Here is a 123,877-nt window from a genome sequence, read left to right on the forward strand (position 1 = left end):
TCCTCAGGTTCTCGTCCTATAGGAGCTCAGGGGTCAAATGATTGATTCTGCTAAGTACTGGAGTGCAGGGGCCCTCTTGGAATAATTTTATTTCTCATGACTTTCCTCTTTCCCTCTTCGCTCCTCTTCCACTCCCTCTCCTGGGGCGCTTCATTCCCTTTGTTCCTCCATCTGCCTCTTCTCATAACTCTTTTGTTCCCAAGACATTGGTTTGGATTTCTTTTCAAAGAAGAAGGGACATTCTACAGACAGCCAGGGGTGGGGTGACCTGCCAGGTAGAAATGTCAAGTGTGGGGAACAGACATCTATCCAAACAGAAATTGGAGACCACGCAGCTCAGCTGGGCTGGAGTGGTGAATGGCCCAGGACAGGCCCCCTCATGCAGTGTGGGGACAGGGACTGCAGTGGGGGTGTGACCTACTGGTCTCTGGCTCTTCAGTAGCATTTTCCAAAGTAACCTTGTTGACAGATGATTCCTGCGACACCCCCCACCCCATGCTTTTTACCAAGCTGTGCTGTGTTTTCACCTGTAGGCACAGTAGTATCTCACCAGGGTGGCTTCCAGGGATCCTAATGTGACCCTCACTGGTCTCTTCCCTCACAGACACCTAGCCTGCCAGTCATCACCTTTTCCCCTGGTGCCCTGGTTGTTCCTGTCCTTTGCAAGAATAGAGATGACAAACAGGTAGGTGTGAAGTGGGTCCCCTTCAATAGTGTGACTGCCTCTGTAGGTTTAGGAAAAGAGGAAACTATAGAAGAGGAAGGGTGGATAAGAAAGGGGTCATTATGGTTAGGAAAGGGACAGAGTACTGTGTCTGTTATCATCCATGGTGTCAGCTTGCCACATAAAAACCTAGTGACCTTGCCAGACCGCAGCGTGTATACGCATTCATTTTTTCTCTATTCTGTCATGCTCTGATGCCCACCTGGGATCCCTGAGCAGGAGAGGGGGCCTTTGGAGGCCTTGGACCTTGGACTCTGGAAGGATGTCCACCACGCCTGTCTCTAGTGTCATTGTCATCAGTGGATGCCAATGTCATCAATCAATATTAGCCAGCATCAACTTTCACTCTTTGGAGCACATGCGTCTTACTAGACATTCCGAATACTTGCCACTTCTCGTTTATCAGGTGTGATTATCATGTGTTATCAATACAATAGATCAATGTGATGTTGTGCATAGTGTCCAGATAGCCTCGATCCCTTAGGTCTACAATGGGGCAAGACTATGAATGTATATTGTTTTTGGTCCCATATCCATGCAAACGTTTCCTGATTCATCTTCCTGATAATTTTGAAGCATACAATTTGGGAGAGATGTAAAAGCCAAGGTCAAGAAAAGTTCCAGATGCTAAGCTCTGTTGTCTTCTCCCAGTGTAGCGAGGATGCCACCCTTTCCTGGCACGTTTATGTGTTCACCACCCAGGACCTCACCCTATTCCCCGTGTCCAGAGTTTTTACTGGGCTTACGTCATGTAGACATGATTTTTTTTTATTTTTATTTTCAACCGTGTGATGGAGCCCAGTCTGCAGCTTCCCCTGCCCTCTGTGGAGACCAGGCTGACCCCAAGCCCCAACCTTCCTGTCACTTGATTAGTCTTTCTGGTGATCCAACCCCTTCTGGATCTTGTTAGCATACACTCAGGTGTAATCTAAGAGGTTCACACGTAACAAAGACACTGCTATAATGAGAAAATGCCAAGAGTTTTAGAATTTACTTCCCAGGAGCCAGGGAGAAAGACCAGACAAATCATCGTACAAAATCCAAGTCTGCACTTTCGAAATTCATTTGGCATTCACTTATTTTAAGCTTCCAAGGGCTATCTCAATGTATCTACTCCTTGGGGCCATTGCCAAGGGGTTAAATCCTGCGTGATAGGAGTTTGTCCATTATGGTTCCTCTTCCTTAGGATCGTCAGAGTCCTGGCTCCCAGGAATACTCTCCTGATCCTTCTTCAGCACATTGGTGTGATTCTGTAATTCCTTTGCAGTATAGTCCCACCCTCCTTTTATTTTTATAGATTTTTTTTGAGAGAGAGAGAGAGGGAGAGAGAGAGAGAGAGAGAGAGAGAGAGAGAGAGAGAGAGAGAGAGAAACATCCATGTGAGAGTTAAACCATGCCCCCTAGCAGGGATCGAACCTGCAACCAGGGCAAGTGCCATGACTGGGAATAGAACCAGTAACCTTCCTGTGCATGGGAAGATGCCCAACAAATTGAGCCACACCCACCAGTCAGGGCCCCTCCCCTCCCTTTAGCCAAGGAAACAATTCCTTCTTCTGCTGAGATATGGCCCTCATTGTGGGTATGGTGACCAGAAGGGCTGGTGGGTACAATTTGTGATGGGTCCAGCATTGTCTTGTAAGGCAAGTTTGTCTGGCTTCATTGGAGGCATTGGCATAGTATTTCAAAAAGCAGGGTGTGCTAGTTTTCTATAGTTGCTGTAACAAATAGCCACAAACTTAATGGTTAAAATAATGCAAATTTATTAGCTTTCAGTTTTGGAGGCCAGACGTCAGAAATGAGTTATAATAAAGGTGCTGGAAGGGTTGATTTTTTTTGAGGCCCTAAGGGCAAATTCTTCTGCATTCATTGGCTCATGGCCCCTTCTTCCATGTTCAAAACACAAAAACCAACCCCTGCCTCACCACATCCCCTTCTCTGACACTGCCCCTCCTGCCTCCCTCTGGTAAGGTCCCTTGTAATATATTGGGCCCACCAGGGTAGTCCAGAATTATCTTCACATCTCAAGATCCTTAATTTAATCACACTTCCTATAGGGGAAAGCCCTAAAAGTCTAAATTTAGGATGGATTCCGAAGAACTGACATGGAGACTTATTCAAATTCATAAGAGCTTTAATAGGAGAAACTTACATACGTGGGCAAAACAGCTGCTTCCAGTGGTGATGGGCCAGGAAAAATCTGCACCCCTCCAGGCCAGGGTCCCTTTTTACAGGAGGCTGATAGTAAAACCAGATGGTGGGTAGTCACACAGACCACCAGAAAGAACAATGCATTCCTAAGTTAACAGATAACATCAGGCAGCTACACTCTATACATTCATTCACCTCCTTCCTGGGGCCATGCTGTTGGTCTTGGGCATCATCCCAGTTTTCTGGGGAGTCAGCCGAGTGTGAGGATACAGAAAATTAAGCAATCACATAGAGTTCAACATTTCCTAGATGCCTTTGCTGCTGGAGCCATATTGCATCTTTAAAATGAGTTCCCCTTACACTCCACCCCACTTGTAACATGGGCCCTTCCATTCTACAAGACAATCTTCCGTAAATTCCCTTGGACCCTTAATACCAAGCATGTCAAACTCAAAGGCTAACATGGGCCAAATAAACAAGGTTTAAGTTTATGTGGGCCCCCCAAAAACAAAAGCTTCAATTTTCATAGAAACATAGGTGTATTTCGATAGAATACAAAGGGCTGAAATAAATGAGTAACTGTTAACATAAAATAATAGAACATTTTAATAAAAGTTAATATATATTTTCAGACATTAACTTACCAGACACTGAACAACTGCACAAATTAATAAGTGTAATGCAAATAAACACATTTTTCTTCTTCCCCGAAAGCAAAATATTTCCTGTTGCGCACACCAAACAAGTCAGTCCAAGGCTAATGACGTGGCAATTGGCTGCTAAAATATTCGCTGCTAGTATTAGTGGAGAGAAATGGTGCGCCTGTATGTAAGACGTAAGGGAAATGAATCCAACACGATTATAGTAAACAGTCATTAGCGAACATTGTAGTTCGTTATTAATAATTACATATAACAGGATATTGTAAAAATTAAGTGACAAAATTTTTATTAAAATGTTTCTTATATACCATTATATTGGGTGGGCCACAAAAATATTTGTTGTGGGCCACGAGTTTGACATGCTTGCTTTATACCATAATGAATTGGAGTCTGATAGGACAGCAACGTTATATTCCACAGAGGCCTGGCATAATCAACACAGAGATAACAGCAATTCCCATTAGAATCCCAGTAGTAATTTCACCCACAAATACATGTTAAATATCTACAACTATAGTCCACATATCTAAATCCAAGAGTCACCACTTGTAAACAATGTTCAGCGAATGACTTGCTCAGGATCGCACTGCATCGCACATAGTAACTGGTTCTGTTGCCGAGTGGTGTGACTTTCTGCAGCGGTGTTAACAGCTGCCAGCTGATGCTCCGACGTGTGCTAAGCCACGCTCCAGCCGTGCGCATTTGTTTACTCTCGGTGACTGGTGAATGTATGCATTTACTAGGCCTATTCCGTATACGTTTAAAATTACAGTAATACATATAGAAACTTTTCCGTGAAACAACTTTTCATGCATACTTAACTTTAATTACACAAACATGTCTAAATGAGTAAAAACGGGTAAATTAACTAATTTGTCAATTGTTTAACATACACATTCGGAAAACCTACTTTATTATATAACAAACTTTTGGCTTTAACAGACACCCCTTGCCTGAATTAGTCCATTATATCGAGCTTTTACTATAATCCAAATCATCGCAAAGGGCGTGACCTTAGTCAGTGTTTTGTGTGATGTGTTCTGCACCACCCGCCGACGAGGGGTATTGGAAGCAACCAAGTTGTTATCGTCAAATTAATATTTTGTCAACCCACATGGGCTCCAATGAGCCCAAACCATCTGGGGGGAACTTGCCATACCCAAGGTACCCGTAGGTGACTGTTCCCTGGCCCTAGGTCGTGTGCAGCTGTCAGTAAGATGGCATTAGGTGGCCTCAGTAGCAGAGTCCCTTCAGCAGTCGAGCTCTCCCGCTGCATGCCCAACGCTGTCAGCGGTCTGCTGCTTGAGAGATGATGTGCACTAGGACCTGCTTGTCTGGCGTAGCTGTTGAGCCCATCAGAGCTTCTTGCAACCGATGTGTCCACCCCTTTGAAGAGTGGGTTTCTCTTCACAGATCCTGTTCCAACAGTTCGTTCATCTTCTTCATCAATCCAGCAGCTTTAGGGTTGTAGGGCAGATGGAAGTGCCACATTATAATGTTCTCATTGGCCCATTCTGCACCTGGTGACCCATGAAGTGAGTCTCCTGGTCACTGTTGATATCTGTGGGTTGTCTGTATGTAACACACAGTTGCTGAAGTCTCTGTGTGGTCCTTCTCGGTTGCTTTCTTACTAGGATATGCTTGCAACAGCAGCATCACGCATGCCAATGCACAGCTGCAGTTTTGATACCGTGGCAAGGATCTGATGTAGTCGACCTGCCACCTCATGGCTGGCGTTCCTGCCCTTGCTATCTGTCCAAGATGCCACGGCAGCTGTCTCTTGCATTCAAGAGAACAAAGAGTACACTCCTGGAAAGCCTCCTTAAGATGGGCATGGGTGAGGTTCATGCCCATTTGTTTGGCATTTTCCCAAAGCGTATGTACCCACTGTGTCCAGTCTTTCTATGTAGCCAGCAGGGTCACTGTTTGAGGGGCACTGCTTACCTCTGTGTGTTGGACCTGGGCCAGCTGATCTGCCTTCTGATTCCCCAGAAGGGACGTACGTTGTGGGCCGGTGCATGGTACACTGTGACCTCAAGCTTCTTGTCCTTCCCAGACCTCGTCCCACCTTTTAGCTCCCCATAGTGGGAGGAGCTGGACTTCCCGGTTGTCTTTTTCTGTTGTCCTAGCCACAAAGTGAGGCCTAGCGATAGGACTTGGTTCACGCATCAGTATGATCCAAGCTGCTCACAACTCAGCCCATTGACTGCTGACTTCCTCCATCCAGCCATATAGCGTGTGTACGTGGCTGTGTGGCCAATGTAGTCCCGCGGGGCGGCTTGTCCTTAGCATATCCATCGGTGTACTAGGTCTAGTACCTAGACAGGCACAGGGATTGGTGCCTGACCTTCTGTAATAAGTGATTCTTATGGTGGGTGTGTCCACAAATCCATGGCAGTGCCTGCAGGCATTTCGCTAATATCCGTGACTGGGCATAGGATGGCATGCTGCTTGGCACTATGTGGACTAGTTGATGGAGCACATTGTTGATGCAGTAGGCATACCATTGTGCAGTGTAGTGCACTGAGCCGCCCCCAATGGGGTTTGGCAAATTCCTTATCCATCCAGCGGTGGGTAATTATGTCTTTGATGTCCCTGGCAGGGCTTTCATGATGCTCTCCACATGCCGTATACTAAGGTACGCTGCAGCAGTTGCTTCTCCATAGGACTATACTTTGTTCAGCTCCCTTCCATAAATGGGACCAGAAACCTAGGGGTACCTTCCACCCATCCTGCTTTTGCCATAAGCCCCGACCAAAGCCCTCGGGATAGACCAAAACATCTAATTCATAAAGGTTGGCTGCATCCACTACCCCTAATTCTTGAATTAGTTTTACTGCCACCTTTGCACTGGTAAAGGCATTAACACCCTCTGGTCTCCAATCCCAAATGGCTCCTTTCTTTACTAATCCAAACAAGTGACATAACAGTTGAGCTATATGGGGAGTGAAAGATTTCCAATATCCAAGCAAGCCCAATAACCTTTGCAGTTGTTCAACTGATTCTGACATAGGATACTTTTGAATCTTATCCAGCACAGAAGCTGGAATGACTTTTGTCTTACCGGACCAGACAACTCCCAAGAACCGTACACCTTGTTGCGTTTTATGACCCGTCCCCTTCCTCCTAGGTGCTCCAGCAGCCTCTCCAACACCTTATCTAAAATAGCAAGGTCATTACCAGTTAGCATAATGCTATCAATATAATGATGCAATGCTACCCCCTCCCCACCTTTCCATATCGATAATATTTTGCTACTAAACCATAACAGATTGTAGGGCTATGCAGATAGCCTTGTGCAACAACCGAAGCATCCAGTGTTCTTCATTCCAGTGGAGGCGAATCGATCCTGACTTTGAGGGTCTATAAGATACTAAAGAAGGCATCAGCAAGATCAAGTACAAACGAATACGTTCCAGAGACCCACTGACTTTTCAGAAACCCAACAGTTTTTTCTTTTGTGGATTGAAGCTCCTATGGGTCTGCATATAGTAATAATCAATGAAAATCAGCTGCTGCAATTGCACCAGTAAAATGATATAGTTTAAAATAATAACTTCAATGAAAAATCACCCTCTTGGTGCCTAAAGTAAAAATAACACCGCGCTTGATATTTTGGAATTACAGCAGCGTATTGTGTAATTATCCCAGGCAAACTGAAAAATCTAATTCCTTAGATACCTGGCAACAATTTAAAGAAAGAATTTGCTCCTTTTGCCTTTTAGCATAACCACTATTACCTGTCTCATTCTTGCTCTTATTTCTTTAATTTCAGTCTGCAGATGCGGAATAAAAATCTTAAAAGAATTGAAACTCTGCAAGCGACATGTCAACCTCTATTAATAATTTAAAGACAGGGGAAATGTTGGAAACCAAGATCAACAGTAATTGATATACATGTGAGGAGAATGGCAGAAGGCTAGCCGGTACTCCTTTTGATATTCACAGGGTGAACATTTACATTTTATTACTTGCTGCTGACTCAATGGCCTAAAGCAAACTCCCCCAAAACCTGACAATCTTACTGTTTACTAAACATTGCCATTGATACGTCTGTTTGCATTTCTAAAGGCAATTGTGTATTCTAGTAAATAAAAGCAGCTGGGAGTGGAGACTCAGAGAGAACTTGACTGCTCTGGTTGAGTTTTCCTCTGGTTTCCCCCAGTATCAAAATTAATATTTCGCCTTGTGTGTCATTTGTGCGTCAGCTCTTCCTCCAAGCCTTTGAACCCCGAAAGCCACGCTGGCCGTGGACTTTCACACGAACCTTCTTTCCACAGCCAGACATTGTGCCTGTCCATACAGTAATCAGTATCCTCTAGCCCAGTGGTCGGCAAACTGATTAGTCAACACAGCCAGATATCAACAGTACAACGACTGAAATTTCTTTTGAGAGCCAAATTTTTAAAACTTAAACTCTATGGGTAGGTACATTGTTATTAACTTAATTAGGTACTCCTAAGCTGGCCTTTGCTAAAAACGTCCTCAATCTGATTGAGGTATGTTCGCTGAGGTCAACCCCTTCCAACTCTCCCATCCACACTCGTCTTGTATACTTGTTTCGTCTATCTCCTTTCGTTCATCCTCTCTATATGTCCAAACGATCTCACCATACCTTTCTCAATCCTCGACACTACATCTTCTTTCACTCCACAATGTTTCCTAAAATTAACTTAATAAACTTTACTTAAAGTTTTAAGTCTTAGTTAAACTATAGGTACGCTGAATAAAACTTCATATCATACTCAATAACGATATTACTTATTGATAAAATTAAATTCCTTACAATTTACCTTACAATATCCATAAAATTAAATCATGACAATGACTGAAAAACACTAATGTGAACAATGGCCTTGCATCTCCTTGGAAAGTTTGGGTAAGTCCGGTTTGTATATTGTTGTTTTTAATTTTAGGCACGATTCCAGGTTCTCATCAATAAGACGACTTCTCAATTTACTCTTGATAAGGTTCATGCTTGAAAATGATTGTTTGCATAAATATGTAGACCTGAATAAGGAAAGAACAGCAAACGCTAGTTTTTTCAGTTGATTATATGAGTCAGGAATACTATTCCAGATGTTAAAAATCAACATATCTTCCTTCTCTAGGTCTTTCAAAGCAGACCACTTGTGCTGTGAACTAAGTTCACATTTGTGTTTCTCCAAAATTTCTATATCAGCACGAAGACGTTCAAATTTCGAGCTCCACAGTTTTTTGTTTTTTAAATCCAGCAATTGCGTTTCAAAGTTGCCAATGTCAATATTAAAGGGAGAAAAATTTAATTCTGTTACAGTAGCATTGAGAGGTTTTTTTTTTAACAAAGGCTAACGTTGCTTTGCTGTTTCTGAATTCCTGTTGAGAAAAACTTCTCTCATATTTAAAAGTGTTGTTTTGAAATAGCAAATGTCAATATCAGAATTATTTTCTTGGCAATGTTTCAACAGGCTTGGAAAGTGAATCAAAGTTTCTTTTTCAAAATCTTGAGCAAAAAGAGATAATTTGTTTTCGAATGAAACAGCTTCTAACATCGAAAAAACTGTGTTTCCTTTCCCCTGTAGTTTACGATTAAGCTGATTTAGATGAGACGTAATGTCTACCATGAAATAAAATTTTTGAATCCACTGATGGTTTGTTAGTTCTGGATAGTGAACACCTTTCTCAAAGAGAAATGTTTTAATTTCTGTTAATAAGGAAGCGAAACATTTCAAAACGTTTCCTCTTGATAACCAAGGTACCTTGTTATGCAGCAGAAGATCTGCGTACTCACTCTCCATTTCAACTAAAAATTCTTTAAATTGGCGATGATTAAGAGCTTTAGCTACAATGGAGTTGATAATCTTAATCACCAATTCCATAACTTTGCAAATTTCTTCTGGAAATGTCTGTGCACAAAGCACTTCTTTATGAATGATGGAATGGTAAGTAAGTATCTCGTGATTAATTTTTTCTTTCAAAATAGCAACAAACCCGTTTCTTACGCTGGTCATACTTTTCGACCCGTCTGTTGAAATTGAGACAATTTTATCGAGTGGAATATGATGTTTTTCAATGCACTCAATTACAGCATTTGCTATATCCTCTCCACGTGTTTGACCTTTGAGTGGCAATAATCCTAAAAGTTCTTCTTTAGGAACTGTAGATGAAATAAATCATACAAAAAGTGAAACTTGCACTGTATGATTTATGTCACAAGACTCGTCAACTGCTATTGATAAAGCTGAAACCAATTTAAGATCTTCAACTTGCTGGTTGGTTATATTCGAAGACATTTTGACTGTTCTATCTTTCACAGTTTTAGCAGACACTGGTAACTCTTTAATTTTTTTTAGAATATCTGCTTTGTTCTTAAAATCCCAAAATAGCTCTTCAGATGCATTTATAACACAACTTTTTATGTATTCGCCGTCTGTATATGGTTTTCCTCTCTTAGCAATCTTTAGACTAACCTCAAAACTTGCAATATTAACATTGTTGGAAGATTGCATCCAGTAATTAAATACAGAACTTGGAGACACAGCTGATTCTCACAGCCAATTGGCCTTGAGGCCAATCCCTCCCAGTGTTATTTACAACAATCAAGGCTTAACTACAACAAGACTGTGCACAAAGACCCCAAGGTGGAGCACCAAGAGTGTCCTCCTCCGGAAATTGGAGAGGCTGAACCACTGGGCCCCAGAGGACACTTAGCACAGAAAACCACTTTATCAATACAAGGAAGCATAAAAAATGTGGAGACAAAGAAACAGGACACAAATGACAGAAATGGAGGAAAGCAAACAACTGGATATAGAGTTCAAAACCACACTTTTAAGGTTTTTCAAGAATTTTCTAGAAACCACCGATAAGTGTAGTGAGATCCTCAAGAAATCTAGTGAGACCCTCGATGTTGTGATAAAGGACCAACTAGAAATTAAGCATACACTGACTGAAATAAAGAATATTATACAGACTCCCAATAGCAGACCAGAGGATCGCAAGAATCAAGTCAAAGATTTGAAATACAAAGAAGCAAAAAACACCCAACCGGAAAAGCAAAATGAAAAAAGAATCCAAAAATACGAAGATAGTGTAAGGAGCCTCTGGGACAGCTTCAAGCGTATCAACACCCGAATTATAGGGGTGCCAGAAGAAGAGAGAGAGCAAGATATTGAAAACCTATTTGAAGAAATAATGACAGGAAACTTCCCCTACCTGGTGAAAGAAATAGACTTACAAGTCCAAGAAGCACAGAGAACCCCAAACAAAAGGAATCCAAAGAGGACCACACCAAGACACATCATAATTAAAATGCCAAGAGCAAAAGACAAAGAGAGTATCCTAAAAGCAGCAAGAGAAAGAAAGTCAGTTACCTACAAGGGAGTACCCATACGACTGTCAGCTGATTTCTCAACAGAAACTTTGCAGGCCAGAAGGGAGTGGCAAGAAATATTCAAAGTGATGAATGCCAAGAACCTACAACCAAGATTACTTTATCCAGCAAAGCTATCATTCAGAATTGAAGGTCAGATAAAGAGCTTCACAGATAAGAAAAAGCTAAAGGAGTTCATCATCACCAAACTAGTATTATATGAAATGCTGAAAGGTATCCTTTAAGAAGAGGAAGAAGAAGAAAAAGGTAAAGATACAAATTATGAACAATAAATACACATCTATCAACAAGTGAATCTAAAAATCAAGTGAATAAATAATCTGATGAACAGAATGAACTGGTGATTATAATAGAATCAGGGGCATAGAAAGGGAATGGACTGACTATTCTTGGGGTGGAAAGCGGTGTGGGGGATGCGGGAAGAGACTGGACAAAAATCATGCACCTATGAATGAGGATAGTTGGTGGGGAATGAGGGCAGAGGGTGGGGTGGGAACTGGGTGGAGGGGAGTTATGGGGGGGGGGTAAAAAGAGGAACAAATGTAATAATCTGAACAACAAAGATGTAATTAAAAAAAATAAATACAGAACTTGGTTTTTCTTGACTCTTCTGAAGTTCCTCAACTGCTTTCTTCCTTGCATCACCAAAAGGATATATAGTACTAAATGACACGTGTTTAGTTGTAAAGTGTCTCTCCAAATTTGATTTCTAGTTATGCGCCAATTTTTCCTGACAAATAAACAGGTAGGGAGACCATTTAAGTTTTGAATAAATGCGAAAGTCTCGGTCCATTCAACTTTAAATTCACGGTTTTCATCTTCCATTTTTCTTTGCTTCTTCTTTGTAGCCATGTCAAACAGGGCACCTAAAAAAGTTTCATTTTATAATAATAAAGCCACCAACACAAAATAATTACAATTCTTAAATTGATGACAAAAATACCTGTAGGATTTGCGGCTGGTTGGAAAAATACAGGTAACTTTATGCTTCGAGTAGGTACTTTTGTCACCTGGGGGCGATTTGCACACACGACTAGCACTTAACCACTGCACAATGAGACTGCTGACTGACTGGCTCACTCAACTCATGCATGAATCGCAAGCACCTCCCCCGCGCTGCGTATCCATGGCCGCCTGCGCCTTGTCACCCCTCGCCCGACTGACCAACACCCCCCACTTCTTCTAACGCCACTTCTGCAAAATAGACTCGCCCAGGCCGAAAACCGACTTCCCCCGCAGGGGCCACGAAGTTTCAATCGCACTGTATGTGCGTGTCCGCATATGGTACTTTGTGGAAGAGCCACACTCAAGGGGCCAAAGAGCCAAATGTGGCTCGAGAGCCTCGGTGTGCTGACCACTGTCCCAGAGGAAGAATGGGAGACAGGATTCAGGAGGTTAATGGAGGGGGTGCTGGAAGCAATCAAGGCAGCACAGGGCAAGGCAGCACATAGCAAGGGTCAGGTATGACTTGGGACGGAACCTACTGCAGCCTGACCATGGGGTTCTGGAGCACACACTGCAACCCAGAGTCATCCCACTTTGTGCCACTCCAGAGCCATGTGCCAGGCAGTCCGTGGCTGCTGGCTGCTCTCAGGAGTGGGTGTGGGGCAACCACCTGGGGAAAAGACACTGGCTCAGCTGAGGGAAATCTATGCTGCAGAAGTATCTGTGGGGATGAATGAGCAGCTTGGCGTATAGGAGCTGCACAGGGAACCAAAAGCATTCACTATATTGTGTAAGTACTTTAAAGACAACTATCAGGTACTTTGGGGCATGAGGGGGGCGGGGAAATCAGCTACTTTGGAAATCAGAAGTGGCAGTGAGTGGTGATAAGGAAGGATAGGGTTCTGGGCAGAGGCAAGATGGGAGGTTGTGAGGGCACCAACGCATGATCAGGTTTAAAGGGAGTTAGTAAGAAAAAGGAATAACAGTGAGAAAAGAGAGAGAGAAAAGAGAGAAAAACATTGATGTGAGAGAGACACATCGACTGTTTGCCTCCCACACACATCAAAGCCCAGAGGGAAGTGTCTTTGATGGAATGTATCAAGAGCTTAGGGGGAGAGCCCTCTGGGCTGTGTGTGTGTATGTGATTGTGTGTGTGATTATGTTGGTGGCGAAATGGCACCAAGTTTTAGATCAGTGGAGTCAGACCAAACCTTGGTACTTGAGTTCTGGCTAAGAAAGAATTCAGAGCCAAGACTCAAACTATAAGAGAACGTTTATTTAGAGAAAGTCACAGGTAGAAGTGATCCTGATCTGTAGAAGAAATGGGCTCAGAAAACAGGTTACAGAGGCAAAGAAGGGCCCATGGGTGGAACTTAGGAGAAAGAGATGCAAGGGAAAAATGTGCCTGGGGGAGCGGGGGAGGAAGAAAGGCTTGGGCATGCTCCCCATACAGAGAGCTGTGTTAGGTCCTCCCTTCTCAGGGTGTTTAAGGGAGGAGATTATAGGGGAGATCCCATGGGCAGATCTCAATAGAAAATTCATTAGCTTTTCAGGTGTGCCCTTTCATGACCGAGGTCTCTACTGATTGGTCAGTGCCAGGGTCAATAGTGAATGCACTGATCCTAATGCCTGCCATGGTATTGCTTGCCTGGTTTTGCTGCTTTTCTGGGCCTAGAGCTGAAACACAACTGAGGCCTAGATATATTTCATGTAAATCAGAACCTCATTGTCCTGGGGGCTTATTGCTTAAGGGCTCTTCTCCGGCTCCTTGTTTGTTCCCTCTCTAGAGGGTCTACAGCATGACCAGCAATATGCTAGGGGAGGAAAGGTTACCCTGGGGGCAAGATCCTTATTTTCCCAGTTTTTCTTGTTGCCAGGCACCCAGGGATTTCCTCCCAGGTGACCTTCCATACCTGACCTATTGTCCTTGCTCTGCTCATGTCTAAGTGCCTACCACAATTATATGTATGTATGTGTAATTGTGAGTGTCTATATGTCTGTGTATATGTGTGTCTGTGTACACATGTGTATGTATGTGATTATTTACATGTATGTGTAACTGTGTTTGTGCCTGAATATGTCTGTATATGTCAAATTACACGAAGGGACACAGGCATAAATTTCAGGGGCACAGGCCCCGGCAGGTTGAGGCGTAAGGCTCATTGGACAGGCTGACAGGGGACAAGGGGACAGGGAATAAAGTGAAGAGGGAGAGTCAATTGCAGCTGGGGCTAGAAATCCAGAGTGAGCAGGAATGGGGAAATGACATCAGGACTCTGTGGAGAGGGAAGTTCTGAACTGAGGGTGTTGGTCAATTCAAAGCAGGAAGGGAGTTGTGCGGAAACAAGGGTATTGTGCAGAAGTGCGTTGCTGACTGTTGGTGGAAAGTGTAGCCAATAAGGTTGGGGTGAGCACAAGGAAAGTCCCACACAGTTTCCAGAGCCAGAGAAGGGTTTCCATGTCCAGCTGCCACAAGACTGAGAGGCGCGCAGTTGATCTCAAAGCCAGGTACAGGTTGGGCAGTTGTGGCATCTCCGGTGTGTATAGGAAAGCGAATGTGAACCTCCAAGCTTCAAGATGTCCTTAAGCCCCGCTTTCAAGTTAGCAAGATGCCAAGATCTGTAAGTGAAACTAACTGAGGCCCGTATGGAGGCTGAAAAGGAGCCTGGAAGAGGTAAGGGGGCAGGGTGAGGGATGGAGGGTGGGAAGACCTTGGAGTGTTCTGAAGGCAGAAGAATGTAGAAAACATTCAGAAGGAGGAGTGTGGTGGAGGGGGATAGAGGACCAGGGAGACCTGGAGTGTGGGGAGCCCAGAAAAATCTAGCAAATGGAGAGGTGGAAAGGGGGTGGTGTGGAGGTCCAAGATGGGCAGAGCCTAGAGGAATATAAAAAAGAGGGGGAGAGGACAAGAAGAAAGGAGGGAAGAGGAAGAAGAAAGGGCCACTACTATGGAGAAGGGTGGTAATCTCGAGCTGAGGAATTATCTTACCGGGGTTGGACTACTTGTCCACACTTTTATTGCTTAATACAAACAGAGGCCTCAACCATATCCCATGCTGTTTAAACTGTAGGACTAACAGGCTCCTTTAGATGGCATAGGGGCTTGTTCAAGTTCACACCCTTCCCCAACCAAGGTCAGTCTTTAAACGTCTGAGGGATCCTGTGCAGCATGGAGCTTCACCTCCCCTCTGTCTCTACCATAATTTGTCCCCCCCACACCCTCCCTTTTTTGGTTAATTCTCACCTGAGGATATTTCTTCCATTACTTTTTCTGAGACAATGGAAAGGAATGAGGGAGGGAGATAGATATATAGAGAGAAACATTGATGTGAGAGAGACACATTGACTGTCTCCCTCACACCTAACCAGGGGCGGGAGTAAACCCTTGACTGGGAATCAAACCCACGACCCTTCGGTGCAGAGGCTGTAACCACTGAGCAAGGCCAGCAAGGCCTTGAAAACCCCCTGCCCCAAAGGCCGCTCGCTGGGGCTGATTCACTGCGTTGATTTCCTTTGGCTGCCATTTTGTTGAATCTTCCCCTCAAATCCGGAAATGCTCTCGATCAGCCCCTGTGATCTGTACTAACAGCGCCCTCTGCTGTTCTTCATGCGCCCTCTGCTGTTCTTCATGCGCCCTCTGCTGTTCTTCATGCTAAGGCAAGAGGTTTTCAATCTCCTCAGGATTCCACTCTAGAATTTCAGCTCTAAAACCTCCCCATCCCCTAAACCAGTGGTTCTCAACCTGCCTAATGCCGCGACCCTTTAATATAGTTCCTCATGTTGTAGTGACCCTCAACCATATAATTATTTTCGTTGCTACTTCATAACTGTAATTTTGCTACTGTGAACAATATGTAATTATATATGTGTTTTCTGATGGTCTTAGGCGATCCCTGTGAAAGGGTCATTTGACCCCCAAAGGGGTCGCGACCCACAGGTTGAGAACCGCTGCCCTAAACCCCCCTGCCCCATGGAGATGTCCTCCGGGCTCCTCATAGTTTCCCTCTAAATGGGGACCCTTCCCCAGCTCAGAGCCCAGGCCAGAGACTCACCTCAAAATTAGAAGGAAGTCACCACAGAACCAGCCCGGAGACCACATTCTTGTTGGGCAGTCCTTTATCCTCTCAGCCTTAAGGTGGGGTTAATATGAAGATGAAAACATAGTCCAGAATGAAAATTTTACGTCAGTTGTTTTTGTAACTGCAGTTGAGGAATTGGTCCAGGCAGCCAAGACAGGAATCTGTTTGTCTTTCTAAGATGATTAGTGTAATGTATGGGAATTATATTTAGTAATGAAGCAGCAGTCTCTTCTGTTAATGCCCCACAAAAGCTCATAAAAAATGCCAGCTTAACTTTTAAGAATTCACAAGGATTGTGTAGACACAAGCAGGATTCATAAACAGAAATTAAGGCACAATTACTTTTTCTAGTTGGCGAAGTATTATCTTCTAAAGAAATATGATGTTTTCTAGAAATTTCACGATCTACAGGTTAAATGCAGCTGAAATTATCTTGCCAAGCACAAATCTCAGAATACTCTCAATTACACCTGGTGCCCATGGGTCTAAGATGTTCACGGCTCGCTCAGTTCCTCTTGATATTAATTCAGCTCTTACCAGAGTCCATATGTGCCTAGAGAGAGCAGCAGAAGTAGTAGTAGCCACAGCTTCTTCTATGAGCCTGGCGAGAGTAGTAGCCACAGTTTCCTCTACGCGCCTAAGGAGAGTAGTAGCCATAGTTCCCGCTATGCGCCTTAGGAGGGCAATAGCCACAAATTCCAGTAGATAGTCCATGGCCTTGTCCTTGCGGATTCAATGCCAAATACGGTTGCACTGACTTTTATATTCCTATTGCTCCTCCCGCCTTACGGAGCCTTGGCCAATGAGAACCCCTTGTGATCCACAGTTCCGTGAAGAAGGTACTAGGTCATTTCCGTCAAGTGGGTCCGGGCGCCATAATGGCTAACATCGCAAGTGCCGGAGGGAGTGAGAGGCACTGCGAACCTCCAATGCAAACAATGCCGGGAGAGCATATAGCAGTTCAACTACAGGACCAGCATTGCTTATACAGGAAGATTGACCATTTGGAAGTTGTTTTAATGGTGGGTTAAATAAGGGCCCCCAAAGTGCCATCCTTCGTCCGCACAAGCGGAAGCCTGCTGAAGTTGCAGAGGCAGGGAAGGGCAGCACTGAAGCAGCGCTAACCGCCAGCACTGTTGTAATTCCATGTACACTTTCACTTCACTTTGAGGAACAGGATCGCACAGCCTGACAGCCTGTTTATTGTAACGATCCCTTAAAAAGCCATCGGCCATCACTCTCCGGTGCAGTAAGGATCCTGGCTGCTGTCAGCTGCCCCATGGCCTCACTGCAGGCTCACTCCCCATGTTCACCTGGGTTCCCACCTCTGGGCTGATATTTGTGTTCTCAAGTATGTGCTTTCTTAGTTTATTCACAAATTCAATGTGCCTATCTGAAACAGAGAGCAAAAGCAGGACTCAGAAGATGAGGAATAGCTTCTACCATATGGGCTGTCTTGCTTTTTGCTCATGATAGCTAGTGAACATTGGGTTGAATATCCTAGAGGATCTGCCCCAGAGATAGGTAGTTGAAACCTGAGATGGGCAGCAGGTAAAAGCATGAAGGGATGAGCTTCTATGCTGAACTGTAAAGCCTGGGAGAGGTGTGGGATGTTGGATAGATTTGGGATTAAGTAGATCAACTGGTGCCATGGAAGAGGGCTTTGGGGAGAGGGGCTTAAGGATGAAGATGAGGACCCTGAGTGAGGGGTGGACCTATCATTTGAGGGGGTAGCAACTGAAATTGCTTTTTAAAAATTTTATTTCAAGAAAAACGATTTTTATGAAAAATATATTTTTACTAGAGGCCCGGTGCACAAAAATTTGTGCACTCGGGGGGGAAGAGGGGGTCCCTCAGCCTGGCCTGTGCCCTCTCGTAGTCTGGGACCCCTCAGGAGATAACGCCCTGCTGGCTTAGGCCTGCTCCTGGGTGGCAGAGAGCAGGCCCAATCCCTAGGTGCAGCCCCTGGTCAGGCTCAGAGCAGGGCCGATTGGGGAGTTGGGGCGCCGTCCCCTGTCATGCACAGAGCAGGGTGGATTGGGAGGTTGCGATGCCACCCTCAGTCACACTCAGGGTAGGGCCGATTGGGGGGTTGGGGCACTGCTCCCTGTCACACTCAAGGCAGGGTCCATGGGGAGTTTGCGGCGCCACCCCATGTCACGCACTGAGCAAGGCCCATCGGGGGGGGGGGGTGGGGTGGGGCTCCTTACCCTGTCATGCACAGAGCAGGGCCCATCAGGGGGTTGGGGAGCTCCCACCTGTCACAGAGTAGGGCCGATAGGGGAGTTGGGGCACCGCCCCCTGTCACACACAGAGCAGGGCTGATCAGGGGGTTGGGGCGCTGCCACTGTCACACTCAGGGCAGGGCCAATGGGGAGGTTATGGCTCTACCCTGTCACACACAGAGCAGGGCCGATCAGGGGGTTGGGGCGCCGCACCCTGCCACACACAGAGCCGCAGGGCGATCAGGGGGTTGGGGAGCTCCCCCGTTTCAGGCACAGAGCAGGGCTGATCAGGAGGTTGGGGCACCTTCCCCTGTCACAAACAGAGCAGGGCAGATTGGGAGGTTGTGGCCCCGCCCCCTGTCATACACAGAGCAGCAGGGAGATCAGGGGGTTTGGACGCTACACCCTGTCATGCTGATCCCGGTGCTGGGAGGCATATTACCCTTTTACTATATAGGATAGAGGCCTGGTGCACACATCGGGGCCGGCTGGTTTGCCCTGAAGGGTGTCCTGGATCAGGGTGGGGGTCCCCACTGGGGTGCCTCGCCAGCCTGGATGAGGGGATGATGGCTGTGTGCAGCTGGTCACACACCCTTCAGGGTGGGGGTCCCCACTGGGGTGCCTGGCCAGCCTGGGTGAGGGGATGATGGCTGTTTGCAGCTGGTCACACATCCTTCAGTGTGGGGGTCCCCACTGGGGTTCCTGGCCAGTCTGGGTGAGGGGCTGAGGGCGGTTTTCAGGCTGGCGGGTGACTGAAGCTCCCAACTGCTCCTTTTTTTTCTTTTTCTTTTTTTATTCTGGGCCAGCTTAAGCTCTGAGGCTCCAGCTCTGAGGCTTCCGCTGCTGAAAGCAGATATCTGGTTTGTTTCGGTTCTATAATCGAAACAATGTGTAACTCCAGCTCTGAGATCCTGGCTCGCTTAAAGCAGGTTTCTGGGGTTTTGTTTAGCTTCTATATTTGTTACAATGTTTCTTCAACTGCAGGCTCAGAGGCCAGCAAGGCAGGCGGGGAACGCTGGAGTCCTCCGTCACTGAAGCAAGCAAGCCTCATGTTAGTTTCAAGCTGCCTGGCTGCCAGCCGCCATATTGGCGGGCAGTTAATTTGCATATCTCACTGATTAGCCAATGGGAAGGGTAGCGGTCGTATGCTAATAACCATGTTCCTCTTTTATTAGATAGGATGTTTCTTAAACTGCAGGCTCAGAGGCCGGCAAGGCAGGCGGGGAACGTTGGAGTCCTCCGTCACTGAAGCAAGCAAGCCTCATGTAAGTTTCAAGCTGCCTGGCTGCCAGCCGCCATCTTGGCTGGCATTTAATTTGCATATCTCACTGATTAGGCAATGGGAAGGGTAGCGGTCGTATGCTAATTACCATGTTTCTCTTTTATTAGATAGGATTGATTTCAGAGAGGAAGGAAGAGGGATAGAGAGATAGAAACCTCAATGATGAGAATCATTGATTGGCTGCGTCCTGCACATCTCCTATTGAGGGGTATCAAGCCCATAATCCAGGCATGTGCCCTTGGCCAGAATCGAACCTGGGACCCTTTAGTCCGCAGGCCGACAATCTATCCACTGAGCCAAACCTGCTAGGGCAAGAAAAAGGATTTTAAGCATTCACCTGTTCTCTCTCGTAGCAGCCACAGGGGCCCAAGCACGGGCCTGGGTATGGCATGCATTGCCGGCCAGAGCACTGCTGGGAACAGACTAAGCTAGCCAGAAAGGGACAGAGCCTGAGCTGGACTAAGTTTTGGCATGGAATGAACCGAACTACACCCCGCCAGTGCCAGGCCAACAGCACAACATTTCTGGACCCCGGCCCTTCTTCTGGGCTTGGTGACGACAAGGCTGGACTTCTTGCATAACAGGACAGAGTCGGAGAACCTGGCAGTGGATGAGTCACAGTCTCTGGGCACCTGGCAACAGTCCTTTGTGCTTGCTTCCGCTTCAATAAATCTTACCACTACCCCTCATCCTCCCTTGCTTTTATATTGACTGTGTGGAAGAGTCCTATTTCCACTGGCAGCATAAAGAACAGTTGGAAAATCAGAACTAGCGTTTGAATCCAGAGTTGATCCCAATGTTTTGATTCTTAGTACAAAGGGAAGAATTAACTCGGCAACAATTCTGAAGTTCTTTTCCAGGTTGACTTGGATAACAGTGATACTTGCTATTAATTAAAATGTAGAATAAATGCATAAATGAAGGATTAAAGCAGGTAAAAAGGGAAATAGGTAGGAAAATATGAAAAATCAGAAAAGCTAAGCTGAAGAAGACCAAGTTAAAGACTAACCCACTACAAGCTGGGAGAGAAGGAAGTAAGACTAGAAAGTGAGGATGATCAGAGAGGGAGGAAGGGAAGAAAAGGTAGAGAGGAGCAAAATAGTAAAAGCAAGAGAGAAAGCAGTTGGTCAGCAAACATCCACAACACATTTATGTAGTTAATTTATTATAAAAAAGATCTCAAAAATAACTTTAATAAGAGTGTCTACCCCACATAGAGAATAACTACAGCACTGGATTGAGCAAGACTAAATCAAGGATATTTGGCTACACCAGTCCTGGAGAAATAGCATCCATTTCAGATTCTGGCAAGATAATAACTTACTAGTAGAAGTAGGAAGGTTCAGAAATAATGCCTTACAATAGCCCCCCGCCAGGCACTCCCCTCCTATAGTAAACATACCAAGGCCAATGGGGGTTTTCCCTAAAATAGCACAAATGTTATTTTATTATGATTCTATTACTTTCTAGCTATATAGTTATAATGATACTATATAGTGTATCACTATATGATTACAAAGCCAACAATGAAGTCCAATATTCTATTAGTAGAAAAAGAAAATAAAAGGATTTTAAGTATCATAATGTTACATGCAATAAATATTAATACTTCAAGAAAAATAGTGTTAAATATAATAATATTACATGCAATAAAAATTAATATTTCAAGAAAAAAATATTTTTTGAAAAATATATTTTTATTGATTTCAGAGAGGAAGGGAGAGAGAGAGAGAGACAGAAACATCAGTGATGAGAGAAAATCACCACACGCCCCCCACCAGGGATCGAGCCTGCAACCTGGGCATGTGCCCTTGACCAGAATTAAACCCGGGACCTTTCAGTCCACAGGCTGATGCTCTATCCACTGAGCAAAACTGGCTAGGGCAAGAAAAAAAGATTTTAAATATAGTAATATTGCCAAAACTGTACTAACATAGTATAATATCACAAAATTTGTAGGATATATTAAAAATCTTCAAATAATAAGATTACCACTATTATATCCTAATTTTTTTTTCCTCTGGGTCTATTCTGGGTCATCAGTTTATGTTGTTCATTATATTCCACAAATGAGTGAGGTCATGTGATATTTATCTTTCTCTGACATGCTTATTTCATTTAGTATAATACTCTCCAAGCCTCATCCAATGCTGTTGCAAATGTTAAGAGGTCTTTTTTCTTTTTTTTCTTTTCTTTTTTTTTTTTTTTTTACAGCAGTGTAGTATTCCATTGTGTAGATGTACCAGTTTTCTAATTCACTCATCTGCTGATGGGCACTTAGGCTGTTTCCAAATCTTAGCTATTGTAAATTATGCTGATATGACCATAGGGGTGCATATATCCTTTCTGATTGGTGTTTCTGATTTCTTGGGATATATTCCTAGAAGTGGGATTACTAGGTCAAATGGGAGCTCCATCTTTAACTTTTTGAGGGAACTCCATACTGTCTGCCACAGTGGCTGCACCAGTCTGCATTCCCACCAGCAGTGCAAGAGGATTCCTTTTTCTCCGCATCATCGCCAGCACTTGTCGTTTGTTGATTTGTTGATGATAGCCATTCTGACAGGTGTGAGATGGTACCTCATTGTTGTTTTGATTTGCATCTCTCTGATGATTAGTGACTTTGAGCATGCTTTTATATGTTTCTTGGCCATCTGTATGTCCTCTTTTGAGAAGTGTCTATTTAGGTCCTTTGCCCATTTTTTGATTGGATCATGTATCTTCCTTTTGTTAAGTTGTATGAGTTCCCTGTAAACTTTGGAGATTAAACTCTTATTGGAGATAGCATTGGCAAATATGTTCTCCCATGCAGTGGGCTTTCTTGTTGTTTTGTTGATGGTTTTTTTTGCTGTGCCGAAGCCTTTTATTTTGATGTAGTCCCATTTGTTTATTTTCTCCTTAGTTTCCATTGCCCTAGGAGCTGTATCAGTAAAGATATTGCTATGACATAGGTCTGATATTTTGCTGCCTATGAATTCTTTAAGATTTTATGGTTTCCCGTCTTATGTTTAATTCCTTTATCCATTTTGAGTTTATTTTTGTGTATGGTGGTCTAGTTTCATTTTTTTTGTATGTATCTGTCCAATTTTCCCAACTCCATTTATTGAAGAGACTATCTTGGCTCCATTGTATGTTCTTTCCTCCTTTGTCAAATATTAATTGAACAAAATGGCTTGGGTCAACTTCTGGGTTCTCTGTTCTGTTCCATTGGTCTATATGTCTGTTCTTGTGCCAGTACCCGGCAGTTTTGGGAACAGTGGCTTTGTAATACAGCTTGATGTCTGGTAGTGTGATCTCTCCAATATTGTTCTTCTTTCTCAGGATCGCTGCAGCTATTTGGGGTCTTTTTTTAATTTCATATGAATTTTTGGAAAATTTGTTTTAGGTCTGTGAAATATTCCGTTGGTATCTTAATGGGGATTGCATTGAATCTATAAACTGCTTTGGGTAGAATGGACATTTTAATGATGTTGATTCTACCAATCCATGAACATGGAATATTCTTCCATTTGTTTATGTTTTCCTCTATCTCTTTTTTCAGCGTTCTGTAATTTTCTGAGTACAGGTCCTTTACCTCCTTGGTTAAATTTATTCCTAGGCACCTTAATTTTTTCTTGCAATGGTAAATGGGATTGTTTTTTTTTGTTTCTCTTTCTGTGAGTTCATTATTAGTGTATAAAAAAGCCATAGAGCCCTAGCTAGTTTGGCTCACTGGATAGAGCGTCGACTTGGGGACTAAAGGGTCCCAGGTTCGATTCTGGTCAAGGGCATGTACCTTGGTTGCAGGCACATCCCCAGTGGGGAGTGTGAAGGAGGCAGCTGATCGATGCTTCTCTATCATCATTGTTTCTAACTCTCTATCCCTCTCCCTTCCTCTCTTTTTTAAAAAAAAAAAATCAATAAAATATATTTTTAAAAAGCCATAGATTTCTGTGTGTTAATTTTTTATCCAGCTACATTGCTGAGTTCATTTATTAAGTCTAGCAGTAATTTGATGGGTTCTTTGGGGTTTTCTATGTACTATATCATATCATCTGTGAATAATGACAATTTTACGTCTTCTTTTCCTTCCAGCTTATTGGCATATAGTTGTTCATAGTATTTTCTTTTTTAAAAAATATATATTTTATTGATTTTTTACAGAGAGGAAGGGAGAGGGATAGAGAGTTAGAACTGGTCAGGGCAGTATTTTCTTACAATCCTTTGTATTTCTGTGGTGTTGGTGGTTACTCTCCATTTTTGTTTCTGATTTTATTTATTTGGGTCCTCTCACTTTGTTTCTTGATGAGTTTGGCTAACGGCTTATCAATTTTGTTTATCCTTTCAAAGAACCAGCTCTTGGTTTCGTTGATTTTTTGTATTATTATTATTTTTTTAATTGTTTTATTGCTTAAAGTATTACAAAGAGTATTACATATATCTCCTTTTTTTCCCGCCCTTAACAATCCCCCGACCTCCCCTACCCCCCAGTGTCTTATGTCCATTGGTTATGCTTATATGCATGCATACAAGTCCTTCGGTTGGTCTCTTACCCCCCGCCCCTCAACCCTCCCGGCTTTCCGGCTGTAGTTTGACAGTCTGTTCAAGGCAGCTCTGCCTCTGTATCTATTTTTGATCATAAGTTTATAATGGTCTTTATTATCCATGAGTGAGTGAGATCATGTGGTGTTTTTCCTTCATTGACTGGCTTATTTCACTTAGCATAATGCTCTCCAGTTCCATCCATGACGTTGCAAATGGTAAGAGTTCCTTCTTTTTTACAGCAGCATAGTATTCCATCATGTAGATGTACCACAGTTTTCTAATCCATTCATCTACTGATGGGCATTTAGGCTGTTTCCAGATCTTAGCTATGGTGAATTGTGCTGCTATGAACATATGGGTGCATATATCCTTTCTGACTTCTTGGGATATATTCCTAGAAGTGAGATCACAGGGTCAAATGGGAGTTCCATTTTTAGTTTCTTGAGGAAACTCCATACTGTCTTCCATAGTGGCTGCACTATTCGTAGTCTGGATTCCCACCAGCAGTGTTCGAGTGTTCCCTTTTCTCTGCATCCTCTCCAGCACTTGTCGTTTGTTGATTTGTTGATGATAGCCAGTCTGACAGGTGTCAGATGGTACCTCATTGTTGTTTTGATTTGCATCTCTCAGATGATTAGTGACTTTGAGCAAGTTTTCATATGTCTCTTGGCTTTCTGAATGTCCTCTTTTGAAAGGTGTCTATTTAGGTCTTTGCCCATTTTCTTATTGGATTGTTTATCTTCCTTTTGTTAAGTTGTATGAGTTCCCTATAAATTTTGGCAAATATGTTTCCCCACGCAGTGGGCTTCCTTGTTGTTTTGTTGATGGTTTCTTTCTTTCTTTCTTTTTTTTTTTTTTAACAAAAACATATACTTTTTATTGTTTCTTTGAACAGCAATCTACCCTTCTGTGGCTTGGAAGTAGCAGTTCCATCTAGAAATAAAAAGATCCTAGATTCTTGAATTTCAGTACAAATGGTCCAAGAACATTGAACAAAAAAGTGATTTCTGACAATGCTACAAAACCTCCACAAACTTTTCTAGGGTGTCTACAGTGGTGTCACCGACCAGGGACAGCTCACTGGGCAATGCACTCCTGTGGGGGTATCCAGCTGTGGTAGCATTGCATGTTTGGGGTTCCCCAAGTGTCCCCGATGTATGGAGCTGGCCATGGTGACAGGGAGTCCTGGGTGGGGAGAACCAGTCTGCGGGGAGAGGTGGTGTGGTGAAGGCTGGGGCATATCCGTGGTGATGGGCTGGAACGTGGAGGCTGGGATTGGGGTCTGGAGACTGGACAGGGGCCAGAGATCTCACCTGGCAACTGAGGGATGTGGCCATCTGCTGGCCAGGGAAGAGAGGCCTGTGGCTCTCTGAGAGCATGTGCTGCTGGGGCTCATGGGGTTTGTTAGGTCCGTGCTGACAGCAGACAGGTCAAAAGATGTTGTGAGAATTGTGAAATTTTATTTTTTTAATTTTAAAAATACAGTGGGGCCTTGACTTACCAGTGTCCTGACTAACAAGTTTTTCAAGATAGGAGCCGTCTCTCGGCCGATTTTTTGCTTTGAGTTGTGAGCTAAAATTTGGGTTACGAGCCAGCTTCAGACACCCCACCGCTAGTTGGCGCAGCGAACGTCACAGTGAACGCCACAACATCAGCCCAGCATCACATGTCTCACTCGTTCACTTTAAGATTTGACATACGAGTATTCTGTGTTACGAGCTCCGTCACGGAACGAATTAAACTCGTGAGTCAAGGCCCCACTGTATATCTTATTGATTTTTTTTACAGAGAGAAAGGGAGAGGGATAGAGTTAGAAACATCAATGAGAGAGAAACGTTATCAGCTGCCTCCTGCACCTCCTAGTGGAGATGTGCCTGCGACTAAGGTATATGCTGCTGACCAGAATTGAACCTGGGACCCTTCAGTGTGCAGGCTGACACTCTATCCACTGAGCCAAGCCGGTTAGGGCTAGAAATTGTCTTATTAATACACACCAGCTTATCCATTTCAGCAAACAAGAGTAGGGAGGGCGGGATATTTATGTCTCTGTGTGGGCCGGATGGAGGTGCAGGCGGTTGCAGGAAGCTGGGTCTAGAGCTGCTTTTCTCAGCTGCTTAGTTGTCTCTCCTGTGACACCTGAGAGGAGAATAACAGGAAAACAGCAGAGAGGACAGGAGCCTCCAGGGGGGACCATAGAAAGTACTGAGCGCAGGGGAGAAACTGAGGGCACGGGAAAGGTACAGAATATGCCCAACTGTTAGGCTTTCACAGGGTTTGGCTGGCCTGGGACCAATCGGCTGCTGGATCTGCGGCTGCTGCTGCATGGCTGCGGGTGGCATCAGCGTCCCCGAGGCTGCTGGAACTGGGCGTGTCCTGCCAGACCTGCAGCCATGCCAGCGCTGCCTTCCTGCTGCTGCTGCTGCTCCCCCGGCATCTCTCTGTGCTGTGGTTCATTCTCGCCACGCTGGGGTTGCGCTCCGGGTACATGATGTTCAAGGCCTGGCCCTGGGGGTTCAGGCCTCCCACTGTTGCTGCTACGGAGGGACAGCAAGTCGTGGCCCGCTGGCTTGCATGGCATTCAGGTTCTGCAGGCTGGGCTGCAGCTGAAGGTTAGTGGGCTTCCCCGTGGACACTGGTGGGGCGAAGTTCTGGCCGAGCTGAAGAAGCCGGCTAGTGACATGCTTACAGGCCAGGGCTGGGACTGAGTCGGAGGCTGTGGTGTCTGGGGTGTGTTGGGCTGCTGTGGGGGTGTCCAGGGTGGTGCTCAAGGAGGGGATGGCAGACTGCTGATGCACATGACGAGTGTTCATGGTGGCATCCGCTGGCACGTGAGCTACCCTTGCAGCAGGCGGTTCCCAGTCCGCTGCTCGCGGAGCCGGAGCCGCTGCTCGCGGATCTTCTGTTTGATGTTGAGGCACAAGGGAACGGGGCATGGGTTTTCTTGGCATTCTTTGGCATGGTAGCAGCAAAGGGCGATTAGCTGCTTGCACACTGGGCAGCCTCCAATGGCCTTGCGCTGGCAGCGCGTGGTGTGCAGCACAACACGATTCAGCTTCTGACAGTCGTTCCGAGAGCAGTTGGCGTCGCCGCACTGGCGGCCGTGCCTCAGGGACTGGATGCTGCGCAGGATGCTCAGGCGCCGAGCCTCCCGGATGCTCCTGAACCGCCGTTCCCCCTGGTTGCCGCCCTCATCGCCCTCCTCTGCCTCTTCATCCCGGCCCAGCCCCACCTTCACCATCTCGTGGGTGTGGCCCTTGGTGTTGAAGCAGTTGATGCAAAGGTCGTAGTCCTCGCACCCGGGGCAGTGCCAGCCTGTCTCCACCCGCTGCTTGCACTCAGTGCAGGTGAGGACACAGCGGTCCTGGCCCTGGCTGTGCATCGGCAACAGCATCGCTGGGGAACCTCTGTCAGCCTGGTGCAGTTCCTCTTTCGCTCCTTCAGCGACCTGTTGATGGTTTCTTATGCTGTGCAGAAGCTTTTTATTTTGATTTGGTCCCATTTGTTTACTTTCTCTTTAGTTTCCAATGCCCTAGGATCTGTATCGGTGAAGAAATTGCTTCAGCATATGTCTGAGATTTTATTGCCTTTGGATTCTTCTAGTATTTTTATGGTTTCCCGTCATACATTTAAGTCCTTTATCCATTTTGAGTTTGTTTTTGTGTATGGTGTAAGTTGGTGGTCTAGTTTCATTTTCTTGCATGTATCTTTCCAATTTTCCTAACAACATTTATTGAAGAGACTATCTTGACTCCATTGTATGTTCTTGCCTCCTTTGTCAAATATTAATTGAGTGTATTGGTTGGGGCCGATTTCTGGGCTCTCTATTCTATTCCATTGATCTATATGTCTGTTCTTGTGCCAGTACCAGGCAGTTTTGAGAACAGTGGCTTTGTAATACAGCTTGATATCTGGTATTGAAATCCCACCTACTTTGTTCTTTCTCAGGATCGCTGCAGCTATTCGGGGTCTTTTTTTTTTTATTCCGGATGAATTTTTGGAGGGTTCGTCCTAGGCCTGTGAAATATGCCATTGGGATTTTAATGGGAAGTGCATTGAATTTATAGATTGCTTTGGGTAGTATGGACATTTTAATGATGTTGATTCTACCAATCCAAGAACATGGTATGTTCTTCCACCTGTTTATGTCTTCCTTTATCTCTTTTTTCAACATCCTGTAGTTTTCTGAGTAGAGGTCTTTTACTTCCTTAGTTAAGTTTTAGTCTCTCTTTCTGTAAGTTCACTATTGGTGTATAGAAATGCCATAGATTTCTTGGCTGACCATCTATTTTGAATGATATCCTTGCTGGATATAGTAATCTTGGTCTCAGATCCTTGCTTTCCACTACCTTGAGTAATTTATGCCATTTCCTTCTGGCCTGTAGAGTTTGTGGTGAGAAATCAGGTGTCAGTATTTATGGGAACTCCTTTGTAGGTAAAAGTTTTCTTTTTTCTTGTTGCTTTTAAGATTCTCTCTTTGTCTTTAATTTTTGGCTTTTTAATTATGATGTGTGTGGGCTTGGGTCTGTTTGGGTTCTTCTTGTTTGAGGTTCTCTGTGCCTCCTGAACTTGTGTGACTTTTTCCTTTACCAGGTTAGGGAAGTTTTTTGCCACTGTTTCTTCAAACACCTTCTCTATGCCTTTCTTCCTTTATGCCTCTTCTGGTACAAGTGCTATTCTAATATTGTTATGTTTCATGCTGTCCCACTGCTCCCTTAAGCTGTCCTCCTGTTTTTTAATTGTTTTTTTTTTCTTTTTGGTTTTCTGATCGATATTTTCTACTCTGTCTTCTAATTCACTGATTTGATCCTATCCTCAGCTTCCCCTAATCTGCTGTGTATTCCTTCCAATGTGTTCTTTATTTGTGTTATGTTATTCTTTACCTCATGCTTATTTTTTCATAGTTACTATGTCTTTTTTCATGCTGTTGAGCATCTTTTCCATCATTAGTCTGAACTCTGTTTCAGATAAGTTTTTTAAAATCTCTGCTTCATTTATCTCTTCTTCTGGAGAATGTTCTAGTTCTTTCATTTAGGGGTTGTTTCTTTGTCATTCTGGCTTTCTGCTTGGGTTTGTGACTATGTATTACACCTCCACACCTCTCAATCTCTAGTGCAGGACAGCATTATAAGCTATTTCTGACTAATTAGATCAGGCAGAGACTCAAAGCCTCCAGAGACAGCTTCTGTCTACAGACTGATAGAATTTTGACTTAATTGCCCCCCGGGCAATCATCCTCAGGTGTGGTGATGGTTTTTTTTTCAACAAGGTGGGGCAGTTTCTACTGCATGGAGGCTAATTGTTATTTTTAATCTCTTAAGTGGCCTCAGGGAAAGGTGTTTTCCAATAGTGTGTCAACTGTCTTCCCCCCAGGCAAGGTAGATGTCTATGTGGAAAGATGTCCTCTGCTGTGTAAGGGAATGACTCAGCCCTGGAAACTTGGAGTGTTTGCCTTCTGAGTTCTATCCCTCGAGTCCCCATTCCTGGCTTCTGCCCTCACAGCTCCAGTCCACTTCACCCTCCCTCTGCCAGAGCACAAGGTGGGTGGCTCCACATGGAATTTTGTGAGTCGGCCCTTTAAGAGGGTGCCTGAATTTTCAGCTGTTACTCTCTGGCAGATAATGCCCCACTGCTTTTCACAGCCAGATGTTATGTGGGTACCCTCCTCAATTTTGGTGCTCTCTGCTGGGGGGGGCAAGCTTGGGATTAGAACCCAGAGTTCTCAGTGGCAATCTCCCACAGCTGAGATACCTCTCTAGGATTCAAGTGCTGTCTGTGGGTGTCCAGCCAGCCCTTTTGCACCTCCGCCCCTCATGCCAGTCTCTATGCGGTCTCCACTTTTGGTCCTCAGGTGTCAGGGTTCTCTCCTGCAAGTTTTGTTGAGTATTCAGGAAGTTTTTCTGTATTTTAGTTGTAATACCAGTTTGTTTCTGGGAGCATATCCTGTGTTGCATCCACTTACTCTGCCACCAATTTTAATCTCTCATAATTGCTTCGATGAAGTCCAGAGTACTATTCTTCCAGACTGAGATGGGTTTAGGGTTGCAATATAGAGAATGAAGGAAAGGATAAGGACTTGAAAAGTCACATCAGTGCCCTGGCATTAGGGACAAGAGGGAGCTCCTAATGTACAGGACAACAGGGGGCATGGGAAAGAAGCCAAGTGGGAGAGGGAGATGAGTATCTAGTGGGGTATCTATGATGCTGGAACGCAATGAGGGATTGGAGGAATGAGGATACCATGAACACAGAAGACTTGAGCTGAGGGTGTTTGGTGACTTGAATCAGGAAGGGAGTTTGAGTGGGAGGTAGTCAGACTAGAAAGAGATTAGGAGAGCAGTCTGGGGGAAGGTGGTGAATGGAGAGCAAGGAACAAATATACAGCAAGCAGAGTGAGTGCCAAAGTTTTACAGTGTCTACCTGTGACCAGGTTGATGTGTGCAGCTTGCTTTAAAGTGTGGTCTGGAGTTAGAAATTTCAGCATCTCTTTGGGTGCTCTGTAGGAAAGCAAAATGTTGCCCTCTTTTCAAAGTCCTTCTTTATTCAAGTGAGCTGAGGATTTGTATGTGAGTGAATAAAGCTGAATAGCAATTTGGACAGGTGGGGGAATTGTAGATATGCCAAGATTGAAGTAAAGAATCATTTGGAGTATGGGCCTCCTTTTCCTTCTTTGTTGACTCATCAGAGTGAACAAAGACGTGTGTCAGGTCACAGTGCTGGTGTCAGGTCACAGTGCTGGTGTCAGGTCACAGTGCTGGAGTAGTAGGGTTCAACTGCCTAGGATACCTGTCCTTGTCTAATACAAGTTGTAACACTTCTACTTGTTATGGATGCTGTTCTCCCCACCTGACCTTACTAGTATATTGGTGGATGTGATAGGACATGATGAGGAGTTCTGGATACCTGGACATGTTACATTCAGATACTTCATGTCTTCTGAAACCTACAGGTAGGTCAGGAATGTTGTTCTATTACTGTAGAAAACATGGCCTTGCTCCAAACCCTAGGAGTCTGCATGTAATTTTCTTATGTCCCACCAGAGGCTTCAAAAATCATTTTTCATCCTTCTAACATGGATTAGATGGAGGTACAAGTACAGTATCTTAACCTTTAGTCCAGAAAGTACGTCCAGCACGGCCCAGACTATTAGAGCCATATAAGCCTCATAGATATAGCAGATCCCTGAATGTACACAAATGTGGATGTCCCTATGTTACTGGTGAGATCACAAGACCTTGATTCTTGTTTTCTTGAAGGAAAGATTTCAATCAGTAGACATAATGTAGCAAAGCAGGCAAGATTTTATTGGCCACAGCAAAAACACACTTAGGACAGTGAAACAAGGAAGGACAAAGAAGAAGCAATAGGAGAGTCTAGGCTGGGCTGCTTTAGCTCACTGGAAAGTCAGAGAAAAGAGGGCCTTTGAGACATGTTCAGGGGTTTAGCATGGGAGGAGCTGCTGCTGCCCATTGCTCCTTCCCCTGGGTTGCAAGTCTCCTGGTGTCCCTTGGAGTTTAGAAGATACATGCATGTGGGGGTAGGAGAGGGGAAAGGCATGCATGGGCATGCTCCCTTGTGGGAGAGCACACCCTGGGTCCTTTCTGTTGAGGGTACTTATCTTTCTCTTGTGGGTGAAAATCCTAGGGGAGATCTCAGGCAAGAGTCTCAATAGAATATTTATCAGCTTTCTAGGTCTGCTCATTCAGGATTATGGTCTCCACTGATTGGTTGGAGACAGGGCAGGGGGTCAATGAAGCTGGTCCTGGGGCAGCCATGGTGTCACTTGTCTGATTTTGCTGCTTTTCTGGTTTGTGGAGCTAAAATACAACTTAAAGGCCAGGAGGTCTAAATTGCAGGACTAGCAATGGAAAGGTCAAGGATCCAAACTGCATGACCAGTGATATGCTAAGGGAGGAGAGGTTACCTTGAGTTGAGGTTCTTGTTTTCCCCCTTGCTAGGTACCTGGGGCTTTCTGCCCTGATGAGATTTTGTATTTGGCCTATCATCCTTGCTGTACTCATGTCTGTCTCAGAGGTTCTCAACCTGTGGGTCGCGAACAATGAAAATCCATCCTGCATATCAGATATTTACATTACTATTCATAACAGTAGCAAAATTACAGTTATGAAGTAAAATAATAATTTTAATAATAAAATAATAATTTTAATAATAAAAGCAACGAAAATAATTTTATGGTTCGTGGTCACCACAACATGAGGAACTGTACTAAAGGGTTGCAGTATTAGGAAGGTTGAGAACCACTGACTGCCTATTATACCTACAGCTCATGCAGCTCTCACACTTTGCTTAAATTGCTGATCACTAGAGCTGTTTGTGAGAGTGGCATCATTCTTTTATTAAAAAGAAACCTTTATTATTTTGAGTATTACAGATGTCCCCTATTTTTCCCCCCACTGACCCACTCCACCTGATTCCTGCCCCACCCGAGGCCTTCACCACCCTATTGTCTATGTCCATAGGTAATACATATCTATATATCTATAGATCTATAGATCTATATCTATATCTATACCTATACCTATACCTATACCTATATATCTCAAGAGGTAATATGCAAATTAAGCCGGGACACCATAATGGGTCATGACCATGAAATCCTGAGCCGAGTTGGAGACAGAGACAGGGGGGCCAGCTGGAGCCACCAGGGCTGATACTCAGGCCCTGAGAGGAAATGGCAGGCCTGCGAACAGCCTCCCTGGCCAATCACAGGCCCTGAGAGGAAAGGGAGGGCCTGCCCACAGCATGCCTGGCCAATCACAGGCCCTGAGAGCAAAGGGCGGGCCTGCCCACAGCCAGCCTGGCCGATTGCAGGCCCGGAGAGGAAAGGGCGGGCCTGCTTGCAGGCTCCCTGGCTGATTGCAGGCCCTGAGAGGAAAGGGCGGGCCTGCCCACAGCCTGCCTGGCCAATCACAGACCCTGATAGGAAAGGGCGGGCCTGCCCACAGCCTGCCTGGCCAGATTTCAGGCCCTGAGAGGAAAGGGTGGGCCTGCCCAAAGCCTCCCTGGCCGATTGCAGGTCCAGAGAGGAAAGGGCGGGCCTGCTTGCAGGCTCCCTGGCTGATTGCAGGCCCTGAGATGAAAGGATGGGCTTGCCTGTAGCCTCCCTGGCCAACCCCAGACCCTGAGAGGAGAGGGCGGGCCTGCCCACAGCCTGCCTGGCCGATTGCAGGCCCTGAGAAGAAAGGGCGGGCCTGCCTGCAGGCTTTCTGGCTGATTGCAGGCCCTGAGAGGAAAGGGCGGGCCTGCCCACAGCCTGCCTGGCCAGATTGCAGGCCCTGAGAAGAAAGGGCGGGCCTGCCTGCAGCCTCCCTGGCCAATCCACAGGCCCTGAGAGGAAAGGGCGGGCCTGCCCACAGCCTCCCTGGCCGATTGCAGGCCCTGAGAAGAAAGGGCGGGCCTGCCTGCAGGCTCCCTGGCTGATTGCAGGCACTGAGAGGAAAGGGCGGGCTTGCCTGCAGCCTCCCTGGCCAATCCACAGGCCCTGAGAGGAAAGGGCGGGCCTGCCCACAGCCTGCCTGGCCAGATTGCAGGCCTTGAGAGGAAAGGGCGGGCCTGCCCACAGCCTCTCTGGCCAATCACAGACCCTGAGAGAAAGGGCGGGCCTGCCAGCAGCCTCCCTGGCCGATTGCAGGCCCTGAGTAGAAAGGGTGGGCCTGCCTGCAGGCTGCTGTCTGATTGCAGGCCCTGAGGGCCTGAGAGGAAAGGATGGGCCTGCCCACAGTCTGCCTGGCCAGATTACAGGATTTGAGAGGAAAGGTCAGGCCTGCCCACAGCCTCTCTGGCCAATCACAGGCCCTGAGAGGAAAGGGCGGGCCTGCCTGCAGGCTTTCGGCCGATTGCAGGCCCTGAGAGGAAAGGCGGGCTTGCCTGCAGCCTCCCTGGCCAATCACAGGCCCTGAGAGGAAAGGGTGGGCCTGCCCGAAGCCTCCCTGGCCAATCACAGGCCCTGAGAGTAAAGGGCGGGCCTGCCCACAGCCTCCCTGGCCAATCATAGGCCCTGAGTAAAACATTGACAGCAAGTCCTTTCATTATAATTTGGGCATCAGAGGCCCACAGAATGATCATTTCCTTTTCTATGAAACATATAACTCTGTTACACTATTTACAATTAAGTAAGTTCCATATATTTTGACATTTTACAACCCTGGAAAGTTACATATAATGATCAGCGAAGTGAGAAGATGAAAAGAATTTATAGGCTTTTAAAGATGTAACTAATTTCTGTCTAGAAGACAAACCAATTCAAAAAGTGATGGTTTTATTGTTCTATAGGACATTAGCCAGATTGTATCTCATTTAACAGTTTTACTTCAGCTTTCATCTTTGGCAATCTCCTTTGAATAGCCTTATCATCCTGCCAGTCCCTTCACTGAGTTAAACAGAACTTTTGCATCTGCTATTATGTATTTGAATAAGAATTATGTATTTCACACATGCAAAATTTTGTTTTGACACAATAAAACAAAAGATCATTTGATTCTTCCCTGGAACACAGAAAAGCACAAACTTGAATCATTGGTGTGGCTTTGGCTAATTTTCCAAATATTGTTAATAAAATTCATGTAGGGATCTTCACAGAACCAAGAATTCTCTCTCTCTCTCTTTTTTTTTTTTAAAATATATTTTATTGATTTTTTTACAGAGAGGAAGGGAGAGAGATAGAGAGCCAGAACATCGATGAGAGAGAAACATCGATCAGCCGCCTCCCGCACATCTCCCACTGGGGATGTGCCCGCAACCCAGGTACATGCCCCTGACCGGAATTGAACCTGGGACCCTTCAGTCCGCAGGCCGACGCTCTATCCACTGAGCCAAACCGGTTTCGGCAAGAATTCTCTCTTTCATGCAGGGGTCCAGCCCCAGCAGTCCAGGGGTTCCCAAAAGTGTGGACTGAGTCGGCGAAGACTATCCACCCTCTTCCTACGGTGGAGTCCTATCCTTCTCGAGAGCAGGGCTTACCTAGGGGAATGGGGGGCTTACCAAGGGGAATCCTGTTCAGCCTGTTCAGGCGCTATATGCCGGGGTCCAGCCCCGGTGGTCCAGGGGTTCCCAAAGGTGTGGACGGAGTCGGAGAAGAATGATTTACACGGAGACTGCATTGGTCTCCGTGGATCTTCCCTGTGCCTGGCTGAGGCCACAGAGAAAGATACAGAGGCAAACTGAGCCTTTATTTTACAGTCAGAGGTAAACAAGGTAGTGGTTACCATAATTACACTGTTCTTGTGAGTTTCACTTGTTTTTGTTCTTGTTCTTGCTGCACTTCCCTCAGTCCATAGCTTCCCAGATAAGATCTAGGGAGCATTATAAGGTCAAGCCTAATTATGCTAAGAGGACTGTGCCCTGTAAGCTGGGACTTGTTTGTGACTTTGACAACAGGTGAGTCCGAGGCTTAACCCTATAGCTGTTCCCCACATATTCAGTATTTCCAAGGAGGAGACCTGTTATTCTGTGTTTTGTTTTGTATTGTTTTTTAATACTCACCAGAGAATATTTTTAAACTGCTTTTAAGAGAAAGTGGACCGGAGGGAGAGGGCGAGGAAGAGGGAAAAGGAGAAGGAAAGGGAGAAGGAGAGAGAGAGGGCCCGCTTGGGGCCGAGAGCAGGCCCTCACCAGCAGTTGTGAGCTGCAGAGGAAACACCTTTTTTGACCACTCATTGGCTAAGCTCCCCGTACGCTACTCGCAGTGTTCTTGGTAACTTGCCTAATAAGAATCCAAGAAGGTGATGTAGGGCTTTTCCACCTCATTCCTGGAGGAAAAAATGAAGGTCCGCTGCTGGAGGGGCTAAGAAAGGTCATATCCTGCCCTAGCCAGTTTGGCTCAGTGGATAGAGCTTCAGCCTGCCGACCGCAGGGTTCAGGTTTGATTCTGATCAAGGGCATGTACCTAGGTTGCAGGCTCCTCCATGGCCGGGGCCCAGGTCAGGGCTCATGCAGGAGGCAACTAATCGCATTGTCCCTCTCACATTGATGTTTCTCTCTGTCTTTCCCTCTCTCTTCCACACTCTCTAAAAATCAATGGGAAAATATCCTCAGGTGAGGATAAAAAGAAAGAAAGAAAGAAATGTCATATCCTATGAAAGAGACATCTTGAAAATGTCTAAAGAAAGTTGTCATTTTTTCGTAGTGAAAGGGCTGGAGTCCATGTTGATGAAAACACCTTGGCAGCTGCGGTGGCTGGCAGTGGCAGCAACAGCGGGGTGATGGGGGCGGCGCCTTCCCCTGACAGCCAGGTTGCCTCCTGCAGCGGGAGGCCTACTGATGGCTTAGGCCCACGGGGAGTGGGCTTAAGCTGTCAGTAGGACATCCCCTGAGGGCTCCCGGACTGTGAGAGAGGGCAGAGTGGGCTGAGGGACACCCCCCTCCCAGCCAGAGCATGGATTTTGTGCACTGGGCCTCTAGTCTGTATATATAAAAGGTTAATATGCTAAGTGTCCCTCCCTCTGTTCGACCAGTTGCACTGACCACTAGGGGGAAGCCACTCAATGCAGGAGCTGCCGAGCTGCAGTGACTTGGCAGCAGTGGTTCTCAGGTGATGCACCCTGAAACCAGAGAGGATGGGGTGGAGTCTAAGGGAATCACCAGGATGGAGCAAACAGTGTGGGCCGTGCTGATGGAAATTCAGATTTGGTTGCCAGTCAGCTCTGCAATGGGGGCGGTCCCAGCACAGCAACAATGACCCTTGTCTAGGAGAAAGCTGTCCCCAAATTCCTGTCCCCATGTCAGTCAATCCAGTTCCTTTCCATTTACCCCTGGGTCCCCCAAAGCCACTGACTGGTGCTGGAGATCAGAGGAAGTGGGACTGTGTAAGTTCATGTGCCAGCCCTTAAGAGGAACTGCCTGAGTATTCAGCCACAATCCCGGCTGGTTTTTATAGCCTGGAGTTACAGGGACTTCTCTTCCCAGATTTTTAAAAAAATATATTTTATTGATTTTTTACAGAGAGGAAGGGAGAAGGATAGAGATTTAGAAACATTGATCAGCTGCCTCCTGCATACCCGCTACTGAGGATGTGCCCGCAACCAAAGTACTTGCCCTTGACTGGAATCGAACCTGGGACCTTTGAGTCCACAGGCTGATGCTCTATCCACTGAGCCAAACCATTTAGGGCTCTTCCCAGCTTTTGAACCCTGGAATGGGGGGCTGATGTGGAGCTGGGACCCCTCACTTCTCATGGGAGACCTCTGCAACCAAGATATCCCTCCTGATAGAAAAAAATGCCACGTGTGGGTGTCAGACCAGCCCATTCCGTGCCTCTACCCCTCTTACCCATCTCAATGTGCTTTCTTTACTTCTCTAGTTGTAGGACTTCCATTAGCCAGCTTTCAGGCAGTTCTGAATGATGGTTATTTTATATTTTAGTTGTAATTTTGATGTCGTGTGGGAGGTGGCGAGTCCCAGTGTTTACCTATTCTGCCATCTTGGTTCTCCTCAGTGTCATCATTCTTATCAGTAGATGTGATTGCATCCACTGTTGTCATTGATCATCAAGAAAATCACTGGTTATGTGTCTCACTAAGGCATTCAGAATACTTGCCATTCCTTGTTCAGATAGTCTGCTTATCATATTGTCATCAATGCAATGGACCAGCTATTTTCAACCAGTGTGGCATAATAATTTTAGAAAGTTCAATACCTGACTATTTAGTCATAGCCACTGACCTCTTTTCCCTTCGATTATCAAATTAAAAAATGCAACAGCCAACACAACAATAGCCATCTGCTGTGAATGAATAAAAATTATACCTATTTTTTGTCAAGTCAGCAACAAATATATTTTTTTGTAGTGTCACATATTTTTAGTAATTAGTTTATGTGTGCATTGAGATGAAAAAGGTTGAAAATTACTGTAATGGACCTATGTAATGTCCTGAAAGTTGTCAAGAATCCTGTGGACTACACAGGGAGAGAGTGAGAGACCATGAACATATACTGTTGTTGGTGCCATGTAAGCACACACTATTGCTGAACCACTTCCTGATGAGTTTAGGAAAGGCTATGTTTTCAGATCAATAGCTACATAGCTACATAGCACATATGTGAGGGTATGTGATTAGCTGCTCTAGTTATCATACAACATCCTATATAATAAAGAGCTAATATGCTAATTAGACCAGAAGGTGGAATGACCTTCTGGAATGACTAGTGGGTAGGTGGGGGTAGGGCTAGTGAGCCTGTGCCGCCACGCCAGCCATGGTGGTCCCAGCACCCCCCTCTTCCACAGAGGTGGCGGGAGAGGCGGTGGCATGGGCCCAGTCCTGGTCCTGGCACCAGGCCTTCTGCAGAGGCAGCCACAGGGGAGTGGGCCTAAGCCGCAATCAGACATCCCCTGAGGGCTCCTGGGCTGCCAGAGGGATGTCTGACTGTCAGCTTAGGCCTGATCCCCCAGGGAATGGGCCTAAGCTGGCAGGTGGACATTCCCAAGGGGTCCTAGACTGCAAGAGGGCGCAGGCTGGGCTGAGGGACCCCCAAGTGCATTAATTTTTATGCATCAGGCCTCTAGTTTATGATAAGAACTAAAAGTTTTGTTTAAATTAAGTTGTGTTTGTGGTAATGCACTGTTATCTGTCATTATCCATCTGGATTTTGGAGATACTAATGAATTTAATGGGGATATGACAGGAACCATGACTTCTGTATCCTTCATTTGGATGGTGGCCCTAATCTCTCTCATTTGCCACATGGTATACACTTTCCTGGGGTATATTTTTCTTTTGCTGAATTGTCAATGGCAGAGCTAGATTGATTTAGAAGTCTTTATTTGTCTTTCCTATGGTGATAGCTTTTATTTACAGGTCAAGAAACCACTGGGAGGATTGTCTTAACTGCTCTGTATATCCATTCTTATTATACATTTGGAGCTGAGGAAACCACCACTAGGTGGATCCACAGACCCAGTGGGGCCAATGTGACATCAATGTGGGCAAGGAATATATGAGTTTTCTGACCACTTTATGCCAACATTCTAAACAGGGACTATGGTGGTGTTTTGAGCCCCCAAATATCATGCCAACCTTGGCTCAACATCCAAGAGCTCTTGAAATATCTATGTTTTTCTTCTTCTCATGTGTCCAGTTACCCAAAAGATGCTTGTAGGTCCTTTCTGAGGTGGACTGGAGGTCACATGGTATACACTTTCCTTGGTGTTGCAGATACCCTCCTCATGGGGATTAGTCAAGAGTCTGGTTGTGAGAATTTCTTAGGTCTTAACTGGACAAAGGATCATGATTTGTATTGGGGAAGCTGACCTCAGCCTTCTGCTCCATTCTCCATTCTCTTAATTATGTTATTAAGGGATACATTGCTGGCCTTTCATATCTTTTGTTCTTAAGGATACCGTGTTCCAGGACTCATCTTTTATATCTTTGCAGACCAGGTTGTGCTCGGATAGTGCTGCCTATAATGTAATTATGCCCCCTCCCGCCTTGCTTTTGGTGCTAACTGCTGGCCTCTATCATGCCCAGATCCTATTACCCCCTTGCTGTTATGGAGTCCAGTTCTGAAACACTTCCTGTTTTCATCTCTAACCTCTGAAGATCAGCCTCCACTTGTATCTCAGTGAAGTAGGTGCCCCTTAACCAACTTTGTTCTACTCATTTTTCCTGAGGCTCTTATTGACTGGCCCTGAGGGGTGTCTCCCCATCATGGAGAGCTGGCCAGACCCTCATGTCCCCAGGGACAGACACTGAAGGTACCAGGGAGTGTCTGCTGTGGATCTGGGAGGAGCTGGTGAATGAGGAGTTTGGAGGGGCAAGAGATAGAGTAGGGGTGGGGGGGGGGGGGGAGAATGAATGAGTGGCAATGTATGAAAATAGAAAGGGCCAGAGATTGAAAGACAGAAAGTGAGAACAGGAATAGAGAATAAAGACACACACACACACACACACACACAGCTAGAGAGAGAGAGACAGAGACACAGACACATAGATCCAAAGAGTGAGAGATAGGAATAGAGACAGAGACCCAGAGAGGGACCCAGAAAGAAAGAGGTAGAGATGGAAAGCAGAGATTGAGGATAGCAACAGAGACAGACAGACTCAGATTAAATCCGAGAGACAACGGCAGAGAAATAGAGACAGAGAAAGATGGATATGGAAAGACATAGAGACAAAGACAGCTGGCGACACAGAGAGATAGATAACAAGAGAGGGAAACCAGACACAAAGAGATTAAGAGTCAGACACATACAGAGGGAGGCAGAGACAGGGAGGGACAATGAAATACAGAAGCAGATCAACAGACACTGTGAGAAGCAGGGTGACAGGTCCAGGGACATAGTGAGGACCTGCCCAAGAACACATGTTACAGGTGGTAAGGTGTTGGGTATAGGGACCATTGTGATGGGATTTTGCAGTGGAGGAGAGAGAGAGAGAGCTCAACTCCAAGTACAGCATGGGCAAGTGGAAATTTACAACCTAGGAGCTGCTGGGGGTTAGCGAGTAGAAAATTACATTAACGGAAAGGGGCATTTTTGGTAAAGTGACTCAGCAGGAGTCCCGCTGAAGGGAGGCCAGGGTGATCAGACATCACCTGGGGGAAATGGGAGGATGGGGAACCCGCTTAGATAGAGTATGGAGAGTATTCAGGTGTGGAGGCTGGGGATTCTGGCTAAAAGTGCATTTTACAGGGAGGTGCAGAGATAGGCCTAGGAAAAGATACAGGAGCCCGACTAAAGTTTTGTCAAGAAAAGAATCTCTGTTAGGTCTTGAGCTGGGACTTGCTCCCACCCAGGTTGGGGGTGGGGGTGGGGGGGCCAAGGGAGGATGCTCTCTGGGGTGGAATGCCTATGATTTCCATTTCCCTCTGACAGGAGAACCTTCGAAGAGTGGATGTCCAGCTGCTCGGCCAGCTGTGAAGCTTGGGGCTGGAGATGGCGGTGCTGCGGGAGGAGCTGGTTGATTTCCTGGAAGAGGAGGAGGAGGAGGAGATCTTCCAGGAAGAGGAGGAGGATGAAGAGCCAGAGGGAAAGCAAGAGGAAGTACATCTGGGGGTCTCCTGCCCAGCCTCAGGCCACCGGCTCCCTGACTTTGAGATGACCATCTGAGGCCCTGCCAGGGTGTTTCTCATTGGCATATGGGACTTCATGAAAACATATGCAAAGAGGAGTGATTTGAAGGTCAGATCAACCTGCAAAGGCCCTGAAGATGCCTGCAGTGAGATTCGGGGATTGGCCTGGAGCTGTGGCCGTGTTTGAAGATGGTGTGGGAAGTTTTCAGAAAAACTGTAGGTGTGTTTGCAGATGAGCTGCAGGAGTGTTGGAGGGGAGATGGGGGCCTTTGCAAGTAGAATGCAGATGCTTGCAGGTGAAGTTTTAGAGCCAGGCATCCACTGGCTCCATGTGGCTGTTGAGCACTTGAAGTTGGCAAGCCCTAACTGAGGTGCACTGTAAGTGTAACATACATGCTGAATGCTACATTTTCAAAGGCTTAGTATGATAAGAATATAAAACATTTCAATCATATTAAAAATTACATATTGAAATGAGAATATTTTGAATATATTGTAATATATAAAATATTACTCTATTTCATCTGTTTATTTAAGATTTCTGTGGTAAATTATACATTAAAACTAACACTTTTAAGTATTTTTTAAGTTAACAGTTCAGTAGTGTAATTAAGTACATTCACGTTATTGTGCAACCATCACCACCATCCACCGCCAGAGCCCTGGCAGCCACCTTTCTACTTCGTGTCTCCACGAATTTGGCTACTCCAGGAACCTCATGTAAGTGGGATTATACAGCATTTGTCCTTTTGTGTCACACTTATTTTACTTGGCACAATGTCTTTAAGGTTCATCCATGTTGTGGCATGTGCCAGAATTTTCTTTCTTTTTTATGCTGAATAATATCCCTTAGTGTGTACATTCCACATTTTGTATATCATTCATCTGTACATGGACACTTGGTTTGTTTCTACCTTTTGGCTAGTATGAATAATGCTGTTATAAACATGGGTGTACAAATATCTGTTCAAGTCCTTGCTTTCAATTCTTTTGGGTCTATACCTAGAAGTGGGATTTCTGGATCATATAGTAATTCTACATTTAATTTTTTATTTTTTTATTTTGAGAATATGTTTATTAAAGCTGGGGACAGTGAAACCAAGAAGGGCTTAGGATGGAATAAGCAACAGGAGGGCGGGGCTATTTTAGCTCTCTAGTAATGTTATAGGAAAGAAGTGAGTCTGGGTGGGGCTGCTTTGGCTCATTGAAAAGTCAGAGAAAAGGGTGCTTTGGAGATGAGGTGGGGGGTGGGGGTAGCCCAGGATGAGTTGCTGCTGCCCATATTTCCCCTGGTTGCAAATGTGTGGGGACCCTTAGAGTTTAGGTACAGGGGTGGGCAAACTTTTTGACTCAGGGGCCACAACGGGTTCTTAAACTGGACCGGAGGGCCGGAACAAAAGCATGGATGGAGTGTTTGTGTGAACTAATATAAATTCAAAGTAAACATCATTACATAAAAGGGTACGGTCTTTTTTTTTTTTTTTTTAGTTTTATTCATTTCAAACGATCCGGCCTGAGGGCCGTAGTTTGCCCATGGCTGGTTTAGGAGATGCATGCCTGTGGGGGAAGAAGGGTGTGGGCGTGCTCCCCAGAGGGAGAATGGCCTATGTTTAATTTTCTGAGGAACCAGCAGACTGTTTTCCACAGTGGCTGTCTAAGCGTAGATATTAATAAAGAAAGGAAGCAAAGGGAATCAGGCATTGTTAGGCCTAATCTACGGGGCAGCATAAGCCTGCTTCCCTAGGAAGCTGCAGCATTCATATCATAGGCACTCCAGGGACTGTTATGGGTTAGCTCAGCGAGATAGACCACCGACTCAGAATTTAAATTTTAAGAGCCTTTATTAAGCTGACCAGCTGACTGCTAGCCGTGTCCTTCCCATAAGAGCCCACAGCTTGCAGTGCAGACCAAGAGTACAGCAAGACCTTTTATCTGCAACACTACAAAGTATTTTTTTTTAAAAAAGAAAAAAACTGCAAAGCGGGTCATTAGCCGTTCCTGGTACTGGCAGGGTAAAAAGTTTACATAAAATTTACGAGCAGGGTCACACCTGGCTGGGTTCAATCATAACACATTGCTTTTCTAGTGAGATAATTAGCAATTTTTCTCTCCCATGGTCCCTGCCCCTCAGTTTACTTAGTAATTCTTTTTTGTCAGGCCCCTGCCCCTAGCACATTTCCTACTGGTCTTATGCCCGAATCAAATCTTTGATTCAGCGTCCTCCTCTAAGATTCTGGAGTATTGGGTGTGTAGGACCATAAGCTTGACAGCTTGGATTCGGTCTTGGGTAAAATTGAGGAGACACCTGAGCAGGCAGGGTCCGAAAATGAGACCTACTGTTAGGAGAAGGAGGGGCCCTGCCACTGCAGATAGGAGGGTCGTGAGCCACGGGGACCAGGAGAACAAATTCTCATACCAGTTCCCTCTGCCCTACGGGCCTCTTTGTCCATCAGCCGTTTTCTTAACTGACTTAAACTTTCTCTGATTACCCCGGAGTGGTTAGTGTAGAAGCAGCACGCCTCCCCTAATGCTAGGCACAGTCCCCCTTGTTTCAGGAAAAGTAGGTCGAGTTCCCTCCTGTTCTGTAAGACTACTTCAGCTAAGGACCCTACTGATTTTTCCAACTGTCCTATGGATTTTTTTTTAGGGTACTCAGGTCTTGGTCAATTTGATTACCCAGTTTTTTGTAATTTTGATGTCCTGTCAGTAGGGCGGCTGTCCCTACCGCTGTGGATCCTGCAATTCCGAGTCCTACGAGTAGGGGAACCAGAACCGGGCTCTCTTAACCCGCTGGGGCTCTCTGAGGAGGTGCTCCCTTCCTCCTTCCCCTGAGTAATAATACACTTGCAGCAGGATATGAGTTAGGACACAGAGCCCTGGCTCGGGCCCAGTCTGGAGGTTTAGGGAGAGTATGCAAGAGGTGATTCCGGTGATGCATGCCCACCAGGTACCATTTGGGGCCACCAGGTACCAGGTTGCCCTGGACCCTGGTCTCTCGGGAAGTTGGAGTGTCTGGTTACGATTTTCTGCATAGGGGGAATCGGGGAGGGAGTAGTTGGCAGATGCGACACACAGCCCAGCTCCAGTAATATCTCCTAAAGTTAATCCCCTCCTCCCTTTTTCCCATGCACATAGTCCCGGGGTTTCTGCATCCGCGGACACATTGCGGACGTGGGCCACACTTGCCCCAAATGGAGCTGAAGCTCTGATCCCTACGTAATAGGGGGGCTCGGGGTTGAGGCACAACCAGCAGTTTGCAGTAAGGTTGGGCGCACTTTTGTTCAGAAGTTGGAACGAGGCTTCCAGCGGCGCAAAAATGTCTGGTCTCAGCAGAGCTCCCCGAGGCGGAGGCCAGGTTTCTGCATCCCGGCAACTTGCCGCAGTCTTTGATGATGGTGGTGGCGTGGCGGGCTCATCACACGTGGGGCCGGGCTTGGTCTCCTGACCTTGGGTCGCTGAGGGGCCATGGGGCCAATTGGGTTGGGCAGTCGGGGTATTTCCCGTCGCTGGATAGTAAATAGTACCCCAGGGTCTGGTCCAGAGACATATAGCCTCAATTCCCATGTCTTTCCCCCGGTCCAGTCTTTAGCCCAATATGCCACTGGTTTGATGACAATGGGGTTGCAGTTTCCAACAGTACAGTTCCTTTCCGGGGCCCCTGGCCGCACCTGTCGGGTGAATCGGATGTCCCTGTCCGGAAGCTTCGGGGGCCCATTTGGCATAGGTTTCACAGCCCCACTGTCCACAATAATAATCCTCCTGGTCTCCACACTTCAGAAAGGGAGTCCGGGGCTGGCGCGGGCAGACATATAGGGAAGTATGCCAAGTTGTTGCTCAGTCCCTCGGGTCCCACAGCCATAGGTGGTTGCAGCCCTGTGTGTAGCCATTCCCCGGGGATCCCCAGCTGCGACCCGGCTTGGCCCAAAATCATGAGCCTGGGTCTGTCCTGGGGCAGGTTCCAATCCTCCCTGAAGAGGCTACACAGGTCAAACCGGAGAGTCGGTTCACCGGTGCCCATTTCTCGGGCCAGTACTACCCCGTCCGTGGTGCGGATCACCCCCCAGGCATAATGCAGGACCTGGTGGGAAAGGGGCTTACCGAACCGCCACATGACAGCGAGCAGCAGTAGATAGATCATGATGCAGGTACTAGTTTCACCTTTAGTGGGTTCTGGGTTAGTTTCACTTTCCACCTCCGGGGGCTGTCACCGCTGTCAGCCGCCTTCACTTGGGTGCGATGAATCCAGTGCCTCTTTCCTGCAACTTTGATGGCGGTTGGAGTGCTCAGCACCCCCTGGTAGGGTCCATCCCATCTAGGTTCCAGGTTGCCAGGGTTGTGATGCTTCACCCAGATGAGATCACCCGGAGAGAAGGCAGGCTGTGTTGGACTGGTTCTTGGTGCGTCCTCCTCCCTTACGGCTCTCACCACCCGTCGTGCCGACATGGCGCTGCTCTGCAAAGCCTGTAAGGACTTAAGCAAATTTCGGGTAGACAGCCAGGCAAGATTTTCCTCCCTTAGGTGGGGAAGGAGAGGTGGTGACCTGCCAAACATATGGGATGCACCTAGTTCTGAGGAGAGCAAAAGGAAGGAGATTTACCCAGTTTTCGCCAGTCTTTAATTTTAACTTAGTTAATGTTTTTCTAAGGTCCAATTTATTCTCTCTACCTGTCCAGAACTCTGTGGCCTATAAACACAATGCAATTTCCAAGTAACTCTCAGGGCCTTAACTATGGATTGTGTAACTTTGGCGATAAACGCCGGGCCATCGTCGGACCCCATGTACAGTGGCAGGCTAAACCGGGGGACAGTTTCAGTGAGGAGTTTCCTAACTACGGCCTGTGCTGTCTCTGCCTTGGTTGGATGTGCCTCAGGCCAGTCAGAGAAGGTATCAATGAAAACCAGCAGGTACTTCTACCCTCCTTGTCCTCCTGGTGTCTCAGTGAAGTCCATCTCTCAGTGTTCTCCGGAGTTCTGACCTCGGAATCGCTGCCCCGGCATGGCCACAACAGGGGGCCCTTGATTTACTCGGGCACACACTTGGCACTTTCTAATCAAGTCTGATAGTTTCGTTCCCCCAAGGTGGGTACTCTGGTGGGTCTGGGAAGCGATGGTTCGCCCCAGGGCTTCTGGCACTATAGGCCTCCCATCTGGCAGAATTAGCCACCCAGCCTCTTCTTCCTGGGCCCTTAGTTTCTCAGCTAGCCTCTGCTCCTCCGGCAGATGAGTAGGCTTCTCTGGGAGCCTTTGTGCTGGCAGGGCTATGAGAACTTCTAGGGGCCCTACTGGTCTTTTAGCCAATTCCTTGGCCTCCTGTAAGGGCAGTGTAAGGAGATATATCCTTGCAGTCCCTGGGTAGGTCTGGCAGGGCCAGTGCCAGGGTGCTCACCAGGGCTTCTTAGATCTCCCCTGGCTCCTCCTCATGTTACTACTGCCGCCCCCACATACCGCATACCGGGTGATGTCCATGTAGAGGGTTTCATCCGGATTCTGCAGGGGCTGGTCCACAAGGTCCTCGCGGAGGGAAGTGAGGGTAGTCAGTGTCTCCTCGCAGTCATGCAAAGGAGCCTCTGCCTCCATGTCAGGGAGGAGTGTGGCAGGGTTCAAGGCAGCTGTTTTCAGGAAGCTAAAATGTTCACTCTTTTTCCTTTTTCCCACCAGAGGGCCTGAGTGAGTGCTATGAGTTTCACAAGGAAGTCCACCTTGTGGCCCCCCACACTGTCAGGGTTATCCTGGGTTCTTGGGGGCCAGCTGAGCCCTGACAACCCTAATCCACCTCCTTCACCAACATGGGAATCGGTTCCCTCGCACTTTTAGGGAATTTCTGTTTCCAATGTCCTTCCTTTCTGCAAAATGCACATTGATTTTTCCCAAGCCAGGGTTGGACTCCTTTTCTCCCGCAAGGCTTTTTTTTTTTTTTTTAAAATATATTTTATTGATTTTATACAGAGAGGAAGGGAGAGAGATAGAGAGTTAGAAACATCGATGGGAGAGAAACATCGATCAGCCGCCTCCTGCACATCTCCCACTGGGGATGTGCCCGCAACCCAGGTACATGCCCTTGACCAGAATTGAACCTGGGACCTTTCAGTCCGCAGGCCGACGCTCTATCCACTGAGCCAAACCGGTTTCGGCCCGCAAGGCTTTTCTTGGCCCTTGTTGTTTTTCTGGCCTCTTGGGCCTTTTTTTTTTGTTTTTTTTTGTTTAAGGCCAGGAGGACCTTGGCCATCCGGGTGTTTAAACCTGCCGTCGGGTCCTCCCGATTGTTGAAAACCTTCTGGGCCACCTCAACCAACTCAGAGATTGATTTCTCCTCAAAGCCTTCTAACTTCTGTAATTTTTTAATATCTGGGGTCGACTGGGAAACAAATGTAACATTGACAGCCCTCCGATTTTCCGGGGCATCAGGGTTAGGCCCCTGGACTGTCTCTGTCATTTTAGAGAGGTTTGTGGGTTTCCAAGCAGCAGCTTGGATGCCCCCTAATAGAGTCTGGCGATACCGATCGAGAGCCTCCTTTCCCCTGTTACTATTGGGGTTTCAGTTGGGTTGCCTGGAGGGAAACACAGCCGTTAATCTATCTTTAAATGGTAAGAAGAAATTTACAATGTGTCTATAATTAAATAGATAGGTATAGCTGTTCCCTGTAGTAGGGCTCCCCTTATTTGACTTGTTCTCTCAGAATGGACTAAAGGAGCTTTATTTCCTTATAGGGTCTTACATGTCACAGGACCTCACAGGGTCTGTAATTCCTGTAACAGAGGGCCAGTATTCACTACTTTACTAACCCCCTCTGTTCTAGACAGGCCTTCCCCAGTTTCCTACAGTTGAGGTTTTGTGCCAGCCCTGACATGGGCATGGCCACACAGGCCTGTAAGACAGTATACAGGTAGCTTAACCCCTATACAACTGGGCTCGGACCTCTGTCTAGCAAATTGCAGTCTATAAGTTCAATATGCAGCCTCCGGTCCTCCTAACCCAACGAGGTTTCGACTAGTCTCTGAGTCAGACTCCTCCTCTCTTGGAGAATTTCCAAGTCCTGATGGCTCCCAGGTCCAGGGAGAGAGCCCTTTTCTTAACTCTGTTTATTAGTTACAGGGCCCTGCTTTCCTTGTCTTCCCACCAGTCCCCTTTATGGCAGAGCAGCGACCAGGCCTCTTTGAAGAGAGTGTACTGGAAGGGGCTATCAGCCCCTCCTCTTCCAGCAGCAACAGGTACTAAACCCTTTCAGAACATTTGCAAGCAGGGAGCTTTTACTAGCTCTATCTGCAGCTTTCATAGATCTCAGGCTTGCTACTCTTTCTGGGGCTGTAGGAAGGCTAGTACTAGTCACTGGCTTCTGGCTTAACTGCTGTAGCCTGCAAGCCAAAGGCCTAAGTCTTGTATTGCTTGTTGTAAAACATTCATTTTTTACTGGGCAGCAGCAGGGCAGCTCTAATGTCAGGTAAATTTCTGCTGTTCTCTACTTTCTTGCTGCTGCTGCTGCTTTTTTTATTTTTTTCAGGGACACTGCAGGCAGCTCAGGCATCCAGCCCCCCTTCTTTGATCATTCACTCCCCAATCTAGTCTGGATCTGGGGAATAGCGTCTCGATCCGCCTTGCATCCCCAGAGGGCTGCCCGTCTGGCCCCAGATCTAGAGGGCCGGCCTGCCGTAGTGGCAGCATAGGAACTGCAGGACTGGCAGATGTCACAGGGTCCTGCAGGTTCTCCACCCCCCCCCCCCCTCCATATGCTGTCCCTGTCTAGTATGGGATGGACTGAAGGGGTTGAAGGACGACAAAGCCCCTCCCGTCGGTGGGTGCGGAGGGAAGACAATTGGCATAGGGGGAGGCAGGGGCTCCGGGTCAAGAACTGGTGGCATGGGCTGGGCCTGAGGCCGGGGCTCATCCAGATCCGATGCCTGGGGACCATAGGGGGGCAGCTGGCTAATGGGTTCCTCCTGCTCTCCCTGAAGGACCGGGGGAGCCTTTCCCTTCTTGGGCCCGGCCAAAAAATTGTCTGTCTCTGTCCTAATTTTCCCCTCTGGAGGCAAGCCCTCATCTACCGGGGTTTCTTGGACAATATGTCAATCCAAACCTGAATATAAGGAATTTGATCAGGATGCCCTGGGCGGCCGTATATGACATAATGGACCCGGTAGGCAGTGGTCAGATCAAAAGACCCTGCATCCGGACACCCCTCCTGGAAAGTGGGCCACTCCCATTTACAGAATCGCTGTAAATCAAAAGCATTAACATTATAACCTTTAAATCTACCCTAGAACTTCAGTTTAATACAGTAAATTTACAACCTAGGTTAGAGCAACTGATAGAAATCTTTATTAGCTAAGTGGGCTGATTCCCCTTTAATAGTGAGCAAAAGACTCTGAGAAAAAAATAATTCTCGCAGCTGCAAGAGGCTTTGGAAAGACCATAAGGGGCCAGCCCAAACGTTCAGCCAAGTGTATCAATAGAAAGTAGAATAAATCAAAGTAGCTTTTACTTCACACAGACCAGCAATGATTTACACTTTCTTAGTAGCCTAGCCCAGGCTGGAGCTGTATCCAGTCCCCCTTCTCTGTAGCAATTTGGCTAGTCCCACACAAACTTTGTCCCGACCCCATGATGATTGGTGGCGAGAGACAGACAAGGGAGGGGGTGACCTGTTTTTACAGATCCTCATGCAGATGCCCGCCTGACTGAAGTCATGGAGCCACACAAAGGAGAGGAGAGGGCAGGCCCCCTCCCTCCACACTCACATACTTTCACCAGACATTCATTCAGAGTTTAAACAATCCACCCAATTCCTAACAATTTCCCAATTCCTGAGGGAGCTCTATAGCTTCCCGGGAGGTGATCAAGCTCCCCTTCCACTCACCCGGAGTGGGCCTGATTGATAGGGGGTCGACGAAGATGACTGACCCTATCCCATTTGACAAAGACAAAGACAACAAAGAACAGAGACAAAACAAACCAGCCAAATGCAACCCAAGGTTGCCCGGAACCTGCAGCTCGCTCCTTGAAGTCCTGAAAATTTTCAAAAAACATTGCAGCAGGGTGTACACAGAAGCAGACAACTTTTTGACAATAAACACCAAAACAAACAAATACCAGACAGACAAACCCAGTGCAGCCTACAGCCGCACGAACCAGGGACCCCGGCCACCGTTGTGGCCGTGGGTCAGGACCAGGAGTACCGCTGAGTCCAGCCCTCCATACAGGTCCTTCCGTGGGACGTCCCAGTTCCTGTTTAACGACCGGTCCTTACCTCTCTCGAGAGTCCAGGTGGCTCGGTTTCCGAATTGAAAGTTTTTGGGTGGACTGGAGGCCTCCTTGGTAGTCATTCTCCACAGGTGTGGGGTATCTCGCTGAGTGCCCGGCGACAAGTGGGGGAGAGCCTCCTGCCTTAAATAGGGGGTCCCTCTCCTCCCTGCCGGGGGAGAGCCTCCTGCCCTAAATAAGGGGTCCCTCTCACCCCTGCCTGGGATCTCGCTGCGGGCCTCCAAATGTTATGGGTTAGCTCAGCGAGATAGACCACCGACTCAGAATTTAAATTTTAAGAGCCTTTATTAAGCTGACCAGCTGACTGCTAGCCGTGTCCTTCCCATAAGAGCCCACAGCTTGCAGTGCAGACCAAGAGTACAGCAAGACCTTTTATCTGCAACACTACAAAGTATTTTTTTAAAAAAGAAAAAAACTGTAAAGCCGGTCATTAGCCGTTCCTGGTACTGGCAGGGTAAAAAGTTTACATAAAATTTACGAGCAGGGTCACACCTGGCTGGGTTCAATCATAGCACATTGCTTTTCTAGCGAGATAATTAGCAATTTTTCTCTCCCATGGTCCCTGCCCCTCAGTTTACTTAGTAATTCTTTTTTGTCAGGCCCCTGCCCCTAGCACAGGGACCACAGGGCTGCCTGCCAAGGGCATTCTCGCTCCAGGGACCACAGGCTGAACACTGACCTTTGTTCTGGGCTTGGTGAAGACAAGGCTGGACTTTTCTTGGTGAAGACAAGGCTAGGGGGTGGGGGGGTGGGGGGAGCTGAGACACCACAGCTGAACCTCGGACAGTCCTTCGTGTTTATGTCAATAAACCCAATAAACCTTACCATTCCTCCCACACGGGGGTCTCCCCGAATGCTTTCAGGGAGGCCCCCTAAAAGGACGCATTCCCACTAGCAACATTGCACCATTGACATTTCTGCCAACAGTACACCCACCAGAGCTCCAGTTTCTCCACATCCTTTTTCTTTTTTTTTCACAATAGCCATCCTAATTAAGCATCTTTTCAAGTGCTTATTCATGTTTCTTCTTACATTTTTAAATATGGCTGTAAGAAGGGAGAAGGAGAGAATGATAGAAACATCAATGATGAGAGAGAATCGTTGTTCAGCTGCCTCCTGCATGCCCCATACTGCGGATTGAGCACACAACCTGGGCTTGTGCCCTGACAGGGAATCAACACATGACCTCCCGGTTCATAGGTCAATGCTCAACCACTGAGCCATGCCGGTCAGGCAATAAGAATCTTCTTTGTTGTTATTGTTAATCTTCACCCGAGGATATTTTTTTCATGAATTTCCAGAGAGCATGAAAGGGAGGGGGAGAGACAGAGAAAGAGAAACATCAATGTGAGAGAGACACATCAGATTGGTTGACTCCGATGGGGACTGGGGGTTGAGCCGGCAACTGAGGTACATGCCCTTGACTGGGAATCAAACCCTCGACACTTCAGTCCGAGGGCCAATGTTCTATCCACTGAGCCAAACTGGCCAGGGCGCATTTAATAAGATTCTAAGGTGCTTAGAAACACTGTTCTAAATCACAAATATGGCACTGTTTTGGGCAGGAGGGGACATGACTTAAGTTTAGAAAACCCGCTATGGCTGCGTTGTGCAGCCAGCCTGTCCTGGTAATTTGAAAATATTTTCAGGTGGTAATGATGTAAAGCAGCTTTTCGGACCTCATGGACCACCAGTCGTCCACGGACCACTGGTTGGTGGCCGCTGATGTAAAATATAGATAAGATTTATTTTTTTTCATCAAGTCAATGCCAGAGAGAGAGAGCCCTTTGTGCCACATAGGGTCAATGGAACAAAACCAAATTTCCAAAGGCAAATATTGAGTCCTCAGTTCTACAACCTTTCGTGTCCCATTTTTCTTCATCTTCCTTCTTGACTTTTTAATCCTAGGGATTCATGGCCACCTTTCACTCCCTCATTTTTTTCCCCTTTCATAATTGAGATTTTATTGTTTTGAGGATCTGTACACAGACATTTCAATTTGTACACAATTCTTAACATTCGTACCAAAATGTAAAGTCATGTAGTTGTGATTCTTTTCTAAACAGTTATTCCAGTGACTTTCCAGCTTAAAATTTAGAGGCTAACTTTCCTTAATAGAGTATCAAGTACCAATATCTTCAAATGTTGATGCGCTGTTACATCAAAATCCCAGTAATTCACAATTGAATATCATATATACCACATAATCAAATTTTCAATCTTTCACAGCATATTGACGAAGTTACTAGGAAAACGGGACTACCACACCAAAGATGTTACAGATGCACAAAATTCTGATAAGGAGAGCCAAGATTAAGGAGTGGTTTTCTTTAGGAAACAATTCTACCAAAAACATGTGAATAGAAGTAATTTAAAATGTTCAAGACATAGCAAAGACATGACTGACTCCAAATTGCCATTTATTATGCTTTGTATTATCTAATCTAATAAAAGAGAAACATGCAAATTGACTGCACCTCCACTATGCCCCACGCCACACCCACCAGCAAATCAGAGTGACTAATTGCAAATTAACCCAACCAAGATGGCAGCTGGCAGCCACCAGGCTGGAGCAAGCAGGAGGCTTGGTTGCCCTGGCGATAGAGGAAGGCAAGCTTCCCGCCTGCCCTGGCCGGCTGTGGCCTCTGCTCAAGGCAACAAAGTTTCAATTATAGAAGATAAATAAATCCCAGATACCTGCTTCCAGCCCGCCTCTACTGGGAGTTTGGGTGGCTGGGGGCCGTGGCCAGTCTGCAAACAGCCATCAGCCCCTCACCCAGAATGGCCACACTCTCATGGAGTTAGGGTCCCTGCTGGGGTGCTTGCCAACCTGCAAATAGCCATCAGCCACTCACTCAGGCTGGCCAGGCACCCCAGCAGGACCCCCCCTCTCTGAAGGGGGTGTGGCCAGTCTGAAAATGGACCTCAGCCCCTCACCCAGGCTGGCCAGGCACCCCAGTGGGACCCCTACCCTGATCCGGGACACCCTTCAGGGCAAACCAGCCGTCCTCCCCCCATGCACCAGGCCTCTTTTCTATATAATAAAAGGGCAATATGCAAATTTACCCTAACAGCAGAACAACTGGGAATGACTGGTCACTATGACACACACTGACCACCAGGGTGCAGACGCTCAATGCAGGAGCTGCCCCCTGGTGGTCAGTGCACTCCCACAGTGGGAGCTCTGCTCAACCCCAAGCCAGGCTGATGGCTGCCAGTACAGTGGTGGTGGTGGGAGCCTCTCCCACGTCCTCAGCAGTGCTAAGGATGTCCAACTGCAGCTTAGGCTCAATCCCCTGGGGAGCAGGCCTAAGCCAGCAGGTGGTCATCCCCCGAGGGGTCCCAGACTGAGAGAGGGCACAGACTGGGCTAAGGGACCTCCCGAATGCACACATTTTTGTGCACCAGGCCTCTAGTAAGATATAAAAATGACCCCCATCTATGGAATGTTCAGCTGACACCCAAGATAATCAAAGTCTCCCATATTCAATATCCCACTATTTTCTGGTTGTACCAAAAATAAACAACCAGCAAATGATTTCACCTCTTTAAAAAAAAAAGCATTTACACTTAAAACAATGAGGTGAGGTGGAATTCCCTCCGCCTTAAAAATGTTTCTAGAGCTACTGAAAAGCTTGCATTTACAAAATAGTTGATAAAAATATTCCTCTGGGTTGTACAAGAAGGGAGACAGGGACCACTGATAAGACATGGCATATGACATTAATCAGACTTGGCTTCGTTTTCTCCTGCTTCATCGAGGTTGGACTCTCCTCGTTTTTAGTTTCTCCATTTTCCGCATGTAGGTCTTCTTTAGGTTCCTGGTCAGCCATTTCGGCCTGCTTTCCCTTTGCTCCCCCTTTCCCTTTTGTTTGCACTTTTTTGTCTGCAAACTTATCCTGAAAGATGGTGTATGGTCAGGTTGACTATCATCTAATGAGTAGCTAAAAGGATCAATTTTACTTTCCATCATCAGTTAAAACAAGTCTTTGTTGGAAGGTGATTTTGGTCAAAATCTCACAATGGTCTTGGCAACAAGTGGCTAGGTGATCTCCTTGAAGGTTGGTGCCATGCTGCTGGCACAGTATTGGTCTGTTTCTGCAAAGTTGGGCATTCAGTGGTGGCACTGGCTTTGACAGCTTGCCAAGAGGAAGCTCATGCTGTGGGGCCATGCACAGCTTCCATCTGTGCCACATTCATGAACTCATTGTGCACGCGCTGGGGAGGGTAAGGACCATTTCCCCTCACGAATGTCTCTCCATCAAGGCTGCCCATGGGTGGGAGTGTAGTACACTCTCTGTCCGTTTGAGCTCAGCGGCCTTTACCGAGCTTCTACCTGTGAACAAGCTCAGGCCTTTTCCCTTCTCTGTAGGCTGGTGTGTGTGTGTGTGTGTGTGTGTGTGTGTGTGTGTGTGTGTGTGTGAGAGAGAGAGAGAGAAAGAGAGAGAGAGAGAGAGAGAGAGAGAGAGAGAGAGAGAGAGATCGGTCTATCTATCTATATCATACACCTATCAATGTCTATATATCTGCTCAAAGAAATTTATTATAAGAAATTGGCTCTCAGGATTATAGAGGCTGAGCACTTAGTTCCAAGAGTTGCCGATTGAAGGCATGAGAACCTGGAAAGCTGATGGTGTAAGTTCCAGTCTGAGTCCAGAGACAGAAAACTATTGTCTCAGCTCAAAGATCATTGGAAAGAGAGAGCAAATTCTCCCTTGCTTAGTCTTTTTTCCCCCCATTTATGCCTTCAATGACTGGATAAGACTCACCCACACTGGGGAGAGCAGTCTGATTTACCCAGTCCACTTACTTAAATTTTAATCTCATTCACACACACACACATACACACACACATCCCAAGAATAATGCTGAACTAAATATTCGGTATCCAGTAGACCAGTCAATTTAACACAGTTAACACACAAAGTTAATGATCAGAGCTAGTTATAGGGAGCTTATAGGTGTGAATGGAGAGGGTCTTAGTCACCTGTCCATGCCTGATTCTGTATGTCTCACTCCTGTTATATGATGGATGTGCTAGGAGTGCCTGAACAGATGATTTGGTGTATCTGATGGAAACTAGAGCATGATGATAAATTCTGTCTACCAGGTCACTCTATATCCCAAGTTCCGACATAGCATCACTTTTAAGGCCTAAAAGCATGTCAGGAGCTCTTTTTCTGTTGTTGCAGAGGAATGGCCTTGCTCCAGACCCCTAGGAGTCTGCTCTTCTACTCTCATTAAGTCCTGATAGAGGTTCCATAAATGATTTTTCATCCTTCCAACATGGGATAGAGGAGATACAAGGTGCAGTAATGTGCCCCTTTTTTGGAGGGCATGTCAAGCATGCCCCAACAATTGGAGCCTTAAAAGCATAATAGATACAGCAGATCCCTAAATGATCACAGGTGTGGATAGTGCACAAGGCCATTAAACTCTCACACTATGTTCTAAATTGCTGATGACTAGATGCATCATCCATTTCCAGAATTCGAGAATTCTCAAGAAACAGCTAGTCTTTTTTCATCTATATTTCCATTCACTGTCCAGGGACTACTTTCTGGTCTAGGTCTTCTCCCAACAGGAAACTTGAAAAAGAACAAAGGAATCCACAGACAGGACCCAATCCTAAGGGACAGAGGCTCCCACTGGGCTGGTGGCCCCATCCAGATGTGAGGGACAGGGAAAGGTCCCAGATCAGGAGAGGCAGTGAGCAGCATCCAGGTGGTCGTGTGGGGACAGCAGAAGGACCTCTGCCTGTGGGAAAGGAAGAGGAACAAGCCAAGTCACAGAAATACGTGAATATGTCAGCAGACAGTGGAGGTCAGGAGAGGATAAGGGCCAGGGGGTGGCTGTCATGAGCTTCAGAAGGTGCAGAGCAAGAGGCAGGTAAACTCTGTATTAGCTTATGGGACACAGGGTCCTAGTGCAGGGACTGGCCAGCTAAGGGTCTCTTTTTTCATTCTTTGGCCAAGGAGTAGCCAGTGTGTGACCTGGTCGGGAGGCTAGGGTCAGTGGGTTGGCAGTGGTGAGGTGGAGAAGGTATCCAATTCCTAATGGGGTCCTTTCTGTAGCTCCCCTCAGGGCATCCAATTAAAAATCATCCTCTTCTCTCCATAATGAAGACAAAGGGTAGATCTCCCCATGTGGGCAAAACCTCTTGGAGGTTCACATTTGACATTATTGTGCCAGCACTTTTGCTCCTGATGTGAAAACTGGGAAGTATGTAGGCTTCTTTAGCAGTTCGTTGCTCTCTGGCTTCTGGCACTTGGGAGGAAGTATGAGAGGAGCATTCCTTGCAATGAACCTGTTTTCTTTTTGTCATCAGAACTCTGCTTGTCTATCCGATTTCTCAGGTTCTCTTCCTATAGGAGCTCAGGGGTCAAATGATTGATTCTGCTAAGTACTGGAGTGCAGGGGCCCTCTTGGAATAATTTTATTTCTCATGACTTTCCTCTTTCCCTCTTCGCTCCTCTTCCACTCCCTCTCTTGGGGCGCTTCATTCCCTTTGTTCCTCCATCTGCCTCTTCTCATAACTCTTTTGTTCCCAAGACATCGGTTTGGATTTCTTTTCAAAGAAGAAGGGACATTCTACAGACAGCCAGGGGTGGGGTGACCTGCCAGGTAGAAATGTCAAGTGTGGGGAACAGACATCTATCCAAACAGAAATTGGAGACCACGCAGCTCAGCTGGGCTGGAGTGGTGAATGGCCCAGGACAGGCCCCCTCATGCAGTGTGGGGACAGGGACTGCAGTGGGGGTGTGACCTACTGGTCTCTGGCTCTTCAGTAGCATTTTCCAAAGTAACCTTGTTGACAGATGATTCCTGCGACACCCCCACCCCATGCTTTTTACCAAGCTGTGCTGTGTTTTCACCTGTAGGCACAGTAGTATCTCACCAGGGTGGCTCCCAGGGATCCTAATGTGACCCTCACTGGTCTCTTCCCTCACATACACCTAGCATGCCAGTCATCACCTTTTCCCCTGGTGCCCTGGTTGTTCCTGTCCTTTGCAAGAATAGAGATGACAAACAGGTAGGTGTGAAGTGGGTCCCCTTCAATAGTGTGACTGCCTCTGTAGGTTTAGGAAAAGAGGAAACTATAGAAGAGGAAGGGTGGATAAGAAAGGGTTCATTATGGTTAGGAAAGGGACAGAGTACTGTGTCTGTTATCATCCATGGTGTCAGCTTGCCACATAAAAACCTAGTGACCTTGCCGGACCCCAGCGTGTATACGCATTCATTTTTTCTCTATTCTGTCATGCTCTGATGCCCACCTGGGATCCCTGAGCAGGAGAGGGGGCCTTTGGAGGCCTTGGACCTTGGACTCTGGAAGGATGTCCACCAAGCCTGTCTCTAGTGTCATTGTCATCAGTGGCTGCCAATGTCATCAACCAATATTAGCCAGCATCAACTTTCACCCTTTGGAGCACATGTGTCTTACTAGACATTCCGAATACTTGCCACTTCTCGTTTATCAGGTGTGATTATCATGTGTTATCAATACAATAGATCAATGTGATGTTGTGCATAGTGTCCAGACAGCCTCGATCCCTTAGGTCTACAATGGGGCAAGACTATGAATGTATATTGTTTTTGGTCCCATATGCATGCAAACGTTTCCTGATTCATCTTCCTGATAATTTTGAAGCGTACAATTTGGGAGAGATGTAAAAGCCAAGGTCAAGAAAAGTTCCAGATGCTAAGCTCTGTTGTCTTCTCCCTGTGTAGCGAGGATGCCACCCTTTCCTGGCACGTTGATGTGTTCATCACCTAGGACCTCACCCTATTCCCCGTGTCCAGAGTTTTTACTGGGCTTACGTCATGTAGACATGATTTTTTTTTTTTTTTCATTTTCAACCGTGTGATGGAGCCCAGTCTGCAGCTTCCCCTGCCCTCTGTGGAGACCAGGCTGACCCCAAGCCCCAACCTTCCTGTCACTTGATTAGTCTTTCTGGTGATCCAACCCCTTCTGGATCTTGTTAGCATAAATTTAGGTGTAATCTAAGAGGTTCACACGTAACAAAGACACTGCTATAATGAGAGAATGCCAAGAGTTTTAGAATTTACCTCCCAGGAGCCAGGGAGAAAGACCAGACAAATCATTGTACAAAATCCAAGTCTGCACTTTAGGAATTCATTTGGCATTCACTTATTTTAAGCTTCCAAGGGCTATCTCAATGTATCTACTCCTTGGGGCCATTGACAAGGGGTTAAATCCTGCGTGATAGGAGTTTGTCCATTATGGTTCCTCTTCCTTAGGATCGTCAGAGTCCTGGCTCCCAGGAATACTCTCCTGATCCTTCTCCAGCACATTGGTGTGACTCTGTAATTCCTTTGCAGTATAGTCCAACCCCTCCTTTTATTTTTATAGATTTTTTTTGAGAGAGAGAGAGAGAGGGAGGGAGAGAGAGAGAGAGAGAGAGAGAGAGAGGGAGAGAGAGAGAGAGAGAAACATCCATGTGAGAGTTAAACCATGCCCCCTACCAGGGATCGAACCTGCAACCAGGGCAAGTGCCATGACTGGGAATAGAACCAGTAACCTTCCTGTGCATGGGAAGATGCCCAACAAATTGAGCCACACCCACCAGTCAGGGCCCCTCCCCTCCCTTTAGCCAAGGAAACAATTCCTTCTTCTGCTGAGATATGGCCCTCATTGTGGGTATGGTGACCAGAAGGGCTGGTGGGTACAATTTGTGATGGGTCCAGCATTGTCTTGTAAGGCAAGTTTGTCTGGCTTCATTGGAGGCATTGGCATAGTATTTCAAAAAGCAGGGTGTGCTAGTTTTCTATAGTTGCTGTAACAAATAGCCACAAACTTAATGGTTAAAATAATGCAAATTTATTAGCTTTCAGTTTTGGAGGCCAGACGTCAGAAATGAGTTATAATAAAGGTGCTGGAAGGGTTGATTTTTTTTGAGGCCCTAAGGGCAAATTCTTCTGCATTCATTGGCTCATGGCCCCTTCTTCCATGTTCAAAACACAAAAACCAACCCCTGCCTCACCACATCCCCTTCTCTGACACTGCCCCTCCTGCCTCCCTCTGGTAAGGTCCCTTGTAATATATTGGGCCCACCAGGGTAGTCCAGAATTATCTTCACATCTCAAGATCCTTAATTTAATCACACCTCCTATAGGGGAAAGCCCTAAAAGTCTAAATTTAGGATGGATTCCGAAGAATTGACATGGAGACTTATTCAAATTCATAAGAGCTTTAATAGGAGAAACTTACATACGTGGGCAAAACAGCTGCTTCCAGTGGTGATGGGCCAGGGAAAATCTGCACCCCTCCAGGCCAGGGTCCCTTTTGACAGGAGGCTGATAGTAAAACCAGATGGTGGGTAGTCACACAGACCACCAGAAAGAACAATGCATTCCTAAGTTAACAGATAACATCAGGCAGCTACACTCTATACATTCATTCACCTCCTTCCTGGGGCCATGCTGTTGGTCTTGGGCATCATCCCAGTTTTCTGGGGAGTCAGCCGAGTGTGAGGCTACAGAAAATTAAGCGATCACATAGAGTTCAACATTTCCTAGATGCCTTTGCTGCTGGAGCCATATTGCATCTTTAAAATGAGTTCCCCTTACACTCCACCCCACTTGTAACATGGGCCCTTCCATTCTACAAGACAATCTTCCGTAAATTCCCTTGGACCCTTAATACCAAGCATGTCAAACTCAAAGGCTAACATGGGCCAAATAAACAAGGTTTAAGTTTATGTGGGCCCCCCAAAAACAAAAGCTTCAATTTTCATAGAAACATAGGTGTATTTCGATAGAATACAAAGGGCTGAAATAAATGAGTAACTGTTAACATAAAATAATAGAACATTTTAATAAAAATTAATATATATTTTCAGACATTAACTCACCAGACACTGAACAACTGCACAAATTAATAAGTGTAACGCAAATAAACCCATTTTTCTTGTTCCCCGAAAGCAAAATATTTCCTGTTGCGCACACCAAACAAGTCAGTCCAAGACTAATGATGTGGCAATCGGCTGCTAAAATATTCGCTGCTAGTATTAGTGGAGAGAAATGGTGCACCTGCATGTAAGACGTAAGGGAAATGAATGCAACACGATTATAGTAAACAGTCATTAGCGAACATTGTAGTTCGTTATTAATAATTATGTATAACAGGATATTGTAAAAATTAAGTGACAAAATTTTTATTAAAATGTTTCTTATATACCATTACATTGGGTGTGCCACAAAAATATTTGTTGTGGGCCGCGAGTTTGACATGCTTGCTTTATACCATAATGAATTAGAGTCTGAGAGGACAGCGACGTTATATTCCACATAGGCCTGGCATAATCAACACAGAGATAACAGCAATTCCCATTAGAATCCCAGTAGTAATTTCACCCACAAATACATGTTAAATATCTACAACTATAGTCCACATATCTAAATCCAAGAGTCACCACTTGTAAACAATGTGCAGCGAATGACTTGCTCACGATCGCACTGCATTGCACGTAGTAACTGGTTCTGTTGTCGAGTGGTGTGACTTTCTGCAGCGGTGTTAACAGCTGCCAGCTGATGCTCCGACGTGTGCTAAGCCACGCTCTAGCTGTGCGCATTTGTTTACTCTCGGTGACTGGTGAATGTATGCATTTACTAGGCCTATTCAGTATACGTTTAAAATTACAGTAAAATATATAGAAACTTTTCTGTGAAACAACTTTTCATGCATACTTAACTTTAATTACACAAACATGTCTAAATGAGTAAAAACGGGTGAATTAACTAATTTGTCAATTGTTTAACATACACATTCGGAAAACCTACTTTATTATATAACAAACTTTTGGCTTTAACGGACACCCCTTACCTGAATTAGTCCATTATATCGAGCTTTTACTATAATCCAAATCATCGCAAAGGGCGTGACCTTAGTCAGTGTTTGGTCTGATGTGTTTTCACCAGCAGCCGACGAGGGGTAATGGAAGCAACCAAGGTGTTATCGTCAAGTTAATATTTTGTCTCCCCCCATGGGCTCCAATGAGCCCAAACCATCTGGGGGGAACTTGCCATACCCAAGGTACCCGTAGGTGACTGTTCCCTGGCCCTAGGTCGTGTGCAGCTGTCAGTAAGATGGCATTAGGTGGCCTCAGTAGCAGAGTCCCTTCAGCAGTCGAGCTCTCCAGCTGCATCCCCATCGCTGTCAGCGGTCTGCTGGTTGAGAGACGATGTGCACTAGGACCTGCTTGTCTGGCGTAGCTGTTGAGCCCATCAGAGCTTCTTGCAACCGATGTGTCCACCCCTTTGAAGAGTGGGTTTCTCTTCACAGATCCTGTTCCAACAGTCCGTTCATCCTCTTAATCAATCCAGCAGCTTTAGGGTTGTAGGGCAGATGGAAGTGCCACATTATAATGTTCTCATTGGCCCATTCTGCACCTGGTGACCCATGCAGTGAGTCTCCTGGTCACTGCTGATATCTGTGGGTTGTCTGTATGTAACACACAGTTGCCGAAGTCTCTGTATGGTCCTTCTCGGTTGCTTTCTTACTAGGATATGCTTGCAACAGCAGCATCACGCATGCCAATGCACAGCTGCAGTTTTGATACAGTGGCAAGGGTCTGATGTAGTCGACCTGCCACCTCATGGCTGGCGTTCTTGCCCTTGCTATCTGTCCAAGATGCCACGGCAGTTGTCTCTTGCATTCAAGAGAACAAAGAGTACACTCCTGGAATGCCTCCTTAATATGGGCATGGGTGAGGTTCATGCCCATTTGTTTGGCATTTTCCCAAAGCGTATGTACCCACTGTGCCCAGTCTTTCTATGTAGCCAGCAGGGTCACGGTTTGAGGGGCACTGCTTACCTCTGTGTGTTGGACCTGGGCCAGCTGATCTGCCTTCTGGTTCCCCAGAAGGGACGTACGTTGTGGGCCGGTGCATGGTACACTGTGACCTCAAGCTTCTTGTCCTTCCCAGACCTCGTCCCACCTTTCAGCTCCCCATAGTGGGAGGAGCTGGACTTCCCGTTTGTCTTTTTCTGTTGTCCTAGCCACAAAGTGAGGCCTAGCCATAGGACTTGGTTCACGCATCAGTATGATCCAAGCTGCTCACAACTCAGCCCATTGACTGCTGACTTCCTCCATCCAGCCATATAGCATGTGTACGTGGCTGTGTGGCCAATGTAGTCCAGCGGGGCGGGTTGTCCTTAGCATATCCATCGGTGTACTAGGTCTAGTACCTAGACAGGCACAGGGATTGGTGCCTGACCTTCTGTAATAAGTGATTCTTATGGTGGGTGTGTCCACAAATCCATGGCAGTGCCTGCAGGCATCTTGCTAATATCCATGACTGGGCATAGGATGGCATGCTGCTCGTCACTATGTGAACTAGTTGATGGAGCACATTGTTGATGCAGTAGGCATACCATTGTGCAGTGTAGTGCACTGAGCCGCCCCCAATGGGGTTTGGCAAATTCCTTATCCATCCAGCGGTGGGGAATTGTGTCTTTGATGTCCCTGGCAGGGCTTTCATGATGCTCTCCACATGCCGTATACTAAGGTACGCTGCAGCAGTTGCTTCTCCATAGGACTATACTTTGTTCAGCTCCCTTCCATAACTGGGACCAGAAACCTAGGGGTACCTTCCACCCATCCTGCTTTTGCCATAAGCCCCGACCAAAGCCCTCGGGATAGACCAAAACATCTAATTCATAAAGGTTGGCTGCATCCACTACCCCTAATTCTTGAATTAGTTTTACTGCCACCTTTGCACTGGTAAAGGCATTAACACCCTCTGGTCTCCAATCCCAAATGGCTCCTTTCTTTACTAATCCAAACAAGTGACATAACAGTTGAGCTATATGGGGAGTGAAAGATTTCCAATATCCAAGCAAGCCCAAGAACCTTTGTAGTTGTTCAACTGATTCTGACATAGGATACTGTTGAATCTTATCCAGCACAGAAGCTGGAATGACTTTTGTCTTACCGGAGCAGACAACTCCCAAGAACCTTACACCTTGTTGTGGTTTACGACCCGTCCCCTTCCTCCTAGGTGCTCCAGCTGACTCTCCAACACCTTATCTAAAATAGCAAGGTCATTACCAGTTAGCATAATGCTATCAATATAATGATGCAATGCTACCCCCTCCCCACCTTTCCATATCGATAATATTTTGCTACTAAACCATAACAGATTGTAGGGCTATGCAGATAGCCTTGTTGCAACAACCGAAGCATCCAGTGTTCTTCATTCCAGTGGAGGCTAATCGATCCTGACTTTGAGGGTCTATAAGATACTAAAGAAGGCATCAGCAAGATCAAGTTCAAACGAATATGTTCCCTGAGTCCCACTGACTTTTCAGAAACCCAACAGTTTTTTCTTTTGTGGATTGAAGCTCCTATGGGTCTGCATATAGTAATAATCAATGAAAATCAGCTGCTGCAATTGCACCAGTAAAATGATATAGTTTAAAATAATAACTTCAATGAAAAATCACCCTCTTGGTGCCTAAAGTAAAAATAACACCACGCTTGATATTTTGGAATTACAGCAACATATTTTGTAATTATCCCAGGCAAACGGAAAAATCTAATTCCTTAGATGCCTGGCAGCAATGTAAAGAAAGAATTTGCTCCTTTACTTTTGCCTTTTAGCATAACCACTATTACCTGTCTCATTCTTGTTCTTATTTCTTTAATTTTAGTCTGCAGATGTGGAATAAAAATCTTAGAAGAATTGAAACTCTGCAAGCGACATATCAACCTCTATTAAGAATTTAAAGACTGCCGAGACCGGTTTGGCTCAGTGGATAGAGCGTCAGCCTGCGGACTGAGAGGTCCCAGGTTCGATTCCGGTCAAGGGCATGTACCTGGGTTGCGGGCACATACCCAGTGGAGGGTGTGCAGGAGGCAGCTGATCGATGTTTCTCTCTCATCGATGTTTCTAACTCTCTATCTCTCTCCCTTCCTCTCTGTAAAAAATCAATAAAATATATTTAAAAAAAAAGAATTTAAAGACAGGGGAAATGTTGGAAACCAAGATCAACAGTAATTAATATAAATGTGAGGAGAATGGCAGAAGGCTGACCAGGACTCCTTTTGATATTCACAGGGTGAATATTTACATTTTATTACTTGCTGCTGACTCAATGGCCTAAAGCACACTCCCCCAAAACCTGACAATCTTACTGTTTACTAACCATTACCATTGATATGTCTGTTTGCATTCCTAAAGGCAATTGTGTATTCTAGTAAATAAAAGCAGCTGGGAGTGGAGACTCAGAGAGAACTTGACTGCTATGGTTGAGTTTTCCTCTGGTTTCCCCCAGTATCAAAATTAATATTTCGCCTTGTGTGTCATTTGTGCGTCAGCTCTTCCTCCAAGCCTTTGAACCCCGAAAGCCACGCTGGCCGTGGACTTTCACACGAACGTTCTTTCCACAGTCAGACACTGTGCCTGTCCATACAGTAATCAGTATCCTCTAGCCCAGTGGTCGGCAAACTGATTAGTCAACACAGCCAGATATCAACAGTACAACGATTGAAATTTCTTTTGAGAGCCAAATTTTTAAAACTTAAACTCTATGGGTAGGTACATTGTTATTAATTTAATTAGGGTACTCCTAAGCTGGCCTTTGCTAAAAAATGTCCTCAATCTGATTGAGGTATGTTAGCTGAGGTCAACCCCTTCCAACTCGCCCATCCACACTCCTCTTGTATACTTGTTTCGTCTATCTCCTTTCATTCATCCTCTCTATATGTCCAAACGATCTCACCATACCTTTCTCAATCCTCGACACTACATCTTCTTTCACTCCACAACGTTTCCTAAAATTAACTTAATAAACTTTACAGTTTTAAGTCTTAGGTAAACTATAGGTACGCTGATAAAACTTGATATCATACTCAATAACGATATTACTTATTGATAAAATTAAATTCCTTACAATTTACCTTACAATATCCATAAAATTAAATCATGACAATGACTGACAAACACTAATGTGAACAATGGCCTTGCATCTCCTTGGAAAGTTTGGGTAAGTCAGGTTTGTATGTTGTTGTTTTTAATTTTAGGCACGATTCCAGGTTCTCATCAATAAGACGACTTCTCAATTTACTCTTGATAAGGTTCATGCTTGAAAATGATTGTTTGCATAAACATGTAGAACCGAATAAGGAAAGAACAGCAAACGCTAGTTTTTTCAGTTGATTATATGAGTCAGGAATACTATTCCAGGTGTTAAAAATCAACATATCTTCCTTCTCCAGGCCTTTCAAAGCAGACCACTTGTGCTGTGAACTAAGTTCACATTTGGTTTTCTCCAATATTTCTATATCAGCACGAAGACGTTCAAATTTCGAGCTCCACAGTTCTTTGTTTTTTAAATCCAGCAATTGCATTTCAAAGTTGCCAATGTCAATATTAAAGGGAGAACAATTTAATTCTGTTATAGTAGCATTGAGAGGGTTTTTAACAAAGGCTAACGTTGCTTTGCTGTTTCTGAATTCCTGTTGAGAAAAGCTTCCCTCATATTTAAAAGTGTTGTTTTGAAATAGCAAATGTCAATATCAGAATTATTTTCTTGGCAATGTTTCAACAGGCTTGGAAAGTGAATCAAAGTTTCTCTTTCAAAATCTTGAGCAAAAAGAGATAATTTGTTTTAGAATGAAATAACTTCTTCTAACATCGAAAAAGCTGTGTTTACTTTCCCCTGTAGTTTACGATTAAGCTGATTTAGATGAGACGTAATGTCTACCATGAAATAAAATTTTTGAATCCACTGATGGTTTGTTAGTTCTGGATAGTGAACACCTTTCTCAAGGAGAAATGTTTTAATTTCTGTTAATAAGGAAGCGAAACATTTCAAAACGTTTCCTCTTGATAACCAAGGTACCTTGTTATGCAGCAGAAGATCTGCGTACTCACTCTCCATTTCAACTAAAAATTCTTTAAATTGGCGATGATTAAGAGCTTTAGCTACAATGGAGTTGATAATCTTAATCACCAATTCCATAACTTTGCAAATTTCTTCTGGAAATGTCTGTGCACAAAGCACTTCTTGATGAATGATGGAATGGTAAGTAAGTATCTCGTGATTAATTTTTTCTTTCAAAATAGCAACAAACCTGTTTCTTACGCTGGTCATACTTTTCGACCCGTCTGTTGAAATTGAGACAATTTTATCGAGTGGAATATGATGTTTTTCAATGCACTCAATTACAGCATTTGCTATATCCTCTCCACGTGTTTGACCTTTGAGTGGCAATAATCCTAAAAGTTCTTCTTTAGGAACTGTAGATGAAATAAATCATACAAAAAGTGAAACTTGCGCTGTATGATTTATGTCACAAGACTCGTCAACTGCTATTGATAAAGCTGAAACCAATTTAAGATCTTCGACTTGCTGGTTGGTTATATTCGAAGACATTTTGACTGTTCTATCTTTCACAGTTTTAGCAGACAATGGTAACTCTTTAATTTTTTTTAGAATATCTGCTTTGTTCTTAAAATCCCAAAATAGCTCTTCGGATGCATTTATAACACAACCTTTTATGTATTCGCCGTCTGTATATGGTTTTCCTCTCTTAGCAATCTTTTGACTAACCTCAAAACTTGCAATATTAACATTGTTGGAAGATTGCATCCAGTAATTAAATACAGAACTTGGAGACACAGCTGATTCTCCCAGCCAATTGGCCTGGAGGCCAATCCCTCCTAGTGTTACTTACAACAATCAAGGCTTAACTACAACAAGACTGTGCACAAAGACCCCAAGGTGGAGCACCAAGAGTGTCCTCCTCCGGAAATTGGGGAGGCTGAACCACTGGGCCCCAGAGGACACTTAGCACAGAAAACCACTTTATCAACACAAGGAAGCATAAAAAATGTGGAGACAAAGAAACAGGACACAAATGACAGAAATGGAGGAAAGCAAACAACTGGATATAGAGTTCAAAACCACACTTAAGGTTTTTCAAGAATTTTCTAGAAACCACCGATAAGTGTAGTGAGATCCTCAAGAAATCTAGTGAGACCCTCGATGTTGTGATAAAGGACCAACTAGAAATTAAGCATACACGGACTGAAATAAAGGATATTATACGGACTCCCAACAGCAGACCAGAGGATCGCAAGAATCAAGTCAAAGATTTGAAATACGAAGAAGCAAAAAACACCCAAACGGAAAAGCAAAATGAAAAAAGAATCCGAAAATACGAAGATAGTGTAAGGAGCCTCTGGGACAGCTTCAAGCGTATCAACATCCGAATTATAGGGGTGCCAGAAGAATAGAGACAGCAAGATATTGAAAACCTATTTGAAGAAATAATGACAGGAAACTTCCCCTACCTGGTGAAAGAAATAGACTTACAAGTCCAAGAAGCGCAGAGAACCCCAAACAAAAGGAATCCAAAGAGGACCACACCAAGACACATCATAATTAAAATGCCAAGAGCAAAAGACAAAGAGAGTATCCTAAAAGCAGCAAGAGAAAGAAAGTCAGTTACCTACAAGGGAGTACCCATACGACTGTCAGCTGATTTCTCAACAGAAACTTTGCAGGCCAGAAGGGAGTGGCAAGAAATATTCAAAGTGATGAATGCCAAGAACCTACAACCAAGATTACTTTATCCAGCAAAGCTATCATTCAGAACTGAAGGTCAGATAAAGAGCTTCACAGATAAGGAAAAGCTCAAGGAGTTCATCACCACCAAACTAGTATTATATGAAATGCTGAAAGGTATCCTTTAAGAAGAGGAAGAAGAAGAAAAAGGTAAAGATACAAATTATGAACAATAAATACACATCTATCAACAAGTGAATCTAAAAATCAAGTGAATAAATAATCTGATGAACAGAATGAACTGGTGATTATAATAGAATCAGGGGCATAGAAAGGGAATGGACTGACTATTCTTGGGGTGGAAGGGGGTGTGGGGAATGCGGGAAGAGACTGGACAAAAATCGTGCACCTATGAATGAGGATAGTTGGTGGGGAATGAGGGCGGAGAAGAGACTGGACAAAAATCGTGCACCTATGAATGAGGATAGTTGGTGGGGAATGAGGGCGGAGAAGAGACTGGACAAAAATCGTGCACCTATGGATGAGGACAGTGGGTGGGGAATGAGGGCGGAGGGTGGGGTGGGAACTGGGTGGAGGGGAGTTATCGGGGGGGGGGGGGGAAAGAGGAACAAATGTAATAATCTGAACAACATAGATGTAATTAAAAAAAATAAATACAGAACTTGGTTTTTCTTGAGTCTTCTGAAGTTCCTCAACTGCTTTCTTCCTTGCATCACCAAAAGGATATATAGTACTAAATGACACGTGTTTAGTTGTAAAGTGTCTCTCCAAATTCGATTTCTAGTTATGCGCCAATTTTTCCTGACAAATAAGACAGGTAGGGAGGCCATTTAAGTTTTGAATAAACGCGAAAGTCTCGGTCCATTCAACTTTAAATTCACGGTTTTCATCTTCCATTTTTCTTTGCTTCTTCTTTGTAGCCATGTCAAACAGGGCACCTAAAAAAGTTTCATTTTATAATAATAAAGCCACGAACACAAAATAATTACAATTCTTAAATTGATGACAAAAATACCTGTAGGATTTGCTGCTGGTTGGAAAAATACAGGCAACTTTATGCTTCGAGTAGGTACTTTTGTCACCTGGGCGCGATTCGCAGACACGACTAGCACTAACCACTGCACAATGAGACTGCTGACTGACTGGCTCACTCAACTCGTGCATGAATCGCAAGCACCTCCCCCGCGCTGCGTATCCACGGCCGCCTGCGCCTCGTCACCTCTCGCCCGACCAACCAACACCCCCCACTTCTTCTAACGCCACTTCTGCAAAATAGACTCGCCCAGGCCAAAAACCGACTTCTGCGCAGGGGCCTCGAAGTTTCAATCGCACTGTATGTGCGTGTCCGCATATGGTACTTTGTGGAAGAGCCACACTCAAGGGGCCAATGAGCCAAATGTGGCTCGAGAGCCTCGGTGTGCTGACCACTGTCCCAGAGGAAGAATGGGAGACAGGATTCAGGAGGTTAATGGAGGGGGTGCTGGAAGCAATCAAGGCAGCACACAGCAAGGCAGCACATAGCAAGGGTCAGGTATGACTTGGGACGGAACCTACTGCAGCCTGACCATGGGGTTCTGGAGCACACACTGCCACCCAGAATCATCTCACTTTGTGCCACTCCAGAGCCATGTGCCAGGCAATCCCTGGCTGCTGGCTGCTCTCAGGAGTGGGTGTGGGGCAACTACCTGGGGAAAAGACACTGGCTCAGCTGAGGGAAATCTATGCTGCAGAAGTATCTGTGGGGATGAATGAGCAGCTTGGCGTATAGGAGCTGCACAGGGAACCAAAAGCATTCACTATATTGAGTAAGTATTTTAAAGACAACTATCAGTTACTTTGGGGCATGAGGGGGGCGGGGAAATCAGCTACTTTGGAAATCAGAAGTGGCAGTGAGTGGTGATAAGGAAGGATAGGGTTCTGGGCAGAGGCGAGATGGGAGGTTGTGAGGGCACCAACGCATGATCAGGTTTAAAGGGAGTTAGTAAGAAAAAGGAATAACAGAGAGAAAATAGAGAAAAGAGAGAAAAACATTGATGTGAGAGAGACACATCGACTGTTTGCCTCCCACACACATCAAAGCCCAGAGGCAAGTGTCTTTGATGGAATGTATCAAGAGCTTAGGGGGAGAGCCCTCTGGGCTGTGTGTGTGTGTGTATGTGATTGTGTGTGTGATTATGTTGGTGGCGAAATGGCACCAAGTTTTAGATCAGTGGAGTCAGACCAAACCTTGGTACTTGAGTTCTGGCTAAGAAAGAATTCAGAGCCAAGACTCAAACTATAAGAGAACGTTTATTTAGAGAAAGTCACAAGTAGAAGTGATCCTGATCTGTAGAAGAAATGGGCTCAGAAAACAGGTTACAGAGGCAAGAAGGGCCCATGGGTGGAATTTAGGAGAAAGAGATGCAAGGGAAAAATGTGCCTAGGGGGAGCGGGGGAGGAGGAAAGGCATGGACATGCTCCCCATACAGAGAGCTGTGTTAGGTCCTCCCTTCTCAGGGTGTTTAAGGGAGGAGATTATAGGGGAGATCCCATGAGCGGATCTCAATAGAAAATTCATTAGTTTCAGGTGTGCCCTTTCATGACCGTGGTCTCTACTGATTGGTCAGTGCCAGGGTCAATAGTGAATGCACTGATCCTAATGCCTGCCATGGTATTGCTTGCCTGGTTTTGCTGCTTTTCTGGGCCTAGAGCTGAAACACAACTGAGGCCTAGATATATTTCATGTAAATCAGAACCTCATTGTCCTGGGGGCTTATTGCTTAAGGGCTCTTCTCCGGCTCCTTGTTTGTTCCCTCTCTAGGGGGTCTACAGCATGACCAGCAATATGCTAGGGGAGAAAAGGTTACCCTGGGGGCAAGATCCTTATTTTCCCAGTTTTTCTTGTTGCCAGGCACCCAGGGATTTCCTCCCAGGTGACCTTCCATACCTGACCTATTGTCCTTGCTCTGCTCATGTCTAAGTGCCTACCACAATTATATGTATGTATGTGTAATTGTGAGTGTTTATATGTCTGTGTATATGTGTGTCTGTGTACATATGTGTATGTATGTGATTATTCATATGTATGTGTAACTGTGTTTATGCCTGAATATGTCTGTATGTGTAGAATTACACGAAGGGACACAGGCATAAATTTCAGGGGCACAGGCCCAGGCAGGTTGAGGCGTAAGGCTCATTGGACAGGCTGACAGGGGACAAGGGGACAGGGAATAAAGTGAAGAGGGAGAGTCAATTGCAGCTGGGGCTAGAAATCCAGAGTGTTCAGGAATGGGGAAATGACATCAGGACTCTGTGGAGAGAGAAGTTCTGAGCTGAGGGTGTTGGTCAATTCAAAATAGGAAGGGAGTTGTGTGGAAACAAGGGTATTGTGCAGAAGTGCGTTGCTGACTGTTGGGGGAAGAGCAGCCATTATTGTGGGGCAAGGATAAGAAACGTCCCACACAGTTTCCAGAGCCAGAGAAGGGTTTCCATGTCCAGCTGCCACAAGACTGAGAGGCGCGCAGTTGATCTCAAAGCCCGGTGCAGGTTGGGCAGTTGTGGCATCTCCGGTGTGTATAGGAAAGCGAATGTGAACCTCCAAGCTTCAAGATGTCCTTCAGCCCCGCTTTCAAGTTAGCAAGATGCCAAGATCTGCAAGTGAAACTAACTGAGGCCCGTATGGAGGCTGAAAAGGAGCCTGGAAGAGGTAAGGGGGCAGGGTGAGGGATGGAGGGTGGGAAGACCTTGGAGTGTTCTGAAGGCAGAAGAATGTAGAAAACATTCAGAAGGAGGGGTGTGGTGGAGGGGGATAGAGGACCAGGGAGACCTGGAGTGTGGGGAGCCCAGAAAAATCTAGCAAATGGAGAGGTGGAAAGGGGGTGGTGTGGAGGCCCAAGATGGGCAGAGCCTTGAGGAATATAAAAAAGAGGGGGAGAGGACAAGAAGAAAGGAGGGAAGAGGAAGAAGAAAGGGCCACTACTATGGAGAAGGGTGGTAAATCTCGAGCTGAGGAATTATCTTACCGGGGTTGGACTACTTGTCCACACTTTTATTGCTTAATACAAACAGAGGCCTCAACCATATCCCATGCTGTTTAAACTGTAGGACTAACAGGCTCCTTTAGATGGCATAGGGGCTTGTTCAAGTTCATACCCTTCCCCAACCAAGGTCTGTCTTTAAACGTCTGAGGGATCCTTTGCAGCATGGAGCTTCACCTTCCCTCTGTCTCTACCATAATTTGTCCCCTGCCCCCCCTTTTTGGGTTAATTCTCACCTGAGGATATTTCTTCTATTACTTTTTCTGAGACAATGGAAAGGAAGGAGGGAGGGAGATAGATATATAGAGAGAAACATTGATGTGAGAGAGACACATTTACTGTCTCCCTCACACCTAACCAGGGGCGGGAGTAAACCCTTGACTGGGAATCAAACCCACGACCCTTCGGTGCAGAGGCTGTAACCACTGAGCAAGGCCAGCAAGGCCTTGAAGACCCTCTGCCCCAAAGGCCGCTCTCTGGGGCTGATTCACTGCGTTGATTTCCTTTGGCTGCCATTTTGTTGAATCTTCCCCTCAAATCCGGAAATGCTCTCGATCAGCCCCTGTGATCTGTACTTACAGCACCCTCTCTTGTTCTTCATGCTAAGGCAAGAGGTTTTCAATCTCCTCAGGATTCCACTCCAGAATTTCAGCTCTAAAACCTCCCCATCCCCTAAACCAGTGGTTCTCAACCTTCCTAATGCCGCGATCCTTTAATACAGTTCCTCATGTTGTGGTGACCCCCAACCATAAAGTTATTTTCGTTGCTACTTCATAACTGTAATTTTGCTACTGTAAACAATATATAATTATATATGTGCTTTCCGATGGTCTTAGGCGATCCCTGTGAAAGGGTCATTTGACCCCCAAAGGGGTCACGACCCACAGGTTGAGAACCGCTGCCCTAAACCCTCCTGCCCCATGGAGATGTCCTCATGGCTCCTCATGGTTTCCCTCCAGATGGGGACACTTCCCCAGCTCAGAACCCAGGCCAGAGACTCACCTCAAAATGAGAAGGAAGTCACCACAGAACCAGCCCGGAGACCACATTCTTTTCTTTCTTTTTTTAAATATATTTTTATTGATTTCAGAGAGGAAGGAGAGGGAGAGAGAATCACTGATCGGCTGCCTCCTGCATGCCCCTCACTGGGGATCGAGCCCGCAACCTGGGCATATGCCCTTGACTGGGAATCGAACTGGTGACTTCTTGGTTCCTGGGTCAATGCTCAACCGCTGAGCTACACCTGGCTGGGCTGAGACCACATTCTTGTTGGGCAATCCTTTATCCTCTCAGCCTTAAGGTGGGGTTAATATGAAGATGAAAACATAATCCAGAATGAAAATTTCACACCAGTTGTTTTTGTAACTACAGTTGAGGAATTGGTCCAGGCAACCAAGACAGGAATCTGTTTGTCTTTCTAAGATGATTCGTGTAATGTATGGGAATTATATTTAGTAATGAAGTAGCAGTCTCCTCTGTTAATGTACCACAAAGGCTCATAAAAAATGTCAGCTTATCTTTTAAGAATTCACAAGGATTATGTACACACAAGCAGGACTCATAAACAGAAATTAAGGCACAATTACTTTTTCTGATTGGCGAAGTATTATCTTCTAAAGAAATATGGTGTTTTCTAAAAATTTCATGGTCTACGGGTTAAATGCAGCTTAAATTATCTTGCCAAGCACAAATCTCAGAGTAATGTCAATTACATCTGGTGCCCATGGGTCTAAGAAGCTCACGGCTTTCACCATTCCTCTTGCTATTAATTTGGCTCTTACCGAAGTCCATATGTGCCTAGAGAGAGCAGCAGAAGTAGCGGTCACAGTTTCCTCTATGCACTTGGTGAGAGTGGTAGCCACAGTTTCCTCTATGTGCCTGGTGAGAGTAGTAGCCACAGCTTCTATGCGCCTGGCGAGTGTAGTAGCCACAGTTTCCTCTATGCGCCTTAAGGCGGTAGTAGCCACAAATTTTAGTGGATGGTCCATGGCCTTGTCCTTTTGGATTCAATCCCAAATACGATTGCACTGACTTTTATATTCCTACTGCTCCTCCCTCCCGCCTTAAGGAGCCTTGGCCAATGAGAACCCCTTGTGATCCACAGTTCCGGAAGCAGGTACTAGGTCATTTCCGTCAAGTGGGTCCAGGCGCCAAAATGACTAACATTGCAAATGCCGGAGGGAGTGAGAGGCAATGCGAACCCCCAATGCAAACAATGCCGGAGAGCATATAGCAGTTCAACTACAGGACTAGCATTGCTTATACAGGAAGATTGACCATTTGGAAGTTGTTTTAATGGTGGGTTAAATAAGGGCCCCCAAAGTGCCATCCTTCGTCCGCACAAGCGGAAGCCTGCTGAAGTTGTAGAGGCCGGGAAGGACAGCACTGAAGCAGCGCTAACCGCCAGCACTGTTGTAATTCCATGTACACTTTCACTTCACTTTGAGGAACAGGATCGCACAGCCTGACAGCCTGTTTATTGTAACGATCCCTTAAAAAGCCATCGGCCATCACTCTCCGGTGCAGTAAGGATCCTGGCTGCTGTCAGCTGCCCCATGGCCTCACTGCAGGCTCACTCCCCATGTTCACCTGGGTTCCCACCTCTGGGCTGATATTTGTGTTCTCAAGTATGTGCTTTCTTAGTTTATTCACAAATTCGATGTGCCTATCTGAAACAGAGGGCAAAAGCAGGACTCAGAAGATGAGGAATAGCTTCTACCATATGGGCTGTCTTGCTTTTTGCTCATGATAACTAGTGAACATTGGGTTGAATCCTAGAGGATCTGCCCCAGAGATGGATAGTTGAAACCTGAGATGGGCAGCAGGTAAAGGCATGGAGGGATGAGCTTCTATGCTGAACTGTAAAGCCTGGGAGGGGTTTGAGATGTTGGATAGATTTGGGATTAAGTAGATCAACTGGTGCCATGGAAGAGGGCTTTGGGGAGAGGGGCTTAAGGATGAAGATGAGGACCCTGAGTCGGGGGTGGACCTATATCATTTGAGGGGGTAGCAACTGAAATTGCTTTTTTAAAATTTTATTTCAAGAAAAACGATTTTTATGAAAAATATATTTTTATTGATTTCAGAGAGGAAGGGAGAGGGATAGAGAGATAGAAACATCAATGATGAGAATCATTGACTGGCTGCGTCCTGCACACCTCCTATTGAGGGGGATCAAGCCCACAATCCAGGCATATGCCCTTGGCCAGAATCGAACCTGGAACCCTTTAGTCCACAGGCCAACAATCTATCCACTGAGCCAAACCTGCTAGGGCAAGAAAAAGGATTTTAAGCATTCACCCATTCTCTCTCCTAGCAGCCACAGGGGCCCAAGCACGGGCCTGGGTACGGCATGCATTGCCGGCCAGAGCACTGCTGGGAACAGACTAAGCTAGCCGCATGGGGACAGAGGCTGAGCTGGACTAAGTTTTGGCATGGAATGAACCGAACTACACCCTGCCAGTGCCAGGCCAATAGCACAACATTTCTGGACCCCGGCCCTTCTTCTGGGCTTGGTGACGACAAGGCTGGACTTCTTGCATAACAGGACAGAGTCGGAGAACCTGGCAGTGGATGAGTCACAGTCTCTGGGCACCTGGCAACAGTCCGTCGTGTTTGCTTCCGCTTCAATAAATCTTACCACTACCCCTCATCATCCTCCCTTGCTTTTATGTTGACTGTGTGGAAGAGTCCTATTTCCACTGGCAGCAGAAAGAACAGTTGGAAAATCAGAACTAGCGTTTGAATCCAGAGTTGATCCCAACGTTTTGATTCTTAGTACAAAGGGAAGAATTAACTCGGCAACAATTCTGAAGTTCTTTTCCAGGTTGACTTGAATAACAGTGATACTTGCTATTAATTAAAATGTAGAAAAAATGCATAAATGAAGGATTAAAGCAGGTAAAAAGGGAAATAGGTAGGAAAATATGAAAAATCAGAAAAGCTAAGCTGAAGAAGACCAAGTTAAAGACTAACCCACTACAAGCTGGGAGAGAGAGAAGGAAGTACGACTAGAAAGTGAGGATGATCAGAGAGGGAGGAAGGGAAGAAAGGGTAGAGAGGAGCAAAATAGTAAAAGCAAGAGAGAAAGCAGTTGGTCAGCAAACATCCACACCAACACATTTATGTAGTTAATTTATTATAAAAAAGATCTCAAAAATAACTTTAATAAGAGTGTCTACCCCACATAGAGAATAACTACAGCACTGGATTGAGCAAGACTAAATCAAGGATATTTGGCTACACCAGTCCTGGAGAAATAGCATCCATTTCAGATTCTGGCAAGATAATAACTTACTAGTAGAAGTAGGAAGGTTCAGAAATAATGCCTTACAATAGCCCCCCGCCAGGCACTCCCCTCCTGTAGTAAACATACCAAGGCCAATGGGGGTTTTCCCTAAAATAGCACAGATATTATTTTATTATGATTCTATTACTTTCTAGCTATATAGTTATAATGATTTCAAAGCCAACAATGAAGTTCAATATTCTATTAGTAGAAAATGTAAAAAAAAAAAAAAAGGATTTTAAGTATAATAATGTTATATGCAATAAACAATATTTCAAGAAAACTATTTTAAATACAATAATATTACATGCAATAAAAATTAATATTTCAAGAAGAAAAATATTTTTTTAAAAATGTATTTTTATTGATTTCAGAGAGGAAGGGAGAGGGATAGAGAGATAGACACATCAATGATGAGAGAGAATAACCACATGCCCCCCACCAGGGATTGAGCCTGCAACCTGGGCATGTGCCCTTGAACCCGGGACCTTTCAGTCCACAGGCTGATGCTCTATCCACTGTGCCAAACTGGCTAGGGCAAGAAAAAAAGATTTTAAATATAATAATATTGCCAAAACTGTATTAACATAGTATAATATCACAAAATTTGTAGGAAATATTAAAAATCTGCAAATAATAAGATTACTACTATTATATTCTAACTTTTTTTTCCTCTGGGCCTATTCTAGGTCATCAGTTTATGTTGTTCATTATATTCCGCAAATGAGTGAGGTCATGTGATATTTATCTTTCTCTGACATGCTTATTTCATTTAGTGTAATCCTCTCCAGGTCCCATCCATGCTGTTGCAAATGTTAAGAGGTCCTTTTTTCTTTTTCTTTTTCTTTTCTTTTTTTTTTTTTTACAGCAGTGTAGTATTCCACTGTGTAGATGTACCAGTTTTCTAATTCACTCATCTGCTGATGGGCACTTAGGCTGTTTCCAAATCTTAGCTATTGTAAATTATGCTGCTATGACCATAGGGGTGCATATATCCTTTCTGATTGGTGTTTCTGATTTCTTGGGATATATTCCTAGAAGTGGGATTACTAGGTCAAATGGGAGCTCCATCTTTAACTTTTTGAGGGAACTCCATACTGTCTGCCACAGTGGCTGCACCAGTCTGCATTCCCACCAGCAGTGCAAGAGGATTCCTTTTTCTCCGCATCATCGCCAGCACTTGTCGTTTGTTGATTTGTTGATGATAGCCATTCTGACAGGTGTGAGATGGTACCTCATTGTTGTTTTGATTTGCATCTCTCTGATGATTAGTGACTTTGAGCATGTTTTTATATGTTTCTTGACCGTCTGTATGTCCTCTTTTGAGAAGTGTCTATTTAGGTCCTTTGCCCATTTTTTGATTGGATCATGTATCTTCCTTTTGTTAAGTTGTATGAGTTCCCTGTAAACTTTGGAGATTAAACTCTTATTGGAGATAGCATTGGCAAATATGTTCTCCCATGCAGTGGGCTTTCTTCTTGTTTTGTTGATGGTTTCTTTTGCTGTGCAGAAGCCTTTTATTTTGATGTAGTCCCATTTGTTTATTTTCTCCTTAGTTTCCATTGCCTTAGGAGCTATATCAGTAAAGATATTGCTATGACATATGTCTGATATTTTGCTGCCTATGAATTCTTTAAGATTTTATGGTTTCCCATCTTATGTTTAATTCCTTTATCCATTTTGAGTTTATTTTTGTGTATGGTGGTCTAGTTTCATTTTTTTTTTTGCATGTATCTGCCCAATTTTCCCAACACCATTTATTGAAGAGACTATCTTGACTCCATTGTATGCTCTTGCCTCCTTTGTCAAATATTAATTGAACAAAATGGCTTGGGTCAACTTCTGGGTTCTCTGTTCTGTTCCATTGGTCTATATGCCTGTTCTTGTGCCAGTACCAGGCAGTTTTGGGAACAGTGGCTTTGTAATACAGCTTGATGTCTGGTATTGTGATCTCTCCAACATTGTTCTTCTTTCTCAGGATCGCTACAGCTATTTGGGGTCTTTTTTTAATTTCATATGAATTTTTGGAAAATTTGTTTTAGGTCTGTGAAATATTCCGTTGGTATCTTAATGGGGATTGCATTGAATCTATAAACTGCTTTGGGTAGAAAGGACATTTTAATGATGTTGATTCTACCAATCCATGAACACGGAATATTCTTCCATTTGTTTATGTTTTCCTCTATCTCTTTTTTCAGCGTTCTGTAATTTTCTGAGTACAGGTCCTTTACCTCCTTGGTTAAATTTATTCCTAGGTGCCTTAAAGTTTTCTTGCAATGGTAAATGGGATTTTTTTTTTTTTAGTTTCTCTTTCTGTGAGTTCATTATTAGTGTATAAAAAAGCCATAGAGCCCTAGCTAGTTTGGCTCACTGGATAGAGCGTCGACTTGGGGACTGAAGGGTCCCAGGTTCGATTCTGGTCAAGGGCATGTACCTTGGTTGCAGGCACATCCCCAGTGGGGAGTGTAAAGGAGGCAGCTGATCGATGCTTCTCTATCATCAATGTTTCTAACTCTCTATCCCTCTCCCTTCCTCTCTTTTTTTTTAAAAAAAAAAATCAATAAAATATATTTTAAAAAAGCCATAGATTTCTGTGTGTTAATTTTTTATCCGGCTACATTGCTGAGTTCATTTATTAAGTCTAGCAATATTTTGATGGAGTCTTTGGGGTTTTCTATGTACTATGTCATATCATCTGTGAATAATGACAATTTTACATCTTCATTTCCTTCCAGCTTATTGGCATATAGTTGTTCATAGTATTTTCTTTTCTTTTCTTTTTAAAAAAAATATATATTTTATTGATTTTTTACAGAGAGGAAGAGAGAGGGATAGAGAGTTAGAACTGGTCAGGGCAGTATTTTCTTACAATCCTTTGTATTTCTGTGGTGTTGGTGGTTACTCTCCATTTTTGTTTCTGATTTTATTTATTTGGGTCCTCTCACTTTGTTTCTTGATGAGTTTGGCTAACGGCTTATCAATTTTGTTTATCCTTTCAAAGAACCAGCTCTTGGTTTCGTTGATTTTTTTGTATTATTATTATTTTTTTAATTGTTTTATTGCTTAAAGTATTACAAAGAGTATTACATATGTCTCCTTTTTTCCCCGCCCTTAACAAACCCCTGGCCTCCCCTACCCCCCAGTGTCTTATGTCCATTGGTTATGCTTATATGCATGAATACAAGTCCTTCAGTTGATCTATTACCCGCCCCCCCCCCCCCGCCCCCGCCCCTCAACCGTCCCGGCTTTCCGGCTGTAGTTTGACAGTCTATTCAAGGCAGCTCTGCCTCTGTATCTATTTTTGTTCATAAGTTTATAATGGTCTTTATTATCCATGAGTGAGTGAGATCATGTGGTGTTTTTCCTTCATTGACTGGCTTATTTCACTTAGCATAATGCTCTCCAGTTCCATCCATGACGTTGCAAATGGTAAGAGTTCCTTCCTTTTTAGAGCAGCATAGTATTCCATCGTGTAGATGTACCACAGTTTTCTAATCCATTCATCTGCTGATGGGCACTTAGGCTGTTTCCAGATCTTAGCTATGGTGAATTGTGCTGCTATGAACATAGGGGTGCATATATCCTTTCTGATTTCTTGGGATATATTCCTAGAAGTGAGATCACAGGGTCAAATGGGAGTTCCATTTTCAGTTTCTTGAGGAAACTCCATACTGTCTTCCATAGTGGCCGCACTATGCATAGTCTGGATTCCCACCAGCAGTGCACGAGTGTTCCCTTTTCTCTGCATCCTCTCCAGCACTTGTCGTTTGTTGATTTGCTGATGATAGCCATTCTGACAGATGTGAGATGGCACCTCATTGTTGTTTTGATTTGCATCTCTCGGATGATTAGTGACTTTGAGCAAGTTTTCATATGTCCCTTGGCTTTCTGAATGTCCTCTTTTGAAAGGTGCCTATTGGGAATGCAGACTGGTGCAGCCACTATGGAAGACAGTATGGAGTTTCCTTAAAAAACTGAAAATGGAACTCTCATTTGACCCTGTGATCCCACTTCTAGGAATATATCCCAAGAAACCAGAAACACCAATCAGAAAGGATATATGCACCCCTATGTTCATAGCAGCACAATTCACCATAGCTAAGATCTGGAAACAGCCTAAGTGCCCATCAGCAGATGAATGGATTAGAAAACTGTGGTACATCCACACGATGGAATACTATGCTGCTCTAAAAAGGAAGGAACTCTTACCATTTGCAACGTCATGGATGGAACTGGAGAGCATTATGCTAAGTGAAATAAGCCAGTCAATGAAGGAAAAAGACCACATGATCTCACTCATTCATGGATAATAGAGACCATTATAAACTTTTGAACAATAATAGATACAGAGGCAGAGCTGCCTCAAACAGATTGTCAAACTGCAGCTGGAAGGCCGGGGAGAGTTGGGGGGTAGGAGGTAGGGGGGTAAGAGATCAACTAAAGGACTTGTATGCATGCATATAAGTATAACCAATGGACATAAGACACTGGGGGATAGGGGAGGCTAGGGGACTGTCTAGGGCGGGGGGATAAAATGGACACATATGTAATACCCTTTGTAATACTTTAAGCAATAAAAAAAAATAAAAAAAAAAGAAAGGTGCCTATTTAGGTCCTTTGCCCATTTTTTGATTGGATTGTTTATCTTCCTTTTGTTAAGTTGTATGAGTTCCCTATAAATTTTGGGGATTAGGCCCTTATCAGATATAACATTGGCAAATATGTTTCCCCACGCAGTGGGCTTCCTTGTTGTTTTGTTGATGGTTTCATTTGCTGTGCAGAAGCTTTTTATTTTGATGTAGTCCCATTTGTTTATTTTCTCTTTAGTTTCCAATGCCCTAGGATCTGTATCAGTGAAGAAATTGCTTCGGCATATGTCTGAGACTTTATTGCCTTTGTATTGCCTTTCTTCTAGTATTTTTATGCTTTCCCGTCGTACATTTAAGTCCTTTATCCATTTTGAGTTTGTTTTTGTGTATGGTGTAAGTTGGGGGTCTAGTTTCATTTTCTTGCATGTATCTGTACAATTTTCCTAACACCATTTATTGAAGAGACTATCTTGACTCCATTGTATGTTCTTGCCTCCTTTGTCAAATATTAATTGAGCATATTGATTCAGGCCAATTTCTGGGCTCTCTATTCTATTCCATTGATATATGTCTGTTCTTGTGCCAGTATCAGGCAGTTTTGAGAACAGTGACTTTGTAATACAGCTTGATATCTGGTATTGAGATCTCACCTACTTTGTTCTTTCTCAGGATCGCTGCTGCTATTCAGGGTCTTTGTTTATTCCAGATGAATTTTTGGAGAGTTCATTCTAGGCCTGTGAAATATGCCATTTGTATTTTAATGGGAAGTGCATTGAATTTATAGATTGCTTTGGGTAGTATGGATATTTTAATGATGTTGATTCTACCTATCCAAGAACATTGTATGTTCTTCCATCTGTTTATGTCTTCTTTTATCTTTTTTTCAACGTCCTGTAGTTTTCTGAGTAGAGGTCTTTTACTTCCTTAGTTAAGTTTATTCCTAGGTAGCTTAATTTTTTTGGTGTGATGGTAAATGGGATTGTTTTTTCAGTCTCTCTTTTGTAAGTTCATTATTGGTGTATAGAAATGCCATAGATTTCTTGGCTGACCATCTATTTTGAATGATATCCTTGCTGGATATAGTAATCTTGGTCTCAGATCCTTGCTTTCCACTACCTTGAGTAATTTATGCCATTCCCTTCTGGCCTGTAGAGTTTGTGGTGAGAAATCAGGTGTCAGCATTTATGGGAACTCCTTTGTAGGTAAAAGTTTTCTTTTTTCTTGTTGCTTTTAAGATTCTCTCTTTGTCTTTAATTTTTCGCATTTTAATTATGATGTGTGTGGGCTTGGGTCTGTTTGGGTTCTTCTTGTTTGAGGTACTCTGTGCCTCCTGAACTTATGTGACTTTTTCCTTTACCAGGTTAGGGAAGTTTTCTGCCACTATTTCTTCAAACACCTTCTCTATGCCTTTCTTCCTTTATGCCTCTTCTGGTACAAGTGCTATTCTAATATTGGTATGTTTCATGCTGTCCCACTGCTACCTTAAGCTGTCCTGTTTTTTAATTGTTTTTTTTCTTTTTGGTTTTCTGATTGACTGATATTTTCAACTCTGTCTTCTAATTCACTGATTTGATCCTATCCTCAGCTTCCCCAAATCTGCTGTGTTTTCCTTCCAATGTGTTCTTTATCTGTATTATGTTATTCTTTATCTCATACTTATTTTTTCATAGTTAATATGTCTTTTTTCATGCTGTTGAGCATCATTTCCATCATTACTCTGAACTCTGTTTCAGATAAATTTTTTTAAATCTCTGCTTCATTTATCTCTTCTTCTGGAGAATTTTCTAGTTCTTTTATTTAGGGGTTGTTTGTTTGTCATTCTGGCTTTCTGCTTGAATTTGTGACTATGTATTACACCTCTACACCTCTCAATCTCTAGTGCAGGACAGTGTTAAAAGCTATTTCTGACTAATTAGATCAGGCAGAGGCTCAAAGCCTCCAGAGATAGCCTCTGTCTACAGACTGATAGGATTTTGACTTAATTGCCCCCCAGGCAATCATCCTCAGGTGTGCTGAGAGTTTTTTTTCAACAGGGTGGGGCAGTTGCTTCTGCATGGAGGCTAATTGTTACTTTTAATCTCTTAAGTGGCCTCAGGGCAAGGTGTTTTCCAATAGTGTGTCAACGGTCTTCCCCCCAGGCAAGGTAGATGTCTATGTGGAAAGATGTCCTCTGCTGTGTAAGGGAATGACTCAGCCCTGGAAACGGGATGTCTGCCTTCTGAGTTCTATCCCCCGAATCCCCATTCCTGGCTTCTGCCCTCACAGCTCCAGTCCACTTCACCCTCCCTCTGCCAGAGCACAAGGTGAGTTGCTCCACATGGAATTTTGTGAGTAGGCCCTTTAAGAGGGTGCCTGAATTTTCAGCTGTTACTCTCTGGCAGATAATGCCCCACTGCTTTTCACAGCCAGATGTTATGTGGGTACCCTCCTCAGTTTTGGTGCTCTCTGCTGGGGGGCCAAGCTTGGGATTAGAACCCAGAGTTCTCAGTGGCAATCTCCCACAGCTGAGATACCTCTCTAGGACTCAAGTTGCTGTCTGTGGGTGCCCAGCCAGCCCTTTTGCTCCTCCGCCCCTCATGCCAGTCTCTATGCGGTCTCCACTTTTGGTCCTCAGGTGTCAGGGTTCTCTCCTGCAAGTTTTGTTGAGTATTCAGGAAGTTTTTCTGTATTTTAGTTGTAATGCCAGTTTGTTTCTGGGAGCATGTCCTGTGTTGCATCCACTTACTCTGCCACCATTTTTAATCTCTCATAATGGCTTCGATGAAGTCCAGAGTACTATTCTTCCAGACTGAGATGGGTTTAGGGTTGCAATATAGAGAATGAAGGAAAGGATAAGGACTTGAAAAGTCACATCAGTACCCTGACATTAGGGACAAGAGGGAGCTCCTAATGTACAGGACAACAGGGGGCATGGGAAAGAAGCCAAGTGGGAGAGGGAGATGAGTATCTAGTGGGGTATCTATGATGCTGGAGCGCAATGAGGGATTGGGGGAATGAGGATACCATGAACACAGAAGACTTGAGCTGAGGGTGTTTGGTGACTTGAATCAGGAAGGGAGTTTGAGTGGGAGGTAGTCAGACTAGAAAAGAGATTAGGAGAGCAGTCTGGGGGAAGGTGGTGAATGGAGAGCAAGGAACAAATATACAGCAAGCAGAGTTAGTGCCAAAGTTTTACAGTGTCTACCTGTGACCAGGTTGATGTGTGCAGCTTGCTTTAAAGTGTGGTCTGGAGTTAGAAATTTCAGCATCTCTTTGGGTGCTCTGTAGGAAAGCAAAATGTTGCCCTCTTTTCAAAGTCCTTCTTTATTCAAGTGAGCTGAGGATTTGTATGTGAGTGAATAAAGCTGAATAGCAATTTGGACAGGTGGGGGAATTGTAGATATGCCAAGATTGAAGTAAAGAATCATTTGGAGTATAGGCCTCCTTTTCCTTCTTTGTTGACTCATCAGAGTGAACAAAGACGTGTGTCAGGTCACAGTGCTGGTGTCAGGTCACAGTGCTGGAGTAGTAGGTTTCAACTGCCTAGGATACCTGTCTTTGTCTAATACAAGTTGTATCACTTCTACTTGTTATGGATGCTGTTCTCCCCACCTGACCTTACTAGTATATTGGTGGATGTGATAGGACATGATGAGGAGTCCTGGATACCTGGACATGTTACATTCAGATACTTCATGTCTTCTGAAACCTACAGGTAGGTCAGGAATGTTGTTCTATTACTGTAGAAAACATGGCCTTGCTCCAAACCCTAGGAGTCTGCATGTAATTTTCTTATGTCCCACCAGAGGCTTCAAAAATCATTTTTCATCCTTCTAACATGGATTAGATGGAGGTACAAGTACAGTATCTTGACCTTTACTCCGGAAAGTACGTCCAGCACGGCCCAGACTATTGGAGCCATATAAGCCTCATAGATGTAGCAGATCCCTGAATGTACACAAAAGTGGATGTCCCTATGTTACTGGTGAGATCACAAGACCTTGATTCTTGTTTTCTTGAAGGAAAGATTTCAATCAGTAGACATAGTGTAGCAAAGCAGGCAAGATTTTATTGGCCACAGCAAAAACACACTTAGGACAGTGAAACAAGGAAGGACAAAGAAGAAGCAATAGGAGAGTCTAGGCTGGGCTGCTTTAGCTCACTGGAAAGTCAGAGAAAAGAGGGCCTTTGAGACATGTTCAGGGGTTCAGCATGGGAGGATCTTCTGCTGCCTATTGCTCCTTCCACTGGGTTGCAAGTCTCCTGGTGTCCCTTGGAGTTTAGAAGATACATGCATGTGGGGGTAGGAGAGGGGAAAGGCATGCATGGGCATGCTCCCTTGTGGGAGAGCACACCCTGGGTCCTTTCTGTTGAGGGTACTTATCTTTCTCTTGTGGGTGAAAATCCTATGGGAGATCTCAGGCAAGAGTCTCAATAGAATATTTATCAGCTTTCTAGGTCTGCTCATTCAGGATTATGGTCTCCACTGATTGGTTGGAGACAGGGCAGGGGGTCAATGCAGCTGGTCCTGGGGCAGCCATGGTGTCACTTGTCTGATTTTGCTGCTTTTCTGGTTTGTGGAGCTAAAATACAACTTAAAGGCCAGGAGATCTAAATTGCAGGACTAGCAATGGAAAGGTCAGGGATCCAAACTGCATGACCAGTGATATGCTAAGGGAAGAGAGGTTACCCTGGGTTGAGGTTCTTGTTTTCCCCCTTGCTAGGTACCTGGGGCTTTCTGCCCTGGTGAGATTCTGTACTTGGCCTATCATCCTTGCTGTACTCATGTCTGTCTCAGCGGTTCTCAACCTGTCGGTCGCGAACAATGAAAATACATCCTGCATATCAGATATTTACATTACGATTCATCACAGTAGCAAAATTACAGTTATGAAGTAGCAATGAAAATAATTTTATGGTTGGGGGTCACCACAGCATGAGGAACTGTATTAAAGCAAGGTTGAGAACCACTGACTGCCTATTACACCTACAGCTCATGCAGCTCTCACACTTTGCTTAAATTGCTGATCACTAGAGCTGTATCTGAGAGTGGCATTATTCTTTTATTAAAAAAAATCTTTATTGTTTAGAGTATTACAGATGTCTCTTACTTTTTTCCCTACTGCCCCATTCCACCCAATTCCTGCCCCACTTCAGGCCTTCACCACCCTATTGTCTATGTCCATAGGTAATACGTATCTATATCCTATCTAATAAAAGAGAAACATGGTAATTAATCTACGACCACTAACCTTCCCATTGGCTAATCAGGGTGATATGCAAATTAACTGCCAGCCAAGATGGTGGCCGGCAGCCAGGCAGCTGGAAGCTAACATGAGGCTTGCTTGCTTCAGTGACGGAGGACTCCAATGTTCCCCGCCTGCCTTGCTGGCCTCTGAGCTTGCAGTTTGAAACATTGTAACAAGTATAGAAGCTAAACAAAACCCCAGAAACCTGCTTTCAGTCCGCCGGGATCTCAGAGCTGGAGTTATACATTGTTTCGATTATAGAACCGAAACAAACCAGATACCTGCTTTCAGCAGCAGAGGCCTCAGAGCTGGAGCCAGAGCTAAAGCTGGCCCAGAATAAAAAAAAAGAAATAAAGGAGCAGTTGGGAGCTTCAGTCACCCGCCAGCCTGAAAACAGCCCTCAGCCCCTCACCCAGACTGGCCAGGCACCCCAGTGGGGACCCCCACCCTGAAGGGTGTGTGACCAGCTGCAAACAGCCATCATCCCCTCACCCAGACTGGCCAGGCACCCCAATGGGGACCCCCACCCTGATCCAGGACACCCTTCTGGGTAAACCAGCCAGCCCCACCCATGCACCAGGCCTCTATCCTATATAGTAAAAGGGTAATATGCCTCCCAGCACCGGGATCAGCGGAGCCGAGAGGCCTCCCAGCACTGGGATCAGCGTGACAGGGGGCAGCGCCCAAACCCCCTGATCGCCCTGCAGCTCTGTGTGTGACAGGGGGCGGGGCCACAACCTCCCTATCGGCCCTGCTCTGTTCGTGACAGGGGAAGGCGCCCCAACCCCCTGATCAGCCCTGCTCTGTGCCTGATATGGTGGAGCTCCCCAGCCCCCTGATCGCCCTGCGGCTCTGTGTGTGACAGGGTGTGGCGCCCAACCCCCCCCAACCCCCCAAGGGCCCTGCTCTGTGTGTGATGGGGTAGAGCCATAACCTCCCCATTGGCCCTGCCCTGAGTGTGAGAGTGGCGGCGCCCCAACCCCCTGATCCGCCCTGCTCTGTGGGTGATAGAGGGTGGTGCCCCAACCCCCCCCCCCCCACAAGCCCTGCTCTGTGTGTGACGGGGGGAGCTCCCAACCCCCTGATGGGCCCTATTCTGTGCATGACAGGGGGCAGTGCCCCAAACCCCTGATCAATCCTGCTCTGTGCATGATAGGGGGGAGCTCCCCAATCCCTCTGATGGGCTCTGCTCTGTGCGTGAAAGGGGCAGCGCCCCAACCCCCTGATTGGCCCTTTTCTGTGCATGACAGGGGGTGGCGCCGCAAACTCTCCATCGACCCTGCCTTGAGTGTGACAAGGGGCGGTGCCCCAACCCCCCAATCGGCCCTACCCTGAGCGTGACTGAGGGTGGCATCGCAACCTCCCATTCCGCCCTGCTCTGTGCATGACAGGGGGCGGTGCCCCAACTCCCCAATCGGCCCTGCTCTGAGCCCGACCAGGGGCTGCACCTATGGATTGGGCCTGCCCTCTGCCACCCGGGAGCAGGCCTAAGCCAGCAGGGCGTTATCTCCTGAGGGGTCCCAGACTGCGAGAGGGCACAGGCTGGGCTGAGGGACCCCCTTTCCCCCCCCCCCCCACCCCCCGAGTGCACAAATTTTTGTGCACCGGGCCTCTAGTCTATATATAAAGAGGTAATATGCAAATTAGGCCGGGACACTGTAACAGATTGCGACAGTGAAGCCCTGAGCAGAGTTGGAGACAGAGACAGGGGGGCCGGCCCAAGCCACCATGGCTGAGTGCAGGCTGGAAGAGAAGAGGGAGAGCCTGCCCGCAGCCTCCCTGATCACAGGCACTGAGTGGAAAGGATGGGCCTGCCTGTAGCCTCGCTGGCTGATTGGAGGCCCTGAGAGGAAAGGGCGGGTCTGCCTGCAGCCTCCCTGGCTAGATTGCAGGCCCTGAAAGGAAAGGGCGGGTCCGCCTGCAGCCTATCAGGCCAATTGCAGGTCCTGAGAGGAAAGGGCCAGCCTGCCTGCAGCCTTGTGTCCTGACATAGGCCCTGAGAGTAAAGGGTGGGTATGCCTACAGCCTTGTGTCCTGACATAGGCCCTGACAGGAAAGGGCGGGTGGGCCTGCAGCCTGTGTCCTGACATAGGCCCTGACAGGAAAGGGTGGGTCGGCCTGCAGCCTGTGTCCTGAAATAGGCCCTGACAGGAAAGGGTGGGTGGGCCTGCAGCCTGTGTCCTGACATAGGCCCTGACAGGAATGGGCGGGTGGGCCTGCAGCCTGTGTCCTGACATAGGCCCTGAGAGGAAAGGGTGGGTGGGCCTGCAGCCTGTGTCCTGACATAGGCCCTGAGAGGAAAGGGTGGGTGGGCCTGCAGCCTTGTGTCCTGACATAGGCCCTGACAGGAAAGGGAGGGTGGGCCTGCAGCCTGTGTCCTGACATAGGCCCTGAGAGGAAAGGGTGGGTGGGCCTGCAGCCTTGTGTCCTGACATAGGCCCTGACAGGAAAGGGTGGGTGGGCCTGCAGCCTATGTCCTGACATAGGCCCTGACAGGAAAGGGTGGGTCGGCCTGCAGCCTGTGTCCTGACATAGGCCCTGACAGGAAAGGGTGGGTCGGCCTGCAGCCTGTGTCCTGAAATAGGCCCTGACAGGAAAGGGTGGGTGGGCCTGCAGCCTATGTCCTGACATAGGCCCTGACAGGAAAGGGTGGGTGGGCCTGCAGCCTCTGTCCTGACATAGGCCCTGCAGGAAAGGGCGGGTCGGCCTGCAGCCTGTGTGCTGACATAGGCCCTGACAGGAAAGGGTGGGTGGGCCTGCAGCCTGTGTCCTGACATAGGCCCTGACAGGAAAGGGTGGGTCGGCCTTCAGCCTGTGTCCTGATATAGGCCCTGACAGGAAAGGGTGGGTGGGCCTGCAGCCTGTGTCCTGACATAGGCCCTGGCAGGAAAGGGTGGGTCAGCCTGAAGCCTTGTGTCCTGACATAGGCCCTGACAGGAAAGGGTGGGTCGGCCTGAAGCCTTGTGTCCTGACATAGGCCCTGGCAGGAAAGGGTGGGTCGGCCTGCAGCCTGTGTCCTGACATAGGCCCTGACAGGAAAGGGTGGGTCGGCCTGAAGCCTTGTGTCCTGACATAGGCCCTGGCAGGAAAGGGTGGGTCAGCCTGCAGCCTGTGTCCTGACATAGGCCCTGACAGGAAAGGGTGGGTCGGCCTGAAGCCTGTGTCCTGATATAGGCCCTGGCAGGAAAGGGTGGGTCGGCCTGCAGCCTGTGTCCTGATATAGGCCCTGGCAGGAAAGGGTGGGTCGGCCTGCAGCCTGTGTCCTGATATAGGCCCTGGCAGGAAAGGGTGGGTTGGCCTGCAGCCTGTGTCCTGACATAGGCCCTGACAGGAAAGGGCGGGTGGGCCTGCAGCCTGTGTCCTGACATAGGCCCTGGCAGGAAAGGGTGGGTCGGCCTGAAGCCTTGTGTCTTGACATAGGCCCTGACAGGAAAGGGTGGGTCGGCCTGCAGCCTGTGTCCTGACATAGGCCCTGACAGGAAAGGGTGGGTCGGCCTGAAGCCTTGTGTCCTGACATAGGCCCTGACAGGAAAGGGTGGGTGGGCCTGCAGCCTCTGTCCTGACATAGGCCCTGGCAGGAAAGGGTGGGTCAGCCTGCAGCCTGTGTTCTGACATAGGCCCTGACAGGAAAGGGTGGGCCGGCCTGCAGCCTGTGTCCTGATATAGGCCCTGGCAGGAAAGGGTGGGTCGGCCTGCAGCCTGTGTCCTGATATAGGCCCTGGCAGGAAAGGGTGGGTTGGCCTGCAGCCTGTGTCCTGACATAGGCCCTGACAGGAAAGGGTGGGTGGGCCTGCAGCCTTGTGTCCTGACATAGGCCCTGACAGGAAAGGGCGGGCGACTGCAGCTTCATGGCCAATCACAGGCCCTGAGAGGAAAGGGCGGGTCTGTCTGCAGCCTCCCCAGCCAATTGCAGGCCCTGAGAGGAAAGGGCGGGTCTGTCTGCAGCCTCCCAGGCCAATTGCAGGCCCTGAGAGGAAAGGGCAGGTCTCTCTGCAGCCTCCCAGGCCAATTGCAGGCCCTGAGAGGAAAGGGCGGGCGGCCTGCAGCCTCCCTGCCAATCACAGGCCCTGACAGGAAAGGGCGGGCCTGCCCACAGCCTTCCAGGCTGATTGCAGGCCTGGAGTAAAACTTTGACAGCAAGTCCTTTCAGCATAATTTGGGCATCAGAGGCCCACAGAATGGTCATTTCCTTTTCTATGAAACACATACCTCTGATACACTATTTACAATTAAGTAAGTTCCATATATTTTGACATTTTACAGCCCTGGAAAGTTACATATAATGATCAGCGAAGTGAGAGATGAAAAGAATTTTTAGGCGTTTAAAAATGTAACTAATTTCTGTCTAGAAGACAAACCAATTCAAAAAGTGATGTTTTTATTGTCCTATAGGACATTAGCCAGATTGTATCTCATTTAGCAGTTTTACTTCAGCTTTCATCTTTGGCAATCTCCTTTAACAGCCTTATCATCCTGCCAGTCCCTTCACTGAGTTAAACAGAACTTTTGCATCTGCTATTATGTATTTGAATAAGAATTATGTATTTCACACATGCAAAATTTTGTTTTGACACAATAAAACAAAAGATCATTTGATTCTTCCCTGGAACACAGAAAAGCACAAACTTGAATCATTGGTGTGGCTTTGGCTAATTTTCCAAATATTGTTAATAAAATTCATGTAGGGATCTTCACAGAACCAAGAATTCTCTCTTTCAGGCCTACATATTCAGTATCTCCAAGGAGGAGGCCTGTTATTCTGTGTTTTGTTTTGTTTTTTAAATACTCACCATAGGATATTTTTTCACTGCTTTTAAGAGAGAATGGACCGGAGGGAGAGGAAGAGGGAAAGGGAGAAGGAAAAGGAGAAGGAAAGGGAGAGGGAGAGGGAGAGAGAGATGGTCCACTTGCAGCTGAGGGCAGGCCCTCACCAGCAGTCCTGCCTCTGCACGTGAGCTGCAGAGGAAACACCTTTTCTTACTGCTCACTGGCTAAGCTCCCAGTACGCTACTCCCAGTGTTCTTGGTAACTTGGGTAATAAGAATCCAAGAAGGTGATGTAGGGTTTTTCCACCTCACGCCTGGAGGAAAAAACGAAGGTCCGCTGCTGGAGGGGCTAAGAAATGTCATATCCTGCCCTAGCCAGTTTGGCTCAGTGGATAGAGCTTCAGCCTGCTGACCGCAGGGTCCGGGTTCAATTCCGATCAAGGGCATGCACCTAGGTTGCAGGGTCCTCCATGGCCGGGGCCCAGGTCAGGGCTCATGCAGGAGGCAACTAATCACAGTGTCCCTCTCACATTGATGTTTCTCTTTGTCTTTTCCTTTCTCTTCCACACTCTCTAAAAATCAATGGGAAAATATCCTCAGATGAGGATAAAAAGAAAGAAAGAAAGAAATGTCATATCCTATGAAAGAGACATCTTGAAAATGTCTAAAGAAAGTTGTCATTTTTTTGTGGTGAAGGGACTGGAGTCCGTGTTGATGAAAACACCTTGGCAGCTGTGGCGGCCAGGTTGCCAACCTGATCAGCCAGTTTGCCTCCTGCAGATGGAGGCCTACTGATGCCTTAGGCCAGGGGTGGGCAAACTTTTTGACTCAAGGGCCACAATGGGTTCTTAAACTGAACCGGAGGGCCGGAACAAAAGCATGGATGGAGTGTTTGTGTGAACTAATATAAATTCAAAGTAAACATCATTACATAAAAGGGTACAGTCTTTTTTTTTCAATAGTTTTATTCATTTCAAACGGGCCGGATCCGGCCCGCGGGCCGTAGTTTGCCCACGGCTGCCTTAGGCCCACAGGGAGAGGGCTTTTCTTGTTGTTTTCTTTCTAATTCTTTAATTTGTAGGGTTAAATAGTTTATTTTTAACCTTTTTTTTTTTTTTTTTTTTTTTTTTTGAGGCAGGCCTGTAGTGTTATGAACTTCCCTCTCAGGACTGCTTTGCTGTGTCCCAGAGATTTTGGGTTGTTGTGTGTTCATTTTCATTTGTCTCCAGGAAGTTTTTGGTTCCTTTCTTGATCTCATTGGTAACCCATTTGTTGATTAGTAACATGCTACTTAGCCTCCAGGTGTTTGAATATTTTTGAGTGGTTTTACTGTAGTTGATTCCTAATTTTATTTCACTGTGATCTGAGAAGATGCTTGATATGATTTCAATCTTCTTGAACTTGTAGAGACTTGTTTTGTGTCCTAACATGTGGTCTATCTTTGTGAATGACCCATGTGCGCTTGAGAAGAATGTATATTCTGCAGCTTTGGGGTGAAATGTCCTATACTGAATGTCAATTAAATCCATCTGATCCAGTGTGTCCTTTAGAGTCACTGTTTCCTTGTTAATTTTTTGTCTGGAAGATCTATCCAGTGAAGTGAGCAGGGTGTTAAAGTCCCCTACTATGACTGTATTTGTGGTCAGTATATTTCTTAAAGTCCTCTAGAACTTCTAAAAATATATATTTAGGTGCTTCTATATTGGGTGCATATATGTTTACCAGGGTTATATCCTCTTGTTGGATCGATCCCTTTAGTATAATGTAGTGACCTTTGTTGTCTCTTGTGATGGACTTCATTTTGAAGTCTATTTTGTCAGATATGAGCATTGCTATCTCAGCTTTTTTTCTTTTCCATTCACATAGAAAATTTTTTTTCATCCTTTCACTCTCATCCTGTGTGAGTCTTTTGTTCTGAGATGGGCTCTTGCAGAGAGCATATAATTGGGTCATATTTTTGTATCCATACAGTTACCCTATGCCTTTTGGTTGGAGCATTTAATCCATTTACATTTAGATTATTATTGATAGGTACTTATTTATTACCATTTTAATTCTGTGTGCCTATGTTTCTCTCTGTGTTTCTTCTCATTACAGCAGTCCCTTTAGCATTTCTTGTAGTGCTGGTTTGGTGGTGATAAACTCTTTTAGCCTTTTTTTCTTTTTCTTTTTTGTCTGGGAAGCTCTTTATTTCACCATCTATTTTGAATGATAGCCTTGCTGGATATAGTAATCTTAGTTTCAGATCCTTGCTTTTCATTACCTTGAGTACTTCATGCCATTCCCTATTAGCTTGTAGAGTTTCTGATGAGAAATCAGTTGACAACCTTATGTATCAGTTTGCTTTTCTCTTGTTGCCTTTAAGATATTCTCTTTGTCTTTAATTTTTGGTATTTTAATTATGCTGGGCATGGGCCTGTTTGGGTTTTCTTGCTTGGCACTCTCTGTGCCTCCTGAACTTGTGTGACTTTTTCCTTCACCAGGTTAGGGAAGTTTTCTGCCATTATTTCTTCAAACACATTCTCTAACCCTTGTTCACTTTCTTCCCCACCTGGAACGTCTATTATATGAATACTAGAGGCCCAGTGCATGAAATTCATGCACTCGAGGGGATCCCTCAGCCTGGCCCGCACCCTCTTGCAATCCAGGAGCCCTCGGGGGATACCTGACCAACAGCTTAGGCAGTTGGACATCCTTAGCACTGCCGAGGAGCCGGGAGAGGCTCCTGCCACCGCCGCTACATTCGCTCTGCAATCACCAGCCGTCAGCCCAGCTTCTGGCTGAGTGGCACTCCCCTTGTGGGAGCACACTGACCACCAGGGGGCAGCTCCTGCGTTGAGTGTCTGCCCCCTGGTGGTCAGTGCACATCATAGCAACCGGTCGTTCTGCTGTTCGGTCAATTTGCATATTAGCCTTTTATTATATAGGATTGTTATGTTTCCTATCCCACAGCTTCCTTAAGCTGTTATACTGTTTTTTTAATTATTTTTTTTTCCTCTTTGGTTCTCCAATTGAGTTATTTTTTCTACCCTATCTTCTAATTAACTGATTCAATTCTCAGCTTCCCCTAATCCAGTGGCTCTCAACCTTCTGGCTTTTTAAATACAGTTCCTCATGTTGTGGTGACCCCCAACCATAAAATTATTTTCGTTGCTACTTCATAACTGTAATGTTGCTACTGTTGTGAATTGTAATGTAAATATCTCATATGCAGGATGGTCTTAGGAGACCCCTGTGAAAGGGTCGTTTGACCGCCAAAGGGGTCGTGACCCACAGGTTGAGAACCACTGCCCTAATTTGTTGTGCATTCCTTCCACTGTGTTCTCTATTAGTACTGAATCATTCTTCGTAGTTACTATATCTTTTCTCATGCTGCTGAGCATTTTGCCATCATTATTCTGAACTCTCTTTCTGATAAATTTATTATCTCCATTTCATTTAGCTCTTCTTCTGGAGAATTCTCTTATTCTTTCTTTTTTTTTTCTCCCCATTTTGGCTGCCTGTTTGGGTTTGTAACAATGTATTAGGTAGCTCTACATACCAGTGTCAAACGCTGTTTCTGACTAATTAGATCAGGCAAAGGCTCAAAGCCTCCAGAGCCCTGCCTCTGCCTGCAGACTGATTGGATCCCATCTTGAGTAGCTTCAGGTAATTGTCCATAGGTGGGGCAAGAGGTTTTCTAACAGGGAGAGGCAATTGCTTATGCCTAGAGGCTATTTGTTATTCTAAGTCTCCCAATGGGCCTCAGAAACTCCACAGGGTGGGGCAAGGGGTTTTCCAATAGAGTGGGGTAACTGTTTCACTCCCTGGCCAAAACTGCCAGGATAGCAATGTTTTGCCTGAGAAAGATGTCCTCTGCAGTGTGAAGGAATGACTCAGCACAGGAAACCAGGGTAACTGCCCTCTGAGCTCTAACTCTAGAGCCCCCAACCCTGGCTTCTGCTCACACAGTTCTAGTCCATTCTGCCCTCCCTCTGACAGAGCCCAAGGTGAATGGCTGCACATGAAATTTTGTGCTTTGTCCCTTTAAGAGGGTGCCTGCATTTTCAGCCATCTTTCCCTGGCAGATAGCAACCCTGGTGCTTTTCCCAGCCAGATGTTTATCTAGATACCTTTCTCAGTTCTGGTGCTCTCTGCTGGTGGGCCCAGCTTGGGGTTTAGACCCCAGAGTTCTCAGTGGCAACGCCCCACAGCTGAGATATTTCTCTGGAAATTCAGCTTCTGTCTGTGGGAGCTGGACCAGCCTTTTCATGCCTCAGCTCTTTCTACCAGTCTCTATGCAGTTTCCACTTTCCATCCTTGGTAATCAGGGTTCTCTCCAGCTAGTCTTCAATTGATTATTCAGGGTGTTTTTTTTGTTTTTGTTTTTTGTTTTTAATTTTAATTGTAATTCCAGTTTGGTCCTGGAGAGTGGATCTGTGTAGCATCCACTTACTCCATCGCCATTTTGAATCTCTTCTTTCACTTTCTTAATGAGGTCCTTTAAACCACAAAATTTTAAAATTTGAATGAGGTCCAGCTTATTTATTTTCATTTTTGTGCTTGTTCCAAAATATATTTTGTGACATTTTTGTAGCCATGATCTAAACAAGGCTCCCAAAGTGCATGTGATGTCCATCTAGAAAGCCCTCCTTTTTCTATAAACTTGACTCTATGTGGACCTAGGCTGGTGGTCTTTGGGGCACATGTCTGGGTACATGTCTGGAAGCTCTCTCCTGGCATCTCTCTGTCTCCCCTCCAAGTTCCCTACTTCTGTTAACTCCAGTCAAAGCCTACACTCAATCGGACTCGTTGCATGGTTTAGCGGAGCCCCAATGGATGAAGCTCTGGAATCAACCCAAATCCCAGCATGGACTGGACCACAGAATCATTCTGCCTATAGAGAGTTGAGTGGGGGCTCCCCACAAAATATGTCCACATCCTAATTCCTGGAATTTATGAATGTGATCTTATTTGGGAATATGTTCTTTGCTGATGTAATTGTTTAAGTTAAAGATTTAGAGATGAGATTATGCTGGGTTATCTGCATGAGTTCTAAATCCAATAATATATTCCTTCTAAGAAACAGAAGATGAGATGACATGCCGGGAGAAGTCCACATGAAGATGGAGGCAAAGATGGGAGTGATGCAGCTACAAGCCAAGGAATGCCGGCAGCCACCAAAGATGTAGATAAAAGGAATGGAGTCTTTCCTAGGGCCTGTGGAGAAAATGAGGGCTTGCCCATACTTTGATTTGGATTGCTGGCTTCCAGAATGTCAGAGAATAACTTTTTTATTTTAAGATATTCAGGTTGTGGAAATTTATTATGGCAGCCACAAGAAACTAATGCATTGTCTCCCTCAAGGAAAAGGAGATCATCTCCCAGTACAAATAGACAACTCTGTCTCCCAATGTTAACTTCATAGCCTCTTAGATCCTGTGGGAACCTGACTGGGCACTTAAGCACCGGAGTGTGTCACATCCTCTGCTCCACTGCTGCATCCCCACCGTGTTCCTGACCTGAACCCATTGTGTTCTGGTGCACAAGGATAGTCACTGACTCTCTTGTCCTCCCTGCATTCAGACGCAGGCACCTTCAGTTGTGTCACTGGCAAATATGTTCTTCCACACAGTAGGTTCCTTTTCATTTTGATGGTTTCCTTTGCTGTGCAGAGGCTTTTTGGTTTGATGTAGTCCCATTTGTTTATTTTTTTTTTGTTTCCCTTACCCTAGGAGATTTATTGGCAATAATAGTGCTATGTAAGATATCTGAATTTTACTGCCCATGTTTTCTTCTAGGATTTTATGGTTTTGTGACTTACATTTAAGTCCTTTATTCATTTTGAGTTTATTCTTGTGTATGGTATAAGTTGGTGGTCTAGTTTCATTTTTTTTCATGTATTTGTCAAATTTTCTCAGCACCATTTATTGAAGAGACTGTCTTTACTCCCTTGTATGCTCTTGCCTCTTTTGTCAAATATTAATTAGCCATAGAGATGTGGGTTCATGGGACAGCCGTGGGCAAACTACGGCCCGCGGGCCGGATCCGGCCCGTTTGAAATGAATAAAACTAAAAAAAAAAAAAAAAAAGACCGTACCCTTTTATGTAATGATGTTTACTTTGAATTTATATTAGTTCACACAAACACTCCATCCATGCTTTTGTTCCGGCCCTCCGGTCCAGTTTAAGAACCCATTGTGGCCCTCGAGTCAAAAAGTTTGCCCACCCCTGGACTATAACATTCCTCCCCAAGGCTCCAGGTCACATAAGGAATGTTCTCCAGTACTGATGTACTTCAGAGATGAAAATTTTTGACTCCACAATTCAAGAGGTTTTAAAAAAATCACAGCTATTTGGATTAAATGTGAACAGCATAACATAGAAATAAAGTCCACACAAAATATTGGGTTTTAAAAAATTACTGGCAAGACAGGATGGGAAGAATGTGTGTGTGTTTTGGTGATGGGGAAGAAAGCTAAGTCCTCGTCTTCTGAGAGGGACCGTCTTGGATAATACCTAATATGAAAGAAAGGGAATATCTCACCTGTGAACAATTGCATGCTAGGAAGTGAGTAACATCTCTTCAGATCTCAAGCACTTTTTCTTCAGTAAAACTGAAAATCTATACTCATTAAAACAGTGACCTATTTTCTCCTCCCCCAAGTACCCCACAATGACCAATGTTCTTTGTTTCTGTAAATGTGAATACTTGAGATACCTCATATAAGTGGAACATATGTTTTCTGTCTTCCTGTGACTGGCTTGTTTCACTTAGCATCATATTGAGAAATACTCGCCCCGCTCCAAGGCTGAATAATATTCTGTTATATATGTATATACCACATTTTCTTTTTCCATTACTCTGTGTATGGATAATTGGGTTGCTTCTGCCTCTTGGGTATTATGAATAATGCTGCAATGAAAATGGATGCGCAAATATATCTTCAAAATCCTGATTTCCAATCTTTTTTTTTTTTTTAACATAAAAGCAGAAGTGAGATTGCTGGACCACATGATAAGTCTATTTCTTATACAGTACCTGTACCATTTTGCATTTCCACAAAAAGTGGGCCCAGGTTCCAATTTTTCCACATTGTGCCAAGACAGACTACTTTCTGTTTTTGTGATTGTTGTTTTCTGTTGAGGGGATATTCCATTGTTGTTTGAATTTTATTTCTTTTTAAAAAAAATGTATTTTTATTGATTTCAGAGAGGAAGGGAAAGGGAAATGGAGATAGAAACATCAATGATTAGAGAGAATCATTGATTGGCTGCTTCCTGCACACCCCACACTGGGAGCCCGCAACCCAGGCATGTGCTCTGACCGGTTATCGAACTGTGACCTCCTGGTTCGTAGGTCGGTGCTCAACGACTGAACCACACCAGCTGGGCAATATTTTCTATTTCCAAAAAATAGTCATTGGGTTTTTAATATATTACATGGACTCTGTAGATCACTTTGGATAGTATGACAGCTTAACAATATCAGATCTCCCAATCTATGTTTGTTTTTGCTAATGGGGATGGATTTTCAAAGAAGCAGTTGCTCTTGTTCCCTTCCCTGTAATCTCTCTGTACTCAGCCCTCTGAGGGGGTTCATGCAGCCCTCGCACAGCACTCGGTGACTCCCTGGGGTGAGACAGGCAGCCGTTCGAAGGCTTCAGATCCAGGGGCTGTGTGAGGAGATTAAACAAGCTGGACTCTCTCCCTGCCCCTTCCATGTTTTCCTCTTTGGTTTAACTATCTGTTAGCCTCATAGGTAACTATTCGATAGTCCATCCTCATTCTTCTGTCAACTCTACCTCAACTGGAACCATTTTGTTCAGTACAGATAAGAACTTTATTCAATAGAAAACTTCTGGAGGAGGGAAAAGAGATTTTGCTTGGGGCAAGGGGACACAGATGTCGTGTGTAGACGATGCTTTATTCAGTTGTACACTTAACCTATATGGTTTTATGAACCAATGTCACTCCAATAAATTCAAATGAATGAATGAATGAATAAATAAATAAATAAATAAATAAATAAATAAATAAATAGAAGTAGACAACTTCTGATGTAAGAAGGTTGGTGACGGGTTCATTGGACACATCATTAATGTGTCAGAAGTATTTAAAATTCATTCATAAGAAATGTAGTCAAATTGTCCATTAGACATTCTAAAGCTTTGTCTTTCAGAAATGAAGTAACTGAATCTTTGGAAGACATCATGAGCATGTCTGTGCCCTTCAGTCCCAGGAATGATTTCAGACCTGGAAGGCTGACTTCTTACAGAGTCACCAATCTGACATGAGCAACATCCCACACCCTTGGGGAGTGCTCCAGGCCAAGGAGCTTGTGCACCAGTGCCCAGTCCCCTTTTCATTCCAATGGAACCAGATTGTCTGGAAGGATGTCTGACAACACAAATGTCCAAGGGGGTGGGAAGCCATGGTACCCTCCTCTAGAGCTGGGACCATGAAGAGCTTCAACTGCGGTGACAACACTTACCCCATTCAAGAACACAGGAATGAAATAGGTAGTTTTAAAAAGCTTTTTATAATATGAAGAAAAGACATTTTGAAGTTCTTTGAATACTGTGGTAGGGACAATCATTGTACTCCTAAAGATATCCGGAGTTTTATCCCTGGAACCTGTGACTGTTATATTCCCTGCACAATACACTTTGCACATGTGATGAAGTCAGAGGTGGTGAGATGGAAAAACTACTCTAGATTTTTCAGGTGGTCCCTCCATGTAATCTCAAGTGTTCTTATGAGGGAAAGATTGAGTCAGAGGGAGATCAAACAACAGAAGGAAAAGAACAGATGTGACTATGGGGGCAGGGGAGGGAAAATGCGTGTGATGGGGGGACATGAACCAAGAATGAGAACAGACTCCAGAAGCTGGAAAAGGCAAAGACAGATTACTCCAGAGAGTCTGTGCATGGAGCAGGGTCCTGCAGACACACATCAGGATTCCAGCACAGTGATGGCCATTTCAGGCTTCTGGTCTCCAGCACTGTGAGAGATTGTGTAAACAGGCTGGATGTCTTATCCAAGCAGATGTGCTTTAGAGACACCCAGGTGACCACCTGCTCACTCCTTAATTTCTTGTCTAAAATGTTTTTCACAGCCTCGATAGGATCAAAAATCAGAACAAAGGCAATATTTAAGGTCTCTGAAAGGACAAAGCAGAAACACACTCTCCTCCCTTTCAAGGACAAAGCAGAAACATACTCTCCTTCCTCTCCTCTATCTTGTCCTGTAGGGCTGGGCCCTCAGCCCAAGCCCCCTCCTTTTCTGAGAGTGACCACCAGAATGCCAGTATTGTCCTAACTCCCCCAACCACCACCTGAGTGGACCAATGAAGCTCCAGGAATGCAGCTAAGGTCCTAATAAGGCTATAGTGGGGGATAGCTCAAGCCTCAGAGTGTGCTGGTCACTTCCTGACCTTTGTGCTATAAGACCCTGATGAAAAACCCTGACCTAAATGATCAATCTCTGTAACCCACGTCACCCCTAAGCCCACCCAAATAACTAGCCCTATATAACCTTTGTTCTCCTGGGACATGCGCTCTTGTCTCACTGCTGCGTCGGAAGGAGGCTGGGAGCCAAACCCTGGGTTTGAATAAAGACCCTTTGCTTTTGCATCGGAAAAGGCTCCCTGGTGGTGCATTATTGGGGACCCCGAACTCTGGGCATAACAGTCTCCTCACTTCCATTGCCAAGAACATTGAGAAAATTACATGTGTGGTAAATGACCCACTATTGGCTAGAGAGCTGGAAGGACCCTAACCACCAACATTGTTCCAATTCCACATGCATTTTCACCTCCATGTAAGAAAGCAGAAGCACAAATCTTTCAAAGATATTTTGTCATAGAATCTTGATGGTGTGTGGAGTATAAGGACTCCTTAAAGAGGCAGCAGGTTAGAGGCCTCTACTAGACAAACACATGTCCACTGGGCCTGTGCCCCGAATCCCTTCACTGCCCTGTGATCACTGCCATCCAGGGGTGCATCAACAACACAGAAGACATCCTTGGCTTTCGATGTCGTTTTCAACAACTTCCTATGCCTGTTTTGAAGAAAGTCCACAAGCAAGATACAAAGTACTGGAAAATAGACCCTATCCTTGAATTTCTGTTGGGATTTGTTGGCTCTCGTTAACATCTGAGAACAGAGAAAATCCTAGAGAGACCTGCAGGCCAGATGACTGTTAGAAACCAGGGTGCTTCAAGAAGGGCAGAATTACATTAAAAATGGTAATCATTAGAGAGGAAGAGAGGAAAGGAAGGGCATAGTTTGTTACTTTGGTTTAGGATGAAGAGAATGTGGAAGAAATAGGGAGGGGAGCAAGTGTTCAGGAGAGGCTGAGGGCTCCAAATTGGGGACGGGGTGGGGATGAGGTAGACAGAGTCACTGGAGCTGGAGGACAGGGTTGGGAGGAAGGGGAAGCCACTCTCCAGACCTCCGTGTGGTCTTAAGAGGCAGAATGGCTTTTTGAAAGAAAGAACAAGATTCTTGAAAATCTTGATCCTGGGACCAAACAGTGGATTTGGGGAGTCCCTGGTAGGGTGTGTTCTTTAGATGGGGTGAAAACACAGGAAAACATTTAAAGAAAATAGAATACGGGGTTGGAGTGGCAGACCTCGGGGGGCGGGGTGCAGAGAGAGAATGCGACCCTAAAAACAGGATGGGGAACCTTCTGACGCTGCTGGAAAAGTTCTATGTCATACATGTTTTTCTGGATGGGGGGGCGGGGGTAAGGTGCCACTTTGTGAGCTGACAAAGATGAAGCTGTGTCCTTTTATTAATTTTTAGAGAAGACTTTCAGCATTTGTATTTGCCCTTGGTAAACACTTTTTATGGACATGGGGAAGGTGGTGCTCCTTAGGTAAGGGAGATTTTAGTCAATCTTTTAAAAAAGCCCTTTTCCCCATTTTCCCTTTGGCTGTTTAGCCTCAGGGACTGTGGGCTGTGTGTTCATCCCTGTTATCTGTAGGAAGGCCTTACACATTGCTGAGAAGGCTGCTGAAACCTTATCAGACTTTTACTTTTGCCAAACTTCTGATCCTAAACTTATTAAATTCTTTGAAATATCTTGTCAACTTTCAGACAGAACAAACAGCAAGACATTTTTAAGCACCTGCTCAAATGCTAAAAGTTCTTTTAGAGAAAATACTTTGTTTTTTTAAGAAACTTCTGCTTATCAACCAACAAACGTATCCCATTGTCCAGGAGAGGTTTGGATTCCTCTTCTTATGAAATCTCTTTCTCAGGACAAGAAATGGAAACAAAACAACACACAACCAAATAAATACTCACCCATCAGGAACCCCTGTGAGCTGCTACGGGGCACTTGGTAAAAGTGTGAGAGCTGTGACCAATCCCTCCTGAGACAGAAAAGATTCTTTTCCCTGTGGTACAAGCTCCTGCGGATCCCACCCCTTGCCACTGCCTGGACCACCATCCCCTGAGGGACACCCCGCCCAGCCTCAAATAGAGACACTTGACCTCACCCAGGAAAGCAGGGAGACCCAGCCAGGAGGGATGCACAGTCAGAGCGACAGCAGCCCATGGAAGCGTGAGCACAGAAGGGGCTCTGCAGGTACCACAGCCCATTCCAGGGCTGCTGGCCCCTGATAGTGAGGCCACTTTAGGTCCCGGTTCCTGAGCCAGATACTAGTATGTTAAACTAAAAATAAAAGGCCAACGTGAGGGACAACAAGCTTTTATTTGAAATTAAACATGAGAATAGCTGCTTAAAAAGCACTGATTCAGGCAGAAGCACAGAGTGTTTATTTATAAGAAAGGGAAGGGAACGCTAATATCAACAGAGGGACGGCCTTTCTGTTGGTGCCAATAAGCGAACATAGTGATGCTCATTCTAAGAATGTTTTTAATTTTCAGTTTGGCAATTACCTGTCTGGTAGTCATAATATTTGCTTTCTTGTCATCTTCATAAACAGATTTTTGGTCACAATGTTGCGTTAGACCCAGTTCAAAGGATACTTCACCCTGTTTTAGCATCCCAATATTTTAAGGCATAAGATACGCAAGGCAGTTTATCTAGAATGGCAGCTCGGGCCCCATTAAAAATGGCTCCATGTGTGTATATATTTTACAGTTTCCTTTACTGTGCAAGAGCCTTTTAGTTTGGTGTAGCTTCACTTGTTTATTTTTATTTTTATTACCTTTCCTTTGGTGTCAAAGCACATATGCTATGGGGATAATTAAACCACAACCACAATGGCCAGTTTAGGAAACAACTTATTCTTTTGGAAACCATACAAGGTATTTATGAAAGATTTATCCACAATCAGATTGTGTACAACCAGAGCAAGACCACCCAGGGTGAAAATAAGGGTCGTCTTCAACAGAAACGTGCACATCTTTTGAAACACCACATGGACAGCCAGTGGTTCTCCAGAGATTTCATGATCTGTTCTGGGAGATACATGCTTATCTTACCCAGCCATGCCCGCCACCACCAATTCCATGACATTGTCTTTTATAAGAAACTTGATTTAATCCTGGGAGAACATCGAACCATGCCAGGCTGGGGTCCTCTCAGGATAATGACTGCAGGCCTGGAGGTCCTGCGGTTACAGCCACAGGAATGAGTCATTCATCACCCTGCCCCCGTTACACAGAGGAAGGACTTCTGACTCTTGAGCTTGTTTCCCTTGTTGCACTGCTTATACTACAATCAATGGTGTGCCCAAACTAGGGTTGTCTCAACCTGTCACTGCCAGTGAGCACTTGGCATATTAGTAATGCATTTGGGGGGGGGGGGGATAGACTTTTAAACTTTTATTTATTTTTACTTATTTATATATTTTTATTGATTTCAGGGAGGAAGGGAGAAGGAGAGATAGAAACATCAGTGGTGAGAGAGAATCATTGATCAGCTCCCTCTTGATCCCTTCTAGGGATCAAGCCCACAACCAGGGCATATGGCCTAACAGGGCATGTGCCTTGACCAGAAATGCTCAACCACCGAGCCACACTGGCTGGGAAATGTTCTCTCTTTTTTCTTTTTTAAACTTTATTGTTGAAAGCATTAGAAATGTCCCCTCTCCCCTCCCCCATTGATCTGCTCCACCCTGCTCCCACCCCCTCCTTAAACCTTTCCCATATAATTTCTTTGTTTAATCTCTTCCCATCCCCCCTCTGAAATATGTCAGTCTGTTGCATGTTCCAATGTCTCTGTATCTACAGTGGGGCCTTGACTTACGAGTGTCCCGACTAACGAGTTTTTTCCGAGATACCAGCCGTCTCTCGGCTGAGTTTTTGCTTTGAGTTGCGAGCTAAAATTCGGGTTACGTAAGAGCCAGCTTCAGATACCCCACCGCTAGTTGGCGCAGCGAACGTCACAGTGATTTGACATACGAGTAATTTGAGTTACGAGCTCCATCATGGAACGAATTAAACTCGTAAGTCAAGGCCCCACTGTATTTTGTTTGTCAGTTTATTTTGTTCATTAGATTCCATATATATGTGAGATTATGTGATACTTGTCTCTCTGACTGACTTATTTCACTTAGCATGATATTCTCCACGTGCCTCTATGCTGCTTCAAAAGGTAAGAGGTCCTTCTTTTTATAGCTGCACAGTATTGCATTGTATAAATGTACCACAATTTTTTAATCCATTCATCTGCTGATGGGCACTTGGGCTGTTCCAGATCATAGCTATTGTAAATAATACTGCTATGAACATAGGTGTGCATATATTCTTTCTGATTGGTGTTTCACAACATTCTCTTTTTAAACTTTTGAGTTCTCTGGGAGAATCTGTTCAGGATGATCTTTAACTTGAAGATCTGTTAGAACTCACCCATGAAGACTCCAGGGCCTGGTATTGTTGTGTTGGCAGAGGGACAGTACTAGCTCTCACTCTAATTTCTTTAATAATTAATGCTGTATTCATATTATCCATTTTTTTTCTTGATTCAGTTTTACTGGTGGATATTTATGTAGATAACTATTGTTTTTTAATTTCAACATATATGTCATTTTATTATTGGTGTGTTTTAGTGTTTTTATTCCACATGAGTTGAGATTCTCCTAGTTCTTCACATTTCTAGGAATTTTGAATTGTACCCTTGACATTTTAATGTTATACAATGAGACTCTGCATCTTGATTAAATCCTTTGGATAATGGTGATAGTCTTCTGTGGGCTACAGATTCAAAGTCAATTCTGATTCAAATCCTTTAGTGCATTGTTTAGATCTTTTCCATGTATGCACTAACCAATATCCAGACAAGGATGGTGGACTATCTGTTCAATTCTCAAAGTGTTTTTTGTATTGAATGGGATCATATTTATACATGCAAACTTGAGGAAGAGCCCAGAAATTCATAAACTGCTAGGGTCCAGCCCCAGCAGGTCCAGGGGTTCCCAAAGGTGTGGACAGAATTGGCGAAGAAGGAATGACATGGAGGCAGCGTTCAATTCATCAGCATAGTTGGGTTCTCTCGCCTGGTTCTATCCAGGATCTCCAGCCAGGTTCTGTCCGGGTTCTCTTGCCATGTTCTCTCACTAGGTTCTCCAGCCAGGTTCTGTTTAGGTTCTCCAGCCAGGTTCGGTCACCAGGTTCTGTGTCCAGGTTCTCCAGCCAGGTTCTGTCTAGGTTCTTCAGCCAAGTTCTGTAGCCAGGTTCTGTCCAGGATCTTTTGCCATGTTCTCTCGCTAGGTTCTGTCTCTAGGTTCTGTCAAGATAACTATTCATTTAACCTAAAATTTAAACAATATTGGCATAGCTTTCATGGTTGTTTCTGATAAATTATAAAATCTCTCTTTTTATCATCCTGATATGTCCTTTATAAATTTATATTAATATATCAATTTATGCCTTTCTCTCTCTCTCAAAACCATGGTTTGGAGGTGAATGGTACAGGGTGGAAGGAAACATAGAACAAAGATCCTCTCTTTGACTAGACTTATTCAGGATCCTCTGAGCCCTCTGCTAGACTAGGCCTGACCTTGAGTTTCCATCTTCATTCTTGTAGAGTCCAGATTTGCAAGAATCCTCGTAAGTGAGTTTAGCCAGAATCCCCTGCCCTTGAACTGAACTCAGCATTCCAGGTAATACCTGGTCAGGCTGGCCTGCCTCTGGTAAGAACCCTGTTAGGTCCATTTAGCAAGAATTACTCCACCCTCCTGGTAATTTTCCATCCACTGATGGCCCATCCTGCTCCTTGGGTATAAATTCCCACTTTTCTTTGTTGATTTGGTATTGAGCCCAAACGCTGTCCCCTTCTGCAATCCCAGTGCAGCAATCACTCTGGATAGAGTGTGCCTTACTGTCTTTCACAAGTGAGAGAATAATTTTTTAACTCATGTGAACAAATAATGATAAAATGTTTTATGAGTGCTACAGGAAAGTTTATAGAAGGGGCCCTGGGTTACAAAGAAATTAATTGTATGGTAGGGTTTGTAGAGGTCTAAGTTTTGGAAACTATTGAGAAAGGTGGTAGTACCCAGGTTTGGTGGGGAATTGGGCACAGGTAGTGCTAAGCACTGTTAAGACCAAACTGATAGAGGGTATTTGGGGCAGTTCAATAGCACTCAGTTACACATGTGCATATCCTAAGAGGGAGCAAGTACACTTATAGACACTCGCTCACAGACATGCACAAGCACTTTGCATCAAATACCCATGGAGTTGACTGCAGTTGCATCTGAATGGTCATTGAATCAGTGACACCTGAGTCCCAGATACAGCGAACAGCAATTGAGCATTTGCTGCTGCACAACCAGGCACCCCATTCTCCAGCCTGTGGTGGAGGTGTGGCTGCGAACTCCAAACTCAAGCCTTTGCACATTTTAGGGTTCTGTCCTGAGGATGAATTTCTGGGTCAGTTAGCACCTACATTTGTTTACAAATAGCAAATCCAGCACAAGCTGAGTTAAGCGGCAAAAGGGCTTGTGTCAGCTCATGGAATTGGCAGTCTGGCTACATACTGGGCTTGGGCATGTGGATGTGGTACAAGCAAGTCTCCAACAATCTCACTGCCTCTCCTGACAGTAGGGAAGGTAATGGTTTAAAAAAAAAAAAGAGTGGTGGGAATGGGCATTGTGGAGCGAAGAACAGGAAGAGGCTGTAAGTTTTGCCCTTGGACTCTCCAAACTCTGTTTCTGGTCCCTCCTCTAGTCTCAGTGCTGCGTGCACTTTATCTTGTGACATGGTGTTGATGATGGATGGGTGAGGCATGTGACTGAAATTTTAGGGACCAGTGGTCTTCAAGGACATGACCCTGGGTGTGGCTCCCGGACCCTCTCCGAGAGGCCTATACAGAGACATGAGGCTGGAGAACTCCAGGCACCTGCTCTGAGCAGCTGAGGACACATTCCACATCCTCACACAGCCCCTTGTGTGGGGTCTCTATCTCCTCAGGTGTCAGGGCTGTGGGAGGCTTGAAGGGCCCATAAAGGTCACAAAGTACCAAGCTCATAACTTTGGGTCTAAAATTCAGGGACTAGGATGTCTAAAACCTTAACAAATAGAGAAAGAGACATTCTTTTTCACACCTGGACAAATATTTTTCTTTGTAAAGGGCTGTTTCACTGGGTTGCTTCTGAAGCCTTATCTTACCTGTCTTTTAGAGATTTCAAAGATCATGTGTGGCTCGTACTACATTTGTGGTAAGTTGTCTCCTGCATGTTGTCCCAGGCCCTCATTCTCAGGGAATCTACTCTTTTTTTTTTTTTTTTGCATTTAATAAAAGAAAACATCAAATTTAATTTAAATTAAAAAAAAATAAATTTTCAGGAAAAAACATTGGAGCAAATAAACTCCTAAAAAAGAGGGCTGCGTTTTGGAGATCACATTTATTGGAAGGGTTGGAGAAAGAAAAATGCCATTTAGCTTAAGAATTTGTGAGTTATGTGCAAATAAACTCATTTCAGGATCAGAAGAATCCTTGGTCATTTCTAAATATCAAAATTTACACAGGGTTCACTTCTGCATATCTTCTACCTTTAAAGACGCAATCATATAACGTCTTCTAATTTCCACACAGGATATATTCTTTGTTTCAACCAACTCTCAATGGAGGAGCAACTAGCACAACACCATCTCCCTGGACAAAAAGCATTGGAATATTCCGTTTTGTTGACTTATATATCTCTTCATATGTTTCTTCATCAATTTCTATAGTGGTCACAGTTTCTCCCACATCTCCCAATAGCATATTTAAATGTTGATCATAAGCATATAATCTTCCTCAAAGCTCTCAATTTCTCACTTTCACATAAATTTGCTCATCCAGGCTGAGGCTGATAAGTTCCAGTGTTGGTAATTTGTTGCCGGTCCATGTCATCTCCCATGTTTCAAACGCTGCCGGAATCTACTCTTTCCAGCAGACTTTGCATCCCAACTGGTCCCAGAAGAACAGCTTTGCATGTTGGAGTGAGAAGCCTCCCAAGAAGCATGACCTGGTGGGAACCTTGGGCTGAGAGTTCTGGCAGGTAACACTCAGGTCAGCCCTGTCCAGGGGAGGAGTCAGCCCCTACATGTGGTTGCTGAGCCCTTGAAACGGGGGTTCAGAGCTGACAATAGTATTCTTATCTCCTGAGTGTCCAGGTACCTCTACACAGCTGGTTACATATTTGCTTGGATATTGTGGTTTTGTCTTACGGATTAGGATGAGGAGGACTTACTTGTAAAACTCCTGTAATCCATAACACGGCAACATCTGTCCTACTAGTGGAACCTGTAACTTATACCATTTAGGGAAATGTTTCTCAAATTTGCTGTGTCCCTGAGAATTTCCTGAGGTGCTTTTTGATATGGAGATCCCTGAACTCCATGTTATTTTGGCCAAGCCTGGGACAAACAGGGCTGGGGTGGGGATATGCTATCCTGTAGTGGGAAGAGCTGCAAGGCGCAGGTAAAGGGGTGGTGCGTCATTCTACCATGGGAAGGCAGGACGTTAAGAAGAGGAATTCATCTACAACATGAACCTTTGTTAATTGGATGTGGAAGACCTAACCATGAATTCTTGTGGAAGACCTAACCATGAATTCTTGCATTTAAAATAAGTAGTTGTTAAATGGCTCTCAAATACCCTTACTTCGAGATTCACATGTGTACAGAGGCCCATCACACACCCACATGCGCACACACGTATAATCCTCAGGGAACCTTCGTGGTCATGGATAGCACCAGGCAGCCAACAGGAGCAGAGCAAAGAGAGCGAATGGCCCACACGATGTCCCTGGGGCAGTCAGCTCAGAATCTGCTCTGAGGGCTGAGATGGGGATGGAGAAGGGGTAGGACCTGCAGGAAGGGGGGAGGGCACCAGGGGGCTGGGTACTGCTGTCCAGGAAGAAGCACTATTCCCAGCAGAGAACACATCTGTCTGCAGAGGGGCCCCAGGACTGGCTGTCCCTGCCTCATCCCAAGACCAACCCTGAACCAGCGTGCTGAATTTTCAGTCTGTGTCCCAAGTGGGTGGGACTAACAATGACCGTGTAATTCCAAACTCAAAAGCCTGTCCTCCAAAATAAGAAAACATCCAGGCATTTTCTATTAAGTTCCCAACACGTACACTCCTGACATCTAAATTAGCAGGAAGTTCCGTCATTTCCTGGGTTCCTGCCCCACATGTCCACTTGCAGACTCACAGGGTGATAACAAGTGTCCCTGCATCTCTCCTCTGTTCAGCTGCTGCCACCTCCTGGCAGGTGATGGTAATCAGGACATGGAGTCTGAGAGCCTGGTCCCACAGCTGACCGGGGAGGCAGGACTGGGCCTCCACACTGGTGAGGTCAGGGGCAGCAATGACCATTCTGCAGCCCTGGGGGGACTGGACAATTGGGCAGACAGAGCTGCCCGAGTGTGAGGGGGACAAAGAGTTGATGCAGGACTGAGTGGGGAAGGTGAGGCCTCAGCTGGAAGTGTGGTAAGCAGTTAGACAGACGAGCAGAGCAAGGATGATGGGGCAGGTAGAGAAGGTCACCAGGGCAGAAAGCTCTACCAAAGGACAATCATAGTGTGGGTCCTTGTCCCCAGGGTGACTTTTCCTCCCTTAGTATATCGCTGGTCATGCTACTTGGACCCCCTGACCTTTCCTTCCTAGAGATGACATCTAGGCTTCCGTTGTATTTCAGCTCCAGGCCCAGAAAAGCAGCAAAACCAAACAAGCAATGTCATGACCAAGGCTGACCTCAGGACCAGCTGCATTGAATAATGACTGCCTGCCTTGGCAGGGACCAATCCATCAGTGGAGACCACAACTCTGAAAGGACACACCTGGAGAGCTGCTGAATATTCTACTGAGATCTTCCCCTGGGACCTCCCCTAAAATCTCCACCCTTAAAACCCTGAGGACAAAGAATCCAGAACACGCTACTTCCTGGGAGCATGCCTGTGCCTTCCCTTCCTCCTTTTCCTCTCCTTCCCCCTAGGCATGTCACCTTTACCTTCCTAACTTCTAAGCTTCAAAGGCCCTTCCTTTACCTCTATAACTTGTTTCCTAAGCCCATTTCTTCTACAAATTACTTCGTCTACTTCTGTTATTTTCCAAATAAATGTTTTCTTATAGTTAGAGTCTTGGCTTTGAATTCTGTCTTAGACAGAACTCAAGTACCAAAGTTGTTGAACCCAGGTCTGTTCCGAACCCATGAGTCTAACACCTGGTGCTGTTCCCACTGCTCACATTATGGTGCCGTGACTCGGGATTGTGTGGCAGAGAAGCCCACCCAAGACCACCTTGCAGATCTGGACCAGTGCTGGGTACCAGCGGGGACCCAATGTGCCCCACAAGCTCCTTGCTTTGCGGTGGGTGAACTTGGGTGAGTTTCTTGGAACTCTGAACCTCTTTGTTTTAAGCTAGAGGCCAACTTTCTTAGAGCTGGGTGTTTTTTTTTTCAACCCTTGAGGTAGAGCTAAAGGCTAAAGGTTAGGAGAACCGAGGCTAAAGAGAAGAATTGAGATAACTAAAGACGGGAGGGGGGAAAAGATGACTGCTCTGTAACCTTGGCTTTTCAATTAGAATTGCTTTCTGAGAGTCTGCACGAACGTTTGCTGGATAAATGAGAGCCTGAACTCATTCAGCTTCAAAGATAAGGGGCACCAGGCAGTTTCTTATCTTCCTAGAGAAGGCCGACAGGGTTCGTCCTCAGGGCCCGAGGTGCTGCCTCTGTCTGTCTGGCCCAGCTAACACACATAGGTCACCAGGAATCTTCTTGGATCCCTTGCAGGTTCCTTGTCTTTTAAAACATCTTTTCTGTGTGCTCCCTAAGGTTCCTGAAACCAGGGAATGGGACCTGCCCCGAGCGGATGCTGCTCTTCCAGACCTTTTCCCCCCTCCCGTCTTTAGTTATCTCAATTCTTCTCTTTAGCCTAGGTTCTCCTAACCTTTAGCCTTTAGCTCTACCTCAAGGGTTGAAAAAAAACAAACCCAGCTCAACTCCTTCAACACTCTTTTAACCATCTTTTCTTTATTTCCAACTTCTATGAAAGCCTCAGGGATAACTTAACAGGGACTATCCCTTCCCTTCGAAGGGCAGCTGCTCTGCCTCTCCTAGGCCTCCTGCAGGAGCAGGGCTTTTTCAAACATTATAGGCGGGGCAATAGCTCCACAACTGGAGACTAGCGTTTGTAGGGTGATTTTTTCCGTTGGAGGCCACAGAGATATTAGGCACCCCTTGTATGGACAGACACAATAAGGGAGACCTCTCGGCTAAGTCCAGAGGCAGACAAACAGAGACACCTTGCTTGGGATTGGCTATGTTTTGAATGGAGTTCAGTTGTCTCAGTGGAGTAAGTCCATTGTTACAGTGCCCAACCATCACTGTGACCCCTGGTAAACCTGCCCTCAGGGCATGGGGTGACACTACACCTGGGTGGCACCTGGATGCCGGGATATCACTGAGGAGTGGAGTCCACCTGTGTGAGTGGAGTAAGTCCACCCTCCCCATGATGGCTTTTGGCTTTTCAATTAGAATTGCTTTTGAAAGTCTGCACGAACTTTTGCTGGATAAATGAGAGCCTGAATCATTTAGCTTCAAAGATAAGGGGCACCAGGCAGTTTCTTACCTTCCTAGAGAAGGCTGACAGGATTCGTCCTCAGGGCCCGAGGTAATGGGGATCATTGGTAAGTCTGCCCTCAGAGCACAGGGTATGCCCTCCACACCCCAGGTAGTTTCCGGCCGATAGGGAACCTGCCCCCACTGTGGTTCTCAGACCACAGGACAGCCCAGTACATCCCAGAAACTAGTAGGGATGCCTCTAACTCTCAGCTTGGAATTTATTTGTCTTTCCATGGATGGGGAACCGGTCCACAGTGCCTCTCGATACCTCCTTGGGAAAAATTTGACCCTGAGTCCCTCAAGCTTCTTTTGCAGCATAGCCTGGCCCCACTATAAAGTGGGCAACGGAGAGGTTTGGGCCGTTAATGGCAACATTAAGTTTGATATTATCCTGCAGCTAACCTGTTTTCTCATTCCCAAGGAACTGAATGGAGGATGAGGCTTCATTAGATCGATGTGTCTTTTCCATGCGTGCAAGCTGTGATGGCTCTCAGAAATGACCCTCGGCTATATGCTACCTGTAAACTAGATCTCTCTATAATTGCTGCAGATCCCAAGAAAAAAATATACCCAGATGAAAAATAACATTTCAAAAATGGATGAATGAGTTTGTTAGTCATTTGCCAGCATTTGCCAATCCTTGAGGTATTAAAAATGACTGTCCTTGTTTCACTTGACGCTGACTTTTCCTGGGTCTGCCCCTCGGAGTGACCCTGGGTTGGAAAAAATGGCTTGACCTTATTGGGAGGTGTAATTTGTAATATAACCACCAGAGGGCGGCACCACAGCAATGTAACCTGGAGGGACTGTGAAGGAAAGTGGAGTTTTGGGCGTTTTCTACTCTATTTTTGTCATTACAAGCATCTAATGGGCAAAACCACCCCATCTCCACTTCGGTGGCTCACAGAAGGAAGCTTCTCCATCTCTGATGTGCTTCAGAGATTTAAACTTAAAAAAAATCACAGTTAGTGGGCTCACATGTGAATAGCATTAAACAGACGCAATGCAGACTATACTAAATAATGGTCTTTAGAAAAATCCTGGAGAGACTGGATGAGAAGAATGTGTGTGTGTGTGTGTGTGTGTGTGTGTGTGTGTGTGTGTGTGTGTTGTGATATGAAAGAAAGCTGCCGAGTCCTATCTTTCAAGAGGGAAGACCTTGGATTAGATAACAACTAAAAGTGATAAATCAGTAAGTAGTTTCAAAGCATGTTGTTGAGACCTCTCTAAATAACCCCCAGGAAGCTGTCATTGTCTGGGGCCGATGTCCTCAGCGTGGCCCAGAGAGAGAAGCCAGAACCTTCCCGTGATCACTTTGAACAACACACAGAGACACAGGGCTTATCACAGCAACGTCTAGTGTTGTCACAAATATAAGAAAGAACATCCAGCAGTGTGAATATCAGACACAGAATAATAATTTCATGTTCCAGCCACAATGGGAGTTAGAATCTGTTTGAGGCTGTAAGGGATCACGTCAAAACAATATGCCCTCTTTGGATTTTATACACTGATTAAGATTTATTTGAGAAGCCCAAACTTTTTGGCTCTTTGTCCAAATGACATTGGCTGGGCACTGACATATTCTTTGTGTTTTTTTTTTTGTTTTTTGTTTTTTAATATATTTTTTTATTGATTTTTCACAGAGAGGAAGGGAGAGAGATAGAAAGCCAGAAACATCGATGAGAGAGAAACATCGATCAGCTGCCTCCTGCACATCTCCCACTGGGGATGTGCCCACAACCCAGGTACATGCCCTTGACCGGACTCGAACCTGGGAGCCCTCAGTCCACAGGCCGACGCTCTATCCACTGAGCCAAACCGGTTTCGGCGTTTGTTTTGTTTTTGATATCAGGAACATCGAATTTAAACATTTTAATACTCAGTTCATTAACCAGCCCACAATTGCTCTGCTTTCCTTTGTAGAAAAGTACTCCTTGTTTAACTTTATTTTTATGTATTTGGTAGCAGACTGAAGTTGCAGCTTCCAATGATATCCAAGGCCAGAAATGGGGATGTGCCTCACTAAGGAAGCGGCTGCTAATTCCCGGATGAAAACACTGGGAAATGGACACACGGCATTGGTCTCAGGCCATGGCCCCTCTGCAGCCTCTATAGTGACAGTCTAGGACCCACAAGCCCCATGGCCCTGAGTGCTGAGAGAGGCACAACATGCACCTCACAAAACCACTTTCCTCTTCCAGACTCGCACTGAATCTGCTGTCAGAGATTCTGGAATTGCTATCTTCAGCTTCCCGGTTTTCTGTGTGTTTTCCAAGGGGTTTAGGGGAGAATGAGTTAAGCCAATCTGGGGCATCTCTCCTACACAGCATTGGGGTACCTCTATTGTAACCTGTGCACAACCAAGATCTTTATTCTCCCCACCTCCCAACCTGATGTATCCAGAGCCTTCCTCTTCTCAGTTAAGGTCGACACCATCCTTCCAGGTGCTCAGGTTGGGAATCTTGGCATGACACTTTCTGTCTCTCTTGCTCTTGCGGTAATCTCTAATCCATCAGCACACCCCGAGTCAGTCTACAAAGACAGAACCCAAACACTCAGGTCCAAGCCACCATCACTACTACATGGGGTTAGCATAACAGTCTCCTAACTGGTCTTCCTGCTGACTCCTTAACCCACCTTATAGCAATCTCCCCAGAGCAGGATCTGTGAATTCTTAGAGATGAATTCTTTAAAAACCCAAGTCAGGTCATCCTTTTTCTTCTCAAAGCCTGTCTGTCACGTCACTCACACCTCAATCACACCAAAATCCAAAGTCTACACCACAACCCACAGGTCCCACATTAGCGCTGCTCAAAGGGCTGGTCTGCACAAGACAGGGAGTTTCCACCAGAAGGTCAAGCAACTCAGTGCTTTGGTTGAGAAAGTCTTGCAATGAAGACCATGTCAGCAGAAATAAACAGGACACTGAGCGATGTGGTTGGCCTACTTTCTGTCCCAGGCTCTTTAGCTCCTTGCAGATCACCCTTTGATAACAGAGTCCTAAAAAGTCTGGTCCCTGTCTACACTTCTCATGTCATTCTCCTCACCTGGCCACAGTGGCATCCTGACCTTTGAACATGGCAAGCATCCTCCTGCCCAGGTTTTTGCTCTAGCTGTTTCATCTCTCTAAATAATTTTTCTTTAGAGACCTCCATGACCCCTTTCTCCCTCTTCTAGGTCTTGCTCAAATGTCACATAGTCATGGAGGGTTTCCCTGACCATCTTATATGAGAAAGTAAACCCCAACCCACCCATTCCCTCTCTCCTTCACCCCACTTTATTATACTTCAGAGGACTTATCGCCATTTGAAATACTGCTAGTTTATTTCTTGACTAGAGGCCCAATGCATGAATTGGTGCATGGGTGGGGGCCAGGCCGGCCAGGGTGGGAGGGATGTGGCAGATTGGCCTTGCCCCCAATTGGAGTGGGGCCGGCCAGGGGGAGGGGCCGTGGGAGGTTGTCCGGCTGGCCCCACCCCCGAACGAGTGGTTGGTGGGCTGCAGTGTGCATCATAGTGACTGATCATTCTGGTTGTTCCGGTCACTTGGCTTTTATATATATAGATTGCCTTTTCCTCTTCAATAGAATATCAGCTCCATGAGGCCACTTCAAAAGTGAACTGGCAGGTTCATTTTTGTGTCCTTACAACCACCCTAAGCCCGTCAGAATGTGTGCCCATTGTTCGAAAACGGAATTAACTCACCTGTGAATAACTGCATGCTGGGAAATGAGTAACATCCCTTCAGTTTCACTGTCTGTATAATGTGAATAATTCCAGCTCCATCAACATGTAGCAATCATGTAACAATAAGCCTCCTTCCTGATATCTATTGCTATGTAACCAAAGACCCCAAACTTAAAATCGCTGCATGTCTGACATGATGAGGGACCTGGGATGACACACTCAAATCATGATGATAAATGGTCAATTTTTGCACAAGGTACTAAAGGCACAAAATCTTGGGTGAAGCTCCCTGGAGAAGGGACACTGGGTCCTTTGGAGGGTCAGCCCTCCTGGCTTTTCATGCCTCTCTTCACTCCATCTCTGGAATGACCCTAAGGCCCTGGTCGGCAAACTGCGGCTCACTAGCCACATGCGGCTCTTTGGCCCCTTGAGTGTGGCTCTTCCACAAAATACCACGTGTGGGTGTGCGTACAGTGCGATTGAAACTTCGTGGCCCATGCGCAGAAGTCGGTTTTCGGCCTGGGCGAGTCTATTTTGAAGAAGTACTGTTGATATTTGGCTCTGTTGACTAATGAGTTTGCCGACCACTGGCCTAAGGGATGTGCACTGTCCTCACGCTGGGGGTCAGAGAGAAAACAGGCTTGTACTGGGGTTGTCACTTCACAAGGCACAGGACTCAGTGGGACTATTCTGTCATCCTTTGTACTTACCGACATACACTACGTAGGTCAGACACATGGATCAGAGCTGCTTCTTCTCTGAGATACATCCCAGTTGGCATGTGTGGTCTTATTCCTCTCATTGCCATCACTACAAGATTTTTACACTTTCCCAGGAAAGGACACATTTATTAAAGGCAAGATCACTAACTGATTATGGGACATGATCTGGATATATATTTTAAAATTTTTATTGTTGAGAGTATTACAGATGTCCCCTCTTCCCCCATTAACCTCCTCTACCTGGCTCCTGGCCCGCCCCAGACTTTCACCACCCTATATTCTGTGTCCATGGGTAATGCATATATGCATCTAAGTTCTTTGGTTAATCTCTCCCCACGCCCTTTCCCTCTGAGATTGGTCAGTCTGTTCCATGCCTCTGGTGAGTCCTATCTTTCAAGAGGGAGGACCTTGGATTAGATAACAACTAAAAGTGATACACACACTCTTCTCATCCAGTCTCTTCAGGATTGTACTGGGGTTGTCACTTCACAGTGTTTTCATCCAGGAATTAGCAGCCACTTCCTTAGTGAGGCACATCCCCATTTCTGGCCTTGGATATCATTGGAAGCTGCAATTTCAGTCTGCACTGAACGGTGCATTGCCAGCATCCAATTAATCAGTTTATTTTGTTCATTAGATTCTTTGTTCATTTATTTTGATTTTTAGATTCAATTGTTGATAGATATGTATTTATTGCCATTTTATTGTTCATATTTTGGATCTTTACCCCCACTTCTTCTTCTTAAAGAAAACCCTTCAACATTTCATGTAATACTGGTTTGATGATGATGAATTTCATTTGTGTTTTCTTGTCCGTGAAGCTCTTTATCTGACCTTCAATTCTAAATGATAGCTTTGTTGGGTAGAGTAATCTTGGTTGTAGGTTCTAGCTATTTATTACTTTGAATATTCCTTGCCACTCCCTTCTGGCCTGCAAAGTTTCTGTTGAGAAATCAGCTGATAGTCCAATGGGTACTCCCTTGTAGGTAACCAACTGCTTTTCTCTTGCTGCTTTTAAGATTCTCTCTTTGTCTTTAGCCCTTGGCATTTTATTTATAATGTGTCTTGGTGTGGGCCTCTTTGGGTTCCTCTTGTTGGGACTCTCTACACTTCCTGAACTAGTAAGTCTATTTCTTTCACCAGGTGGGGCAATTTTTCTGTCATTATTGCTTCAAATAGGTTTTCAATTTCTTGCTCCCTCTCTTCTCCTCTGGTACCCCCATGATACAAATGTTAGCATGCTTAAAGTTCTCCCAGAGTCTCCTTACACTATTTTATATGTTTGGATTCTTTTTCTTTTTGCTCCTCTGATTGGGTGTTTTTTGCTTCCTCATGTTCTGAATTGCTGATTTGATTCTGGTGTCCTCTACTCTACAGTTGATTCACTGTAAATTATTTTTGATTTCAGTTAGTGTATCCTTCATTTCTGATGGGCCCTTTTTTATGTTGTTGATGTTCTCACCAATTTCCTTGAAATTCTCACTAAGTTCCCTGAGCATCCTTATAACCACTGTTTTGAACTTTGTATTTAGTAGTTTGCTTACTTCCATTTCATTTAGTTCTTTTTCTCGAGATTTCTTCTGTTCATTCATTTGTGACATATTTCTTTGTCTCTGCATTTTGGCTGCTTTTCTGTTTGTTTCTTTTAAAAAAATGTTTTTATTGATTTCAGAGAGGAAGGGAGAGAGAGAGAAACATCAGTGGTGAGAGAGAATCATTGATTGGCTGCCTCCTGCATGCCCCCCACTGCGTATCAAGCCTGCAACCCAGGATGTGCCCTTGACTGGAATCAAACCCAGGACCCTTCAGTCCACAGGCCAACACTCTATCCACTGAGTCAAATCAGCCAGGGCTGTTTCTGTGTATTAGGCAGAGAGGCTATATCTCATGGAATTGGTAGAGTGGCCTTGTGTAGTAGGTGTCTTGTAGGGCCTAGTAGCTCAGCCTTCCCAGTCACCTGAGCTGGGCATCCTAGGTGGACTCCTGTGTGAGCTATATGCACTTTCCTGTTGTAGTAGAGCCTTGATTGCTGCTGGTGTCACTGGGAAGAATTGACCCCTAGACCAATTAGCTGTGGGGACCAGCTGCGACTATAGTGAAAGAGCTGCTGTGCAGGAGGCACCCCTATGGAGCAGGACTTGCTTCAGTGGGACTTTGGTGCTTACTGAGTCCACTCCTTGAGTGTGTTATTCATGAATGTGGTAGAGTTGTAATTTGCCATGGTCAAAAGCTGTGCACTGGGTGAACTGGCTCTGGGGCCTCCTGTCACTAGCTACAGAGTGATCTGCAGATGGCTGCTACTTGTATTGGGCTTGGAGGTGCCTAGGAGAGGCCAAGCTATGAATCTTGGCAAGCTGCTGCTGGTGCTGGGCTTGAGACCACTTATTGAGAGGTATGGTGCACTCTGTGAGTCCAACTACTACTTGTACCAGAAAATTTTGGAAAGTCTGAAGCCTGAGCCAGGACAGGCCATTCATATGGAAAAGCCACTGCAAACAGCTTGGGCTACAAATTGAGTGGGGTGGGATCTCAGTGAATCACCAGAACAGGGTGAACAGAGTGGGCCAGGTTGATGGAGACTTGGACATGGTGCCTGCCAGGCAGCTCTGGGTAGAGGGGAGATCTCAGCAGAGGAACAATGACCTTTGCCAGCACTTTTGTCTAGGAGAAAGATACCACCCAGTTCTTGCCCTGATGCCAGATAATTTAGTTCCTCCATGAATGTCCCTGGATCCTTTTAAGCTACTTCCCTAGTGCTGGAGTGCAGAGGGAGTGAGGCTGGCCCTTTAAGAGGAACTGCCTGGGTCTCCAGCAGTCTTTGTGTCACTCAGCCACCATCCCCCCTGGTTTTTACAGCCCGAAGTTATGGGGGCTTCTCTTCAGAGCACTGCAACCCTGAGATGAGGGTTCTGGTGTGGGGCTGGAACCCCTTGGTCCTCATAGGAGGCCTCTTCAGCCGAGCTATCCCTCCCGATTAAAACATGCCACACCTGGGTGTTGGACCAGCCCATTCCACACCTCCATCGCTCCTACCAATATCAATGTACTTTCTTCTTTACTTCTCTAGCTGTAGGACTTGTATTCAGCCAGATTTTAGGTGGTTCTGAATGATGGTTGTTCTGTATTTTAGTAGTAATTTTAATGTGGTTGTGGGAGGCAGCGGGTACCACATTTACCTACACTGTCATCTTGACATCCTCTCTAATCTGAATATTTTGAAAGGCAAAGGTCATTACATGTTTAAAAGCATATGACACTTTTCAAAGGGCAATGTCTTTCCAATTAATAAGGAGACACGACCATTTTATTTTCTATAAAAACAAGTTCCTTACTTTTAAAAAACTGAGTATTGCACTTTTATTTATTTATTTTTTAAATATATTCTATTGATTTTTTACAGAAAGGAAGAGAGAAGGATAGAGTGTTAGAAACATCGATGAGAGAGAAACATCGATCACCTGCCTCCTGCACATCCCCTACTTGGGAAGTGCTCGCAACCAAGGTACATGCCCTTGACTGAAATCTAACCAAGGACCCTTCAGTCTGCAGGCCAACACTCTATCCACTGAGCCAATCCAGTTAGGGCGAGTATTGCACTTTTAAATAGACATAACAATTTTATTATTTGACAAAACCATTTACTCTTATTTTAATAGGTGGCTTTATTAATTATAAAGGGCAAAAGTGTCATTTTTCAGAAACGGGTCAGTATAGCCCTAGCTTGTTTGGCTCAGGGGATAGAGCAGTGTCAGCCTGTGGACTAAAGGGTCCTGGGTTTGATTCCGGCCAAAGGCACATGCCCGGGTTTCAGGCTTGATCCCAAGTAGGGGGTGTGCAGGAGGCAGCCGATCAATGATTCTCTCTCCTCATTGATGTTTCTATCTCTCTCTCCCCCTCTTCCTTTCTCTCTGAAATAAAAAAAAGAAATGGGTCACTATATTTTATAAAACTATTGTTTATAGTAAAGATAAGGCAGTTATGTTTAAAGCCCAGATGATTATGAAACAAAACCATGAACGTTGCTTTATAATTTAGGAAGCATGAGAAACTTCATACCATGTACACTTGAATTAACAAAGCATAGTCAAACTAACACCTGGGTAACCACCCAGCCAGGAAACGGTGCATTGCCAGCATTCAGAAGCACCTCTGTGTACAGTCCTGGCCACAAACTCCTCCCCTGAACCCGGAAAGGACAATTCCCCGAATTTGTGGTCATTTCCATTATTTATTTATTTCAGTTTTCCCAACTACACTAAATCTAGATATAGGGATTTAGGTTTCATTTTCTCAACTCCCAATAAGGCATATCATACTCCAAGTGCCAATTTATCTTGCATCTTTTATTTTCTATTAAGCGGTGTCAAGCCTATTGCAGCAAGCAAGGGGTCATTCTTTTTTCTTCTTAACTTTATTTTTATTGTGGCAAAATACACATAAATAAAATTTGCCATTGTAGCCATTTTTAAGTGCACAATTTACTGGCATTAAGTACATTCATAATGTTGTGTATCCATAAGCACTATTTATTTTCAGTGTGAGTGTGTCTTTTAAACATCGGAAGACAATCTCCTTGTGCAGCTATTATGCTCAATTTGTAAGAAGTAATTAAACTACAACCAGTGTCACTGGTTTGCAACACATAACCTAAAAAAATATACTGTTTTAAACATTTCACCACTAACTGGTTCTATAGAACTGGAGCCCTCTTGCCCACTACAGATGCAGGCGGGCTTTAGCAGTTAGACATCTGGCTTAAGGAGAGCATTGACTCTGTTTTTGACCACGTCACTAGTCTGTTAGGGATATCCTTACCTCATCCGTGGGAAATGCAGCCAGCATCTCCACTAGCACTTCCACGGCTTTGTATTTGGATGTGAAATAATCGAATGCTTAGGAAACACAATGTGTGTGTCTCCTTGCCTCAATCCTGGTTATGACTTCACCCCTGGAGGGTCTGCTATGAAAGTAAGGAGACACGCCTGCTCCTCCCACAGGGCAGCGGTGCTCCTGGCCACTGAGCAGGTGCCACGTCAGCCAGCACCATGAACCTTCTTCATCAGCGCCCTGCAACCAGCCTGTCAGGGGTGGCAGCCAGCGGTGCAAATGTCCAGGAGGTGAGGGGAAAGGGGCAGCCTGGGGCAGCAGAAAGACGTGCAAATAAGCAGACAACACTTTACCCGACCAAGTAAACAGGTTTTGTAAAGGATGGTGTTTAAAAGAGGTCTTAAATATGAATTCTGGACATTTTGAAGTTCTTTTTATACTTGGTAGGCTGAATATTGGCCATCAGAGGTATCCAGAGTCTCATTCTGGAACCTTCCATTACCAGTGATGGCGAACCTTTTGAGCTCGGCGTGTCAGCATTTTGAAAACCCCTAACTTAACTCTGGTGCCGTGTCACATATAGAAATTTTTTTATATTTGCAACCATAGTAAAGCACAGATTTATACTTTTGATATTTATTTTATATATTTAAATGCAATTTAACAAAGAAAAATCAACCAAAAAAAATGAGTTCGCGTGTCATAGGTTCGCCATCACTGCATTAGCCCTTTAGGTGAGAAGAAGGACTTTGCAGATGTGGTGATGTTAAGGATCTTGAGATTCCGAATGGAATCACAGTGTCCTTATAAGAAACAGAAGCCAGAGTGAGAAGAGCCGTTAGAAAGAACGCAAGGGGAGAAAAACCTGCGCGATGCTGCTGGAGGTGCAGGGAAGGAGGGCCTTCACGAAGCTGGAGTCAAGGAGACGCTCCCCCCCGCAGCCTCCAGAGGGCGCCCGACCTGCAGTGCCTTGATTTCTGTCCTGCGAAGAACACGCAGCCATGGGAAACAAATGCCAACAACACTTCAAAAAGTATATGTCCCTAAATGTTTCCACATTGAGACATAGGCTTCCTTCAAAGTTTCTTTTTATTTATTTATTTTTTTAAAAATTTTATTTATATATTTTTTAAATTTATTTTTATGCTCCTCAGGCATGAAACAGCTCTGGCCACAGACACAGGCATCAAGCTAGGATGAACTAAGGGCTGTACATCTGCTTTGCCCCTGACTGATCTAAGAGCAACACCACCATTGCCAGGGGGTAAAGTTTCTTTTTACAGCAAGAACACAACTACTTTTATTTTTAAGAACTATGGAGCCGTGGCTCAGTGGTTGAGCATCCTTCGATTCTGGTTAGGGCACATGCCCTGGTTGCGGGCTCGACTCCCAGTGGGGAGCATGCAGGAGGCAACTGATCAATGATTCTCTCTCATCATTAATGTTTCTCTCTCTCTCTCTCTCTCTCTCTCTCTCTCTCTCTCTCTCTCTCTCCCCCCCCCCGCTCCCCTCCCACCTCTCCTGAAATCAATTTAAAAAACGTATTTAAAAAAAAAGAAGTATGATGTGAGCCTTCTGCTTTGATAAAATAGACTGAGGCAGAGAGAGTATCTGGTGTAGTTCCAGGATTGGGGTGGGGTCTCAGAACCAACCAGCTCTCATGAACTGTCAGTGCCACTAGGAGGCGCTCAAGGCCTTTTGCACAAATGGAGGTCCAGCGAATACCTGCGAGGGCAGCCTCTTGGGGGAGGTGAACAGGGTAAAGGCAGCGGGAAGTGGTGGGGCTGTCTGGAGGGGGTGGGGCGTGTCCCCAGGAGCGTGAGCTAAGGGAGGGGCAGATACCAGCCTCCAGGGGCACAGAGTCCTCTGGTGAGGAGGAGGCGCAGAAGAGCAGTCCAACACAGAACAAGGAACGAGGGACAGGGTGACAAGAGACAGAATTGAGTGGGGACTAGGGGTCTAGAGCGAGGAGGGGTTCTGGGTGTCAGGACAGGGAGGCCAAGGCTGGAGCCAAGGGCTTGACGGCCCCTCTCCAGTGAAGAAGGGACAGGGCAGGAGGGGGTCAGGTCTGCAGAGGCTCCTGGACAGAGAGGGGCCATGACTGAGGGCTTGGCATGGGGGGGGGGGGGAGCAAGACTGAGGGATCTGGGGTACAACTGAGGGCAGGGTTTCCTGTGTCCAACTCAGAGCTGGGATCCAGGCAGGTGGCTCTCAAAGGAGGGGCTAGTTCCAGCCATTGAAGCATCGCCCTGCAGCTAGAGCAGCAGACTCTCCACCCTTGTCACCAGCTCCATCTGTTGTCCTGTTTCCAGTTTGCAAGAGACCCCAGGCTGGGCTTCCAGGAGAAACTGCCTGAGGCCACAGGAGCCCGCTGAAGAGGAGGTGGTGGGGGGAGGGGAGAGGGATGGAGAAAGGTCAAGGACCCGATGACCTTAGAGTGTGTGGAGCCCCAAAAACAGAAAAAAGGGGAACATTCCTAGAATTGGGGATAATCGCTGAGAGCTATTTCCATAGTTTCCTTCCTCCAGACATCAAAGGCTCTCTGTGGTATTAAGTGCTGTTCCAAACACTAATCCAAACTTGCCCATTTAGGGCATACATTTCCCACCAAATAGGTTTGACGTTAAACCTCCTAAGGCTCAGAAGCTGTGTATGGAGTCAACATGCCAAATTCGTCCTGTTTTATAGACTTTTCACCGTCAGGAGCGTGCAGCGCACTCGTCTTACAGCCATGAGGAGGCGCTGACAATATGGAGCAGGGGCTCCAAGAGAACAAAAGGACAACAGGACAGGACCCCTCGTTTTGTCTTAAAGCGACAGGGCTCACTGTTGCTGTAGAGGTTGATATTTACATGATTTGTTATGAATGAGGAGGCACCTTTCCCTCAGCCCAGGAGAGGCGTCCCCAGTGAAGGGCTGTTCCCCTCACACCCTTTTCTCCTCCAGCATC

General features: G+C 45.5%; 1 long non-coding RNA gene and 1 pseudogene across 3 annotated transcripts; one reads left to right on the forward strand and one right to left on the reverse strand.

Annotated features, from left to right (window-relative positions):
• Nucleotides 1-14,246: 14,246 nt before the first annotated feature.
• On the forward strand, nt 14,247-96,723 carry LOC308530998. 2 transcript variants are annotated; one of them, XR_013996881.1, is made up of 3 exons: nt 14,247-14,525; nt 19,331-19,420; nt 40,787-41,952. It is a non-coding gene; the product is annotated as an uncharacterized lncRNA (long non-coding RNA). The 2 variants fall into 2 exon arrangements; XR_013996882.1 differs by lacking the exon at nt 40,787-41,952 and adding an exon at nt 95,742-96,723 and having other exon boundaries at nt 14,290-14,525.
• A 10,966-nt stretch (nt 96,724-107,689) lies between these two features.
• On the reverse strand, nt 107,690-107,981 carry LOC308530997 (U6 snRNA-associated Sm-like protein LSm3; annotated as a pseudogene). Its single transcript has one exon. The product of its transcript is annotated as a U6 snRNA-associated Sm-like protein LSm3 (transcript).
• Nucleotides 107,982-123,877: the final 15,896 nt, after the last annotated feature.

Source organism: Myotis nattereri (genome assembly GCF_964212035.1).
Source record: "Myotis nattereri genome assembly, chromosome: 15".
Classification (NCBI taxonomy): domain Eukaryota; kingdom Metazoa; phylum Chordata; class Mammalia; order Chiroptera; family Vespertilionidae; genus Myotis; species Myotis nattereri.